The sequence below is a fragment of the Asterias rubens genome, chromosome 18 (genome assembly GCF_902459465.1).
Source record: "Asterias rubens chromosome 18, eAstRub1.3, whole genome shotgun sequence".
Classification (NCBI taxonomy): domain Eukaryota; kingdom Metazoa; phylum Echinodermata; class Asteroidea; order Forcipulatida; family Asteriidae; genus Asterias; species Asterias rubens.
Window position 1 is genome coordinate 857,199 of NC_047079.1, and position 144,179 is coordinate 1,001,377.

The following is a 144,179-nucleotide window of genomic DNA, read 5'->3' on the forward strand; positions in this document are numbered from 1 at the left end:
GATCACTCAACCAAAATGTGGCGAATGTTCTTGCGATTATGAATAAATTCTTGTGAATAAAAATGTCGTCCCTCGACCTCTCCTTAACAATATATGACGAATGCTTACCGACGCTTGACAATACTAGCCAATGCCTTATAGGCAACGAACGTTGCGCACGTCGCGACTGAGCTTACCAACAATTTCAAACAAATGAAGCGATTGCTAGCGAATGTTACGAATGCTTGCGAATGCTTACGAAAGGGCTTACAAACGTTAATAATGCACTTAGGAATGTTACGAATGTCTTACCATCGTTGCCAATGTCTTGCCATTTTCTGACTAATTTCCGAACAATGGATTACGCGGCTGCGATTGCTATAAATACCGGGGCGAATCTCGCTCTGGACACTTGTTCGTTTGACAAACAGCAACACCACATGTGCAAGAAAGGGGACCCGCGAAGGTTACAAACGCCTTAAGCCCGGTTCATACTTCCTGCGAATGCGAATGCGAAGCGAATTTGATGTGAATTTGACGTCACACACTCCTTTCGCAGCGATTATTCGCAAGGGAGTAGAGTAGAAAGTTCAACTGCTCCGAATTGTTCGTTGCGAATTTGTGACGTCAAGATTCGCTTCGCATTCGCATTCGCAGGAAGTATGAACCGGGCTTTACATGTGCCTTTACGAGCGTTGCCAACGCTTACGCATGCTTTACAGACGTTAACAATGGCTAACCAATGCTAACAAATGTCGAGGCGAATGACCGTCTTCGCAACATTCGCTGAAATTAACAAACCGGTTTGTAAATTGACCGATCTTCGTAAGGAGACGGGTAACCGCTCCGAATTTGTTACGAACGCTTACGAAGACACGGCGAATGTTGCGAAGTATGAACGATTGTCAAATATTTTCATTCGTAAGCACATTCACTCTAATGTTATTCGCAACAGTGTGAAACCGCATTGGGAAGCGCTTTTTAATTTCAGCGAATGTTGCGAAGACAGTCATTCGCCGTAGACTTTCGTTATAGCATCGGTAGCCATTAGTAACGTTGGTAAAGCGTGCGTAAGCGTTGGCAACTTTCGTAAGCTATTGTAAGGCATTGGCAATAATTGGCTAGCATTGTCAAGCATTTTTTTCGTAATAAATCGTAACAAATTGGTACGGACAGGTCGAGAAGTGACCGAGGGCGAACGTGAAAATATTCCCTTATCAATTCGCAAATTTTGGGCGAATTCACCGCGAATTTCAAATATCCATATTCGCAAGAATATTCGCCCAAGTGTGAGAGTAGCATTAAGCCCTGTTCAACTTTCCTGGCCAACATTTCCTGGCGAAATGAGCTTTATGTCAAGTTAACTCCATAGTTCAGGGGTAACCAACTACATTTTGTACTCTCATTGCATGTTGGTGTCGTGTGATAGCTTGCGAAATTTCTGAATATCATCCAAATGTGATGCACCGCTTTGGTATTTCTGAGGACTTTTCCAACACAGTTTCTGCCCAGGTGTCGGCCTGTGTCGGCAGCGTTACGAAATGGTAACGACATCCGAAAATGTGTTGTTAAGGTCAATTAACTTCATTATCTCAGTAGGCGAGAAATTGCGGGACAACGGTCTTTCTCCTTACTTTAGTCTGGCGCTCGCTCCATGTTTGCAGGATGACAGATATCTCCAAAATGACGATAGCCAGTCCAGTCACTGTATAAATACTCGTTTTGGACCATGAGGTCACGCTCCAGTGGATTACCTAAACAAATCCATGACTGTTCAGCTCAAGCGCGTTCCCGCTTAAGAAGGCGTTACGAGAGGTTTAGTGTAAGTAAGGCGGTAGTAAAGCGATAAGAATGATTCGCGAATAACACGTAAGGGCTTACTTAAGTCTTACTAAAGTCTTACCAAGGAGGAAGGAAGAGAAGGAGCTCAAACGAAGGGACTTCAAAAGTCGAACCCGTGGTACCGCGGTCGTTAAAGCCATTGGACCCTTTCGGTACAGAAAAAAAAAAGTTCACAGATTTACAAATAACTTACAGGGTTTACAGAAGGTAGTGGTGAAAGACTTCCCTTGATATATTATTCCATGAAATGCTTTACTTTTTGAGAAAACAGTAAAACAATATCAATTCTCGTTAGCGAGAATTACAGATTTATTTTAAACACAATGTCATGACACGGCGAAACGCGCGGATACACGGGTGGGTTTTCCCGTTATTTTCTCCAGACTCCGATGACCGATTGAGCCTAAATTTTCACAGGTTTGTTATTTGATATAGAAGTTGTGATACACGAAGTGTGGGCCTTGGGCAATAGTGTTTACCGAAAGGGTCCAATGGCTTTAACGACACCTCATAATCACCCACATAACTTATACAGCTACAGACAATGGGCGACCTGGCGTTTGTGAGTTTGCGCGTGCGCACTTGGTTCTTCACTCAACCATGGTGTCGTATGTCGTATGGATATATACAGAAAAAAACAACTTTTTTGAGACCTGATAAAAATGGTTACACTTGTGCCTACCAAATCGAAAAACACAATTGAATACCAACCACCCTCGTGTGCTAATTACCCAAATTTGAACCACCGCTAGTGACCGGAAAGTCACAAAAAATGTAAAAATATGCCATGATGTTTCAGTGAAACACCACAAACGGTAAATGAAAACGTGTATATTCACAATTCTTGTCTCCAATGATTCGACTTTAAACTAGTATTTATACAGTGACTGGACTGGCAGCCATCACTCTGGAGATACTTGTCGTACTGCAAAAATGGAGAGACCTACCAAAGCAAGGAAGAAGACCGATGTCCTGCAACACGAGGAAGAGGCGAAGGGAAATCGCCGAAAGGCGAATTTCTCGTCAAGTTAGTTGACCTTGTTTCATTGAATTGGTCGGTACTAAACAACAAATTTTCGGATGTCGTAACGTTAAAGAGAAAGGCAAATACCTGGGCAGAAATTTCACGCAAAATCAACTGTGTTGGAAAAGTGCTGCGAACAACCAAAGCGGTTCACCATAAGTGGGATGACATGAAATCAAAGGCAAAGTAGAAGGCGGCCAAAAGGGAAGGCCATGGTTTTCACAGATGTTATGCAACACAGACGAACTAAATTGAAACCAAAATAATTCTACACAACACACGACTAAATTAAAATAAGAAGTAATAACAATAGTAGTAAAATATCATTATATCAACAAAAAGTCATACTAAATAAACACACAAATGACCCGGACCGACCGACCGACCGACCGACCGACCGACCGACCTACCAACCAACCAACCAACCAACCAACCAACCAACCAACCAACCGACCAACCAACATTCTATCACTCAATCACTCAATCAATCAATCAATCAATCAATCAATCAATCAATCAATCAATCAATCAATCAATCAATCAATCAATCAAATAAAAAGAGGTTGATACCTACTCCAAAATTTCGCAAAGTTTGAGAAAATTTCGCAAGGATTGCTGGGAAAGATGTTGTTCTTTCACATAAAGCATATTTTGTAATATTTTGCAATTATTTAGAAAAGTTCACCAGGAAAGTTGGTCAAAAATGTTGAAAAGGTCTTTTAAACGCTTACTAAGGCCTAAGTTCGTTCTTAGCGAGTTGCGTCATATTCACGAAGCACTCGTAACTTCAATCGAGTGCGTAAGTCCTTACTAGTGCTACGTCGGGTGTTTTCGGCTTCGAAGCGTTTTCTTAAGCCCTTTTTCAACATTCCTGGCCAACATTTTGGGGCGAATTGAGCTTTATGTCAATAACAACAACTTTTAATATGTTCTACAATCCTTGCGACATTTTCTCAAACTTTCTCAACATTTTTGAGAATTTACTAACCTATTTTTTCTCACTTTTTAGTAATTGTTTCGTGATTTTGTATTTATTTCGTCATTAATTAATTATTTATGTTTATTTATTTAGTTAATAGTAATAATAATAGTGGGCATGTATAATGCGCGGGTATCCATCTAAATATGCTCATGGCGCAGTGACACAAGAAACGGGAAAAAGTTACGAAGTCCTCATTAGATGAGGCTTGAGGAAAATTTTGAACAAAGCTATTGATGGAGAAAGTTTAATATGATCCGGCAAGTCGTTCCATAATGAAGGAGCATGATGTTTTGGCCAGGGGTTTCCTTAAAAGATGTTTGTTATTAGATCGCATATAGACTGGCGGTTGGAAGAATGGGGTTGGAGTCCTTCTGAGAGATATGGTGATAAAGTGCCTTTTGATATGAGCGATAGACATACACAAGGATCTTGAAGATGATTCTATCCTTAATGGGTAGCCAATGTAGATCTTGTAGGATAGGTGTGATGTGACTCTAGTGTTGGACCGGGTTACAATTCTGACGGCAATGTTTTGAAGGCGAGACTAGCGGTAAATTGATTATTATGCAGTCCATAGAGGAGAGAGTTTCCCATGTCAAGTCGGGAGGTTACAAAGGCGCGAACGAGTTGCTTTGTAGTATTTACTTCATTTACTTGGTTTACTTCGTTTATTTACTTCGTTTATTTATTTATTGCATATTTTTAGTTTAGGGGTAACCAACTACATTTTGTACTCTCATTGCATGTTTGCGTCGTGTGAAAGCTTGCGAAATCTCTGAATGTCATCCCATTTGTTCTGAGGACTTTTCCAACACAGTTTATTCTCCGCGATTTGCCCAGGTGTCGACCTTTCTCTTCAGCGTTACAACATCTGAAAATTTGTTATTAAGCACCTACCAATTCAATGCAACAAGGTCAACTAACTTCACTATCTCAGCAGGCGAGAAACTTCGCCTTCCAATGATTCCCCTTTGCCTCCTACTCGCGTTGCGGGACAACGGTCTTTCTCCTTACTTTAGTCTGGCGCTCCATGTTTGCAGGGTGACAAATATCTTCTAAATGACCGTAGCCAGTTCAGTTACTGTATAAATAATCGTTTTGGACCATGAGGTCACGCTCCAGTGGATTACCTAAACAAATCCATGACTGTTCAGGTCAAGCGCATTCCCGCTTAAGAAGGTGTTACGAGAGGTTTAGTAAGTAACGCGGTAGTAAAGCGATACGAATGCTTCGTGAATAACACGTAAGGGCTTACTAAAGTCTTACTAACGTCTTACTTAGAGCCGCGTAAGTGACCGATTTACGAGGGCTTCATGAATAAGGCCCCTGGTTCCGAGTGGATAAACCAATGCCGACATCTTTATTGGCTGTGAAGTGGGTCAGTCCATGGTCAGTCAGCCCCCATCCAGCAGTATTGATGTCGATATCAAGGAGGCAATTTGTTATCTGAATAAGTGAGAATGGCTCTCCTTGGGGGGGGGGGGGAGCTCCTAAACATGATTTGACCAAAATGGGAACCGAAAACACACTTGTTCACTTAGACTTTCATTGGGTTTCATTATGTTTTGTTTATTCTTCATTTTCTATTGTATAATGTTTTCATTTTGTGTAGGCGCCTTGATCGGTTCTTGAAAAGTGCGCATTACAAATCCATATTATTATTATTATTATTTATTGTCATGTTTATCTTTACAGGCCGACTCATTGGTATTGTCATACCAGTGGTCGGTGGAGTGTGTATAATAATCGCCATTGTTGGTGGCACATTGTGGCACATCAGTCAAAACTACAGAGGATTCATTAAAGTGTAAGTAAGAAGGAGTTGTTCTTTACAATGTAGTAACTCTCGTACATAAAAATATATACAATTAACATTAATTTTCTAAAAATGTGTGGAAATTAAGTTCATTTTTTTAAGATAAGAAAATAGTTCATTCTAGCAATGGTAATATTTTAAGGGAACAAGTGATGACCGAATACGGTTTGTTTAAATCTAAACATTGTTCAAGTGTGTGCTATCTTATATGTCTTTAAATGCACCGGACACTGTTGGTAATATTTACTCAAAATAATTGTTAGCATACAACTTACTAGGTAACGAGCATTGGAGAGAGGTTGATAGCGTAAAACATTGTGAGAAACGGCTCCCTCTAAAGTAGTTTTTGAGAAAGAGGTAATTTCTCACTCATTTAATAAAATACTTCAGCTGAACCCTTTAAAAAAAGACACTGGACGCAACTGGTAATTGTCAAAGACAAGACTTCTCAATTGGTGTATCTCAACATGCATCAAATAACAAACCTGTGAAAATTTGAGCTCATTTGGTTGTCGAAGTTGCGAGATAATAATGAAAGAAAAAAACACCCTTGTCACACGAAGTTGTGCGCTTTCAGATGCTTGAGACCACAAAATCTTGTCCTGAGGTCTCGAAATCAAATTTGTAAAAATTACTTCTTTTCTCGAAAACTATGATACTTCAGAGGGATCCGTTTCTCACAATGTTTTATACTATCAACAGCTCCCCATTACTCGTTAGCAATTGGGGTTTTATGTTAACTATTTTGAGTGATTACCAATAGTGTCCACTGCCTTTAAGAACCCGAAAGCTTGCTTTCACTATTCTCTTGCAACTAGCTGAGCCCAAATGTTCACAGGTTTGTTATTTTATGCATTGGGGGTATTTGACATAATTGCCAAACGTGCCCATTGCCTTTAGGGACTTCCATATTGCTGTTTCCCGTTTGGGGTAAAAATGATGGACCAAATTATCCCAATCCATGTGACGGAATTTGGTTCCGGCTGAGGTGTTGTTTGTCAGTTTGAAGTTCGGTAAAAAAAAGCATCGAAGTCTTGCTTTCGAAAGGACGATACGCAGGGTTCTACCAATCAAGGAACTCACAGTTGACTGCAAAACATTATGTTGTATAATTATAATAAAAAGTTATCTCTTTGTGTTCAAATAATTTGTTTTAGAAGACGTACTTCATTTTCATGTAGGCCGATTGGACAAAATGGAAATGTAGTTTCTGGAGGTCACGGAGACAGTGACAATGTACTTCAAATCAGATTTACAGGTAAACAACAACAACAACAACAACAACAACAACAACACAATCAAACAACACATTTTTTTGTGAAACAGTCAAGCCAGAAAAAAATTCAAAATCGTAAGAAATATTTTCAGCACGGGATCGTATAGTACACAAGTCTATTAAACAACGAATTTAAATTCTAAAAATGTGTTTCCTGTTGTATCTTGACATTTTATAACAGTAACACTTATCAGTATGTAAAGCATTTATCAAATATTGTAGCATTTTGAATTATAAAACAAGTGAGTTTTTAAAAGGTGATTTCCTTCATGTCCGTTTATTCCAATTTTTTTTTTTAAATGAAGGTCACAATGAACCTCGGTCTGCCGAAGAAATCGCTCAAGCGTTATCGCAACACTCACTGGGGCATGCCCCCGAGCAGGCCACTGAGCAGGCAACAGATGGGCTGAATGAAAATTCTGGATTGGCGGCTTACCAAGAAATCTCAACCGATGTTTTGAACGAGGGGCTCCCATCGGAGGCCCAGTCCCGACCCGGTACTTCGCGCCGGAACAAAAGCGACAGACTACCGGCTTCAATTCCAGCTGCGAGGTGTTCTTGGAGTAAAGACGAAAATGCATATTCTGAGCTGGGAAACTTCTCAATTCAGACAGAGAAAAAAGGTAAAGTTGTTTTCACTGCGATCAAAGGTACAGTTGTTTAGTACATTCAGACTCAAGCTCTGGTTAATATTGTCATCAGGGTGCGGGTTTAAATCCCGTTTGTGAGAATTGTGTCCTCGAGCAAGATTCTTACAGGCACTGGACACCTTTGGTAAATGTCAAACACCAGGCTTCTCACTAGGTGTATCCCAACAAAACATGCATAAAATAACAGATCTGTGAAAACTTGTACTCAATATTGGTCATCGATTTGCAAAAGGAAAAATTGCCTCTTTCTCCAAAACTACGTTACTTTTTTAGAGGGAGCCGTTTTTCACAATGTTTGAACTATCAAGATCTCTTTTTTGCTACGTGCCTTTAACTGTACTTTTCGGACACGAGGTTTTAAAATCAATGCACATGTGAGGGCATATATATGCTTCTTGTGATTGAATTAGCATATTGGGCAGCACAGGTTGTATACTCCAAAAGGAGCTGAGATGGTGTCAGGAATTAAATAAATGACCAAGTGACTACAGGGGGGAAACAATGCTGAAGCGATGAGCGTCACTAATTGACGAATTTTAGCACTTTTAGCCATAAAAACTGTAATTAAACAGTATGCGTAATTATGTTTTGAGGAGTATAAGGCCTAAATGTAACAATGTGTTATCACTATCTTATCAAACATTTGTGCTCCGAATATTTGTTGTTAACCTTCTTCTTTTTTCCCCTTCTTTTTTGGGGGCTCCCTCCTGGCTTTTTACACACTTAACGTGAATAATTGTACCCTGAAATATAGCTGTACCTGCGAAGCCCTCCTTTCCTGTGCGGCCTTATGGAAGGAAGGTTGCCCCCTCCACTGATGGTGGCGATTGCTCTAAAGATTCCTTCACATGGAGCAGGGAAAAAGACAAACATAAACCACCTTTGCCGATACGCCAGAACCATACGACGGAGTCTGTTTCGGCATATGCAGTGAACAACATAGTGGAGCCGACCAGAAGTAGCATCAAGAAGTATGCGAAGCCAGCTAACCGGGTTCGCAACACACCAAAAACGGCGGATGTCAGAAACACCAGCAGAAAGGGTGCAACGACCAAACATATTCGCCGGTTCGGGGAATCGATTGGATCGACGGTGGTGACCGGAGAGACTACCAAAGCAGCTGACACTGCGGAGTTACCTGCAATCAGTTCTTCACAAGGTGAGCCAGTCTACTTCATTGTCCATCCTGAACCTTCATCTGAAGCTTCATCAGATAATGGTCGTGATGAATAGTCAATGCCTCGAAGCTCCGGCCACCCCCCCACCAACACACACATCCTCACCCGCAAGTGTGATCGACCCCCCCCCCCCCCTCCCCCAATGGTAATTACTGTTTCGGGGACGTACGCAATGGTTGCTTGGATTTGTATTCTAAGTATTGTTACATCATTTCAATTTGGTATTGGTTATTACTCAAAATAGTTATCAGCATAAAACCTCACTTGGTAACGAGTAATTGGGGGGGGGGGGGGGTGATAGTATAAAACATTGTGGGAAACGGCTCCCTCTGAAGTGAAGTAGTTTTCGAGAAAGAAGTAATTTTTTACGAAATTGATTTCTAGACCTCAAGTTTAGAATTTGAGGTCTCGAAATCAAGCATATGAAAGCACACAACTTCGTGTGACAAGGGAGTTTTTTCTTTCATTCATATCTCGCAACTTCGAAGACCAATTGAGCTCAAATTTTCACAGGTTTGTTATTTTATGCATATGTTTAGATACACCAAATGAGAAGACTGGTCTTTGACAATTTCCAATAGTGTCCACTGTCTTTAAGGAATCAAAATAATTCTTAGCATAAAAACTTTACTTGTAACAAGCAGTGCAGAGCCGTTTAGAATATGCAAAAAATAGTTAATGGCCTGACGTTTCGACCCTAGCAGAGTCTTTCTCGAAGGCTAAATGACAACACAACAAACATGAACAGGTAACTATGAAGTGAAAATGTTTCACTTAGTTACCTGTTCATGTTTGTTGTGTTGTCATTTAGCCTTCGAGAAAGACTCTGCTAGGGTCGAAACGTCAGGCCATTAACTATTTTTTGCATTTATACTCTCGGTCCATTTGGTTGGTAAGTTGTTTGCAACAGCTAATTCTATTTTCCCGTTTAGAATATAAAACATTGTGAGAAACGGCTCTCTCTGAAGTAATGCAGCTTTTGAGAAAGAGGTAATTTCTCACTCAAATAATAAGACTTTTATTTTTAACTGCATCTGAAAGCACACAAAGTAATGCAACAACTAAGGGTTTTGTTCATTATTCTCTTGCAAATTCGATGACCAATTGGGCCCAAAGTGTCCACTGCATTTAAGCGTTTTGCCGTACCCGCTAATATTAATTACAGGATTCGAACTTACTTCTCATCATTGGGACGCTCAATGGTCTAATGCTTCAGAATGGTTGGTCGTGGGTTCGAATTCTACCGAGTAGCCCCAATGGGTGATCTCCTTTCCTCGGAAACTGAAATCACTGAGTGTACAGTTTTACTCGTACATTGTTGTTTAGTAATCAATCTTAAAATTAATGAATTATTTCACTCAGAATTAATGTGGTTATCTAATCAGTGTGTATGCACCAAAACTTGAATCAGAGAAACGTTACAGTCAGTAACGCTTCTCGGGTTGTTTATTTCTATTATGGAATATTCTTTCGGCGTGGGTATAATCGCTCCGAATTTCGGTAACATCTAAAAAGGAGACCACCTTTTGAAATTCTATGTTCAAATGCTATAGTTTATTGTATAAATAGGCATATACATAAATTATATAGGGTGAAAGACTCGAATGGTTAAAACAAAACTATGCTTTGCATTTGACAGGAAGTTTGCACAGCTATTAAATTTCACAAATTGTTTAAATATACAGATATGTTGTGTAGAAACATGTGCTAAAAATGTTAGACGGACTGTTGTAATTTCAATGAAGGATGGGGTAAAAGGAAGGTTATTTTCAGATTTTGTTTTATATTTTTTATTTTTTACATTAGACATAATGTTATTTAGCCCAGTTGTTTAATGTTTGTTCAGGCATTTCCTTTTCATGAATATATGAATTTATATCGATGAATTAGATGAAATTTGACATGAGTGGGTATTGAAAGGGTGAATAACAATAGCTAAGACAAAAGTATTTATTATTTAGAAAATATTGTCTTTGTAACATCGAAAACACAACGCGCCGTACAAAAACCAAAAAATAATTATAAGAATACAGATGAATTTATAAAAAACAGTAGCAATCTTAAGTGGAGAAAAAAGGTGTTTGTCAAAGAAATATTTTCATTATCCACCTGGGAACGGATGAAATAAGTGAAAAGTTTAGTAGAACTAAAATTATTTCCAATGGTGGGTGATGACCTTTGTTACTTAACCGTACGTCCCGCCGCGTTCCCTACGCTCTTCCTCAGAGAAACTCTTGGCCGAACATCACACCGTCTCTAGAGTTGGTTCACGAGCAGTTTCTGCTAATGCTCAAAATATATGGAACTCATTACCATCACATCTTCGCCATGCAACTTCACTTTGACAGTTCAAGAAACTACTGAAGACTCATTAATTTAGACATAAATACTTGACTGTTTTTTTCCCACTTTTCATTGGAACATCTTGAGTTTGGACTTCTTTGTGCATCTTCTGTAGGCGCTTTGTAACCTTGGGGAAAACGCCTCATATAAATGCTGATATGTTTGTATGTTGAATGTATTTTGAAAGCGAGACTAACTAATATTATATGTTATTAGTGGACATATTTTGTTTTAAAGGCAGTGGACACTATTGGTAATTACTCAACATAATTAACCTTTCTTTGTAACCTTGGGGAAAACGCCTCATATAAATGCTGATATGTTTGTATGTTGAATGTATTTTGAAAGCGAGACTAACTAATATGTCTTATAAGTGGACATATTTGTTTTAAAGGCAGTGGACACTATTGGTAATTACTCAACATAATTATTAGCATAAAACCTTTCTTGGTGACGAGTAATGGGGAGAGGTTGACAGTATAAAACATTATGAGAAACGGCTCCCTCTGAAGTAACCTAGGTTTCGAGAAAGAAGTAACTTTCCATGAATTTGATTTCGAGACCTCAAGTTTAGAATTCTCGAAATCAACCATCTAAACGCACACAACTTCGTGTGACAAGGGTGTTCTTTGCTTTCGTTATTATCTCGCAACTTCGACGACCATTTGAGCTCAAATTTTCACAGGTTTGTTATTGTCCAGTGTCTTTAAACATGTTTCGATATGCCATTATGACTCAGAGCAGAATCAATGGTTGTGGTGTTTATAAAGAACTATTTGAAATAATACTTCATAAATACTTTACACAAAGCTTGTATATAGTTTGTTTATAAGGAACTAAGAAACAGCTTTTTGTTATGCATAAATATGATTATCCCCCCCTGTATTTCTTTATTGGGAGTTATTTATGTGGTATCACATTTTCAAGTATGTTATTGTAAAAAGGACGATTTTTAATTTAACTTGTCTAGGAAGAAACTTTAAATGAATCGTACGTAACCTTGCGAGTACAACCATATGTACATCTCTTTGGTGAGAGTGTTGGCTCTGAAAAGAGCAGGTGAGCTTTCGACGTTTCGAACAAACTCTGCTCGTCTTCAGGTGAATCTGAGCAGAACATACTGTTCGAAACTTCGAGACCAAACCGACTCTTTTCAGAGCCAAAAATCCCCCAAAAGAGATTTACACAATGATTGTACCCGCAAGTTTACTTTTGTGTTTATAGTTTAATCCTATTTATCCAATACTTAAAGGAACGTTACAGAATTGGTATGAAACAAAAATCGTGAAGATCACAGATTTACATAAAAATTACACGGTCTAATTAGTAGAAAACATCCCATGAAATATTTCTGTCTGAAATGTCATACTTGATGAGAAATAAATAATCTAATTTCGCGTTTGGAGTTTATCGCTCAGTGAGCGTTTTATTCATTTTTATTTTTGCATCGATGCAATGCAAAATTTGTAATCGGTTTTCACTATTCTCTCGTGATCCAGATGGCCGATCGATCTCAAACTTCTACAGGTTTGTCAGTTTATGTATAGGGTGGATTACATTAAGTGCTTACACTGCCAGCAACTGTTTTGTTAGCAAAAACCAACTCTGTAATGTTCCTCTAACATTTTGTATGTTTTAAATTATTTTTTACCTGTTTATATACGTTAAAGGATTCGGGTACTTTTTCAAAATGTCCATAGATTTACATTAAACTTACAAGGTTTGAAGATAATGATAGTGGAAAGCTTCCCTTCAAATCTTACTTACTAAGGTGCTGTAGTTTTTGAGAAATGAGTAAAACAATGTCATGGAAATCTGTTTGTAAATGATTAAAATAATTTTCGTCTCATGAGACGAAAATTATTGTTTTACTCATTTCCCCAACACTACAGCACCTCAGCACGTAGTATTTTCAGGGAAGCTTTCTACTATCATTATCTTCAAACTGTGTAAGTTTAGTGTAAATCTGTGGACATTGTGTTTTTTGTCCTTCAAAAGTTACATAGACCCTTTAAGCGAGCATTACTCAGAGCCAGAATCAAATAGAATCAGATTCAAATAAATATTTGAAATATTTCATAAAACTACTTAATGATACTTAAAACAATTATTTTAAAACAAACTTAAAGAAAAAGAAAAATCGTGTTCATGTAAACAAGAAAGTTTGCACCCCTATTTCTTTTTGGGTGGGTGGTGTTTTCATTAGAAAAGGGGTGGTTTTAATTGTACTTTTGTCTGTGATTGCATGCACGTCATTATCAGATGTTTTGTTATTACATCTGTCGAAATAGGCAGCAATGGTACTTGGGGTCTTACACAATTCCCTTAAACTTCAGAATACTCACTGGGAACTATATATGAAGGACTGCTGTGGAGTTTGTCTTGTTTGTTCGGTGAGTCATCTCCCTGACTCGGTGTACAATACAATAGTGATTTAATAAAACGTTTGCAACATCAATAGGCTCAAGTGTTTGAGGCTTTAATAGTATGGGTTGTAAGAATATGATATTTGTTTTATAGTAATATATAATCCATCTTTTTGGAGAAGTGTTATCAGAGGCTCTACTCAAAATATATACAATAATTCTAAAACAATCCAAACCAGCAGTTTATCTCAGAGCCAATATTCCAAGTCGTAAAAAAGATGTCCACAATGTTACCCAAACGAGCACACATGAATGTTTAGGCTGCACATTATGGATTCTGTACAAGGAAGCGGTTGTGTTTCACACACTCACCATTGCAATACAAACAAAGGAAATGTCCCTGGAGTGTATTTTGTGTATATCCGCCATTGATGTTGAGATTAAGCGAGTTGATTTAAGGGACGTTAAAACCTTGGTGTTGTTTTTAACACTTGAAACTGCACTATCAATATTAAACAATATTATTCTCATCAGTTTCTAGTTTCGTATGTGACGGAAGAAATAAAGAATAAATTGTCAAACAAGTACAAATGTCGAAATTGCTGTACAAATGCTAAAGTTAACTTCAAACTATTTTCTTGAAATTGTAAAGTTTTACTTAAAAAATACATTGGCAATGTGATGATCTAACGAGCCCATTGATTATTTAAAGTATACTACAACAAAAGCCCTGGTGTATTTCCTGCAAAAAATGTTTACCCGTAACCTTTAAAACCATCGTTGCTTATTTTGAATGTATAAATTTATTAATTGATTTACCATCCCTTCAGCTCCCACTGCTGTACAGTTTCATTCCTAAGAAGCAACAAGCATTATGTTTGCATGCGGCAATGTTCCGCATTAAAGTTGATCTTCGTTTTTTTATTTATTTTTTATTTTTTAATGACTTAGAGTGTCTCTTTTTATGAAAAGGTCTAAAGTCCTCAGCGTTATTATGTCATGGTATGAAGACATTGTATCTAACACTGATCATTCCTCCCTTGCTAATTATGATGGTGTGTATAACACACTTGCAGACAAATTTTAGATTAATATTATGAATCTACACTAATTAAGTGTTATAAATTAGTTTCGTAACATAATCTACAGTTGGGTTAGACTCATTACAAACTTAGTAAATAGTTCAACTTGAAAACTACTGTCTTTCTAAAATAAAATGAAACGAAACACGGTAACTTCAAGGCAATGGTCTGCTAGATGAATGACGATGGTGGAATGGTTCGGGATTTGTTTTTTGTTTTTGATCACAGACTTTATCCAGGGAAACAATGGCTGAATGGAAATAATTGTTTCTATTGCACCACTGGTTATCGGACAAACAACTTGGTTAACTGCCAAGCTGCACGATGTTCCGAACGGCTTGACACAAAACACTTGTTATTCCTGTTTGGCAAGGAACGATTCTTTAAAGAGCCAATAAAGGATTATCTCAATATATGTCAACTTTTACCTTGTTATGGCCAAATAGACATCGCAGATACCGGTTAATAACCATTTTACTCTCAACATTTGCATTTAGTAATAAATAACTCGAGTCAAAAATGCACCCGGCCGCGCGGCTTCTGAGCCGAGAGTCAAAAACGGCTTATCTTTTATATGACCCTGGACGCCAGTGACAATTGTCCCCTATTGGTTTTGAACACAGTGCTCCAGCTTTGGCATTTCCACACCAAATAGCCGCCACTGACGTCACGATTCCTTTGTCGCGCGGGCTTGTTTGACCCCACGTTTTTCAGAAATTTGGCTTGGAGCGGTCTGGAGAAAAACCCATGTTTAACGTGAGGTAAGAGACTCGTTATATTTGTTATGTTTCCTGGATGGACTGCAGCTGTTAGAAACAGTAATATCTATATATTTGAGATCATCCTTTATTGGCTGTTTAACTATAAAACCTTTCCATCATTGACCATTTTCTGAATTCTCATGGAAATTGCACAATATCTCTAAGTGGTTTTGAAAGTGTGCATGGTGGAATTATAATTAAGAAAGGTTCGCAGTAATTCACATCAATCACAATCTAATTACCCCTCTGTACCCACATGCTAAGGGCATGTGCTTCTCATCAGTTGCTGGTCCCCGGTGCTGAAACTCTCTATGTCAATTAAGTGTAAATTAAAGTCACATAATTAGGCTTTCCTCTCGTTTATACCATGTTTTTACAAACAAATGTCTTACCGTTTTGTAGCGTTCTTTAGCAGTATTTTGATTGTTTGGATAGTGCGCTATAATTCCTACTTATTTTTTTCATAATTCATTAATGTTTAGATGGTAAATGTAGTTGTCATCAGCTGATCTTTTCTGATGAATTGGACTATTTCCTATTAGATAGGAGTCGTGGTTACTACAAAATATACGACACGTTATTTGTAAGAGAATGTACAAATTAATTACATAATGTAAGTACATCTGATGTAAGGTTAGGGACCAGTTTCAGAGCTCTGTCTACTGCAGGAACCAGCGTTTGTGGTGGCCCATCTTTGTATTTAAACTATTTTTCTGACGTCACTCTATTGTTCAGAGTGTAGATTATTTGTACGACTCTTCACTTAACTGCATAGATTCGTTCGGATCTACAGTTAAATGTTCGTACCATAATCTCCAGTTCAGTGTAGACTCATTACACACTTAAGTAAATAGTTCAATCTGAAAATTTACTGTCTTTCCAAACGGACAGATAGCATTAAATGCAACGAAACATATATAGGCGGAAATATTGTATCTTTCAATTTACAAACCTATTTTCCAGTTTAAAAACAATAACTTTTAGAACACGAAATTAGATAAACTAACTAAAGTGTAGATGCAAGACTACAATGTACTCGCCTTCGGCTCGTACATTCTATTCATGATTCCGTAAGCGCCGATTATTTGCTTACAGTAAGCAGAACCATGAAATTGTCCGCAAATTGGAGGGGAAGCTGTTGAGAGGAAAGCATGGACCCCTTAGTTACGCCACTAGTTTCATTAAGTGTATTTGACCAGTTTCCATTAATTCCAATTCCCAATATCTATTTTAAAGGTCATGAACATATCCCGGTATTGATATTATGTGAATATACGAATGCCATTTCCAGCGTGTATATTCTGCTGGCCATTTCCTTATACAGGAAAAGCAATTTAGATCAACATTACAAACATTTGGTAAACTTCCAACATGCCATGTTATAAGTTGGCCTTAGTTTCCTGGTGATTTGTTTTCATTATTTATAGGCCCAAACCAGTGAATGGAATAATGTTTTATGGAGAAGTAGAAGTGTAAACAGGAGAAAAGTGTTATTATACACTGAAAATACTGTACTCAGGAACAAGGTTTTAAATAAACTATTTGTACGTTTATATTGTTATAAAAAAACAAACATCATGAGTTTAACGTTGACTTGTTTGTTTTTATTTTGAGGATGGTCATTGTGTTGAATGTGTACGAAAATTCAACCCTCTATAGAGGGTGCAACCAGTTAAATAGCAGACAATCAACTGTGACGAGCCTTAATTTCTAAATGCCCTGTGAAATGTATGTCAATGACATAATTTAGGCCTATACGGGCCGTTTATACTTTTAGTTATTTTTTAAACAGAATATTCAATTTGTTTGATGTGGTTATTGACTCAATAGGAGACTTTCTGTGACGATAGGTGGCAGCAGACTTACCGGGTAAATCCATTGTTCTCAGAATTATGCGCATGTTCAGATTTACGTAAACTTAATGGAAATTGCTCGGTAAATCTGCTGCCACCTAGCATTGGAAAATCTCCCATTGTTTTTCAGTTCGGGTAAGCTATAACCCCAAGCGTACAGGACCACCTTTTCCATGGATCGCTATATTTTGAATATATTTTGAATAAAGAATTGTGTATTATTGATTAATGCGGGGTGACCTTGAGGGACCAATTATACACAATAGAAATTGAGTCTGAAGCTTAGGTTTGTCGTTGCACTTGTATTTTATTGTCCTCGGAATGCTGCGAGGCCTCGAAAAGAATAATAGTTTTAAATATTTGTTATTAATTGCATGTAATTGCTGTGTTGCTTTTATCTAGTGTGTGGTAGGCCACTGATGATCTCCCGTATATCCGCTTGTCACTGCATAATACAGTCACTAAACAAAACAAAATGGATGGGGGTGTGTACAAATCCGTTTTAAATTAAACGAAAATGTGTAATCTGCGTGACCCCCCCCCCCCCTGCACGCTACTTTACGCGCAGGGAAACTGGATAGATGGCTGAACCACAGATTGGCTGAACGGATAATTGCAGTGCGCTCTTTTATACGCGCTCTTTACGCACTGGAATGCACGTTTCTATAACCTGCGCCATGAAACGTACTTAATGTTCAACGCGAGCGCCCTTTATTGTAAACGCGCGTAATTCAAATAGTGTTCGTCACGCACACTGTGTCAAGACTTGTAAATTCGAACCTAAAACAAATTACAAGGAAGGGGCAGGGGTTATCAAACCAGACCATATTGTGCGATTATCGCACCCTTTTTTACAGGAAGAGAAACAGTATCTGTTACAAGATGGAGTTTGTTCGTTGGAAAGTTTTGTTCGGTTTTACAGTATCTGGTAAGTAATTTTTATATAATATATTCATCTCTTTGTTTGAGCTAAATGAGTATACGATCGTGGTCATCAGTAGGCCTATCATCAGAGTTGAAAATCTTGTTAATTATTGTATATTTGGTTTGCGGTAACACCATGATTGTGTGTACCTACTTGCCAGGTAGAGTTGTTCTTAGAGAACTGTCTTGCTTTATTCTACATGTTAATCATATTAATAATGGGATTAGCCTACTGCTAGCTATGGGACCTTTATAGTATCTCTTTCTTAGATGTTGACGGAGGGACAAAACATGCAAGCCCCGGTTGCTATTATATAAAGACTCAGTCTCGGACTATGTACGTTCGTTGGTCCAAGAAAAGTTTGAAAGTTTGAAAGTGAAAGTCGTGTTTGTAAGTTCTTTAAGCCTTGCAGAATTAAGCCGAATTTCTTGTTTCCTTGTTGAAGTTCCTGTAATGTACTTGTTCATTGATTCCTCATTGGGCCTAGGCCTACTCGAAAATCTAATAAAACAGTTCTGTATTTCTTTATAGATGGGACTATGCATTTATTTTCAATATGGTTCCATGCCTACATGTGTTAAAGTTTAAAACAATGTAAATTACATTGTTTTGTGTCTTGATGTGCCATTATCTGACAAAGTTTATCTGCCCAAAGTGTTGTAGGCTGTATGCATAGCTGAAGTACTTTGCAAAGTAATCGAAACGAGAGAGTTGAACTCTGTGTTTTGTTTAGTTAATTTTGTTGACTCCAATAATACTTAATAATAATAGGCCTGCGTGACTATTACAGTTTTGTTTTGACTTTTTCTTGCAGTTTCAATTTTGGTGCAACTCTGCCCAACCGGTAAGTCCAAATTATGTTCAGTTTCATTCTATCCAGTCATCTAATGTACTGAGTTAGCTGCAAAGTGATAATATTGTGTTAGTTAAAAAAAATATGTAAAGAGCTGTGGGGTACCACGACTATTTTCATTCGGACTATACGACGTGTGAGCTAATGATAAGGGATTGTTTTATCAAACAAGGAATGTCTCTTTGTTGTTGCTCGTTTTCATTTTGGCGGGGAGGGGGGGGGGGGGGGGGAGTCAAGCGTTGGGGTGACAAGTGGTGGCAGTGGTGGGGCGGGGTAGCTCAACCCATCTGGTTACACAATGGTGAAAGGGTCCCTGAAGCACCTTGCAAAGGTCGTTTATGTTAAGAGTTTCACTTTCTGATTCAAACTTGAAGTAAAAGTTGCGTGTTTGTTTGTTTTCATTATTATAGTTTACATTACAGTCACCAGTATTATTTTCCTGAGTTCAATATCAAATAGTGATAAAGAAGACATTGATGTGAAAACAATGTTTTAAATAAAATTTTCGCTTTTACTTTGGATTGTTTTTGTTTCGCTCAGTGTATTTGATTGGTAATAACAAAGTAACTGACGATGTTTTACTTTCTACTTATCTTAAATAAAGGGTCACTTGCGTCAACTACTGATGGTAAGTAATTGAGGAACACTTTTTGAGTAGTGTATAAATGTTCGTATTGTACAATCGGGAGAACAAAATTGTTTTCATGGCCTTTTTGCAGCAGTTTAGACTTTCAACAAGTCTGCCGTGTGTTCGAAAAGCATACGTGTAAAGCAAAAAGCAGTCTCGATTATTAGAAAATCCGATTGCTGTAGTGGGTTTATAACCTGCATTCAGCCCTACTGTCAGTATACAATTGTTGCACGCTGTGACGGGGTCTGTGACGTTTGTACACCCGAGGGTGCCATTTTCCCCTGAGGGTGTACAATCCATGGGTTTTAAAACCATGACACCCACAGCGTGCAATAATTGTTTTGTTAAAACCTTGGTAACATTAATATTCCTCTTCTCGAAAATCTGTTGTTATCTTCAAACATTATTACGACAACAAGAAACAAATCCTGACTGGTCCCTCGAACACGCTGGTGTTTCGTACAGCGCTGGAAATCGACCAACACGGGAACAATCAAGGTGATGTACACCGTGTACATCACTTTTCATGTTACCCGACCCCCGAGCCATCTAACATGCGTTTTTGTTGCACGTCGCGTGATTGGTTCTCGACCAAATAAACTTCACAGTTTCTTACCGAAGTATAACAGTAGCTCATGTCAATGTGTTATTTATTTATTTATTTATTTATTTATGTTCAGCCCCTCCCCCTGTCATTCTGGGTGTGGGAAATACTGATGTGTCATGCTACACATGCGACAATGAACCAGACAATGACCGATGTAATGGCGCCCACGTAAGTTTCCATTCAACTGGTTTTAAAACTGAAGGCGTTAGTACGCAGTTTCTTCATGCTCCTGCGGGAGACTTTTTATCCGCAGTTTTTGGGGGAGTAATCATTACACCTGATGAGTTCTAATGAAGCTGCTTCCCATTGTAGTCAAGTCCTTTCAGAGGGTCATGATCACAAAAGGTTTGCTTTATTTAAAAATTGATGTATAGTAGTCATCCACAGATGTGAACTGACCGCTTGGTCAAAACTAAAATGATTAATTATGTCAAATTTCGTTCAGAGAAAACAGTATTATATTCTACAATTCTATGGTCGGTGAAACCTCAGCCATGCAACTTTCATCAAGTTGTATGTATAAGGGTAACACGATGAACAAACTTACCATATAACAGTTTATGTTCAGTCAATGGATTATCCTCAAAGTCATCAATTGCCGGTGCACCATAAAGTGAAGCCATATATTTCTAATCTGGTAGTAAGTAACCCACAGCGTGTTTTCATTCATTCATTTATGTTATCTATAGCTTGGAGAAAACGGCACTTTGACAAAATGTGAAACTGAGCGTTCCAATTGCTTCAACACTATTAAGATGAATGCTGGTGGAGATGGATACTCACTTTGGAAAGGATGCATGGATTTCGTAAGTCCCTACCTATGTTAAATGCACCCCTCCCATTTCGACTTTCTCACAGCGTGTGACCACAAGTCTAAGATTGTGGTGATGTGCCACAATCGCATTTGGTGTCACCATCGTCGGTTTACCCCGATATCTTCATGTCTGTCGTACATAAGGCCTCCTACCTCCATGAAACGGGACATTTATTAGGATATGGGCTGAATGTTGTAGTTGTCACCCAACTTTGTGAGAAGCACTGACATTGAATCGTGTGTCCGTAACAGGGGTGGAAAGAAACATTATCGGAGAAAGAGCGTTAGCAATATTATTAATACCGAAAAGTTCGATTAGGCCAATAATTATTAGTCCTATTATTATTATTATTAAAACAAATCGATTCGTAAGTCATATAGGAAGAACAACATGTCTGTTGGGGTAATTTTTGCAACTAAACAAGTTGTGACATGAATGGTGTTGTAACAGGGTGATTTCATCGCTACGGCATTCAGTAACAGGGTGATTTCATCGCTACGGCATTCAGTAAAACTGTAAAGGCGCACAACTCTGGATACAACCTTGTATCTCGTCCAATGAGTGTCGTGAGCGTGTAACCAAGTGCATCAGACACAAGTTAAGGTGTTGTCAGAGTGTGGGTCCGAGTCCAGGGTATGACACTTGTGTCCTTATAAACAAGATGCTGATATTATTAACGTTATTGTTTCAGGCATGGTTGGCTGCAGGTTTCATTGCATGTATAAACTCAAGCAAGGCTCTAAGTGGGTTCTATCTTGGCAAGTTTGTTATGTTGGCCACTTGGAGCCCGTCAACCTGTCGTAACCATGGTTCATACTCTACTTTGTAACTCTTTCCATGGGCTCAACAAAGACATAACATGGCCCAGTCAAGTTCGATTTGTTATTTTGATGAAAGTATTTCAGTTGTTTAACTTCTGTATGTTAACAGATCTGCAGTCACTTGACAAAAAGGGTTACCACATGGGTACGGTTCTGTATTAAAACCATTTATACTGTACCCTAGTATTCAATGTATATCGTCCCCTCCACAGTTGGCACTTTTTAATATCATGGATGTTTTTGTTTCAAACTTTCCTAGGACGAGTGCTACGATGAATATTACAAGATGGTCGGCGACCCAATTAAAGGAGCCAATTGCGTCCGGTATACTTTTTTCGGCGATGATCCGCCACCAGGTGGCGAGGAATGCTTCTCCTGCTGCTTCGCCTTCGAGGGTGAATCCCAGACTGGTTGCAACAGTATTCCCGGTGCACCTTTTATGCCTTTGCCAGACCCCAACAACTGGGACCCTGCAACTGACAAATGGTATGGACACGGTGCTGATGAGTTCACTTCGCCAGCGCCACCAGGCGGTGCTGAAATGACAGCCCGCCCTTTGGCGGCAGTAACAGCACTCACTCTCTTCTTTTTATCCAGCATGCTCGCCTAACCACCAATCAGCACATTAATTTACGATTAAAAACAACCTCCATTGCCTCATGGAGCTTTCTAAGAGTCCTCCAAAAGTTCAAGCACTTATCATTTTTTTTTTTTTTCTCTCTTTTTTTCAACTCACCGCTGACACAAACTGTTTAATATTCATTTTACGTATTTTCATTAAATTTGACACAACAGTTTAGGTAAAGCATAATACATTTCAGCATCGTAAGTGTTCGTAATGCATGTATAACTATTCAGACGTTACAAAAATGTCATGTATAATCAACTTGAAAATAAATCGGAAAGAAATTAGATGACCAAAAAGACCAGTCAGTTCATTGCGAATGTTATTTTACTCACATTTTTGACACAAAAGGGTAAAGGGGTAAATAATATAGGATTTACATTGTAAGTTTTAAATAAAACATTAGCAGACAATATTGCAAAACTATTTGCAATGAAATTTAGAGTAAATTAGTATTAACAGCAACATTCATTGTTGTTATATTATGCAAAAATGCACAAAACTTTAACAAGACGTACCAAAAATCCCATTGGGAAAGTAGTAAAAATACACAACTTGTTGATAATCTGGACCCAATTTCATAGCGCTGCTTAATTTTTCGTGCATACTGTAGCACAAAAATTTGCTACGGTGCAAGCGTATTTCACAGGTTAGCAGAAAAATTGGGCGGCCATATTGTGCGTTTACCATGGATTTGCATTGTGACGTTATTTTATTTTCGTGCACTAAGCACCGGAAGGTAAGCATGAATTTTCGTGTGCTTACGGTTAGCAGCGATATGAAATGGAAATCGCACAGTGAGCACAACATCGACCGCTATGACATTGGGCCCTGATCTTGGAGTACGTAAAACAGCGAAAGGCTCTAGGAAAGTCTACATACACGTATATCAACCATATCAGTCAAGCTGTACAACAAAGCTTCGAATGACGCTTTGGAATACAAAGCTGAAAGTTACAAGCCAAAGTACAATCACTGAAAATAAAATAAAATAATTTTCGATATCGCATTATCTTGTAGTTTGTTGAAATTTGTTGTTTAATTTCCGTAGTAGAATTTCAGCAGTTTTGTGGAGCAATGCAAATGACGTCACAGTCCGAGGTTCGCAATAACTCAAAAACGCCAGATTGATGGTGAGTTGGGCCCAATTTTATATAGCTGCTTATAAAGCAGAATATATTGCTTAACAATTTTCTGCTAGCACAATTGAGCATGCATGATACAAGTAAGAAATTGTGCACAAGACATGGTATTTTGGCTTATAATCGTGTTCTGGTAAGCATAATTATTTGCCGCTTGATCGCTTTTTGTGCTTTAGCAACTCAATGGAATTGGGGCCCTGGTTCTTAGTTTACTGAAGGGCCATAAACAATTAGAACAACAACACTAGGACCCCACGAACCCGATGACTTGACGCTAATAGGAGACTTTCCAACGCTAGGCGGCAGCAGACATACCGGGTAAATTTCCATAGACCTTATTGCAGATAGCGATTTTGAACAACTGCGCATGTGCGCGCAAAGGACTGTGGGAAAAATTTGGCACCTCGCTCAAAAAAGTAAACAACGTTCAACGTTCGTACACGATCGATCGGTTTGCAAAATGGATGTGGCAGGAGTGAACGAGAAAGAGCTGATTGATAGAATAAATAGTTCTGGCATAGACGAACTAAGGTAATCTTTAGCTAAAGTGAATGTGCCAAGACACAGTAGTTAAAGACAAACTCCAAAGGCGACATTTTTTCGCGATAAAATTACTGTTTTTAGGTTTGCCCGTCTACGTCTGTAGGGCGTCGGAAGACTGACATTGACAAGGTCAATGGCGAAAAGTTGCAACACGGATCAGTGACCCTCCCGCAACCATCAGTCACCCTCGAAGGATCGGAAATAACAACCAAAACTTCCCACCAGTGACTCCGATTTGTGCTGATAAATACTTCGACAAAAGCATGGACGACCTCCATGACAAAAGTAAGACATTTTGTTCTGTTACAAAACAGAGAAACATTGCCAAGGTCATGATGATCGAGGACTGTCATGACTGTTTTACAAAAAATAAAAACATTTCTTATTCCTGGTCTAGATAGAGTCTAGATATAGCTCTGTGGATAAAGCCCATCAATGGTTACATTGTCTTGATTCGATTGTATCTGTAATTGTACGCCACTAATCAGCAATGACGTGGACGTAAATAGAATAGCTTGGTAGTTGTACATTTTTAAAACTTTATGTGGCAGATGATACTTTTTCCTTATTTCTCACACCATCAACTTTTTAGGTCTACCACTGATATGGTTCAAAATTAAAGTGACCAAAAGTGACTAAGTAATTGTGGTTTATACTTAAATTTATTAATATAAATCTATTTCTACCTCCATGGTTATACCGTAGATCATGACATGACAAGTACGACAAGGTTCTGGTGTAGGTCCTAGCATACTTCTAGTTTCTAGAACTTAGAGTCCTAGCATAAACATTTTTTATTCAAGGGTTCAGTTTATACAAGTTTGATGTACACGTATTGTACGAACATGATTCTGTGCATAATATAATTACATACTTTGTGCTTTGTTTTGTGCATGTATTACAAAAATGATACTTTTAGTACACTGTACCATAAAGCATCAAGTTGGAAGCTTTATTGTTAGACCCTACTGGTACTGTAATAATGGTATGTTTGTTATGTCTATAATGTTATCATATGATATGAGACTATGAGTTTTTGTAGGTTTGGAATTTGAAAAGCAAGGACTAGGTCACATGAGCGAAACCCTTCTTAAGGTAGGAATTTGAAAAAAGAATATAACTTCTTTTAAATTTTTGTTTTCAAATAAGTTTGATTTATTCAATAAAAAAAATAGATTCTGCATTGGGCATCTTCGAAAAATAAATCCTTTTGGTTTTACTTGGAAATTGTTACCATTTAACTTTATTATTTTGGGGCAACTATCCCAATTAATACATTTTTGGTTATGATAGACTAATAAAAAGCCATATTGAGAAGACTATTTATACAGTAACTCGCTTTTATATTCTTTATAAATAATCTATATTTGTACATCTGTTAAACCCGATTCTAAACTTATATACTGATAGGTCTCATTTTGTAGTTTAAGTGGGTGAAAAGTCATTTCAAACCTTGCCATCAAAGAAGAAGTATTGTGAGCACTTAAATGTGATTCTCTGCCAACTCTGCATCTTCAAAATTTGGATTTAAATTAACAAGTAAGTAGACTGGCACTGTGGTCAGGTGGTTCAGGGCCCACTAATAATGGGTTCACAGTACTGCCAGAGGCAATTTGTTATGTATTAAGCTGTCTCATGACTTCACAAAGCCATTATTAAAACAATTGATATTTATTAAGCTGCAGCCACCTTTGGCAAACATGTCATGCATGTCAGAGTCCTTGTTCACAAAAAGACTCTAGAAGAGGGGTCAGACTATCTGCTACACCCACAGGTTGGAATGGAATCTAAAGATGACTGTGCCATGATAAAACTGCAGCTATGTATAAAACCTATGACAAACTCTAGTTTGTGTTTGCTACATCATGCATGTTGTGAATTTAATTCCTGGGGTTGGTGTGAAAACAATTGTTCACAATCTAACCAGCATCTGTAATTATTTGACCCATTTTATGGTGAGAGTTTAAAGGTTTCATTGATAGCTGTGGGTACACATAATTTAACTCTTGCTGAAAATAAATCCAAACCTGTCACACTTTTTGTTCCATATATTTGTTTACAAACAATTTTTTATTTACAATTTCCATCCTTTAATTTTTTTTCTTCAAATATTTAAATTGGTAATATTAACTTTATAACACACTTGGTATTTTCATGGCCCCTTAAAAACACTTACATTGCAGTTTACTTTACTCAATTATTATCTACCCTTGTTTGCCTCAGGTATTGTTCATGTTGACTGTACTGAGGCGGTTAACTACAACCCTCTAGATCTTTGCAATTGCAACCCTTGGTATTATTTAAATCTTTGCATTATGAAGTATTATTGTATGATTTAAGTAACCAGAATAAATGAAGCTTTCAACTCTGCAAGACAGTGGAAATGGACGTTTGGACAGTGTTATTGTTTGTATTGTACACTTCTACTTTCTCTGAGAATTGTAGCCTACAACCGCAGGACGCCACGCACAGGCATATTAAGAAGCACTTGCGATACCTTTAGGTGTTTTCAAAGCCCAACAGCCGACAGAACGCTTGCGTCACAGTTCACTCTGCAATTAACATTTATCTTTTCATCGCCAATTTACGTGTCATCAGTCAAAAATGGCCTCAAGAGCATGAAGACACACACACACACACAGCCTTTAGTCAATTCAGAAGATGGTCAATGAGCTCTCCTGCAGCAAAAGAAGTAGGATGTGGTTGGTCGAGTCCACAAAACAACAGTACAGATCACATCTTTGGAGTGAACACAGAACTGGGAGAATAACTGCTTCCAATATGAGTGCTGTCACGAAGCATGTTGATGCACAAGTAATTATCTGAATGATAGAGCAGACAAAAACTAAGGGAATAAATGAGTGGTTACAAGTTCTTAAAAAGGCGTTTAAAACAGGCAGGGTCGTAGTCGTTCAGCCCTTGTTCCTCTTTTACCTATCTTACTTGATGACCTGACATGTGTTGCATTTTAATGACTGAGACAATTTTCGGATGCACTGTGTGGTGTGTGCGTAGTTAGTCTTGGTGCAAGCCTTTCTTGTTTTGCTTTCATACCCAGCGCGGCCAACTCACAAACATCGCCCGTATCGGTGAAACATCTAGCACCAAGACCAGCACATATTATGCATAAACATATCCGAAAACAATCGGTTATAAACAGCTCCAGCTGGTCTTTATCACTCGTTAACTTTAAACACCCTGACCCCACGTGAAGCGCTTTCCACCACAACAGGAATGCAGATAGCGAAACTGATTGAGGCATTTATGAATGATTTGCCTTGTAAATCATAACCAAACACTCTGCCCTGAAAGTCAGTCATGACTAATATGACTATGAGCAAATTAATGAGCAGTATCATTATCAGAATATTGATATTATATAAAAAAAATATAATATCAATATCTGTTATCTCTAAAAAATGTTGAGGAATATATAATTGAATAGGCCTATGTTTCTTTTTTAGTTTCTACCACCAATCACTCATAAATCTAGCCTATACAATACTCAAGTTGTAGCCTACAGCTTGTTGGGTTTGACATGCTTGATGATTTAATCATGACCCGGTCATGATTAAATCATCAACAAGCTTTATTGATATTTTATTAAACTATTTTGTGTTCATTCAAAGTCAAAAGAACATGCATGGACCTACCTACGTATGTACGTACATGTACACTCCCTCGTTCTTCCGTTGTTGAGTCGCAAAGCACACACACTGGTCCGATGGCATTAATTATTGTCGTAGTTTTTTATATTAATAATACACATCTGACATGGCTAAATAAAGCATGGAGGTACACCCATTCGTGGGTGAAACTGTCTTCCGCCACAGAAGCATGACCGTCCACCACAATGTCAATGTTTACAAACTTATTGTTTACAAAAAAACTTTGTAGAACACGTTACGTGACGACCGTATAACTGGAGGTGCCAAATATCTCCCACAATCCTTTGCGGGACGTCGGATTTTTGCTATCTGCAATAAGGTCCATGTCACTGAACATGCGCATAATTCTGAGAACAATGGATTTACCCGGTAAGTCTGCTGCCCTCTATCGTCCCAGAAAGTCTCCCATTGTGTGTCAGCTGATATTGAAGTGCACAAATCTATGGCGTTTGCCAGCCATTGTATCTGCATACACCAATTAAGGCGTGCAAGTGCTGGGCGCCTTACTGCAACATGCTGGACTTACGGTTAAAATGCTTTACATACAGAGAGCAGTGAGCATAGCCACGATATTGGGCTGGCTGCTGATTGGCTTAAAAAAGCCATACACAATCATGCAAATAACCTTTGATAGAAGTTAGGTACTCGAAGAACATTTGACCTTTGTGCAATGGCGCAGTGATTTCTTTGTTGGCTTCCCTATGACCTTTGCCCTACGACCTTCAGTCTTTTGATGCTTAATGAACGCGCAGATTTCCTTGATATCTGAGCATGTCTTGTCGCGCAGGTCCAGCTCATACTCAATACCCCGGATGTAAATAGGTTGTCCTACATCAAGAGACGCGTCAGATTGGGCGGGGCTTAAAGCTTGATTGACAACCCCGGTTTTAGACTTGCCTCTTCTTCTGAAGTATAACTCGACCTTCCATAGTGAGGACTGGGAGACTGGGTTACTCTCGGAGGCAACTTGTGCGTGAAGGTCAAGGGTCATATGGTTGAGAGTGCCAGCAATGACGTTTCCAGATCTAATGTTCAACTCTGTATCTGTTATGATGATAACTGTTTGAAAATGATAATAATATATTTACTAATATATTAAGAAGAAACACGTTGGCAAAGTTTAATTCAGAAGTCACGACCGTACAAAACAATCAATCGAATTAGCGCAGCACAAAACGTTCCCAGCATGCAGTAAAACGGCGGGATGAGAATATTTATGTAGGTCTGTGACGTGGCTCTTGCGATGATAAATCAATCTTGTTGTGAAAAACATTACTGGCAATATGCAGCCATAGAGTAAGGACAGACTGTCCATACTCTATGCAGCAGCAGAGCCAACGTAAAACCCCGCATACTCACACACACAAGACTGTGCGAAGTTGACTTGTTCAGCCTTTCGTTAATAATGTTAAACACATGTGGGTCATTCCATGTCAGACCAACGCACTTTTTTACCTCATGTCTTCCGATTTTGATAAAAATTGCTGTGATTGTAGGTCCTTATGAGCAATGAATGCACAGCAATTTTTTGCCCGATCGGACTTTCCATGTGGTCAGGGCAGAAACCACTAAAATCTGACATTTTTAGGGTAAAATACCACCTTTTTGGTAAAAATATGTCATAACCATGTCAATTCTCATCACATATATGCAAATTTGGTATCAAAATGATGAAAATTGCATGCTCAAATCAGTTCCTTTGTCAAAAATAAATTTTCTGAAATGTAGGTCACTGTAATCTTTAATATGTTATCGTGACCTTTGACCCAGTTTTTGAAATAATGTATCATTCCAAAAATCAATGAAATAAAAATCACTTGATAGAACATGTTTTCCTCTATCACAATCAACCAAGAAACAACTGGGCTCTTCAAAATTTACAATTTTATTACTATTTTTGTACAGTTGTTAGGTCACAAACTAGTCAATGTATATACTTTACATAATAAATCCATCAACAAACCTCACTCTTCTGTTTCTAAAGTTACTTAAAGTGTTCGTGGTTTGCGATTTGTTTCTTGTTGAGGGCTGATGTGGTTTAACCAGAATCAGAATTTAAACTATCAGCAGTGACACACCCAGGATTTATTATTTTTGGGGGGTGGGCCATATTTTCCCCAAACATTTCTTTCGAAGATTGTAAAACAAAAAATCAAAACAAATCAAACAAACAAATTGAATACCTTGGAGGGGCTGGGATCAATCCCCCAGACCCATCGTCCCCCCCCCCTTTCGGGTGCACCACTGTGATTATTAGTGATCCCAGTTAGAGATTACATAAAGGTTGAGATGGAGAAGCTGTCTGCCTTTCTTCAGTAGATCACAAACTTATGCAGTCTTACTTTAACCCCCTGTTATGAATTTTGAACCACAAATTAATGCATAGTAACTTTCTGAAAAATTCTCAAGAACAATTTGTTCACCATGCTGCAACTCTGACTTCAGTGCCCATTTTAATAGAGCTGCTCAGCAGCAGATTTTGTGCTAACTGTGCGATTTCCATTTAACCGTATAGCACACGAAAAGGCATGCTAACCTTCCGATGAAGTCAGAGTTGCAGCATGGTGACATTTTTTGTTTACCATCTTGGAAACAATTTTGTTTCAGAAAAATGCCCTCCCCCCACCCCCCTCCACCCACAACCCAAATTAAATCCTGGGTGCGTCACTGCTGGTATTTTAAAGTATGATTCTGGTTAGACCACATCAGCCCTCAACATGAAAAAATCCCAAACAATAACAATTTTAGTAACTTTGGACAGTTTTTTATTTTTATTTATTTATAAAGTAAAGTACCTGTATAAATTGACTAATTTGTAACCTACCAACTGCACAAAAATAGTCTGAAAGTTGTAAATTTTGAAGAGCCCAGTTGTTTCTTAGTGGATTCTGATAGAGGATGACATGCTCTATCAGGTGATTTTCATTTCATTGACTTTTGGAATGATGCGTTATTTCAAAAACTGGGTCAAAGGTCACGATAACAATTAAAGATCATAGTGACTTGTACGAAAATTTTCATAAACTTGTAAATTTAGAAGAGCCCAACTGTTTCTTAGTGGATTCTGATAGAGGAAGACATGCTCTATCAAGAGATTTTTATTTCATTGATTTTTGGAATGATACATTATTTCAAAAACTGGGTCAAAGGTCACGATAACATATTAAAGATTACAGTGACCTACATTTTAGAAAATTTATTTTTGACAAAAGAACTGATTTGAGCATGATTATTGACATGGTTATGACATATTTTTACCAAAAAAATGGTATTTTACCCTAAAAATGTCAGATTTTAGTGGTTTCTGCCCTGACCACATGGAAAGTGTGCATTCATTGCTCATTAGGACCTACAAGCACAGCAATTTTTATCAAAATCGGAAGACATGAGGTAAAAAAGTGCGTTGGTCTGACATGGAATGACCCATGTACATTTTATGACCCCAATATTTGCACGGACATAGGGTCAGGTGTCAAACAACTACACGAAAGACTACGGCTCGTTTTCAATTCAACTTCACATTTTGTTGGCATACCAAAAAATGAACAAAATATAGGCTGTACGGAGCCAACGGGAATTTCCCTTGAAAAACAGCGGACCAGTCTGCAATGTAACACATCCAGCGGGTACACGACCTTGCCCAGGTATGACCACTCAATTCAACCGTTATGTTTCGTTAATCGTAAACAGGATTTTAACTAATTACAAATACGCATTAGAAATAAAAACTAAAACAAAATGCTTAATCAGCCAGTTGCTTACTGGCAGTGATAAACGCTGGTTATAAGAAGGGGACATAAACTACGACATGTCAGACTATTTGAAGATTACCAAAATGTAGCAGATGGCTTATATAATAAGTCCAATATTGGCGCGCACCGTCTAGCCACGAATGTAATGAAACATAATTAGATACAGTAATGTATTATAGAGTGTAAAAATCACGTCCTCCTCCAAAAGGAAACTAGTTTATTCTCCATAGATCGTACAATCGCCGCAACAAGGTGGGCAACTTGAGCTCCATTATTAGAACTCAAAGTATGGATAGCGGTTTTTGGGGGCGAGTATGTTTTGTTGAAGTATATTTTGATAGCAATGTTGATTGGCTGCACTGAACTGTTGCATCAAACGAGTTACTGAGATATGGCTATACAGTGACAGTAAGAGCAAGCTGCCCATTATTAATTTGGTGTTATTTCCTAATGAATATAGTTATTACTAACCTGGGTTGGGGTTTTTCTTTAGTTTCCTTGGTCCACCTTGCTTCGACGGTGGCCTCTGGTGCCCAGAAACATCCTCAGGCACAACACTTTCAGCTCGACTGCCCGGATTATCAGTCAAAATCCCCGGATCGCCCCGCTGGTGATGTTGATCCCCACTGGTGACGTCACACGGACACTCTCCCCTGCAGGCAAGATAGAGGGCGTTGTTTTCACAAGCGGCTGCACATAATGCACACTCGTTCCCGTACGTTGCTTCGTCACTTCCACATACTGGTGTATAGTGCCTCGTGCAGCCGATACGACAATGTCGACTTGACGAGCCACGGGCGTGGCCTTTAACCTTTCCTTTAAAATAATTATGACCAAACAAATTAATTTAAATAGCCTACAAACGAACTAATGGTTTCGCCGACAAGGTTTACTGTTGTTGACATCATCAACAGTACTAGTGCAGCTGCTAAGGTGAACAATTGTGCACTTTGTGGTAAAAGCATGAAATTTGCTATGATGGTTGGTATTGGGCTAATAATCAATTTAAGACCGGGACCCACCTTAGGTCTCGCCTATTTAGGGGCAGAGCTTCATTTGCATAAAAAGGGGGTCTTTGATATAAATATTGGGCAAAATCATACTTAGAATAAATTTTTTGTTGTTCTTTTGACCAGAAATATAAACTTGAAAATCATAATTATGAGTTAAAACATAAATTAGTAAAAAAAAAGGCCCTTTTGTGGGCGGAGTTTCAATATTTCTAAAAGTGGGCGTTTTTAAAACAAAGTGTTATCTTTAGTGAACTATTACTGTTTTTTAATTGTTTTTTTAAGCTGATTTATGTTATTTGAATAGAAATACTATAAAAGAATACATTTTTTCCATGAGTTTAAATAGTTTCTTTATTTATCCCCTCTTTTGTGGGCGGGGCCAGAGTAATAAACGAGGGTTCGCTAAATTACACATGTGTAATACAGCCAAGAATGCACAAGCAGCCAACAATCTCATCAACAATACAGGAATAAAAGTATGTCCTGGGCCGGCAAAATCTGATACTCTGTCATAGTAATGACATCAGACATACATGTACTGTAAAATCGTCGGTTATGTATACTATGGCTATGGCAAACTCAAGCTCTCAAATCACACCAGTATACCCGCACAGTGTGATCTGGCACCATGCCATGCAGGCCAGAACAATAAGTAACATTTATATTAGCAGTTTTTTTTTGCAATTTTGAGACAGGTTTGCAGTTAAACATATGGCGAAGAATCCACTCATACAGTGTAGTTATTCGGTTGGGATGTGTTGGAATGATCACTGATCTGTAGCATACATGTCGGAATACTGAAATAGGTAACATGTACAGGGAAAAGGAAAAGTGGTGAGTTGGTATTTGATGAGGCCATTAGAGAGGCCATTGAAATCTACCAGTACGACCCAAGTTAATGGGGGTTTAGGAAATGTGCTGTGGATAGAGGGTCGATATCCATTGGTCAGGAAGAGTAGGAGCCAAATGTCACTTAGGTGGAGGCAGATGTTTTGAAGAAGGGTGTCCTGCTGGTAACTTCAATGTCCTCTAATGCATTCGCGGTGCCAAGGCTTCTTGTTCTTCTTATCGTGTCCACACACACTATATATTGTGTTTCAGCTAGAACTGGACACAGTTCCTAGCAAGATCGTTGTACTCTGCAAGGTCCTCTGTTCTGTATTCCTGCTCCATAGTTTGTGGCTCTGTCTTACATATGCAGGTAACGTCTTCAGAGTCTAGATACCCCCACTTCTTGAGAGACACGTTGCACCGGCCAGTTGATGTTCCAAGTCTGTTGAGGGACTTCTATTCAGTCCAACCTGAGTCAGCATCAGGGGGGAGTTCTTCCGAAGCACGTATGTCCATGGATGTTCTAGGTGGAAGTTTACCAAGTCTCTCATGTCACATGGCAGTTCGAAGAGCCCCGGCTTCTGCACTTGGTTTGACTTTGTTGAGGAAGCTTTTCCTGGCCCGAGTCTATTCTTAGCAGGTGTGTGGCTGAATGGAGGGTTTCGCTCGTCGTCTGGCTATACCAGAAAGTTTGTACAGGCTATCAGTTGGTGTTGGTCTGAGGCATCCAGTGATGAGTCGGTATGTAGCATTGATGGCTGGATCAATCTTCTTAGCGTGGGTAGATCTTTCCCAGACTGGGCACGCATACTCTGCAGATGAAAAACAAAGGGCTAAGGCTGTTGATCGAAGAATGTCTGGGCTGGCACTCCATCTTGTTCCAGTAAGTTTGCTGACAATGTTGTTTCTTGCACAGACTTTGGCTTTGGTCTTCGCAACATGGGTCTTAAAGGAGAGGCAGCGGTCTAGGGTGACACCTAGATACACTGTATGGTCACAGTTTTCAAGAAGAGCCCCAGACCAGGAGACGTTCAGTTGGCATTTGGCTTCTCGATTACAGAGATAAAAGGCTGAATGAGAGTGATGAGCTCTGCAGCACTATAGTCAATTCGGTGGTCGGTTAAAGAATCCCTCGTTTTATGATGAAGTTTCTTGTGAGCGGAGGGTATATTGGCCTTATGCCTGCTTGATGGAACATACACGGAAGAAAGTGAGTAGTGGTATGTGGTTGACCTTGGGTATGGGAACATATAGTTAAGTTTGGGGCGGCTTGGTGGTGTTAATCTGGTTGAAACTGTAGCTGTCCATACCATTGCGGTGACCCTACAATTGCCTTTAAAACTCCTCTGCAGAAGGTGACTGTCAAAATTGGGACCAGAAACAATATGATCCACAATCTCACTGGTAAATTCTTGGTAGCAAATGCCGAAACACTTTGCTCATCGGCGCTAGCTATCTGCCACTGGGGGCTGAGTATTGTGATCCCGTTTGGAGAAACTCTCAAGCCTACTCGATATTCAATTGAACAGCACCGTGAGGACCATCGCTGGTGCTGTTAGCTGCACAAAGACTGATTGGCTACCAGTCCTGAGTAAAGGCAAATTTCCCTGTTCAGATGATCCAAAGAGAGTGTGCCATATCAGTGATGGTTCTCTAAAGCTAAAGCAGAAGAGCGGCGCACGCAGTGGCAAGGTCGACACAAGTTCCTGATGAAAAAGGATCGCACCATCCAGTTCCCGGGGATAGACCTTCCCAATGGCAAAATGTACCTCCTGAACCGGTTCCTGAACTCGTCACTCCAACTAGCCATTTCTCTTCACTCTGACTCAATTAATCAACTGCAGAGACAGCAAAGGTCAGTCGCACCGATCTCCTGTGTCCACGTCCTATAGAGCTTTGTGGTCGATTTCACTAGGCCAGGCAGTCGTTTACCCCAAGATGATCTTGGACGGCCTCTGGATATTTTCCAGCCAGGAGCTGGTGCTAGGCCTCCCCTGGATTTGCTGGCGATGCAAAGAGCGTTTTTAGCTGGGGTGTTGTCAGCCAGGCGAGCGACATGACAAAAGAAAGCAGAACGGCGGCATTGAATCACTCAGACTGGCAAACCCACAACTCCAACAGACCAACTCACAACTCCGACAAAGGCTATCCTGTCCTATATATTGAACACCATAGACACAAGTTGTAGGAACCTTGAACAAGAGGGTGTGTTTAGATGCTAGGGTAATGAAAGAAGAACTGGTGTACAACGGTCAATGGTGGTTATTTTTCATTGGAAACTGTGGTGGAGGGTGTTGTCTTGTTTCTTTGTGGTGGGGATCAGGCATAGACAGCTATTGCCAGACTGCCCTTGTCCCATGGTGAACACGGTGAACTTGATGCTTGGGTGTTGCTGGTTGAGGTATCTGTATAGCATTTTGGGGGCTGATGGGTAGAGTCGGGCCACATCATCAGTTCGAATGAGCTCTTGTGGGAATTTGGAGAGGCAAAAACTGTATAAGAATACTCAACATTAAGGCATCACTGCTGGTTCGATTTGTTTAGCACCCAATCCTTTACTCTCAAGAGGGAGCAAAGAAGTGCTGTGAGTAAATTGTAAACGCTGTTACTGCAAACAACTATGTAGTGCATACTGAAAATGTAGAAATATTGTAATTAAATGTCTATACATGTTTTTACACGGTTTTGCATGTATCAGTACAACAATCAAGGGGCTAGAATGGCATGTTTTATTTTATCCCCACTTTAAAAAAATGTGACTCCCCCCACAAAAGGGGCAGGAATAAAGACAGTTATTAATTTTTAAATAACTATTTTACTGTTATTATGTATTTTAGTCTAAAAGCTAAAAGAATGAGCAGAGAAAAGCAAATTTAGTAAAAATTAACATGTTACATTTTTTACCCCCCACTTTCTTAAAAATACGACTCCGCCCACTAAGGGGCAGAATTCAAGACAGTTACTAATTTTTAAATAATTATTAAACTGTTATTATGTATTTTAGTCTAAAAAAAAATGAGCAGAGAAAAGCAAACTTAATCAAAATTAACATTATTACATTTTTTACCCCCTTCTTTCTTAAAAATATGACTCCGCCCACAAAATGGGCAGAATTCAAGACAGTTATTAATTTTCAAATAATTATTGAACTGTTATCATGTATTTTAGTCTAAAAAAAATGAGCAGAATTGTTTTTCAAATAGTCAAAACTGACATATTAAATTTGTTACCCCCCACTTTCTTAAAACGTAGCCCCACCCCTAAAATGGGTGAGATCCAAGATGGGTCCAAGTCTTAAAATGATCTTTAGGGTGTATGTAACAACTGTAGGAAGTTTCATACTTTTACCACAAAGTGCACAATTTGTCCACATATGGGCCTTAGCAGCTGGACTATACCCATCTGGGCCCAGTTTCACGGCGTTGCTTAACGCCAAATTTTAGGCTTATGGTCCACAGTATCAAGTGTTTTTGCAGGGTGCCGTAAGCACATAATTATATTGTGTAAGCAGAGCCGTAATTATATTGTGTAAGCAGAGCCATAAAAGCTAATACAGCGACAGGTCATCTTCCGCCAAAGTCTTGGACAGACACCCGCCACAACGGGATGCAATTGTGTTCATGTACATCGAAATTTTCACTGTCGTAGTGCTTGCTTTCAATGGGGAATTTATTTTCTTCTGAATCGATACAAAAACGGGAATCCTTTAAAACATCAAAAAAGGTGCCAACTTCGTGTAAGTGATAATTGCGCCCTCTTTTGACTCATTTTTCTCAGGCCGTGTTTAAACACTCCTAGCCTGAACATCTGACGACACACTTCGAGGCTCGTGAAGAACGCCAGAGACCTGCCTCCAGACTGGCGTGTGTATTCACCTTTGACCTCAGTCATTTCACATAGAGATACGCAGTCAAGTTATTTTGCAGACGTGACAGCAGTGTACTTTTTGGGCATATGGAAAGCTCATGTCACTGCACGTTTATATGATATCAATGTGTCCAATGGAATCACTGGATCTGCCAGCAGGGACCTGTCTTTATCCTTGCGGATAAAGATAGGGACCCAGTCTAAAACACTCCTAGCCGTATGGGAGAGATTCCAACGCTAGGTGGCAGCAGACTTACCGGGTAAATTTCCATTGTTTACAAAGTTCTGAACATGCGCATAATTCTGAGAACAATGGCTTTACCCGGTAAGTCTGCTGCCACCTATCGTCCCAGAAAGTCTTCTATATTAGTTTTAGTTCTCCCTCACACCAACATGCGTAGCATTATTTAACGCAGTACTATTATCCGAGTTCAGTGAAAGAAAATTACAGGCACAGTTTATAGTCGTGTTGGATTCGAACCCACGTCCTTTGCAATACTAGGCCACCGAGATTCCCCGGTAGCTAGAGGCAGTTTGAATCCTTTATACGGTCACGTGATCTCTTTTCAACTTCAGATAGGATAAACTGTCTTTTGTGTGTACAACATTAAGGAAATTAAAGAAATCATTGCCGTTGTTGTCATTGTCAAAGTAGATGACAAACATTGGTTGATAACAATAATAAGAATCAATCTCGTAAAACAACAGTACTTTCTGAACAAAGACAATAAGTAAAGCCACAACGATATAGATCTGACGTCAATATATTCACTGAAAATTTTGTGGTCGTCCTTCCATAATTTTTGTCCGATTAATACTTGGGATAATGTCTTGCTTAGTTACCTTGACGCCTGTTCTGTACGCCCACCCCTGGATTTAATAAACAGGTGTTGTGGTAGTTACTGTCTGCTGATGACGTCACGCTGAGAAGCATACACAGTGCCAGGATACTTACTGTTTTCTTCATACTGAGCTTGCAACTGAAAATAATGTTTCAAACAATTATTTGACTGTTCGGAATTCAACTTCAGTGAAGGTTTCCCTTTGAATAAAAGTGAGGCAGCCCACCTCCCTCATTTGTTTTTTTATTACCACCATTTCGCTCTGAAGGTTTGCCATAAAGGAAGTACACATTGCTCTTTTTATTGAAGATGGTGGTAAACTTTGTGAGTTTTGTCTGGACTTTAGGTATCAAGAACTTGCGTTTTTGGATATGTAGATGAAATTGAATAAAGGTGAGAGGTGTTTGGTAGGATCTGTAAATGTTCACCTTGACCTTGCTCAGTTTATCGGCCATCCGGGGAAACACTTGTTTAAAACAAACTGAACATGTTGAAACTTTGCCAGTTAGAGTAGATGTCAACGTAATGTTTGTTTATGTTTTCTTTAAAAGCCTTAAAATATTTACATCCAACACTTTCAGTGTTTTCTATGAATTGAAGAGGTAAACCTTTAATACGTGTCGGCCATATCCTCATTTGTAACAATTAGTGTGAAACATTTAAGACATAAATTATAATAATAACTAATAATAGGCCTATTACCAACTTTTAAGTGTAGCGCATTCAAAATACGCATTTTTACATAGTGCCCTGTCATTGGGCAAATACAATTCATGTAACTTGTTCTGAGCTCCCTCTGAGCTCCCTCTGAGCTCCCTCTGAGCTCCCTCTGAGCTCCCTCTGAGCTCCCTCTGAGCTCCCTCTGAGCTCCCTCTGAGCTCCCTCTGAGCTCCCTCTTAGCTCCCTCTGAGCTCCCTTTTGTACATGCCTGTTGTTACATTTTTATATTTGGTGTGTTTTTAAAAACTTGTGTGAGCAATGCAATTTCTTCTTTTGGAGATCAATAAAGTTGTCTTATGTCTTATGTCTTCTCATGAGGAGTATACATCCCGAGCTGCCGTGGCGCCTTTAAAGTCACCTGGAAGTGTTATTTTGTCAAAGTAAAGCTTTTGTCACGAATATTATGTGTTTTGTTGTGTGGAATGTGAATAAACAGTTAACTGAGGTTCTAACAAAATTGTTCTTATCTTATTAACACATTTAATAGTAGGCCCGGACCCGAAAGGGCGCTGCTCGTGACGTCAATCGAGGCGCGATATTTGAAGAGAAAATTCTGAACAGTGCTGAAAAAGACGTCAGACCGGACTATTGCTCTTGTGAGTCTGACCAGCCATGCAGACTTACCCCCATCTTTAGTTGTTTTGCTGCATCCAGCAGCAATACACTTGGTCGGCATTGCCGGAAAAAAATGCAAGAAAACAACTTTTTCGAAACGTGCAAACTCAATGACTTGGACTTGCATGTAGTTTGCACGTGTGTTTACTCTACGCATCAAGGCAAAGTCTGCCTCGATTGACGTCACAAAATGGGTAGGCGGAGTCAACCCCCAAACAACTTTAACTATTTTTTAAACATATAAATCGTGACAACTAAACAATTACTAAAAAAATTTGTTTTATTGTTACTAAACATACTCTTATGTTTGGAAAAAATAAAAAAACTATTTCCGGGTGACTTTACGTTTTTTTCGAACACAATGTCAACATCTACCCTCGCATGGTCCATTAAGTTTTATACCCCTGGGTGAAGAGAAGCAACTATAGTGAAGTGTTTTGCTCAAGGACAAGTGAGATGACCGGGATTCGAACCCAAACCTCGCTGACTAAACCACCAGAACTTGAGAGCGGTGCTACCGCTCCGCAATAACACCCTTTGATTATTTCTGATATATTGATTCGGGGATCTGGTATTGATTGACTATAAACTTTTTGTTTTAAGTAACTTCAAACAAAGTGAAAAAACAAACATTCTATTTGTTTTTCTTTTCTTGTAATCACAAACAAACATTTGCTTTTTCTCTATGTCTCAAATTAACATTGCCAAACATTATTTCATGTCAGTTCCAGTCGATAATTGGATGTAATTCAAGGATTTATTTGGCGAACTTGTCCCCTGGGATGGAGATCACCTTTAAGTGATTTAACCTATTGCCCTTAAACCCTACATGGGATTCGCTTTTGTGTTGAGTGACATCATACCCTAGATTAAAGGTTAACGCGAGACCGTGAGAAAATAGACAGCCCCGTGTACAGAGTTTATTTTCAAAGCTCAACTGATCATGCAGATCAGAATTCTAGATAGGGATTTTTTTCTGTTTTCGTTTTACTTCTGGAGAGTTATTTTCTAGGAGTAAAGACCATTCCGCCTTACAAATAAAAACACATTGAACCGACGTCTAAAAGAATTGTCAATTATTAAGCCGTCGTGTTGTGTCAAAACGACGAAAACCAGTTTGTGTCGTCACAAGACTTAAATAATTATGTTCTTCTGCAAACCGAACGTGTTTATTTTTGAGATATCATTTTATTGTTTAATCATTTTAATAAGTGGTTCCACTTTTGTAAAGTTATTAAAGTGCTAATAATGTTGATGAGACTCTGAAGTTCTGAAAGCTGTCTTTGAGCAAGAAATCAGCTAGACTAGCTTCTCGTCACCCACGAGTGATTGGGTTTATGTGATGCTACTCTCACACTGTGGCGAATATTCTTGCGAATAATATGAATATTTGAAATTCGCGATTAATTCGCCCCAAAGTGGCGATTGGATAGTGGATAATATTGTTTTCGGTCGTTCCTCAACCTCTCCTTTCCGATAACTTACGCATATACGCACGCTTTTTCTTCGTAAGCGTTGGTTATAAATTCGGAATGTTAATCTTCACCTCCTTACGAAGATCGGTCATTTTTGTAAGCGCTTTCTAAATTTTAGCGAATGTTGTGAAGACGGTCATTCGCCGATTTTCGTAATCATTGGTAAGCCATTGGTAACGTTGGTAATGCGTGCGTAAGCGTTAGTAACGTTCGCAAAGGCATTGGCAAGCATTAGCAAGCGTTGGTATAGCATTCGTAAGATATTGGTAAGGAGAAGGCCGACCGAGGACGATCGAGGGGTGAGACTGATATGAAAGTATTCACTATCCAATCGCAATTTTGATAGGCGAATTCACAGCGAAATTAAAATATTCATAATTCGCAAGAACATTAGCCACAGTGTGAGAACAGCATTAAGAGTGTGTTTCAGCATGGTTTCAGTATTACTTGGCCCCGATGGAGAGTGGATGAGTGTGTTTCAGCATGGTTTCAGTATTAATTGGCCCCGATGGAGAGTGGATGAGTGTGTTTCAGTATGGTTTCAGTATTACTTGGCCCCGATGGAGAGTGGATGAGTGTGTTTCAGTATGGTTTCAGTATTACTTGGCCCCGATGGAGAGTGGATGAGTGTGTTTCAGCATGGTTTCAGTATTAATTGGCCCCGATGGAGAGTGGATGAGTGTGTTTCAGCATGGTTTCAGTATTACTTGGCCCCGATGGAGAGTGGATGAGTGTGTTTCAGCATGGTTTCAGTATTACTTGGCCCCGATGGAGAGTGGATGAGTGTGTTTCAGCATGGTTTCAGTATTACTTGGCCCCGATGGAGAGTGGATGAGTGTGTTTCAGCATGGTTTCAGTATTAATTGGCCCCGATGGAGAGTGGATGAGTGTGTTTCAGCATGGTTTCAGTATTACTTGGCCCCGATGGAGAGTGGATGAGTGTGTTTCAGTATGGTTTCAGTATTACTTGGCCCCGATGGAGAGTGGATGAGTGTGTTTCAGTATGGTTTCAGTATTACTTGGCCCCGATGGAGAGTGGATGAGTGTGTTTCAGCATGGTTTCAGTATTACTTGGCCCCGATGGAGAGTGGATGAGTGTGTTTCAGCATGGTTTCAGTATTACTTGGCCCCGATGGAGAGTGGATGAGTGTGTTTCAGCATGGTTTCAGTATTAATTGGCCCCGATGGAGAGTGGATGAGTGTGTTTCAGCATGGTTTCAGTATTACTTGGCCCCGATGGAGAGTGGATGAGTGTGTTTCAGTATGGTTTCAGTATTACTTGGCCCCGATGGAGAGTGGTAATGTGGCTGCAGACGTACCAGGTTAATTCATTGTTTTGTGCGCATGCCCAGCCGTCGATTTCACAAAGAGTTAGGACTCGTCTTATCTCGAGTTAGGACGAGTAACTCGTCCTAACTTAGGATTAATCTTAAGGTCTGCATGCTACAGTGCAGGGTTGGGACTCGTCCTAAGTCATAAGATTAATCCTAAGTAAGAAAGAGTTTGGTGAAATCGACGGCTGAACTACGTAAACAATGCAAATTTAACTGGGAAGTTTGCTGCCACCTAGCGTTCCAAAGTTCCCCATTACAACGTAGGCCTATTGACGCTTAGGGACATTGTGGTTAAGTTGGCCGCTGTATTACGTTGTTAATAACTACAGGCAACGTGTTCATACATGTTGAAGAAATGGAAAATAAATAATTGTCTTATTATTATTTTACAACTTTCTTTAATATTATTACATGAGAATTTGATTCATGTAACATGCCTGGATTTATGTCAAGAACGCTATAAACAAAATTGCAGTCTTGCTAATGTTTGATGTTTTTATCAATACTACATGCCATATTTATAAAAGGATTATTCTTTTGGGGGTTTAACTTCTGTTTCCACGTAACATGCATACTTTTGTACTAATGTTTATGTGGAAATACTGCACACAAACATAAAAAACAAACTGTGTAGCGATTTTGCTTATTCAATCGAATCCCATCACATGTGTAGAAATTGGCTACCTCCCCATAGAAACTGTCAGATCAATTTAAGACACACCAACAAATATGACCCACCCAGATGTAAAACAGTTCGCTACAAACAAAGTGCAATTCCTCAAATCGTCAGTCTGTTAAATGGCTTTTAATATAGTTATGTGTGTATATAATTATAAGAATTGTGCCTACTGGTTTTTTTTTTACCAATGTATATAATAATTATTTTTATTTGATGTCCTTTTCTTTGTTAACTTCTACTTGATGTAATTTTTTTAACATATAATGATGTAACATGTGCAATTCAGTTTTTTAACTGCGAGTCATGTTTTAATAAACCATTTTTGAATTGAATTGAATTGAAAATGACCCGGAGTGTCAAAAGTTGATTCTTTTTGTAAACAAGGTTAACCGCGAAGGTAACAAAACGGTTTCAGATTACCTCCACGACGAAGCAAATCGTGTTTTTGTTCATGTGGCATGAGTGCAAACCTTTTTCGATGACAGGGCCCATCTACAGCTCTACGGTCCAATAAACCATGGACGATGGTTGCAAATGAGCTTGGGTTGATTATTGTTAAAGTGCGTTGGACTGCTTTTTAATGTCAAAGACCAGTATTCTCATGTTGGTGTATCTATCAACCTATGTGTACACAAAATCAATTCTGTTAAAATTGGGATCAAATGATCGTCTGAAGATTTTAAGTATTTATCATGTGTGAGAAATGATCTCTTTCTACAAAACACTAAGTTACTTTAAAGAATGCCGTTCTCGCAATGTTTTATACTATCGACAGCTTTCCATTGCTCGTTACAAGTTATAGTTGTTATGCTATGATCATTTTGAGTGTTTACCAATAAGGTCCGTTGCCTTTAAGCAGTATGGACGGACGACTGGACATTTAATTCGTTATAGTCGCCCTCCATGATTTATGATAGTTGCGTGTTTTGGCGCCAATAAGACACGGTTTGGTGACCGTCACACGTCATGAATTTATAGTTGCACAATATGATTATATGATCAGTTCTAGCTCTGCATCACTTGATTTTGTTCATTAAGTTGTCTATACTATAACTGACATCCAGGGAGGTTGAAATGAAATTAAGAAATAATAAAAACTGACTCACGTAACAACAGACAATGTATTTATTCCAAGCAAAACATGACAGTAATTAGGCCTAATTACAACCAACCTAAACAAATAAAATAACTACTATTACGCACAAAGTAATTAACGAGACAATAAATATCGGGATTTACAATGATCGTACAAATATTAAGTGTATTACCAGGCTGTGAAACTCACTGTACATGTTTATGACAAAACATCGTCAGAGAAAAAAATGTCAAGATCGAGAGGAAGAAGAATGTTTATTTACAGACCAGAATCCACATGTTTTTATTTAGCTCACAACCACTGGAATAAGCATCTAGCACGACGTGCACGCCGAATTTAGGCAAAACAAAAAAGTGATTGTCTCGACAAGATCGTTAACCTTGATTTCTTTTATTAGTTGTTTTTTTTACCATTTTGTTCTTTGAGCTAAGTTGAATGACGTGTGTATTATTAAAGTGCAACAAATGTCTAAAATGAATTACTCTATGAAGCTTTTGGTCCATCCACGGTAACACAGCCACAACCACCCAACACATATACAAACAAAAATAAATTCAACTTTTTCCCAACACAAATGAAAGTAAATGTGCTGTCGTATTTAGCTGCTTGATTGTGCAAGCAAAGTCACTAAATGATGGTGGTACATAATTAGTCATGAATGTGGCGTATATTTCTATAATTATTTCCAAACAGGAACTGTAAACTCTCTGGAATAATTCCCAGGCAGAATCAAACTATTTGAGTTTTACAATCTCCTTCTCGTCCAAAGAGTAACAGCATTATGGGACCAGACAAAACTTACCTCACAACGCAGTTCCAAATAAAGAACCAATGATCTTACGGGCCTTAGAAACGCTGCCTTCCTTCCGTCACTCGTGTTCAGGTGTGGTATGTAGATGCGTAGCAGAATTTCCAAGAACTTTTGCTTGACCCTGAGCTAGACCTGTGACGTCGTGAATCGTGTCTTGCCTATCAACTCAACCTGGCCTGGCCAAGGACTGTTTACATTTTTGCCAGGTGGAACCAAAACAAACTCTCGCAGAAGCAAGTATAGGTTTGTGATTATTTAGTGCACCGTCGTTTGCTCTTGTTAAACAAGTCGAACTCATATCAGTGCGCATCATTAGAGAAAGTTGCAATGACCTTTGAATGGTAACGAACTGTGTGGCGCTCTATCCACAGCCGAGTACACTCGAAGACTGGTGACAAGTTTAGTAAAACCAAAAAACTTTACAAAAGCAATATGTTAAAATATCACATTTTCCGAAAACACAGAGTAATATTGCGATTAATTGTAATATACCACTGGTGTGTAACTTGAGAAAAAAACCTAGTATGGCACTTTAAGTGCAGCAGATAAGCCCACTAATAGCAATTTTTAAGATGTGGAGGCACTTTGAATTTGACCTCTGGTGACCCCGTAGCGTCATTGACCACAAACTTAGCTAAATCTTACTATTTCAATAATTGTTTATGAAAAGTTGTATGACCCTGAGTGGAACTAAATAGGAAGAACAAAAACAACATCAAAACACTTTCATCCAGTTGGGCCGGGAAATCTTCGACTATAGAACTTTTGTTTCAACAATGACATCCTTATTGATATTTTGATATTTGAACTCACTGAAACACAAGGCTGATCGGATTCCAACACCAGTCTACCCGCAACCCAATTGCGTGAACTTATCAATTGCCCGGTTTTATCTGCAGGGGTTGGTGTGGTTTTTCATGCGTGACCTCGGTAGAATATATAATTAGTCCGAAGGGCTTCTGAAATTCAGGTCTTTTCGGCCTTATCTGAAAAGTATTGATAGAAATAATGTAGCAGTACATTGAAATAAAAAGCATATCAGTCGTTTTGTCTGAAAAATTCGGTGCAACTCTAATTTTAAAAAGATAAATTTGTACGTACAAAATTGCCTCAAATAGAAAGAAAACAAGTCACAAAAACACGACAGATTGTACCGTCACGAATGTCGGCAACAGTACAAAATAATATACACGGATAGATTATTTAATTTTCTTCCTGGAAATGTTAAAAGCGAGACCGGATCGTACCTAGTCCAGTCAGAATACAGCGATTTTCACCGGTAGTCCAAAACCCACGTTACGAAAAAACAAACCATTAAACATGATGGTTGCCCGATGACGATGACACCATCCACTGATGTGGCAGCTTGCTGTTTTTCGTGGGTGTGGTGCCTCGAACGCCAGGCTAGCGTTAGTCAATAACAAAAAGTCCATCTACTATGAACTGACCCTCATTCCAGCTGTGTAATTTCTCTTTTTAAAATTTGAGTTGCACCGATTTGTTTTATACAAAACGACTGATATGCTCTTCATTTCAATGTCTTGCTACATTATTTCTGTCAATAATTTTCATAGCCGCTTCCCTTCTGGATTGAAGTGAAGCCCATTGTAGATTTTGTAGGATTGTTGTTATACTCTCGGTCCGATCATAGATGTTCAACACAAATCTGGCTGCCCTCTTCTGAATGGCTTCAACCTGGTTGATGGTAGTTTGGTGATGGGGGTTCCAGACAGTAGAGCAGTATTCAAGGTTTGGTCTTACAAGGGAGATGTAGGCTTGCTCTTTCAATCTTGGGTGGCACTGTCTCAGGTTCCTCTTGATGAGTCCTAGCATTCTGTCTAGACAGTATTTTATTAAAATACATAAAATACCCTGTATTCCTGTTTTGTTCTGTAATCTTGTAACGGGCACATCCGCCACAAGCCTCGGCTTTTAGGATGATGCCTCCATGAGATGTGAATGTGGAAATAAATGTTTTATTGATTTGATTTGATGATGATTCATTGCAAACTGTTCTGCCGTTCAGGGCACATTTTTCCTGCACTTTAAAACTGCCATCCTCAAACAATTATTTTAATGGATTTAGAAAAAACAAAAACATTCCCCATTGAAAAGCACTACGACAGTGGCAATTTCAAAGTGTCACTGCTTCCAGGGCCTTGTTTATATCGCCATTTTGAAAGGCGCCCTCTTTATTACTCTGAGACTGTGATGTGGAAGAAATTTTTAATTCTGACTTAACCTAAATTCAGTTTTCTTGTGATGAACTATGTTCCTTTAAATCTACCTTAAATTTACGTGTTATTGACTTTTATATCAACATTTGACCTTAAACAACAAATCTTCAGCTTTACCTTGAAACAACTAAACAATATTATAGATATCCGAGAGAGGTTGCAAACTGTACTGCTACTAGTCTGAACATCTGACGTTACACTTCCAGGCTCGTGATTACCGCCAGAGAGGGGCATCCAGCCCTCAATCCACGTCTATCTTCACCTTTCATCTAATTCATTTATGCAGACGAACGCTGGTGCAGCTGCCAAACGTCACCTCGGACCAATCAAACAAAATTATTAAAAGCATAATGAAATGGTTATATCAAATGAAATCACTGGTTCTGATGAAAAACACTGTATTTATCCTTACGGATAAATACGAGGGTCCAGTCTCTACTTCCACCACCGCACCGTCTCGACAAACGGGAACTATACTTGTCAAGTGGGGGCGCTATACTGAAAAAGGAGATGACTAATTTGCACATTTTGGTAGTATTTCTGGAAAGTAAAAGTTCATCTAGCCGTGTTGCATGAAAGCTTGCAATGGTTTATTGGCTGATGACACAACTATCATTACACCAATAAAAATATACCGTCTAGACAGTATGTACCAAGCGCGTCGATGGATGGTTTGACCCGTTCTAACTGGCACTAAACTTGATTCCATTCTGTGCTGTCTAATACCTCTTATATAAAAAAACAAAAAAAAACACAACACATTATTGTGCATACTAGAGATTCATGGTTCGCTGAATGTCAGGGGTGTTGTGGCAACTTAGGTTTTTTTATCATGCTGAACTAATAAATGATTTATTATCACATATTTCACTTTTTTTTAAATGAAGTCAGAAGTGAACTAGTTTACTTGTTACTCCATAAAAAGTAACATTTTAATTGATGCCTTAAAGCCATTGGACACTTTTGGTAAACAGTATTGTCCAAGGGCCCACACTTCGTGTATCACAACTGATATAAACAATAAAACATATGAAAATTTAGGCTCAATCGTTCATCAGAGTCGGGAGAAAATAACGGGGAAAGCCCACCCTTGTTTCCGCACGTTTCGGCGTGTCATGACATGTACTGTTTAAAATAAATCCGTAATTCTCGACAACGAGAATTGATAATTAGCTGTTCCGACCTACCGTCGGAACAGGTATTGTTTTCGTCGAGATTTTTATTATTTTTATTATTATTATTATTATTTGTTTCCGCCTAAAACCCCATTGCGTTTGTACAGCATTTTTGTTCAGGCTCCGTCTCCTAAAGTATAAGGATAAAAGAGTTAAATCATATATCAAATTGAAGCTTAGAACATAAGCTTTACTCTAATAAAAAAGTGTTAACATTCTTAATTAATTAACCACGTGGTCTTCATTTGAATTTTTAATTTGTAAACTTGATGCAGTCACTTTCATGTTATTGTGAAACATTCTCTTCGGTAATACAACACAGTATGTACCTCGATGAGTTGTTGACTTCTTGAGAGGAGTCTATACTATTAATTTTGTTTCCTACCTGCGTTCTGGACACATTACTCTGTACACGCACAACGTACGGAGGTTTAGGATTTTCGTTAGAACGTGCGTTAAATTTGTCCTTGTTTTTCTAACCGCGTTCTGGACCAATTACTCTGTGCATGGGTTTTCGTTAAAACGAACGTGCGTAATTAGATAGGGGTTTTTGACGACATCGACGTCGTCGTCAACCCTACTTAATAGTTATAGGCGTTAGCAGTTCATATTTAGTGACAATGGTCGCAAAATCATGAAACGAGAATTATTTCGCCGGATCATAATCCCCTCTGTTGATGCACACATGTAAAAACCCACCATTTTTACATCGTGCCCTTCTAGCCTAGTGGTCATCAGTCGCGACTACACATCTGAGAATTGCGAGTTCGAATCTCCGTCAGAAATCAATATTTTTTTATCCCCCAAAACTAAAAATATATTTCTTTTTGTAATATTTAAGTTTGATTCTTATCTTTATATCGATAGTGTTGCCTTTTCTTTTTCTCAAATGTTAGCCCAACATAACCTGTGTGCATGCATGACACGATGATGTTTAAACACACAGTAAGCGACAAATGGTGATCATAAGCGCAGAGTTTGGTGGTTAAGAGTTCTGTGAAATCAACTTGTACTAGATCAAACATCAAACCACCGACCCCCAAAAAAATTAAAAATCGTAATTAATTTACCACGTGACCCATATTTGCATATTTAATTGTACAAGGGGACAAAGTTGTTGGAACTTCCTGTTGATGCTGACATCATGAGAACATCAGCATAAGTATTGGAATTGCACTACCTATTGAACCACTTGGAGTGTTCAAGGAGTCCAACACGTCAGTCTAGAGTCCAACTCTGATTGAAAAAATCAATTCAGGCATCATCTTCAATTTAATTTTATGCAACAAGCAAACTTATAAATTTTCTGATTTCATTTCAAAGGGTAACATAAATGGCTGTTAGCAAACGGTGTCCAACAAAAACTACATGGTGTACGTGCACAATACTCTTACTGGCCTCAAGCATTGACCTCTAGATAATAAATCAAGCATTCAGTTCAAAATGATAAAAGTTTGTTATTGCCACATTATTCAGCGAACCATGAATCATACACAGCTACTATTCACAAGAAAATCTATGTGTGGAGGGTAACAGACAGCACACAATGGAACCGGAGTTTAACAATGACAATACCAAAAGTGCAATCGTCAGCCGTTGAAGTTTATTATACATGGGGCTGATGGTGATCAAAAGGATAAAAGTTTGTTATCGCCACATTATTCAGCGAACCATGAATCATACACAGCTACTATTCACAAGAAAATCTATGCGTTGAGGGTAAACAGACAGCACACAATGGAACCGGAGTTTAACAATGACAATACCAAAAGTGCAATCGTCCTCGCTCCCCAACCAAGGTGACTACAAAACGTCTCTAATGGATAACAATGGTATATTTCGACATGGTTTTTTTCCCAGCAAGAGTTGTGGGGCCCAATTTCTCTAGTATTTATTTTGGGTATTTTGTTTATCTGTTTCATTTAAATATATGGTTAAGTTTTATTTTACGCTAACTGTTTTTGTGTTTGTTCTTCCTGTAATTTTGAATTGTTTTGCCGCTACATAAGATTACACCCACTAAATAGAACTGCTTACATTGCTTTCTTCGTTACAAAAAAGGGGGGAGGGGGTCCGTACTCGTTAAGGTTTGCTTTTTATGGGCCCCTCCATCCCCTACATGTGTTTTGCATTGGTTTTTAGTTTTTGTTTTCTATTATTGTACGATTGCATTTGCTTGTAATAAATTATTTGTTACCTTCTGTGTAGACTAAGCAAGTCTCGCGTGTATTTGAACTTGCGGGACCATTATGTTCCAAACCTTATGGAGTTTTACGTGGGACATTTTGTTTCGTCCATTATTTTAGTTTAACGTAGTTTATGACCATGAATATTATAAATATTGTTGGAAATGTAATACTAGTTAACAAAACGTATACAAGTAAAATCCTTTCAACAAAAGAAATCCTACTTTCGGGATGTCAACTTAATTCCCGAGATAAGTTATCACAGGAAGACGACATCCTAATTTTAGGATGTCGACTTCCCGAGATAAATTATCACAGCAAGACGACATCCTACTTTTGGGATATCGACATTCCGAGATAAATTATCACAGGAAGACGACATTCTTCTTTTAGAATGTCGACTTCCCGAGATAAATTATCACAGGAAGATGACAACTGACGTTTAGGATGTCGACAACCCGAGATAAATTATCACAGGAAGACGACATCCTACTTTTAGGATGTCGACATTCCGAGATAAATTATCACAGGAAGACGACATTCTTCTTTAAGAATGTCGACTGTTTGTAGTTTGGAAAAACCGTGACCTCAATTTGACCTCTACTTCCGGGTCAACCGGAAGTGGGACCATATCTCAAGAACTACTCAACCGATTTTCAATTTGTTTTCACTTACAGACTCCTTGACTGTGAAAACTCGTGACCCCATGTTGGCCTCTACGTCCGGGTGAACCGGAAGTGGGACCATACGCCAAGTACTATACAACCGATTTTCAATCCTGTTTGTTCAGTTTTATCCTCCTAAGGCATTAAAAATAAACTATGAAAATCCATGACCCCAAGTTGACCTCTACTTCCGGGTCAACCAGAAGTGGCACCATATATCAAGAACTACACAACCGATTTTCTAACTTTTTTTCAGATACAGACTCCTCGATTGCGCGTCTGCTTAGTGCACAACTCTATGGCGTTTGCCAACCAACCGGGTCTGTACGCATGCGTGAATGTGATTAGCATATTTCATGGGAAGGGTCCATTGATACAGTGTAAAGAGTTTTGAAACTCTGCAAAGCGTCATAACCAATGTGTGTTCAATCACACCAATCTTCTTGCTGTAGTTGCCGGTAATGCGACTAATTTGAGAATTTCAAACAAAATGAAAAGAATGATGTCCACGCCTAAATCACGAAAAGAGTCTGTCCTTTCGAGATGAGTATTATTCAAGTTGTAATCAAAATTAACTTACTGTTTACGTCTAGGAAATGACATACAGTTTGACCCCTCTGGGTGCTAAAATGCGCAACCAATTGACTTTTAAAGCCATTGGACCCTTTCGGTACAGAAAAAAAGATAAAAGTTCACAGATTTACAAATAACTTACAGGGTTTACAGAAGGTATTGGTGAAAGACTTCTCTTGAAATATTATTCCATGAAATGCTTTACTTTTTGAGAAAACAGTAAAACAATATAAATTCTCGTTAGCGAGAATTACGGATTTATTTTAAACACAATGTCATGACAAGGCGAAACGCACGGATACAAGGGTGGATTTTCTCCCGACTACGATGGCCGATTGAGCCTAAATTTTCACAGGTTTGTTATTTGATATATAAGTTGTGATACACGAAGTGTGTTGGCCTTGGACAATACTGTTTACCGAAAGGGTCCAATGGCTTTAAATGCATAAACTATGCATTTAATAAAGAAAATACCTTTTGTTTATTAGGAAATGGGCGTGCATGTGCAGTCAAATGTGACTTCCATAGGGGCCCTGGGAGCCATATGGTTGCAAACCTGGATTTCACAGAGACGTGGTGGGCCAAGCGAACAACCCATATTATAGGTGGCTTTCTGCGAAATATACGAAACACACAAGAGGAACTCACTGGAAATGGACTGTTTGCGAGACGATTGGTTTAGTGAGTTAAGTACACTCTGGCCTGGTCAGTGCTTGTCGCTGAAAGTAAAGGAAGTCTTGTATCACGAGAAGTCCCAATATCAAGATGTTCTTGTTTTTAAAAGGTGAGATTTGTTGATGTTACATTTACTTGTTTTCCCTCCCTCAAGGTTTTTTTCTTTTTTTTTTACAATTCCGTTCTGTATAGTTTTGCTTAAAGGAACACGTTGCCTTGGATCGGTCGAGTTGGTCTTTGAAAGGCGTTCTGTAACCGTTTGTTGTAAAACGTAAATGGTTAGAAAGATATTGTAAAAGTAGAATACAATGATCTACACAAATATGCCTCGAAATTGCGTGGTTTTCTTTTTACTCTGTCGACTAACACGGTCGGCCATTTATGCGAGTCAAAATTTTGACTCCCATAAATGGCCGACCGTGATAGTTCGCGACGTAAAAGGAAAACTGTGCAATTTTGAGTGATACTTGTGTGGATCATTATATTCTACTTTTAAAACATCTTTCTAACCATATGCATTTCATAACAAACGGTTTCAAACGCTTTTAATAAACCAACTCGTCCGAACCAAGGCAACGTGTTCCTTTAACGTGTACAAAATCAGTTTAGAATATTTAAAACCCACAAAATGTATATATATAGTATTATGAAATCAGTCGTTAGTTGGCTTTCACGTTATATTGACTGTGTAACATTTTTTTTTTTTTATTGAACTGTTGACTGGATTTTGATGTCATTATTTCGCTCTGGAGTGAGTATTTTATCGTTTTTATATCAGCCCATTTTTACATAGTGGTATGTTACGAATCAAACATGGCTGCGGCCCGCAACCCGGACATTTTACGCACTACAAAACATTTGTTAATGCCATGCTTCTTCTTGCCGTTCTTGAGAATTACATGTGGAGATCTGATATGTGTCTTCATTCATGTCTTTGGAACTACGTAAAGTTACCGCGGTGAGGAACATTAATTATGGCAATCGTCGTCTTCCAAGTACGGCTGTGAGTAAATGTTCAAAGCATGGATATGTTCATATGTATGTTCCTGGACCAGATCCTCTAATTGATCTTTAAAGACGTGTTGAAGATCCCGGGTCCAGAGTCATCGGTAAGGTTTCAAGTTGCGACAAGATAAGTGAACTTGACGTCAGTAAATAAGCAAATATTCGGTGAACATCCCTCTCCCAGAAAATAACATACAACCGTCATAAGCTACTTGCTTTGAACGTTTGTTACACACGATTGAGTCCAACGTTGACGCTTAAGTCCGACATTATTTTTGAACTATTGTGTCCGACCCAATGTGTCCTGCAAACCATTGTGTCCGACCCAATTGTGTCCTACAAACCATTGTGTCCGCCCCATTGTGTCCTACAAACCATTGTGTCCGCCCCATTGTGTCCTACAAACCATTGTGTCCGACCTTTGTGTCCTACAAACCATTGTGTCCGACCCATTGTATCCTACAAACCATTGTGGCCGACCCATTGTGTCCTACAAACCATTGTGTCCGACCCATTGTGTCCTACAAACCATTGTGTCCGACCCATTGTATCCTACAAACCATTGTGTCCGACCTTTGTGTCCTACAAACCATTGTGTGCGACCCGATCTGTCCTACAAACCATTGTGTCCGACCCGATCTGTCCTACAAACTATTATGTCCGCCCAATTGTGTCCTACAAACCATTGTGTCCGACCTTTGTGTCCTACAAACCATTATGTCCGCCCAATTGTGTCCTACAAACCATTGTGTCCGCCCCATTGTGTCCTACAAACCATTGTGTCCGCCCCATTGTGTGCTACAAACCATTGTGTCCGACCCATTGTGTCATACAAACCATTGTGTCCGACCTTTGTGTCCTACAAACCATTGTGTCCGCCCCATTGTGTCCTACAAACCATTGTGTCCGACCCATTCTGTCCTGTGTCCGACCCAATGTGTCCTACAAACCATCGTGTCCGACCCAATGTGTCTTACAAACCATTGTGTCCGACCCACTCGGTCCTACAAACCATTGTGTCCACTCTTTCAAAAGAGGTATATCATCACCTCAAATTGCCTGTGAAATGCCTGTCTTCACATTGCATACGCCAGTGTTTGAACTTTGCGCTGTGGAAAGCCCAATCAATGGATGGTAAAATCGATGTCATTAAAACAAATATGTTCCTCTAACCAGACAATAGTCTAGTCAATCTATGGTTTGACCTAGACAAAATTGCAACAGATATGATTTATTTTGCAAGTATCTCCTGAAACCCTCTAAAACTACATATCCAAAAAGTAGGAAAAAGTAAGCAGGGGAAATATGCATTATTTGCATACATTAAAAATTACCGTTTTCCCCCTAAAGTACGTATGCACACCCTATACAAAGAAGAAGTTTAATTTTTATTCATGGGAATTGTCACTGCATTGTTTCTTTATATTATTAGGAGTACAAAGAAATTCAAGATGGCGGCCATTTTCGCGCCAAAATCGATTTAACGCATTTAGCTAGGGTAGAGTTTTGAGAACTAAAACGGGGCAAAGAACATTAGAGCTCCTCGCTCAATGTGTCAGTGACTACCTAAGGCGAATCCGTACAGTTTATTCCCTTGCATTCGCCACCCGACACCACACTACTGAGCATTCAAAGCCCAGTTTCTTGCAGTTTCATCTGCGGGTATCACAGTCTGTTTTGCATTTGCATCGGATCACCTTCAAATAGATTGTATAGTTATCTTACATATATGTAGACTGGTGATAAGGTTTTGGCGGGAAATTGGCGGCCATCTTGAAAAAAATAAATATTTTAGGGGAAAAACGGTAATTTTTTATTTATGCAAATTATGCATATTTCCCCTGCTTACTTTTGTTTACTTTTTGGATATGTTGTTTTTAAAAGGTTTCAGGAGACACTTGAAAAACAAAAATTATTCCTGTTGCAATTTTGTCTAGGTCAAGCCATATTTTGGCTTAGATTGACTAGATTGAGTCATGAATTACTGATAAAAATGGATCTTTCGTCGATGCAAACTTCTCATCATCAATCACGGAGCTGCGGGCAGTGACATAGATGTCCGAACAGTCACTGCCGTCACGTCCGCAATATATTGATTGCGTATCTCTACGTGAAATGAGGGTAGGTCAAGGGTGAAAAAACATGCCATTTTGTGCAGGTCTATGGCATTATTCAGTGTTAAGTGTGACGTCAGATGTTCAGGCTACCTGACGCCTAGCCTTTAGTCAAGGCGCACGCGGCACACCGTATAGCACACCCACAGCCCCAAAAATGTAACGCACGAAAAAAGAACTATCACCGCGAGCGGCGAAGCAACGCGCCTTTACCAACTCGTTTTGGGGGCCTTATGTTTTTCTTTACATTTGCCAACGATTTTGGTGGGAGAAAATGTAACGAATCTGCATCGAGCGTTCTCGCGACGTCATGCAAGTAATTGTGGCTTCTTTACTGGCCAGCAACTCACCACGCTAATGCATTATGCATTACATTTTCTCCCACCAAAATCGTTGGCAAATGTAAAGAAAAACATAAGGCCCCAAAACGAGTTGGTAAAGGCGCTTCGTGGCTTTGCCGCTCGCAGTGATAGTCTTTTTTCGTGCGTTACATGTTTGGGGTTGTGCGTGCCATCCGGTGTGCCGCGTGCGCCTTGACTAAAGGCTACCTGACGCCCAGCAAAGTAATCAGTTTGGTTTCGATACTATTTATTTTAATAGATGAGACAACAATGTTCATCAAATACAATGGTGAATTTAAGCCATTTAATCTAAGGACATTTTAAAGAAATTCTCAAAAATTCTAAGGAAATTTTGTTTAATCTAAGGGAAACATAACGTCAATCTAAGGAAATTCAATTTTGGGTAGTGGAAGCAAGTGCTCACAAAATAACAGTCAAAACCTTCTTGAATGAGTTTGGAATTCTTATGGAGTGTGCTTTAACGTCGCCAGGTCATCTAGTGATATTGGGTGATCTTAATGCGCATGTTGACGATCCACTTTGTGCTGATGTTGAACAGTTCATTGATTTATTCACTTTTTTGGGGATTGGTGCAGCATATTGTTGGGCCGACCCATGTTAAGGGTTCACACTCTTGATGTGGTTTTAACCCGGGTTGCTGACCCTTGGCTGTGTAACTTTGTGATTGATTCTTCCATGCCCTCTTATCATGCTTCGATTCATTTTGTGTCTGCATCGACCACCGCCAGTGAAAGTAGTAAAACAACATCGTGTTCTGAACAATATTGACAATGATTCACTAAAAGCTTCAATTTGTTCGTCGCTGGAGGACCTGCAAAGCAATGCTGATGTGCACCACCTCGCACTAAAACACCAATTGACAAACCCCCGGCTGATTGTGCTCTCGGTAGGCAACATGATGTTATTTTAGTAATGCTGGATTTGTCTGCCGCCTTTGACACCATTGACCATGACATTCTTGCAAAAAGATTACATGACCTCTTCGGAATTAGGAGCAAAGTCTATGACTGGCTGAATTATTGTATGCGTGGTAGAACACAAAGGGTGTCTCTAGGGTCATTGTTGTCAAGGCGGCAGACTCTTCAATTTGGAGTGCCACAAGGTTTAGTTCAGATATTTTTATACTTCATCATTTGTTAATAGTTTGAGCTCCATAAAACGCAGAACTGCAAACAAATCAATACAGAAATTTGTTTGGGTAAAACGCGTTTTTTTTTATTTTTTTTTTTTAACGCATCAGCTGAGGGAGAAATTTTACCAGGTACTGATTCAAAGGGCTATCCCCCATGACTCGGGGTCAGCATTCCACGTACAATGCCAAATTGTGTACTCATCTGAATATACGGTTAAAAAACACATAAATTATTATGTTTCCACATCACTCTTGCCAACTCGAAGTTGTAGTATAACGCCAGCATCAAAGGGAGTGACTATACGTGACAATAACTGATTTTTATTTTGTTACATTTCAGTGAAAACTACGGCAATGTCCTTATACTGGATGGAGTTATCCAGTGCACAGAGAGAGACGAGTTTAGCTACCATGAAATGATATCCCATCTACCTCTGAATTCACATCCCAACCCCCAAAAGGTAACCAATGTAACAGTCATCCTATGTCTGAAGATAAACTGTAAAAGAACGTACAATTATCTGTAATTCCACCTACTGTCTGACCATTATTATCATCCACTACAGTGTATTCATTGGTAAAGCATGCTATGCGATATGTTCATGTGGTGAAGGCATCTACACATTACACAGTCAACCCTCCTACTTTCTTTCATCCGTTCATGTTTTATAAGGGAATTAAAGGGTGTCGACGAGTTCCTTTAATGCGCCGTTTAAAACCGGCAGGGTCGTGGCCGTACGATAAAGGCCTGAGCCGGTTACAAGTCACTACTCTTTTATTCCCATTCATAAATGCCTTTTTGGTGAAAAGATGTAATAACAAATATTATTAGGAAACTCTGTAAAAATGTGTTTCCCAACGTCTAACTGTGTAAGTGTGGTGCATTTTTATGAGACAGCGAGATCGCTCAATCCTGGGAACGAGGTTGTGGGCTGACCCGCACAAACTCCTGCTGGGCCCGATTTCATGGCTCTGCTTACCGCCGAATTCTGCGCTTACGATCACGATTCCCCGCTTACGTGCAAGCACCGAATATCTGTGCTAGCCTTGTAAACGTAGAATGCCTTGTAACGCGGAGTACGCATCACAGAAGCCAAAATTCGCCGCTAACCCGTGAAATACGCTTGCCGTAAGCACAGAATTCCCACTTTCCGTAAGCGCCGATTCTGTGCTAACGGTAAGCATGCAGAGCCATGAAGCTGGGCCATGTGCCCAATTTTATAGAGCTGCTTAACAGTCGGGTTTGTGCTTAACGGGCGCACGAAGTACAGGGACAATTGAAAAAAACAAAAGATGCCTCCACAGGGACGCATATTATTTGAGAATGTGCGAAGTAAACGAGTGTATAAAATGTGCAGAAATGTTGTACAATGTACCTTCTTGAAGTTAGTGTGTAAACCTCTCAAGGGGCGCTTTGAACCATTACAAGTAATACATAACAGAAAGAGAGGTGATGATTTTTTTGTATCGTCACTCTGCATTTATTTGGCCGCCATTTTGTCAGCACCTTCTCTCTGGCTTAAAGGCAGTGGACACTCTTGGTAATTACTCAAAATAATCATTAGCATAAAACCTTTCTTGGTGACGAGTAATGGGGAGAGGTTGATGGTATAAAACATTGTGAGAAACGGCTCCCTCTGAAGTGCCATAGTTTTCGAGAAAGAAGTAATTTTCCACAAATTTGATTTCGAGACCTCAGATTTAGAATTTGAGGTCTCGAAATCAACCATCTGAACGCACACAACTTTGTGTGATAAGGGTTATTTTCTTTCATTATTGTCCTGCAACTTCGATGACCGATTGAGCTCAAATTTTCACAGGTTTGTTATTTTATGCATACATGTTGAGATACACCAACTGTAAAGGTTAGTCTTTGACAATTACCAATAGTATACACAGCCAACCCTTCTTCTGTTTGACCATTCGATATCTTCCTCCGTGGTTTTGAACGGTGAACTATGTTAACCAGGACCCGATTTCATAGAGCTGCCTAAAAAATATTGCTGAAAGACAGTGGACACTATTGGTAATTGTCAAAGACCAGTCTTCTCACTTGGTGTATCTCATCATTATACATAAAATAACAAACCTGTGAAAATTTCAGCTTAATCGGTCATCGAAGTTGCGAGATAATAATGAAAGAAAAAAACACCCTTGTCACACACAGTCGTGTGCGTTTAGATAGTTGATTTCGAGACCTCAAGTTCTAAATCTGGGGTCTCGAAATCAAATTCGTTGAAAATTACTTCTTTCTTGAAAACTATGGCATCAGAGGGAGCCGTTTCTCACAATGTTTTATACCAGCAACATCTACCCATTACTCGTCACCAAGAAAGGTTTTATGCTCATAATTATTTTGAGTAATTACCAATAGTGTCCACTGCCTTTAAGTTTGCTTTATAGCAGACACTAGCACGATACCAGTCAGTCATAATTATGTACATGTGACATAGCAGCTTGGCTGGTAAATACTGATAAGCACCATTTTGTTGGGCTTACATAAAGTTAAATAGTCTGCTTGAATTTGTGCCCTGGTTGCAAGTCTGTTTCAAAATCAATTCACGTTTGAACGAAGTAGCCTACTACTACACCGCATTGAATAACTCTAGACATTATTTATGAAGCTGTATTAAACCAGCTATAATGTTGCACTATATGCACAAAAGAGCTTTGATTTGGATTCAAATAACTCTGACCCATACCGCTTTTGTATGTCAACATTTGAATAAGTCGGTTCATGGATCCATTTATGATCGCTTAAAGGGACACGTTGGCTTCGGGTTGCGCTTTATTGGGCGTTTTTGGGCTATGAGAAGCGTTTGATGTAAAATGATTACGGTTGGAAAGATGTTAAAAAAGTAGAATATAATGATCTACACAAACATGCCTTAGAAATGCTTCGCTTTTGCTAACTTTCTCGAAACAAAACGCTCCGCCATTTATGGGGGTCAAGATTTTGACTCCCATAAATGGCCGCCAAATTCACTAGTCTTATTTCCAGTCGCAGCCTTTGAACTATACGACTGAGCAATTATTAACCATTTTACGAACCCCATTTGTATCTATCTCTTCCTCCATGGTTACCAACAACAAAAAACAGTTCATGAACAAAAATAAAAGGGCCTACGTTGAATTAACTTTTTATAAATCTATCTAAGCAGCAAGTTCTCCCGGGGCCGAGCGGCTGCCGTCCAGCGGGCCATCATCCCCCGCGGCCAGACCTCCCCAGACGCACTGAACTCCCCGTTCTTGCTCGTACGATGTAGGATTTTAGCGGGGCCAGTCTAGTAATGCGAATACTTTGTACACGAAAGAATGTCTAGTACCCGTTTTACTAATACTAATAGTGCATGTGATTCTGTAGTCGTGTGTCTCTTTTTGCCTCGGGCCTTTGCAGCAAAAAGACGAGATTATTTAATACCAACTAGCGAGTGGAGTTGGAACAAAACTACAGCTAGAGAATTCATCCTCTCATAAAACATCTGCTCAGACATGTCGGAGAGGCGTTTACCGTGTTTACCGCGTAAGTATAGTATGCAATTGCGAGTCACATATACCCCACAGTTCGTTTTTAGATACAAAATTACAGGGACTTTACTTCTCTGTCCTTTCTCTATGCTGTTTGCATGTACATGTAGAGTCACAGGGCAACAGGACAGTGGTGTCTATCTAATACTAGTCCATCGCCATAGGATAGATGTCACTTGTCTTATTTGCCAACATGATCCTTTCTTCGGGGTATACATTCATTGTTTTATAAAATAATGTTTATGTCTATTATGGGGATGTAATTCCTTGACCTTGGTCTTGGACGGTACTATTTGAGGTAGCTCCTGTTTACATTGCTCAGAATCATTTGACAGCAAAATTTACTGTGCGATGCATCTGAACAGGGAGCACATACTGCAAATGGTAGTTGGCAAGGAAAGCTAAAATAAAGTAAATACTCTTGTCCACAAAAATGAAGCTTCCATAGGCCCTTTTCGAAACCACGGCTTCGGCTTTGGATTCGGCTTCAGACTCCGTCCTCTTGTCTGAATCCCTACGCAAAGCACGCTCAGTATTGTCCAAACATCTGCGGGGCCAAGCTAGCCCGAGCTGAATCCAAAGCCAAAGCCGTGGTTTCAAAAAGGGCCATAGTCTAGAAGAACTCTTTTCAAAAATTACAAAACAAAATCAGAAACGGGGAAAAATTTTATTATTTTGTAACATTTTTGTATTGATACTTGATTGCCAGGTCACAGTGAAAGTTGGGTGGTGATGTGATTATTGAAGCTGGTATGGACAAGAAAGAGTACACGTACATCAAAGAAGTTTTCCAAGCATGGTTAGATGACAACCAGCTTCTTCGCAGGACAGGAAAACTCTGCTAATTAGGCCTGGGCGACCAGTGAAAATTACTAATCAACTAGTCGCACCTCCATCCAATAGTTGCGACTACGACACTAGTCGCGACAAATTTTTAATTATCACGATGCACTGTGGCAATGTGTGCCGCAAGCACAATATAGTCCAATTCAAGCGGAAAAGATTGAAGATTTGTGTCACTGATGTCTGACTGTGTTCTGTAAGTAAATTATGTTGTCACGAATAGTAATGAGCGACTAAATTGGTTCACCCAACAGGTAGACACAATTTTTTTTTTACTATTTTTGTAGCACGTTTAACCGGATAGTTGAAAACAATAGTCGCGACTTGACTAAGGATTCAATAGTTGGAGTCCGACACTTGTCGCCCAGGCTTACCGCTAATGGTGCAAGGATGGCTTCTACCCACAGCCGCCATCCCCCCCCCAACACCACCACCACTACTACCAACAGAAGAACTTGTAGCAAAACACAAATCCAGATTTTCCACTTCTTAAATTTAATTTCCACAATTTGGCTACAAAAATGTCTGTACAGGTGTGCATAAGACATAAGGTCAGTGCATTATTAGCATTATTGGCAAGTTCTAGAGTTTGTATGTAATCAAATAGAATCTTTGTCACAAATTTATAGGAACTTTATAAAACAATATGGTCAATTTATTGAGACATGTTTTTACAATTCACAGCAGTACACGATGTATTTGCAAACATTAATTAAATTTGTCCTTTGTCAAAGAACACTATAGTCCCATGCAGTATCCTTAGTAATAGTTGGTGTATCTCCTCAATATTTATGCATAAAATAATAAACCTGTGACAATTTGGGCTAAATTTGGCAATAAAAGCTGCAAGAAACAGTGAAAGAAAAACACCATTGCAGTATAGAAACAAGTCCTTTGACATGCCTCTCATCATGTAGACTTTATCAAGTGAGTTTTATGATCACAAATTAGTAATTACCAACATCTAAGGTATAAAGTCCCTTTAGAGAGACCAATGCCTTAAATCGAGTGATTTGGTTGTAAAATGCATTGTATGGTTAGAAAGGATGTTTTAAAAGTAGAATAGAATGATCAACACAAGTATGACTTGAAATTGGGTGGTTTTCCTTTAAAACTTTTACTTATTCGAACTTACATGGTCTGCTAGTCAACAATATGACTAGTTCTAAAACATCATTCTGACCATGCATTTCATAACAGGCATGTGGTTTGAAATCAAAATATACTTGCAAGGGTTAAGGTTAAAAAATTGAAATGGCACCGTGGTTATCAAACTTGTTGCATCTATGATCCATGTCTCTTTATGAATACAGAATAAAGATATTTCAGATAAATTAATTTGAATACAGATTGTTTATGTTTTTGCATTTTGTTGTTCTAGTGTGTTTTTTGTTACAAAATATCGAAATCTCAAATAATACAATAAATATGATTGTATAAACAATTGGCCATGTACTTCAAATTAAACTTAATCATATGTCGTTGTGATGAAAACAAACTCTGCTCACATCACATGCAATGATTTGTTGACATAAGTAATGTGCAAAACAAATAATAATAATAAGTTTAAGTATTGTCATGTGTTAATTTAGGAATAAGAATCTACTTGTTGACAACAGGAAATATTGCCATTTGTTAAACCTGTTTTGCATAAATCATGTGTACATGAAAGTTGAAACTATCTGGAAATATATCCCTGATTTTACAAACACAGTAACTAGGTACTCTATTTCCAGTACCATTCTGACACAACACATGTTGTCTGTGAAGGCTGGCTGGGTGGCAAAGTCATTTGTTGTGTACATCATGCTGCCCTGGTGTACATGTCATTCCTGTGATGTCGTGCCAACTCTAATGGTGGTCCAGAACAAGGTGCCTCAAGATCTTTTCAAATATAAACACAAACATTTTTGAAACAATTAACAAAATAAAAATTGGTTATTTGTACATGTATATGGAATATAAAACCCATGCACTTGATGTTGATTCATTAAAGTGACATTTTAGCAAATACTACCTCCCTGCAGCCGATTTGACAAAACTTTACGCAACTGCGTGAGTCCACTTGCGCAATTTTAATGGCGCAAGTTGCTCCATAAACGTTGCACAAGTGGACTTACGCAGTTGCGTAAAGTTTCGTGAAATCAGCTGCTGGTCAAAGACATGATGTTATTAGGATGTGGCTGTTCAGTGTGAAGTATTTTGGTAATGCAACGTTGGCGAAGGAGGCTGTTTACAAGTAACTACAATGAATGAAAGCTTAAATTTGTGTTTCCTTATTAAATGTTTGTTTACACATTTACTTTGTTTCCTTTTTTTTTTGGGGGGGGGGGGAGGACAGATCAAAATATCATGTAACAAAACTGGACTGCTTTGACAGTACATGTGTATATTGTTATACATGCACATGCCATTGACAGTGTGAAATAATCAGTCTCTTACTGCCAAGTTTGAGAAGCATTCATCCGGCCTTTGTTTGCAGCATGACCTGTCCTGTTGTGTTGGCATCTCCCTACAGTTGGTACAAACCCACCAGCTTGGCAAGAGCTTTGCGGAGGTGGATGATGTGGACTTGGAGGTGCCGGGTTTGATGAGGTCTCCAAGATGTTTAGGCCAAGTCCTGGCATCTGCTCACATAGTACCTTCAACAAGAAATTGAAAACCATTGATATAACTTATTATATTAGTTCTCGAAAATTTTATTTTTTATTGTTTGAAAGGTCACACTTCTTTGAAAGAATTCGGGTTGACTTGGGTACGAGTTGACTTGGGTACAATATTTTGGGTAAACTGTTAAAAATATACAAAAAACATTTCATAAATCTGTACTATTTTTAAAATGTACTTCTACAATTTTTACAAAAGCCCTCCCCTTCCCAGCCAGATAAACGACTCTTTTAATTGTAGCATCAAAGTAAATTAGGGTAAATTATGCGAAGTCATTAGTACGCTGGGCACTCGATTCAAATCCCCACCCCCATCTATGCACCAAGTGAATAGATCTACAAAATTACATGTAAACTAGTCATAGCACATGTACATTATGTACTCTCACAACTCAGTGCTGCGGCTGTCTCATGGCTGTGAATTTACGTGTCATGTCCACAATAATAACTAACAATAACATTGCATTGGGTATAAACATTCACGGTCCGTTCTCTCTCTCTCGTCGGCTAGTCCATGTCCCACTACATTATTCTTACCCTGATTGGCGAGGTGTCCTTTCCTTCTTTTTGGACGTGTCTTCAATCATCTCTTTGCGTAGAGCAATGAGCTGAATCTGTGTTTTTCGGCGATCCATTTTGACAGCAAAATGGTGTGTTTACATTTCAGTCACACAACGTCGTATGGTAGAGAACGGTATGTTACCTCGTGTTCTTCTGGTAGGTTTACCAGGCTATTGGCTACGGCGCCAGCCTAACTGCTGTGCATCGCGCATAAACGGACGATCGTTTTGACGGCTTGAAAAACGTATATATTTCGCGGGCCATGTTTTGGGGTCAGAGGTCAGTGTTTTTTTTTTTTAATTACCGTTCACTAATTACGACACATTAAATGTGTTTTATTGCAAGAACAACTCTTAATAAGTATAAGGAACACCCTCAAACGTGAAATTTTGTGAAATCTGAAGGCAACGTGTTCCTTTAACAAGTACGCCAACAAGTAAACAACACAATAACTAGATTTGGTTTGCACTGACAAAGGCGGACATGCTTGACATTACATCAATCACCTAGACTGGGCATGATTGTATTGTCAACGATTATCAACTTTTTCACAAGCCTACAAACCGTACACTTTTTCAAAACCACCTTTTTCTACATATAAAGAACCTTGAAAATGAATAGCATGCGAACCGTGTTAAATACACTTTCGGTACAGAACACAAATTAAAATTTCACCGATTTAAAAATATTTTACAGGGTTTACAGAAGGTAATGGTTTAAGACTTATCTTGAAATATTATTCCATGAAATGCTTTACTTTTTGAGAAAACATTAAAACAATATCAATTCTCGATAGCGAGAATTACAGATTTATTTTAAACACATGTCATGACACGGCGAAACGTGCGGAAACAGGGGTGGTTTTCCCCGTTATATTCTCCTGACTCCGATGACCGATTGAGCCTAAATTTTCACAGGTTTGTTATTTTATATATAAGTTGTGATACAAGAAGTGAAGTGTGAGCCTTGGACAATACTGTTTACCGAAAGTGTCCAATGGTTTTAAATAAGAGCAAATAAATTATAGAGATTAAAGAAATAATATAAGGATCAGGAACGTACAACGAGAGCGTACGGCTGACATAAACTACTCCCTCCCTAGGGAACGGTTTGTACGCCTGTCCAAGTGTAGAAAATATTGTGAACAGCTCCTAAGTTTCAGTGAGTATTAAAACCCATGAGCTACGAGACAATAATAATGGAGATATATAGTCCACAAAGTTATTTCGCTCGTCGGCTTTGCCTTCCAAGAAGGCCTTTCTCTATACCTAAACAACATTTTCACCTACATTCATATGCAGACGACCGTAAGTGCAGGCTTTGCCCAACGTCACCGAAAGCAAAGCTTACGAAGCTTACGTCACTGCACGTTTGTCCAATGAGATTATTGTATCCATTGATATCGCTGGTTCTGAAAAGCAAGTACCTGCCTTGACCTGTCTTTATTCAGGGCCACTCTGGAGCATATTATTGTTTGTTTACCTTTCAGGTCTTAGTGGTTGGTGGCGGTGATGGTGGAGTCATACGAGAGGTTGTGAAACACCCACAAGTGGAGAGTGTCACTCAGTGTGAAATCGATGAGGTAAAATTTGTACTAATATACCCAGTTTCGAGATGTGACAATTACCGGACTCCACGTCTGGGAAAAATCTTGCTTTTGTACTGCGCGAGTTTAGTCCAGCACTGCTATAAAAGCGCAAACGCGGCTCTGTGTTAAATACCATCGGTGTACATTACTTTGATGGTTCACTTTAGAAACATCTTATTCTTCGAAGCTGGTGACTGCCTTGTGTTGTGCTGTTAACCCTAAAGGGTTACTGCTGCTCTCACTTTTCAAAGCTTTATGTTCTGTTTCATTGATCATTATGCCTGTAATGGGTCTAAGATTGCACCACATAGCATCTAAAGTGCCCAGAACCCAGTCCGCAAAATCCCCCACCCTAAAACTTGTCTGGGTCCATCCTTGACGATGCTGGTCATGATTGGGATGAAACGCCGTTTGAGTATTGCGCTGCCTGACTCCAGGCAGCTCGTAGTAGTCGCGCAACCAGCAGTTCGCTGCAACTCGACTATCTCACCGCGTGGGACCATAAACGACTTCTCCACAAGTCTACTCTCGTAGCTGTCATGGCGGCGCCCATATCTTGTGGTGAACGAGTGGAGCGTATGCGACAGTATTATGAAAAAAAGTAATCACGTTTTTAATAAGTTTTTGAGGAGTAGGAATTGCAAGGAAGGTCCTTCTGAAAGCCAGAAAGGGGTTTTGGGTTGCCCGGAAAAGCACTCGTACGATAACAAAACAGGTCTCGAAGATTTATTCATGGCGGTTGGGGGGGGGGGGAGGGGGACTCACGCCCGCAACGACAGCATGCTACGTCATCCCGGAGAGCTTGGCACGCCAGAGATCTGAGACCGTGATTACTAAATATTCTTCAAATCTATTACTCGCCTAGTGGCATATCTTAAATATAAACATACAGGTTCCCAATGTTGTACTGTCACTAAAAAATCTTGGTTATTTTCTTTTCGTTTGATCTTCAGAAAGTTATAGAAGTCAGTAAGAAGTACCTCCGAACGATGTCCAGTGGATTTGAAAGTCCCAAGCTAACGCAGCACATAGGAGACGGGTTTGCGTTTATGAAACAACATCTCAACGAGTTTGACGTCATCATAACAGACTCATCAGATCAGATAGGTATACCCCCCCCCCCCCCCCCCCAATGAATACGAGGAAGTGAAGTAGTATGGCTCGGTCATTTTCCTGTCCAACCCGATTCAGAAGAAAATATAAATAAATAAAAACCATAACATCGGTTTATAAAATGGTTGTCCGTTATATGCATTGTCCGAAAGTACCACATAACCAAGTGTTTGAGGTGCGGGAATTACAGAGAAGGTATGAAAGCCAGAAAAGGGTTTTGGGTTGCCCCTCTAAAAATAACTCGTACATGTACTATAACAAACCAGGTCTCGAAGATTTATTCGCGGAGGTTATAAGGGGAGGGGTACGGGGAGGTATCGTATAGCAGTATGTAGAGCACCGGAGACTTACGCCCGCAACGACAGCATGCTACGTCATCCCGGAGAGCTTGGCACGCCAGAGATCTGAGACCGTGATTAATGCGTGCCTAAATCCCCGGTGACGTCACCCGGAGCTCTGAGTACGCCAGAGCTCGGAGGCCGCCACGCCGGATAAAGAGCGCTTTGTCCGTTTTAAACTTTTTAACAGGGATTGAAAGCCATAGTGTGAACACCTCCGGGTTAATATTTGATCCGTGTTGAGTGTGCTTGGCGCAGTTAGTGAGAGTACGTGTCTGGTGCTGACACTGTTCAGATTGTCATCGACCTATTCCATTCCTGTATACATTTTTTCAAAGGATGGTGGTTTTAATCTCAGATATTCCTCATAAATAACAACAAGTAATTGTCTTGTTTGGTTTTAGTTTTGTTTTCGTTTTCAACCATAATTATCAATGACTTCACGGTTTATGTCACTTAAAGACAGTGGACACTATTGGTATTTGTCAAAGTCTAGTCTTCTCACTTGGTGTATCTGTGAAAATTTGAGTTCAATTGGTCGTCGAAGTTGCGAGATATAATGAAAGAAAAAACACCTTTGTCACACGAAGTTGTGTGCGTTTAGATGGTTGATTTCGAGACCTCAAATTCTAAATCTGAGGTCTCGCAATCAAATTTGTGGAAAATTACTTCTTTCTCGAAAACTATGGCACTTCAGGGGGAGCCATTTCTCACAATGTTGTATACCATCAACCTCTCCCCATTTGTATGCAAACAATTATTTTGAGTAATTACCAATAGTGTCCCCTGCCTTAAAACAGAAACAGAGGAAACTTTCGTTTCAAAGTTAATTTAGAGTTCATGTTTGTGCAAATGTTGACTCAAGTATCATTATTTTAATTGTTTGGCCAGGTCCCGCAGCTGAACTGTTTGAGGATTCATACTATGTACTCTTGACAAAGGCTTTAAAACCTGGTGGAATTATTTGCACCCAAGGTAAAGTATGTTTGCAATAGTGTAGAGATTGTTTCATCATTAACAAACAAAACCACTATCAAAATACAACTGCATATTTTGTGTTGATTCTCTTAGACTTCATCTTTCGTATAAGTCTCAATTAAAGGAACATTACAGAATTGGTTTTGCTAGCAAACGAATTGCTGACATATACATGAACTGACAAACCTGTAGAAGTTTGAAATCGATCAGCCATCTGGGTCACGAGAAAATTTTGCATTGCATCGATGCCAAAATACAAATAAGTAAAACGCTCACTGAGCGATAAACTCTAAACGCGAAATTAGATTATTTATTGCTCATCTAATAATATGACATTTCAGACAGAAATATTTTAAGGGATGTTTTCTTCTATTATCATCATTAGACGGTGTAAGTTATATGTAAATCTGTGATCTTCACGATTGTTGATCCTTACTAATTCTATAACGTTCGTTGTTATTTATTTTACATCTGTGGACATCTCAGTCATCGACTATGTCTGTTCAGTAAATCATTGCATTCCAGCGATAGATGATGTATTATGTCAATGGGGCGGATGTGGTCAAATTTCATGAAACACTTTAGCAGAAAATTTCGCCTAAAAATATTCTTGTGCACAAATAAACAAAACCAGGATACCAGTCAAATGTTGAATGTGAGCTGGTAACCATATATGCGGGTATGCATTGGCTACGCGCGTGTGTGTGTTGGCTTACGGGAGCTCCGTTTTAGTAAACAGCAATGGACCCCACAAACGAATTGCTTGTTCAACGTGGACCCCACAAGGTAATTCTTTAGGAAATGGAATAGTTGAAAAACAATGACAGGACCCCATGAACCCGACCCAAAACAGAGCTGAACGGAAAAGGGATTGTGTTATGGGATGTTCTTTTTAAATACAGGGATGAAAAGTTAGAACATTAAAGTTGGGGGGGCGTGTGGGGGTGTGTGTGGGTGTGTTTCGGCAGCTCTATGATATTGGGCCCACGGTGTAGACATAACACATTGTGGTTTACATTGGATAAAGCATGCCATTTTAATCACAGTCGATCTTTTCACACTACAACAAAACTCAAGGGAATTTCCCTGGAAATAAGTTATTCCGTGGAAATAAGTAAGCGTGCTCAGGGGTAGGGATGAGGGACTTAACCCCGGGTTGAAACGTTTTTCCGTGAGACGACCGTGCATAAAGTATTCCTTGGAAATAGTACTCCCGGAAGTAAGTTACCCAATTGGGGATATTGGAACAGTTGCTGGGGTGGCAGAATAGTTAAAAAACTCCCGGGATATATCAAGAGTTTATTTTCCGGAAAATCGCTCTGTAGTGTGAAAAGGGTTTTTCGTGTCTTGACTGAGCTATCTAGCACTGATGAATAATGTTTACGACTGCAGTAGTGAAAATGTTTTCTTATGTCATATTATGTTCCATTCGACGATTGAGACAAATCTCTGTTTGTAACAGTTGGTCCTCTGACAAACATCAAGTTAATTGAACTTCTGCCAGAAGGCGGTCCAGAACTCGTTTTAAACTTGCTTATACAACTTTCCACTCATAACACTTTGATGATGCATTATAATTTCTCCAGAAGAATGTGTGTGGTTGAACTTGGAAGAGGTCAGGACGCTGCATAAGTTCTGCAAGACATTGTTTCCAGTCGTTGACTACGGTTATTGTACCATTCCTTCATATCCAAGTGGTCAAATTGGGTTCACATTGTGCAGTCTAAATCCGGTAGGTACCAAAAGTGTTGATACAGTTAGCTCCCCAACTACAACATAAAGTATGCTAAGCTGAGTATGTGTGGACGTAATTCCACATGGTGTTTTTAAACTGCCTTTTATATAATCTTATTCTCAGGTTAGGTCCACACTTTGTACTTCCGAATGGAACAGTCCGCGGTCCAGTAGATCTTGGAATACCACTCCAGTCCAATAACTAGCAGGAGTTCAGGCTATTGACCCCTTGCACGCGCATCACACGCGGCAAACTATGCCACGCTCACCATGTTGCTGGTGGGCAGTTAGGTTTACGTGTATTAACGCCGCGTCGCCTAAAATGCACATATTTATGCATGAGGTACGTCACAATTGCTAATCCAAAACGAGGCGATGGGCGCAGCCACTGCAAGTGATGGGGGACGTGTGCCCATAGCCTCATTTTGGGTAAAAGTTATGACGTCATGCATAAATATTAAGAGAGGCGTATGGTACATTCAAGATTTTTCTGCTGATGACGTCAGGTGAAATTGGTCAATAGGTTTTACAACCTTGTGATTGAAGTCACTTTTGTTGGGAGTGTTAATCCTTAAAAGAGGCTGGATGAGATTGGAAGAGTCTTATTGAAGAAGACGAGCAGAGCACTGTCTTAATGTCTCAAAAATTGGGTTCTCAAAGCCAACTCTTATTCCCCATAAATGTTCATTCTCATGGTTGTTCATGATTGTTGAGTAGCCGGGGTGATGCTAAAGGTTAAAACTACTTGTGATTGAATTCACTCTTGTAGGAAGTGTTGTTTCCGAGAAGAGCCTGGATGAGATAAATTCTATCTCAAGATTGTGTTCTCAAAGCCAACACTTCTTCCCAAAACAGATTTTATTCTCATGATTATTCACCGTAAACCTTCTACGTGTTCGATGTATTTCGTTTGTTTCATTTTCTGTTGTTCTTTAAAACCGGTATAGTTTAAAACACGCCTTTGAAAATATGGTATAGTGTCTGTCCTGTTAGTTAATGTTAACGCTTTCTATCCTGTAACAATGTGTTTTGTTTTCGGTATTAATAGGACAGACAGCAGGTCGTTTTTGTCTTTACTTTTAAGTGTTTTCGTTCTGTACTTTTCCGTCTGAAGGACACAAACTTCAGGAAACCAATTCGCAGCTGGACAAATGAAGTCAAGAAGACCCTGAATCTGAAATACTACAATAGTGACATTCACAAAGCAGCCTTTGTCCTCCCTGAATTTGCCAGAAAGGTGAGAACGAAATGTTCTTAAAGTGAATGTTATCATTGATTCAGTAATTACAGAATGAGAGTAATCCTCAGAAAGATAGAACAGGAAGAGTGATTAATATCCTTCTCCTTTTTTTTTTTTTTTAAATCTTCAACTTCTGGTAAAAATGAGGTCATACACTGTGTCCCACAACTCCTTATAGGAATAAAAGGCTTCTTGCCTTGCTTATTTTAGTGAGAAATTCCCTCTCTCTTAAAAACTGGATTACTTGTCATAATGTTTTATACTATTAACAGCTCTCCGTTGCTCGTTACCAAGTAAGTTTTTTGTGCTAATAATATTTAATTACCAAACGTTTACAGTGCCTTTAAAGAGAGTGGACACAGGACACTGTTAGTAATTGTCACAGACCAGTCTTCTCACTTGGTGTTTCTCAACATATACATAAAATAACCAACCTGTGAAAATTTGAGCTCAATCAGTTGTCGAAGTTGCGAGATAATAATGAAAGAAAAAAATACCCTTGTCGCACGAAGTTGTGTGCTTTCAGATGCTTGATTTGGAGACCTCAAATTCTAAACTTGAGGTTCGAACTCAAACTTGTGGAAAATTACTTCTTTCTCGAAAACTACGTCACTTCAGAGGGAGCCGTTTCTCACAATGTTTTATACCATCAACCTCTCCCAAATTACTCGTTACCAAGTAAGGTTTTATGCTAATAATTATTTAGAGTAAAAACCAATAGTGTCCACTGCCTTAAAACAAATTAAAATTTTCAACACCCTTGTCACACTGAACATAAGACTGTCACCAGGATTTCACAGTAATAAATATCAGGTATGTGCCAGTTGCCCTAAAGCCAACAGCTATATCATTAAACCCCATGCTGGCAAATCACAATTGAAATTCCCTTCCCTCTTTCTCTGATAAATTAAAAAAAAAAAAAAAAAAAAAAAAATGCATGCCACAAATCCCTTTTTAACATCCCGTTTAATGTTTCTCATCAGCTCCCTTGCGTAATCAACTTGGGCATCAGTTTATATCGCTCCAAAGGCTTTTTCATTCACAATATCAACCTCAACCCTCACAGGTACCCATTTATACCCTGTGTGTGTGAAGAGAAGCAATTATAGTAAAGTATCTTGCTCAAGGACACAAGTGTCACGACCGGGATTCGAACCCACACTCTGGTGACTTAGCACCAGAACTTGACCGCTCTTAACCACTCGGCCATGACACTCTAAAAGGATGTAAACTTTGTAAACTTGAATATTTTCTTTGTTTCCGACTTTTAGTTTTTGGGAAACGAAGATGACGGAGAAAATGAAAAGTCGTCCCAACAAAATGGTGATAAGCTAGATTGAGCATGGACAGACTACCAGTGAGTGGACATGATTGTTGGAACCAAATGAAGCAACGTCTTAATTATGAGAAGTACATGTAGGTTACGTGTGGTTCTGAGACGAACTCAATTTTACCAGAGGTTTCAAAAGTTCGTCAAACAGCAAGTTATAATGTTGAGGCACAAACCGGCGTATTCCTCACAATGCAAATTCAACAAAATCTGGACATTGTTGGATTTGTGTTAATTTTCTTAACTATTTTTATTTTCGTTTTATTCATTCAAACTTGATCTCATCGCGTTTTAAGATTATTTGACAGAATTATTATAGCGTTTAAATTCACGTTTGCGGGAAGTTAAATTGTGTGAAAAAGGGCATTAAAATATTCTAAACGCAGTTTTAAAATTATACAAATCATTATAATTGACATATTTTGTATTGTATTACGCAAGTAGAAACTTAGCTAATTGGTGGTTGTTTTATTCTGGTATCCTTTTTTTAATTTTTTTTTTTTAGGTTTTTAGTTTTTAACCCACGGCCCCCACATACCGAAATGGGTAGGTAGGGAGACCGTGCATGTCCCGTGCGTATTCTAACAACCACTTTGGTCCTATAGTTACATTGCTTTACTTTACGCGTGAATGAAACGAACTCTCCCACTAAAACGGGTCCCACTGTTGGAATACAAGACTTGCACATGATTGTTAATGGCCTACGGCTTCAGTCTGTCTGGTGTTTGCGGATCGTAACTTGGGGGAAGCTCGGTTCATACTCTCTCTGTCTGGTGTTTGCGTACCGTAACTTGAGTGAAGCTCGGTTCATACCGTCTCTGTCTGGTGTTTGCGTACCGTAACTGGAGTGAAGCTCGGTTCATACTCTCTCTGTCTGGTGTTTGCGTACCGTAACTTGAGTGATGCTCGGTTCATACTTTCTCTGTCTGGTGTTTGCGTACCGTAACTTGAGTGAAGCTCGGTTCATACTTTCTCTGTCTGGTGTTTGCGTACCGTAAATTGAGTGAAGCTCGGTTCATACTTTCTCTGTATGGTGTTTGCGTACCGTAACTTGAGTGAAGCTCGGTTCATACTTTCTCTGTCTGGTGTTTGCGTACCGTAACTTGAGTGAAGCTCGGTTCATACTTTCTCTGTATGGTGTTTGCGTACCGTAACTTGAGTGAAGCTCGGTTCATACCGTCTCTGTCTGGTGTTTGCGTACCGTAACTGGAGTGAAGCTCGGTTCATACTCTCTCTGTCTGGTGTTTGCGTACCGTAACTTGAGTGAAGCTCGGTTCATACTCTCTCTGTCTGGTGTTTGCGTACCGTAACTTGAGTGAAGCTCGGTTCATACTTTCTCTGTCTGGTGTTTGCGTACCGTAACTTGAGTGTACTTTCTCCGCGAATGTTCTTCCAGTGATCTACCCCTAGGCCCTCATGAGTCCCAGCATCGAAAAGATCATGGGGTGTCCGAGTATTTGCCGCCACCGCCCCTGGCTATATAATTTCCAAACCGAACTAAAAACACACCTAAGGACACGCCATTTGTAACAACTTGTCTTCTTCTTAGCGCCTCAAGAACTCCCTTGGGCGGATATGTTTTTGCGCATTTTAATGTCTTTAATTCATATTATACGAATTTTGACTTCACAATCATTTGCAACGAATCATTCGCGTCAATTGACTTGCGAAAACGGCCCTGTGACGTCAAAAATCGTACTCATTTGCATTCGCATGCAGTATGAACCGGGCTTTACAAGTGACATAATTGAACTTGGTTGAGGGTTGCTCCTATAATAAAAAAAAGTGACCCGCTCAGTTCGTTTGAATTCTACAACACTAGGCACATTTGGTAGTCAAAGACCAGTTTTCTCACTTGGTGTATCTCATCATTTACATAAAATAACGAACTTGTGAAAATTTGAACTCGATTGGTCGTCAAAGTTGCGAGATAATAATGGAAGAAAAAACACCCTTTGTCACATGAGTTTGCTTTCGAGACCTCAAAATCTTAATATGATAGTGGGAAATTACTTCTTTCCCGGAAACATATTATTATGTTGAGATACACCAAGTGAGAATACTGATCTTCGACAGTTACCGATAGTGTCCAGTGCCTTTAAATCACGTGTTAATTCACACTATAATTATACAGAATTGGTAGATCTGACAAATAGTCGCACACAGAGTTCATGTTTTGTGTGATCAACCATTATGCGTGAACAAATAAACCTGTGAAAGTTTGAGCTCAACACTGGTCATCGACGTTACGAGAAAATAGTGAAAAGAGCCCCTATTACTTTTTCTGTTTTTCAAACATCCAGTTTATTCACGCGTGATAAAAACTATTCGATTACCCATTTCTCAGAAACGAAAGCACTTTAGGCAATGAACCCTTTCGACCATTACTTACTTTAAATCATGTGTAAATCTGTGAACACTTGTGTAATTCGATCTTATCAAAATGTGTACAGAGCCTTTAAAATAATATACATACAATATTTTGCTCATTTTAAACTCATTTAGGTGCTGGGCTAAAACAATGGGGAACTGCTGGTACTGGTACAGAATATTATGCCAGATATGTTATTATAACCAATGTAATAAATACAAGTGTTATTAATGCTGATTTGAACTGCGTTTGTTTCTCTGAACATAATTACTCATGGTGTACTCATTCTTGTCCAATTAAATGTTTGTCAACTGCAACCACATCACCTTGGACCAATCAACACAAATAATATTTTAATGTTGAGGGCGCTGTAGAGGGTGGTAGTGTTTTGCTAAAAGAGCTCCAATAGAAGTGACAGCAAAAATTAAAAGATTTGTTGCGAACAGCAGGACCAGAAGGTTTGTTAGGATTATTGACAGGTTGGGCCAGACCCCCATGTCAAAAGTCGAACTAATCATGGGTCGTCGAAAAGCTGGAACAAAATCAGGAACAAGTGAAAAGCAAGGCCTTGGGAAAAATCAAACAAGTAAACAAGATTGCGACATGGCAGAAAACGGAAATCATGGAAGTGTGATCTCATGACAGACATTGCCCAACCAAAAAAAATGGATCTAGAAAAATTCCATCAACCTCAGCGGACCATTGCTCAACAAAATCGAGTGAGTCAGATGGAAGTGGTCGAATGTGCTTTAATTTCGTGTCGGAAAGAGGTGAGTGACTGTGACAATGCCGGGAGTTGTAAAAAAAAAAATCCACCATTGGTTACACCAGGCCTGTGCAGGCTTTACTCAAACTGAATACACTAACAAAGAAAGGGACAAAATTACTTTAGAGATTCTTGTGTGGTTCTGCAACGCCTGTAGACCTACACCTCATATTCACTGCTTCTTACAAGGTAAACCCCAGATGCAATCACCTCGTACCACACCTGCCACAACAGGCTGATTTGATTGGGAATATGAATATAATCCCAGAAGGTTTTGAAAATAGAAAAAGCCCGAGAATGCAAGCAGAAAGACTGGAAGAGATAGTTGAAGAAAGTATCCAAATACATGTACAATGTGATCTTCCACAATGTGTCTAGATCTTTCGAGGATCTTTCGATATTGATCAAGCATGGTCGTCAATCGGGGGGGGGGGGGGGCGGCGGGGAGACATGTCCCTCATCTTTTTGAGGTTGGGGGACAAAATATCGAAATTTCCCCCCATCTTTTTGACCACCTTTATCATGAAGCCCAAGTTTTGCATTGTATAGGACCAAACCCACGGGCATTCATCCAGGGGGCAAAGGATGACACAACTTTTTGAAGGGTGTGGGACACTATATCAAATGTCCCCCTCAAAATTGGCCCAAGTTGCATTACAGAGCATCTGAAATGCAAAAAATGTCCGCGCCCTTAATCGGGCCCGCACCCCACTGTAAAAGGCTTCTCACTCACACAAGCTCCATCGTTGGCAAACTTGTACCTCCCCTTGAAAGAGTGGAAGGGGCGTGTACCCCCCCCCCCTGTGTCCCCCACCCCGACCCCATTTTCGAAGGGTGGGGGGGACACAATATCAACTGTTCCCCGTGTCTTTTGACCACCTTTATAATGAAACTCATGTTTTGCACCAAACCCTGTGTCCCGAACCCTGTGTCCAGTCATTGCCATCAATCCCAAGGGGGGGGGGGCACACAATGTTCCCCATTTTGTTGTATAACTCGTGTGTCTTATAAAGGCACGTACGTGCGTGTCTGATCTCCATACTTTGTAATTCTTTTAGTTACATGTTTACTTTACGGTGCCGCGCTGTCTCTATCTGTCATTGCCGTTCTGCAGCTTCTATGGCAAGTTCTGTTTCGTTTGCCATTGGGTCTCTTAATGGCCTATAAGAGAGCACCACAGAACATCAAGAATGTAACAAATCTTTCTGAGTTATGATAGCAAAAATAGGTGCATCATAGCTTGAAATAGGCATTAAATTGTATTATCCGAGACCGGGCACATAATCATACATCAGACTCCCTAGATTGCATGCACCAGAGAGCATCTACGGCATAAACAAAATCAGGGCCCCTAAAGCGGGCCCGGACCCCATGCCGTAAATGTTATGTCTCCCCCCTTCCATCCTTCAAGACGGATTGACGCCCCTGTGATAAAAGAATGAGCTACTATAGGACATAAAGGATACAGAAGTCAGCCGGTTAGATTGGGCAAGAAGGGAACTTTAAATGATGAAGCGGGGAAACCAATACCGTTCTGAAAGTGATGATAGGGAAACTGATGAGCACAATTTTGGGGGTCGAATTCATTGCGAATTTCAAATATTCATATTCGCAATCAATAAATGAGGTGTTAAAACGCATAGGCCTACAGTATGTAATATAATTACCATCAAAGTGTAATGTCACTGCACGTTTATCGAATGACATTGCAGGAATTAAATTACTGGTTCTGAAAAGCAAATGCATGTCTTTACAAATTGTGAAAGTTTGACCTCAAACTGGTCGTCGAAGTTGCGAGAAAAACACCCTTGTCACAAAAGAAGTTGTGTGCTTTCAGATGCTTGATTTCTTCACCTCAAAATCTAATTCTGAGATCTCGAAGTCAAATTTAAATATTTTAGTGGAAGATTACGAGGGAGCCGTTTCTCAAAATTAATGACGGTTTTAACCTATCATGCATAGCTCTCCATTGCTTGTTACAAGAAACAAGTAAGTGACATTTTATTTTGAGTAATGTATTACTATAAGTGTCAATGCGGAAAGACAATTTTAGGGATCGATTAGTCTGAACGTCTGACGTCAAACGTATAGTACCAAAAAGTACTCCTTTACTACGTTGTAATTTGTTGACCTTATTATTTCTGTGGACTCTGACATGTACGACCAGGCGCCCTCTATCGGTGATGATTTGAGTGTGGTATCATGAGCAGGAAGGTCTCGAACCAAGACTACTCGCTCGTTCACCTCTCTTTCACCACACACGTGGACCGGATCAGAACGAACGTCAACACCACCGCGCGTGAACCACAGCTCGCTCAAGACAAGATCTGAACAAAAAAGGCAATTACTAACAATCACAATGGACTGTTTGCGAGAGGGTTGGTTTAGTGAGTTTAGTACACTCTGGCCTGGTCAGTCCATGTCGCTGAAAGTAGAGGAAGTGTTGTTTCACGAGAAAACTAAATTTCAAGATGTACTTGTTTTTAAAAGGTGAGTTTTTGTCTACACTAAATACGTATTACAGTGTATTATGTACATACAGTGTACATATACCAAAGTAATACGTATGTACATGTATGTACATGTATGTACATGTACCGAAGGACTACACGTGTGTTGGCCGTGTACTGTTGCGCAACAATTAAATCGTGAATTCTGGTACAATAATTACAATACAAGCTCTTCATGTAATGTGTACTCGGCATGGGATTCTGTCGAGCGACCGGGGAGGTCTTGCTTGTTATGGGCGACTTGGCTTGGCTGCTTTGGGCAAGATGATTGCTTTCTTCTTGATTGGCTGATGATCATGAAATTACTTCTCAAAAACTACGTTACTTCAGAGGGAGTCGTTTCTCACAATGTTTTATATTATCAATCAACATATCAACAGCTCTCTATTGCTTGTTACCAACGATTGTTTTGAGTAGTTACCAAAAGTATCCAGTGCCTTTCATCTTTATGCAATCACCTTTCAAGTTGTTTTCAGTACACACTGCTAATCAAACTACCCTCCTGTCACTGGGCATTTTCATTGGTCTGGTCACTGGTGGTTTTGGGTATGCTGCAGAATGCATCTGGGCAGTGGGTTCAAATCTCATCCAAGAAGTGTGAAAAATGTGCTAGGTCACTGTATTTGTTTTTATATTTGAATCAAAGTTGTATTCTGTCATGGGTCATTCCATGTCAAATCAACCAGTGGTCCCCAGGTGACCCCCCTCAGATTTTGATGAAACTTCATCAGAATGATTGAATGTGGCTCAAATGAACACATACAAAAAAGCTAAGTCATACTCCGAGAAATGATCCATTGAAATATGGTCGAGGCGGCCATTTTGTGCGCGCACGAGACGCGAAATGTGATTTTTGTGATAATTTCCGACTTTGAAAACTCATAATTTAGATTTTGTACCAGGTAGAGAGCTCAAACTTGGTATTCCATATTACTTTTTGCCAAATATCATGAATCTGCACTCAAGTTAAATGTATCTCCTCTAATTTTCTAGTTTATTATGGTCACCCAAAGTAGGCACCTTAATCAGCCAAAAACGTTTTTTTTTTTTGATAATTGGGGTCCCCCTGTGCCCACATGAGGGGTCAAATGGATCCTATATTCCCTAGTTATTATCTATGGGTGCATGTCTTTACCCATAAGCAATTGTAAGCTCACCAATGCATTCATTCAGAAAGTAGCATGAGCCCAAAGTTGGTTCCAGCCAGAGAAAGGTCAAAAAGACCCGGCCCGGCCCGTGATCAATTGAAACATTTTTTGAAATTGATACCAGTTAAACATATATATTATATCTACTTATACACCAAATGTCAGCTTTGGCACTCAACTCCTTCAGGGTGTGGTGACAATTTGAATATTATATGTTTTTGGCACAATTTAGGTGTCTATTATGGTCTGCTTCTGATGCAATAGCTACACAGGATGTACATGTACAATATACATTTTTATAACACACCTCTTGCTTGTTCTTTATTCTGGTTGGCTGAAACAGGGTCACGTGGGATGAACTAATAAAGGCTAGCGATCGTGCGCACGTGTTTTGCGGAAATAGTACCAGAGCGGGCAATAGTCTTTGAGTATAGTGCACGCGGTAACAGCGCCCTCTCTTGACTAGAATCGTGAACAACAACTACAACCTTCCTTTTTCTGTTCTTATTTGCAATAAAGATCTAGCTGCGTTATAAAACACATTTACTGGCATAATTCGGTAACTAGTGTGCGTCTATTCCCCCTCGGGCCTGTGAGTGACCAGAAGAGGGGCCTATTTACCTCGGCCGGCTGATATAGGTCGCTCTTCTGATCACTCACAGGCCCGAGGGAGAATAGACGTACACCAGTTACCTCGTTGCCAGTCAATATGTGTATAAAAACCCATTGACATTTTTGTTGTCTGAGTGTGTAAGCTGTAAGTGTGTAAGTTTTTTTCTTCAATGACATGTTTGTTAATCTTGCTTTTGACTTGAAGTTGTAAGTTATTAATGTCGGCCTCAAAGGGAGTGACACATGATAATAATTGACTGTGATTTTTGTTACATTTCAGTGAAAACTACGGCAATGTCCTTATACTGGATGGAGTTATCCAGTGCACAGAGAGAGATGAGTTTAGCTACCAAGAAATGATATCCCATCTACCTCTGAATTCACACCCCAACCCCAAAAAGGTAACCAAACACAGGCCTGGTATTTTAAGGAGGCAAGAAAGCCGATTGCCTCCATGCCCCTGGTGGTTATTGCCTTGATGCCCTTGAAATGCTCATCCCGGTAGAAATTTATAGTGTCCTCATTTGGTGCTCTTTATTAAAGGCAGTGGACACTATTGGTAATTGTCAGAGACTAGTCTTTACAGTTGGTGTATCTCAACATGCATAAAATAACAAACCTGTGAAAATTTTAGCTCAATCGGTCATCGAACTTGCGAGATAATAATGAAAAAAAAAACACCCATGTCACATGAAGTTGTGTGCGTTTAGATTGTTGGTTTCGAGACCTCAAGTTCTAAATCTGAGGTCTCGAAATCAAATTCGTGGAAAATTACGTCTTTCTCGAAAACTATGGCACTTCAGAGGGAGCCGTTTCTTACGATGTTTTATACTCGTCACAAAGAAAGGTTTTAAGCTAAAAATTATGTTGAGTAATTATCAATAGTGTCCACTGCCTTAAAGGAGAAAATACCTTGGTGCATGGCCTTCCAAACATAAAACATTATAGGCCTTCAAAGATGTACAGCAGACCTTTGTGTGGTGTATTTTTTTACCATTGTAAATCTTAGTACTGTCTGACCATTCGGTAGCATCCATTGTGGTTTTGAATGAAAGATAAACTACCTGTCAGGGGTTTGATAATATTGGATGCATGTATCTACACAGTCTGCCCTCTTAAGCCCTGTTTGCATTGGACGTAATTTGGGTAAACTAACCGAGCAAATGGGTAACTAACCCATTTTGAGTCTAATGTGATTGTGAACAGTCCAGGAAGTTTTCCTCCCAGGTAACTTAACCGACCCAAATGGGTAGTTTAACCTACGCTCGAGTGCCCGATTAAATTGGCCACGTCCGGTCCCCGATCTACCTGCCGCACCACGTTCATCGTGTGATGATGCGTCGCACACATGCACTATTGTTAACGTGGACGGAAGCCTGGTTGCACTCATTGCATTATCCCTGTCATGCACCCCGGTCAAAGGTCAATGGGGTAGCACCCTCTTGTGCTTGTCTTAAGTTAGTCAGTATGTGTTTTACCGATTTGGGTACTTTTTGTGACACGGGGCATGGTGTCCGCAGGTTTACATTGCACCGTTTGGGGATAGTGATGGTGAAGGCGTACCTTGGAATGTTGGTTGCTGGGGTGCTGTGGTTGTTGAAAGGTGGGTGGGGCGGTGTCATGAATATACAATTTTACACGCTAAAATAGTTTTCGTCTCACGATCACTGGGACGAAGATTGTGTTCATTTCTCGGGAGCTGCAGCGCCTCGGCGGCTGATGTTTTCGGAGTAGCTTTCTACCGTCGTTGTCTTCGGACGGTGTGGGTTTGGTGTGAATCTGTGGACATTGTAGTTTTTTTTGTCCTACAGAAGGTACATAGACCCTTTAATGTGCCGTTTCTTGTGCTTTTTATGTGTGTGCATAAATTTGCTTTCTATTGTATTTAATTTCAATTTTTATTGTAAAGCGCATGGTCTATTTTGGAAATGCGCTGTATAAATCTTTTTAATAATAATAATAATGTATCTTAACATGAACAATTGTGTTAACCACTTGCCCTCGGTGCACTTAATTGTATAAATTAATATGTAGAGCCCACCACTCAAATTGTTCTAGCTACAACACGGGTCATGACTCGGGCCTTGACTTTGTTTTTGAAGGGGCACAGCAATTTTCCTCGTGGGTGGGCACTTATGACAAAAGCACAGGGCACCACAGCAATTGTTGTGGGTGCCTTGAGTTAGTTGAAGCCCAATGACAGTTATGCATGTGTGTTGTAACTGCACTCTTTGGGCGTGTTGGGAAGCCCTTTTGTACTGTAATAACTCTTGTAGCAGTTCAGATATTCTTGATTTTACTGGGAATTGTCAAGTACTCTGTTCCGGTATAATTTATAAGGGATCTATCTTTATGGAACAGTGTTATAAAATAGCATAAATGCACTCAGCACTCAAGAAACTCCAAACCGCTACAAGGCTAACCATTAGTCCTTAGTGCCTTCCAATTATTTGGTGTGTGCCAAACACTGGTGTGTCTGATGAAACAACATTTCACATTTCTTAAAAACAAATTAGGATTTTTACTATTTTCTGACAAAAAGTTATATTTGCAGGCCTAGTTTCAAATCAAATCTCTTTCAAAGTTACATGTTTTGTTTTACCCATTAGGTTTTGGTGATTGGTGGCGGTGATGGTGGAGTCATACGAGAGGTTGTGAAACACCCACAAGTGGAGAGTGTCACTCAGTGTGAAATCGATGAGGTAATAACTTAAACCTTTTGGTCCAATTTCATGGCATGATAGCTTTATATCATGTCATGGCCATGCAGTCTTGTGCACAAGACTTGGGTTGCTGTACAACAATGTAGCTAAATCATCTGGGTGTGGTTTCAAATCCTTTTGTATTTGTTCAATCTCCAGAAAGTTATAGAAGTCAGCAAGAAGTACCTTCCGTTTATGTCCAGTGGATTTGAAAGTCCCAAGCTAACGCAGCATATAGGAGACGGGTTTGTGTTTATGAAACAACATCTCAACGAGTTTGACGTCATCATTACAGACTCATCAGATCCAATAGGTAAATTACAAACGCCAACTACATGTAGGTACAAATATTTGCAAGGTACATTTTGTTCTTAAAGACAGTAGACACTAGTGGTAATTGTCGGAGACAGTTGGTGTATCTCAACATATGCATAACATAACAAACCTGTGAAAATTTGAGCTCAATCGTTCATCGAAGTTGCGAGATAATAATGAAAGAAAAAACACCCTTGTCTCACGAAGTTGTGTGCTTTCTGATGCTTAACTTCGAGACCTGAAATTCTAAACTTGAGGTCTCGAAATCAAATTTGTGGAAAATTACTTCTTTCTCGAAAACTACGTCACTTCAAAGGGAGCTGTTTCTCACAATGTTTATACTATCAACCTCTCCCCATTACTCGTAATCAAGAAAGGTTTTATGATGATAATTATTTTGAGTAATTACCAATAGTGTCCACTTCCCCTAAGAGAACTGTCTTATTCTACTACCGCGGAGTAGATTTTTTCGGAATCCGGGAAACTTCTCAGTTCTGAAAAGAACCAACCTGCCTTTTTAACTACTACCTGGGTGGATTGGGTAGAAAATCGATGAGGACAACCACTTTAGCTTATATTTGATCGCAATTGGTCTCCAAGTTGACTAGAGCAAGCTAGTTGAAATGTTGAGACCAATAAAGAACTCGCTCCATGGTAGTGAAGTCAATAATGATCCTATAACCTTAAGTAGTAGACCCAGCAGAAAGTCTACCTTCCGCCCAGACATGCCAGGTAGAAGGGTAAGTTTCATAATAAATTAAAGGCAGTGGACACTATTGGTAATTGTCAAAGACTAGCCTTCACAGTTGGTGTATCTCAACATATGCATAAAATAACAAACCTGTGAAAATTTGAGCTCAATCGGTCATCGAACTTGCGAGATAATAATGAAATAAATAAAAATACCCTTGTCACACGAAGTTGTGTGCGTTCAGATGGTTGATTTCGAGACCTCAAGTTCTAAATCTGAGGTCTCGAAATCAAATTCGTAGAAAATTACGTCTTTCTCGAAAACTATGGCACTTCAGAGGGAGCCGTTTCTCACAATGTTTTATACCATCAACCTCTCCCCATTACTCGTAACCAACAAGGTTTTATGCTAATAATTATTTTTAGTAATTACCAATAGTGTCCACTGCCTTTAAAGCCATTATACACTTTCGGTAAACAGTATTATCCAAGTCCCACACTTCGTGTATCACAACTTATATATAAAATAACAATCCTGTGGAAATTTAGGCTCAATCGGACATCGGAGTCGGGAAAAAATAACGGGAAAACCCACTCCTGTTTTCGCGCGTTTCGCCGTGTCATGACATGTGGTTTATAACAAATCCGTAATTCTCGCTAACAAGAATTTTTATTGTTTTACCGTTTTCTCAAAAAGTAAAGCATTTCATGGACTAATATTTCAAGAGAAGTCTTTTACCATTACCTTCTGTAAACCCTGTAAATTATTTGTAAATCTGTGAACTTTTTTTTTTTTCTGTACCGAAAGGGTCCAATGGCTCTAAGTATATTGTACCTTAAAAGGGTTTTGTTCTTATATTTTACAATTGGATGGTTTAAGTGGTTTGTAAATTCTTGTGTAAAGTATTAATTGTTTAATTGTATGGTCAGGTCCCGCTGCTGCTCTGTTTGAAAGACCCTACTATGTATTGATGAAAAAGGCTTTAAGACCTGACGGAATTGTTTGCACTCAAGGTAAGCTTACGTATGTGATTGTGGAGAGACTGTTTCATTATAGACCGTATTGAATATGACGTCACCGTTCAAATATCTGACCTACATCATAGCGTGTGGGTGCGTGCAGCTTGTGCCGTAGAAATCATACCAGGAATGATGCGTGCTGCGTGCTTCATTGATGTACGCGTTTGGACGTGCATACGGTTTCATAAATGTAAGCTATTTTGTTTATTTAGGCCTATACATGTACATTGTAATAAACTAAGAGGTACCTAGCAAGATATCATACACAATTTTGACGGCCAGCTACCATATCTGGTCAGGTTATCCACTAAATGTTCCTGTACTCAAATATTGGTACCTCGTTCCTTTAACTAAAGTGCTCTGGGCTGCCGGTCGCACAGTTTGGGTGCTGGGTTACTGTATGTTGTTGGATTGAAGACTGCATTAGTATTCAAAACTGACTATGCTTTACATAGGCATACATAGGCATACCACCATAATCAGGGCACAACAGTTTGGGTGTTTAGTTTAATGCTACTTCGCTAAGCAGACAACTTCAATTGAGTTGTCAGCTTGAGCAATTTTAACTTGACATTGTCTGGTCATCAGCCTAGTTAAATTTCCATAAACTGGACCTAGAGAAATAATTTGGCCAACGAAAGATTGCAAGTTGCGCACTGACATTAATGAGGAACACTGTTCTATTTCAGATATTGTCTGTAATATTTTGTCTATATGTTTTTGGCGCACTTTCAGAGTCCCAGCCCGAGTGTCCCAAATCATGCCTAACCATCCAATACAATGGGTTGTAATCCACTTGCTCTTCTCTATATTATAGACAAAACCTGCTCTTATCAAATCAAACCTTACATGCTTGGAAATCTCTTTTGCTACAATTTCGTGGGATTTGTCGTTTGCTGCCGAACTGAGAATGACACAAAAACCGTCATCTAAGTATAGAGCAATGAGTATGCCTGAGTCTCTCCAATGGGTGACTAAAGGTTTTAGCATTTTGGTAAAAAGGAGAGGAGCAGATGAAAGCCCAAATGGAAGGACAGTAAACTCAAAATATCTAACACAACCTTGGAATCCCGTGAAAACCCCAGATATTTTTGATCTTCTGCTGAAATGTCAATATGTTGGTAACCTGACTTCAAGTCAAAGGAGAATAGAAGTGCATTTTCTGTAATATACTGCAAACCAATCTTCCAGTCTTCCAGCTTAAACTTAGCCTCTAGTACGAATTTGTTCAGTCTGCTTAAGTCCAAAATCAACCTCTTTTTCCCGGAATCTTGATACGCTACTGACAGGGGACTCACGACGAAAGAAGGACATGACATTTCAATAATTCTATTGGAACTAAGCAATTCTAGAATAGATTGAGTTACAAACAAATGATCATTGATAGCCGAATTGTTGTTACGATGATGCATGGGGGGGGTGGGTCCTCTATAAAAAGGAATCCTGTATCCTTCATTAATTACTGACATAATCATTGGTGAAGTGCCTATATTAATCCAAAAACTAGAGTGGTGTTTTAATCTCCCTTTGACTGACATATTATCATATAATAGATCAGTCGTCTCACTTGATTCATAACCACACTGTACCTTCAGCACATCTCCAAACTTTTGCTCCAGATTTGAGAACTTAAGGCAGAGTGGATGGTCCTGCAGCGAGGCCTGTAGAGGTGGCATTGGCGGCTGGATTGACTGCTGGGAAGCTTGGCATTGCGCCCGGGAGGGTGATGGCTGCGGTACGCTGAGAGAAGGGCACTTGTCATGGGGTGACTCTATTATTGAAATGGGTGTACCCAATAGATGGTGCTGCCCTAGCCCTTCGCTTGGCTCTGGAATACATGGTGTCGATGTTATATGGGCAGAGCCGATTCCTCGGCTACCATCACCCGTTTCCTTTCTTTGGCTGACATCTCACCCACTTCTCCCTTATCCATATGCTGGACCGTTGCCCAGCCAGCTTTGCTGTCGTCGGCTATCTTGATCTTTCGTTTTCTGTCCGTTACTAGATCCTCTGCCTCCTGGAGGGCCTCAATCGCTTTTTGGATGTTCCCTTTCTTGAGTTGAGGAGGGCAATTTTGACCCTGTCGTGGGCAATTTCCAGCTGCCCACAGAACTCGAACTGAGCGGAGTTTCCCGATCTCTTAAGGGCTTTCGCCTCGATCTTATTCTTTAAGTTTTTAAAGCCGCTGTCCTCGCCTTGTTTGTTACTATTGGCCAAACTGTCGAACTTTTGATTAAAATAATCTTTAAACTTGTCAAATAGCAATTCAGGGTTGAAACTTGGTTGCTCGTCTTTAGATGACATCTTAAAATCTCAAACAAGCATAAAAGCTATAGGAAAACGTACTGGGCAACACTCAACGATCGGCAGAATGGCCTGAACTAATTCTTACTTAGCAAAAGTGTACTATTTATAGGATCGCGCTTCAGTGAGCTGATTCAAATATGCCGCACCCTATCACGTGATAAATGTGGCGGGGGCGCGGAGTGCCTTGGTTATAAGTTATCCAACCGAATAAAAACACATTTACTGAATTGATGGGAGTAATGCTAACAATGCTGTAACACTTTGTGATATTTTTGTTATTACGCAGGAGAATGTCTATGGTTGCATCTGGAACTGATCAAGACGATGCAAGACTTCTGCAAGACTTTGTACCCAGTCGTTGACTACGGTTATTGTACCATCCCTACATATCCAAGTGGTCAAATTGGGTTCACCCTGTGCAGTCTAAATCCGGTATGTATTCTAGGGTGAATAAATTGGTGTGGTTCCCTGACTGCATGTATCAATAATGCACTGTGTCTTGAGGCATACCTGAAACTATTTCAAGTTTGAAGTGCTAGAGTATTTGCCACCACATGCTTTATTGGTCGAAATTAACTAGATGGTCATGATCAGTGCAGTATTGTAGCTAGACCAATTGTAGTGTTAGGCTCTAAATCCAATTCAATCCACCAAGGGCGAGCGGTTCAACAAAGTTATTCATGTTTAGATATGGGGCCATCATTGCTGAAGTGCGATCCGGGGGAAATTTGTGCTCGGCAGCACAGTGTATTTTGCTTAGAATGCTGGTTGAAATTAGTTAGTTTTGAGCAAGCCTGCCAGGCACTACCCTCTGTGGCTACAAAACTGGTGATGATAGCCATCAGAACTTGTATATGCAACACAGATTAATGACACTGATCGCAGTTTTGACATGTAATCCGCCAGTCCTCTGGCACCCTACTGGCAACTTCTTTGTCTTATTTTGTGTTCAAAATCGAAAATCAGACTCACTGTTTAATTGTTCATCCCCATATTACCTCAAAATCTGGGTTTTCTATTCTAAAATGATGTGTTCAATATACAAATAAAAAAGGAAAATACTGTCTTCTAGGAAATACCCCACCTGTCAGCCTGTATCAATGTGTACACATTGTTTACCAGTCGCCAGGTACATGTACATGTATGCACTTTCCCTGATAAAACCACTATTTCTGGCTGGAAATACGTTTTTGCAATGAACTTCGACATGTGATAAACTTTGAGACAATGTGTGTGAAACGCACTTGTATGGAGAGTCATCATTGTTGACATTTGCATTTACCGTTAAGTCTCAGATAATTGTTTCGTTTATTTAAAATAAAAAAAAAGGCTATGGTGAGTACTAGGGCCACTGATTTTCCGCGATCGCGGAAAACGGACGGAAATTGCGGAATCAGCCTTTTGAAACGGAAAACGGGGTTTTCAGTTTTTGAAGAAAAAAAAATCGAACTAAATTTTAGGTTTTTTCCCAGTTTTTTCAGGCCAACGTGTTAGCTAGCGAGCCGTGCACGCCGTGTTAGCACGGCCAGTTGGGCTGAAAACACGGGCAAAAATTTGATGCACGGCTTGGGTGAAGCCGTGCTGTCTAATAATTTCAGTGAAAATTACTGAACTATTATTTTTTTTTTTTTGAACAGTTTAAACAGCAGTGAGTAAAATTAAATTTGGTTTTACCAGATTTCCTTCTTCTTTTTGAATCAAAATTTCAACGATGCAACCATAAAACAATCACTCGAAGTTGCCTCGAAAACGCTGACCACATTGCGACCACACGAAACACAACGCACAAACCACACATTACACAACGCACGTGCAAATTACACAACGCAAGCGAGACACGCAGACTTCGTTTTAACAGTCAGTCGTCGTCATCGACCGTCATCAGCAGGCAGCATGAACTCCATGCACGCGTGGTATGATAGAGGCGAATTCACATGTGTTTTCGTTCAGATTATTTTAGGTACCAATCTCATCTCCACGATCCTACAAACCATCGCGCTCTGGATTTTTCTACTATGACGTCAGTATCGGTAACTGTGTGACACGCGGCGCAGTGCACCTTTTACCGCATACATTCTGCAGTTGCTTTGTAGATTGGTTCCGCAGTTTTTCCCAACTCGACGGCGGCAAACATGACGATCTTTTTTCCTTCTAGAAATTCAAGGGCACATCGTTTGTTCGTTGTAGAGTTGAAACATCGAGACGTTTTTGGATTTCAATGTTTGCATCTCTTTGGTGTTAATGCAGTTGACAAAACGATGTTTATTTTCCGCTCGAAAGGTTCAAAAACTGGTTCATGTTTCTTTTCAAATCTCAAGTCGGTTTTGCTGTAGGGGGGGTATAGACCTCCAAAATTTGTTTTTAAATGCATGGTACATTTTTTTTGCCCAGTGGAACTACTTAAATGGCACTGTCTTTCGTAACTGTTTGTTCTTTATTCTCCGCAGACTGTTTACAAATTGCCTTTGACCCAGTTTCAACAATTAAACAACCTATATTATAAGACTTAAACCTTATGAAACCTAAACACATACTAAGGAAAATATTAATTACCATGATCAGTCCAGGGCCCTTAAAGAGGGGGGGGGGGGTGAGACAGACTTGGTGCTGCGCGCTCGTGTTGTGTGCTACGCACACGTTTCTATTTTTTGTCGTGATTTTAGGTTGCACTCCCACTTTTTCAGTTTGCACTCCCACTTTCCAAATTCCTGGCTAAAACACTGTTTCAGGCCAAACCTATTGAAATTGCATTCTTTATTAATTTTCTTTTTGTTAAAACAAAAAAGCATCAAAAATCAGGTTGTAAAAAAAAAAATTACTACTAGATCGTCACCGTAGTAGCGCAATATCCAGCGAGTGCCGTGCGAGTGCGGCATCCCGTTCTGAATACACGTTGTTTTACAGCACATTGTTTTACGGCACGTTTTTTTCATTTTTTTTTTCACCCAAATCACATTTTTTCCCTACCCCTTATCAACAATATACATGTACACAAACCAGCTTACCTATGCTCTTTACGAACACACACAATGATTTTTCATTTCGGAAAGGTCTAAAATAAAACCGTAAACTGTCAACATTTTGTCGCCAAAAACGAAACAAAATGGCTGACATTTTGTTTGTGAGGGAGAACGGTCAGGTTATTATTCCAAGTCTGTGATCGTGCGTATTGGCTGAAACAGCGCCCTCTTGTGAGTTAGACCGTGTGATAGCACATAATGCGAGGGATTTCTGCGTGGCTGATGCAGAGAAATAACCGCGGTGTAAGACTTGAAATCAAGTCTATCATGTCATGTGCATTGATACTGCAGTCACAGTGCTACGGCTGTTACATGTTTCTGTTGCAGCGATCTCTGATCAGTCAGTGAGTCAGTGCATTCAATTTCAGAATTAAAATTTCCAACTCGTTACTCCGAACTCGTTACTCCGAAACTGAATCGGCCGTTGATTTAAATCATCATCACTGTTTTTTGCTGATGTTTTCATTTACAAATTAATCAACAAGTAATGTAACAGTATTTTTCAGAAATTCAGTTCAAAATTAACATTTAAGAAGTCTGCATGTGCAACTTATTCAAAAGTTAAGTTTGTAAGTGACTCCCTGGGTATAAACAACCTTTTATCCAGTTCAAAAACATGAAACAGAATTGTTTGTGCCTGAAATGGAATTCATGTTTTTTGCACTTTTCTGAAACGGAAAATCAGTGGCCCTGGAGTACACTGCCAAGATAATCTTGAAGACACTGAAAGGGGTTTGAAAAATAATTCCAATAGGAGACTTTCCAACGCTAGGTGGCAGCAGACATACCGGGTAAATTTCCATTGTTTACGTATTTCTGAACATGCGCATAATTCTGAGAACAATGGATTTACCCGGTAAGTCTGCTGCCCTCTATCGTCCCAGAAAGTCTCCCATTGAAAGGGATAGCAACATAATCACTTATCACAAAGGTTAAGAAAAACATCAAAATCTCTCTCAAGTTAAAATCTCTCTCAAGTTATGCGTGGTCCGATTACCAAAGATCTGTTTAGCATTGTTATAAATTCATAATTGTTTTCCCCTATTTCACTGACGCCCCACCATTTGGGTTCTCACCAAATGTAGCACTTGTGCCTTGGTCACCTTGCCCAAATTCAGGCATGATAGTGTTCCATCTTTATTCTTATTGTTTTCCTTCAGAAAAATCAGTAAAACTGTAGTTTTTATGCTTTTTCTAGAGCCTACACTATGTTTACATGTCATAATAATATAGTAATATCATTTGAAATTTATACTGTGCCCCTTTCATACAAAATGATCAAAGGCGCAGAACACATGTTAGAAAGTACAGAGTGGAAGAAAAGGACAAAGAAAAAAGACATGTAGGTCAGCCCTTGTTCATATTAAAGTGTTCCCACTTTTTTTCTCAAAGACCAAATTTCATTCTTGAAAATTTTATAAATGTGCCCCCCCAAAAAAAACATTCATTTATTTGCCTTAGATTTTTCAACTGCCAGTTGCATCTCTGACATTTTTAAAATATTTTTTATCTTCAAACATGTCAAATCATGTGTAAGGATATTATATAATTTCTATCTGCAGGAAACAAACTTCAGGAAACCAATTCGCAGCTGGACAAATGAAGTCAAGAAGACCCTGAATCTGAAATACTACAATAGTGACATTCACAAAGCAGCCTTTGTCCTCCCTGAATTTGCCAGACGGGTAAGAATAAACTAACTTAGTTGATTTAATAAATTGGGTTAAAGAATTTTGAGTTGGTTTTTAAACCTTTAGTAATAAGGTGTAATAAGCACTGTGTACTCTACAAGGTTTAACCATGTACACCTGTCTGATGAGAAGCATACCCAGGCCTGGACTAACACAGAGACCATGGCCTTCGGTGCCCCTGGTATTTGCATTGCTGCCCCTTCAAAAGTTGCCCATTGACTTGTATATTTTCCACTGAAAGTGCCCTTTGCAAAATTAAAATGGCTTTGCCCTTTCAAAGATGATATGGGTGACAGAGGTTACCCCTGCCCCACGTTAGTAATATCAATAATACAGAGCAGTTCAACCACGCTATACAATATGTTAAAAGAACACAGCTCCTGACAGTGAAAGGTGAAACAAAATAGATACACAAAAGGGGACAAAACAAGTTTAACTTGTAATACACTCAAACCAGGATGAAATCAAGAGAGAAATCTTAAATAAATATGGTCCATACTTGAACACACTCTTTTCCTCTGTGATTCCAAGTACACAACGGGAAGGGGGTACATACATGACTTTATTCAATTCTGTCACAAAACCCGGGCCACCCTGCCTTCACGCGCCATGCGTGCGAGACTGAATTTACCCTGACTCCAAAATAATCACCTCTTCTACTATCGTACAGAATATTAGTTATTTATTTACAACTATCTACAAGAGAATAATCACAATATCTTTCACTATTACCACTGACATGAAAATTAAATAAATAAACGAGAAGTATTACACTATTACTAAATCCTTAATTATTATAATTAAGTCCTACCCGCCACATCCGGCTGTGAGTAAAGTAGAGTATGACCGTCCGGTGTTGTGCCAGCGGAGGTCCAGATGGGGTTATGCCAGTTCCTGGTCAGTCCCACTACAACAGTGAAGTCGGGCTCGTCACTTCGCCCCGTCCACTCCAGATAATTCTCAATCTCAACCCAATATAGGAAGCCCTGGAAATATTGACATGAAAACCAATGATCCTAATCTAACAAGTTACAATAGTTCAAAAAATACTTTTCCACAGCAGAAAACAACAACATCAAAGCTTTCGGGCCTAGGTTTGGTCGTGTTTGCCTAGCCCACAATTTACATAATCAAAACTAATATCAGCGGTGCTGAATTCTCAAATCATAATTACATCCCCAAATAGAAATATTGTTGGTACACTGACAGTATTTTTTTTACTGCAAAACCAAGCAATTTAAACAACAAATAAATAAAGAATTAAACTTACAGTTTCAACTGGCTTCCTTATGCATGTACAAGAACTGGAATAGGCCTGGGAGAATTATTCGAATACCCGGTTAATGGCGAATAGGTTTTCCTATCCGTAACCGCGAATGCCTTTTTTTTCTTAACCGGATATCTGCTTAGGGCGCGAATACCTATTTATAATTCGGATAGTTCTTTAATATCCGAATATCCGCGGACGTCAGGCGACAACTGATAGGAATGTTTTGTGTGAATACTTATGAAACGTCTTTTAAGACAGCATAAAACAGCATAAATAATAATAATAATAATAATAAACAGTTCTTGTATAGCGCATAATACAAAATAAAGTCTCTAAGCGCTTCTGTGATTGAAGAGATGGGTTTTAAGTCGTGATTTAAATTGTTCTAGTGTGGCACAGTCTTTGAGATTATTGGGAAGAGAGTTCCATAGTCTAGGTGAAGCATATTGGAAGGAACGTTGACCGTAGAACTTCGTGTGAACTGGAGCTGCTATGAGAAGACCTTTTGAACTGGAACGAAGTGTTCGCGGAGGGTGGTAGTGTTGAATTAAATCCTGGAGATAGTCTGGTGCTGATCCGTTTTTGCATTTGTAGGTGAGTGTTAGGAGTTTGAAAACTATCCGTGATTTAACTGGTAGCCAGTGGAGATTGCGAAGGATCGGAGTGATGGGTTCAAGTGATCGGGTTCTAGTGATGAGTCTGGCTGCTGAATTTTGAACGCGTTGGAGTTTATGAAGTTGACATTCTGGTAATCCGTATAAGAGGCTGTTATTATTGTCAATGCGACTCATCACAAAAGCATGAATCAATTTTTCCGTTGTCGATTGGTCAAGATATTGTCTGATTTTTCCGATTTTGTGCAAACCAAAAGAAGATGCTCGGCACAAATTACTGACATGCTTTGCCATGGTGAGTTGATCATCGATGATGACACCCAGGTCCCGTGCATGTGAAGTTGGATCAAGAGATGAATCTGCTATGGTGATAGGTTGGAGTGAACTCTTGCTTCTGAATTTGGATGAAAGATGGAGAAACTCAGTTTTTTGTTGATTTAACTTTAAGCCATTTCTTGAAGACCACACTTTGATGTCATTTAAGCAAGCTTCAAGTTTTGGTATGATAGTCGCCTGAGTGTTGTGATTGAGAATGGTGTAAACCTGGGTGTCATCAGCGTACATGGTGTATGACATTCCATGGGACTTGATCACATCTTCCAGGGGTGAGGAATAGAGCGTGAATATGGAAGGACCCATTACGGAGCCTTGAGGGACTCCGCGTCGAGGGAACTGGTTTGATGATATCTGATCTCCAATGACTACTGACTGACTGTGATTGGTGAAATAAGATTGAAGCCACTTGAGAGCATTGTTGTGAAATCCGAATCTCTGCTCGCGCCGATCAAAAAGAATGTTGTGATTAATAGTGTCAAATGCTGCTGTGTAGTCTAATAACAGTAAGACTGCTTCCTGACCACTATCCAATGCAAGCAGTAGGTCATTGATGACACGAAGCAGGGCAGTTTCACAACTATGATTTTTCCGATACGCTGATTGCATAGTTGCATTTAGGTTGTTTGTTGACAGGTAGTTCTGCATTTGAGAAACTGCCGCACGCTCAACAGTTTTTGATAAGAACTTCAAGTTGGAGACTGGTCTATAATTCTTGAGATCTTCAGGATCCATCTGAGGTTTCTTTATCAGTGGCTTGATGTGTGCACATTTTAAGATGTCTGGAAAATGTGCCAAAGCGAAAGACCTGTTGACAATACAACAAATAACTGGTGCAAGTTCATTAGCACATTTTTTGAGAAGACCAGTTGGAATTGGGTCAAGACTGCTGGTAGATGTCAGAGAATTGGCTATGAGTCAAATGATTTGCAGTGTAGAAACGGGTTCAAATGTCTGAAAGTCGGATTCACATATCTGAAATTGAATATGTGGAACATCAGTAGTCGGATTTTCTTGAAGCTCCATAGCTATGCGTTCAATTTTCTCACTAAAGTAATGAGCAAAGCGTTCTGTTAGTGGTACTTGTGAGGTGTCGGTAGATGGGAGAGTTTTTGCTGGTGATGTTTTGCACAACTTATCCACCTTGTGAAAGAGCTCATGCATACTGCAGTTCTCCAGTTGAGCAGAGTGGTAGCCGTTTTTAGCCTTATGAATCATTTGATTGTATTGACGACACTTAGCTCTAAATATCTGTCGATCAATCTCAAGTTTCGAGGCTCACCATCTACGCTCTAAACATCTCAGTTCCGATTTGAGTTTGTGTAGATTGTCATTATACCAAGGTGCATTTGGGCGACACGTAATTGTTCTAGTGATCAAGGGGGCGTGTTTGTCGAGGAGATTGCTCAGAACTGACTCATACTGTTCAACTAACTGGTTGAGATCTGTTGATGGAGCTGTGTATAATTCAGAATCAAGAATGTCCTGTCGAAATGTATCGATGTCAATTTCACCAACTTTCCGTGTTTTTATGACTACTTTAGTAGGGTCGGGTTTGCGAATGGCAAGCAAACACATGATGGCGGCATGGTCTGATGGTAGGATCTGCGTGGTGGAAACATCCGAAACCGAGTGATCAGAAGAACGTGTGAGCAATAAGTCCAGTGTGTGTCCTTGTTGATGTGTCGGAACTCTAACATGTTGTTCCAAGCTAAATGAATCAATGAGCTCCAAAAACAACAATGCCTCACGATTAGATTCATTGTCCACATGGAAGTTGAAATCGCCCACGATCATTAACCGATTCGGCTCTGACACCAGTAGCTCTAAAAGTGTTGAAAAGTCACTCATGAAAGTAGGAAATGTTGGCTGCTTGCTCTTAGTCAGCTGTGGTCTGTAGACTACTACTAGACGCAAGGGATTTGTCTGATGCGCAGTTATAAACAGGTCCATGTATTCAAATGAGTCCCATGATCTGCATTTATTCTCACACACCCGAAAAGTTTTGCGGATGCAAACACCCACACCCCCTCCAGTTCTGCTTCTTCGTGGAATATGGTGAAATGTATGTGTTGGTAAAGTGTTCAGGAGATCTGCGATTGGAACACTATCACGATCATCACCATACAGCCACGTTTCAGTCAGAGCAAATATGTCTATTTGATTCGAGATAATAAGATCGCATATCATCGGGATCTTGGAATTAATTGATCTGGAATTCCACAGAGCAAACTTAGAGTTTAGTGCCCGGGCATCATGTTCTTCTTGATCAGAGACATGAGTATTATTATTATGCTTACATCTCCTTCTGCCACCCTTGCATCCTCTACGTGTTTTTCCTTTCAAATTTATCCCAAGTGAGGTGATAGTGGTCCAAACAGTGTTTTCTAAGCGCTGATTGAAGTGTTGAAACTGATAAAGTTGTGATCTATTGTATGATATTCGGCCATCATGTTGGCCAGATATATCTGGAGCACAGTTAGAAATGGTATGATCTCTGTTTTCAGCAGCAGTAGGTCCTGGGTTAGGTTGAATATCCCCTGCCGTTAGTAGTAACTGCACTTGAAATGTGCACAGTGCATTGCTGTAGTAAAGCGCTTTACCACCCTGGTACTTTACAGGCAGAAGCTGATGGCTTGTCACAATGGATTTCAACAATTGCACTGACAATTCATTGTGCTGTTGTCCAGTGTTGAATAGGAGACAAGCCAGGATGAGTAGAACTTTATGAATAGCTCCCATTGTGATTGGTGATTGTCCATCAAGCTGATTGTTCCCTATGGTTGAGCGAACATCAAGCTTGCTGTGTACAAATGGTGGCTTCAGCAGTCACTCCAGCTTGAACAAATTCAATTTTGAATTAAGTATTTAATTATGCTCACCTCCGTGAAGAGCTAAAACAATGACATTTCTGACGTAGTTTGATCAAAGATTTCGAAAGTTTTCCTTCACGTAGAGTCAATCACGATCAAAAGAAAAAGCAAATCGCCATCTTTAAATTAGATCTGGCTATTTTTATGAATGAACTGAGTGACACTTTCTAAAACTAATATCAATGCGCCCAAAAGATCTCATTCACAAACGAACAGCGCCCTCTAGCGGCAAAAACATTTGTTGCTGTTCCGACCTACCGTCGGAACAGGTATTGTTTTCGCCGAAATTTTTTAAACGTTTTAGAAACGTTTTTTCCCAAAACGCCATAGGTTTAACGCACAATTTCTTTGTGGCAAGATAATCTTAGAAACGGTAGAAATGACAGACTTGAGTTCTATATTAAATCGAAGCTTAGTACGTAACTTAGTTTTTCTACGTATGTTTTTTAATCTCTTAATCAATTAGCTGAGTTAATAAAGATATGAATATTTAATTAGGCAATCTTGTTAACAGCATATCTCCCAAAATAAACGTCCGATTTTCAAAAATTCTTCATATGTTGATTCTCTGGGTATTGAAGATGTGCAAAATGAAGTAATTTTGTATCTCACGTCATCTTGTAATTATTTTTATTAAATGTGTACAGTTATTATATAAGGAATAAAATTGGACGTCCGTGTTGATAGATCCAATGGGGCCGCGGTTAAACGCGGGTGCTATTACTCAGGTGATCCGTGGTTCGAAGCCTCCGGGAATCTCGACGAAATCAATATAATGAGGCATACATTTTACATTTTTTTTACAATCAGAAATATGTACCTACATTAAAACTATCTGTACAACATGTTCTTTTTTCCCCAATTTTTTGCTCATGAGAAGCTTCTTTCCTGGAAAATAAAACTGTCCTGATTTTGTCCTCGCACAGCACGATCTTTGGTGTACGTTCTACATGTAGTATGGAGGAGAGTCTACATGTACATGAACATGGTTCTACGATTTATTACGAAGCATCAGGAGATAGCTAGCTACCTCCATACATGGTCGCATATCATGGAGGGAAGATAATGATAGTTGAAAGCTTGCCGTGTTGTTGAAGTTTTTGAGAAAGGAGTAAAAAATAAATGTCACAAAAATTATTTTAGTCTCAGTTTTAGCATGGAGGTAGAAAAAGCACATGGTTTTAGCAAAGCATGTAAAAACGTATTAAGCTCTGAGCGTGGCGCGTCTTTGACCGGGCTCGTTTCAGGCGACGAGTGTAGACGACGAAAATAGACCGCCCGGGATTTGGAATGATTTACGGGTAAAGTCACCTTGTTTGCGCCGGGGACCAATTGCCTAAACTAATTCCAGTGTTTCGCGTTACTTTCGGAAGTTAGACCATGATCGACAAACAAAAACTCTTTGACAGGAATACAAAAGCAGAGATTTTATTATGCTGACGTTTCTCTGGTGGTTGAGTGGCTTAGTTTTATAGAGCTGCTTATAATAACAGGCAAAACATTTTGCTTTACAAAATTGCAGAAATTGAGCAGAATACCTGGATTCACAACTTGAACATGGTTAAGCTGCTTTTTGTGTTTAAAAGCTATATGTAGTTTGGTCCTGGGCCAATGGCTTTTCAAGGAAAGAATCGCAGCGCTTACGTATACTAGGAATTGTGCTTACGCTAAGCGTATTTAACAGCTTAGCAGGGAATGTCTTCTTGAGCGTCACAATTTGCATCAAAAAATTTGCTACAGTTGACTTTTGTGCTCAACTCCTGCGAAACTTTCACAGCGAAAACAGTGACTTAAAAATTTGATTTGCATTCGCAGGAATCGTGCTTTACTTGTGACAAAAGTAGGCCGGGGCGACTAGTGTGCTTTAGTGTTAAAGTCGCAACTACAAATTATTAGAGAGGTTTCGCAGAGTCCCGGATACAAATACGCATACAGCAAAACAATACGGAACAGCTTCGTGTTTGTTCACAAACACTTAAGGTCTAGTTTATTTTAAATTTGTTTAATAGCGCTCTCTAGCGGCGAAAAAACTATTCGAATATCCGGTTAATTTCGGATAGTTGGCTAGCGGTATCCGAATATCAAAATTTCACTATTCGCCCAGCACTAGACGGGAGGCTCGTGGCCCAACTCGACCGTATCCACAACTTCTCTAACTTTCAGCTACCGCTGAAGAAAAATTGGCTAATAAAAACAATATTGCCAAAGACGTCCACAATCTCTCTCTAGGCTATCGCCCAACTCTCTGGGGGAATTGACAACCCCAAAACTCAATCATTTCTAGATCACTTTCCATCAGCTCGCACTAGATGCTACCGCACCCTTTTCCATGGATCTCTGGTTCCCCTTGGGAATGTCCCATGTTCCTCTTACGAGAACACCCTATCTGCACAATGTAGTAAGCCTAAAATTAAGCAAACACGAAGGAAGTGCACCGTATAACATGTGACGTATCTCCCCTGCCTATAAATTTGCATACAAGTCAAAACGTAGAGTTAATGTTAGCAAAAAATATCTCCTTCGTGTGACAAATTCTAATTCATAAAATGGCTTATTACTGGGTGGCACATACGTATCGCCACCCAGGCATGCCCAGTGGTCTAGTTGAAAGCTAAAGTTAACAACTTCAACCAGGAATGCAACCTATGAGCTGAGTTCTTTTTATCTGGTTTTCTCAGCTGTGTCATGTACAGTATATATTTCTGTTTTTCGCAAACTCTTGTCTGCCAGTGGCATTCCATGGACATTTTAAATTGGGTTGATCACTAGGCCTCCATTTATGTGTCCTAAAATTGTGTCTTCAGCACCTGTTGTCCAGTGGTATTGAATTATATTGTGATTTGTATTTAATGAGCATGTTTTGTTCTGCAAACTTTATAATTGATGTGTTTTCTATTTGACTTCCTGCTTTGTTAGATATTGGAAACCGAAGCTAATGGAGAAAATGAAAAGTCATTGCAACACAATGGTGACCAGCTAGATTGAGCGTGGACAAGCTACCAGCAGAGTGGACATGCCAGCTAGAACCAAAGAAAGCAAAGTCTTAATTATGAGAAGTAGGTTGGTAGTGAAACCATGTATTTATTATCTTTTATGAGGAGAATGTTAAGGCTACTGGACATTTCAGATAGGTCGTCAAATGTCATGTCTAAACCTACACCTCGTTGTGCCTTCACAATGCAAAGCTTTGAGTTATTTCTAATTGTATTATCATTAATAGAACAACAATAGCAGGACCCAACAAACCTTGTCCATAAGGTCGAGTGTGGGGGTGTGTGTGTGTGTGTGTGAGTAGGTATACACATTGCAACCAGGGACCTATAACAAAAGAGGACAATAGCATCCAAGGTTCATTGCGACCAGGGACCTATAACAAAAGAGGACAATAGTGTCCAAGGTTCATTGCAACCAGGGACCTATAACAAAAGAGGACAATAGCGTCCAAGGTACATTGCAACCAAGGACCTATAACAAAAGAGGACAATTGCGTCCAAGGTACATTGCAACCAGGGACCTATAACAAAAGAGGACAATAGCGTCCAAGGTACATTGCAACCAAGGACCTATAACAAAAGAGGACAATTGCGTCCAAGGTACATTGCAACCAGGGACCTATAACAAAAGAGGACAATAGCGTCCAAGGTACATTGCAACCAAGGACCTATAACAAAAGAGGACAATAGTGTCCAAGGTACATTGCAACCAGGGACCTATAACAAAAGAGGACAATAGCATCCAAGGTACATTGCAACCAAGGACCTATAACAAAAGAGGACAATAGCGTCCAAGGTACATTGCAACCAGGGACCTATAACAAAAGAGGACAATAGCGTCCAAGGTACATTGCAACCAAGGACCTATAACAAAAGAGGACAATAGTGTCCAAGGTACATTGCAACCAGGGACCTATAACAAAAGAGGACAATAGCATCCAAGGTACATTGCAACCAGGGACCTATAACAAAAGAGGACAATAGCGTCCAAGGTACATTGCAACCAGGGACCTATAACAAAAGAGGACAATAGCGTCCAAGGTACATTGCACCCAGGGACCTATAACAAAAGAGGACAATAGCATCCAAGGTACATTGCAACCAAGGACCTATAACAAAAGAGGACAATAGCGTCCAAGGTACATTGCAACCAGGGACCTATAACAAAAGAGGACAATAGCGTCCAAGGTACATTGCAACCAGGGACCTATAACAAAAGAGGACAATAGCGTCCAAGGTACATTGCAACCAGGGACCTATAACAAAAGAGGACAATAGCGTCCAAGGTACATTGCAACCAGGGACCTATAACAAAAGAGGACAATAGCGTCCAAGGTACATTGCAACCAGGGACCTATAACAAAAGAGGACAAGAGCATCCAAGGTACATTGCAACCAGGGACCTATAACAAAAGAGGACAATAGCGTCCAAGGTACATTGCAACCAGGGACCTATAACAAAAGAGGACAAGAGCATCCAAGGTACATTGCAACCAGGGACCTATAACAAAAGAGGACAATAGCGTCCAAGGTTCATTGCAACCAGGGACTTATAACAAAAGAGGACAATTGCGTCCAAGGTACATTGCAACCAGGGACCTATAACAAAAGAGGACAATAGCGTCCAAGGTACATTGCAACCAGGGACCTATAACAAAAGAGGACAATAGCGTCCAAGGTACATTGCAACCAAGGACCTATAACAAAAGAGGACAAGAGCATCCAAGGTACATTGCAACCAGGGACCTATAACAAAAGAGGACAATAGCGTCCAAGGTACATTGCAACCAGGGACCTATAACAAAAGAGGACAAGAGCATCCAAGGTACATTGCAACCAGGGACCTATAACAAAAGAGGACAATAGCGTCCAAGGTACATTGCAACCAGGGACCTATAACAAAAGAGGACAATAGCGTCCAAGGTACATTGCAACCAGGGACCTATAACAAAAGAGGACAATAGCGTCCAAGGTACATTGCAACCAGGGACCTATAACAAAAGAGGACAATAGCGTCCAAGGTACATTGCAACCAGGGACCTATAACAAAAGAGGACAAGAGCATCCAAGGTACATTGCAACCAGGGACCTATAACAAAAGAGGACAATAGCGTCCAAGGTACATTGCAACCAGGGACCTATAACAAAAGAGGACAAGAGCATCCAAGGTACATTGCAACCAGGGACCTATAACAAAAGAGGACAATAGCGTCCAAGGTACATTGCAACCAGGGACCTATAACAAAAGAGGACAATAGCGTCCAAGGTACATTGCAACCAAGGACCTATAACAAAAGAGGACAATAGCGTCCAAGGTACATTGCAACCAGGGACCTATAACAAAAGAGGACAATAGCAGCCTGCTACTCTCCTTTATCGGTTTAACATTGAAATTGGTGCAAAATGTACAATCTTAAGTTAGTTTCAAGAATATAGCTTGTGATTTAAAGGCAGTGGACACTATTGGTAATTACTCAAAATAATTATCGGCAGAAAACCTCACTTGGTAACAAGTAATGGGGAGAGGTTGATAGTATAAAACATTGTGAGAAACAGCTCCCACTGAAGTGACGTAGTTTTCGAGAAAGAAGTAATTTTCCACGAATTGGATTTCGAGACCTTAAGTTTAGAATTTGAGGTCTCGAAATCAAGCATCTGAAAGCACACAACTTCATGTGACAAGGGTGTGACAAGAGCTCAATTTTCACAGGTTTGTTATTTAATGCATATGTTGAGATACACCAAGTGAGAAGACTGGATTTTGACAATTACCAATAGTGTCTATTGTCTTTAACCATTATCTCTATTCATCTCCACATCCAATAATTTATGTGTATTTTCTTTGTTTCTCAGGGCCTCCTGAATTTACTGGTCCGATCAGACCATTCAGTTTCATTAACCCGCAATGCAATACTCATTCAGTTTCGTAAAAACCACCAGTGAGTTACCAGTGTCTGTAAACGAATGTGAATGAGGAAAATATAAAGCATACGTGCACAAACAACATAAATGAATGCATTAGGGGAAAGTTCGTCAATTTGAATGTAGTTAATGAAATTGAATTAATTTTTCTAAAATTGGCTGGGAAAACCTATGTTAAAGACACTGGACACCTTTGGTTAATAAATGTGCGTCCATCTTTGTGAACAAGAATTGTACTTGGAATGTCCCTTAAAGGACACTCGACTGGTGTCGGTAATTGTCAAAGACAAGTTACCTCAGTCCTCACTTGGTGTATCTCAACGGTGACTGCTCTATATTCCGACATCCCTATGTTCCGACACCACTATGTTCCGACACCCCTATGTTCCGACACCCCTATGTTCCGACACCCCTATGTTCCGACAACTCAACCTATAATCCGACACCCATTTATTCCGACAACCAAAACACCCCTATGTTCCGACACCCCTATGTTCCGACAACCTGCACCAACATTTTGTGTTTACAATTTTTCAAGAAAAACGGTGCGAGTATAATTTATATGAAAAGTGTTATTCTGCAACTTTGGTTTAGTAAGAAGGACTGAGTAAATGGGGGGGGGGGGGTGTAGGTCTTGATTATTTGTTGTTATTATTAATTGTTAACATATTATTATTACTTTTATTATTATTTTTTTTTTGGGGGGGGGGGCAAATGAAAGAAATTACACATCGGCGCAATAAATGCAGGGGAGAGTTGTTATTTTTATAAATTGAAGGCTCATGTCACGGACACGCATCTAGCAAAGAAAATTGTAAAGTAACGAGCATTTTCTTGTGAGCTTACTCGAGGAGCTATAACTCATGTTTATAACCACCAAACAAAAGCACCAAATCCATTCAATTTGATTCAATCACTTAAAAAATTTTTTTTACAAAATTCAACTTATGAATGTTCAAACTTATTACCGGCCGAAAAACGCCGGGAAACATGTAATACAACTTGTGTTTTTGTTGTTTGTCATCAGAGTAATAATGTGCGAATATAACTTGTCGGAACATAGGGGTGTCGGAACATAGGGGTTTTGAGTGTCCATTGCCTTTAACTACTTAAGTTGAAGTTTTTCAAACTAAAAGCCAACATGTTTTGTATCTCCAAAATATCCTGTGAAAATTGTTTTTGTCTCCCAGGCAGGGTGATTCCATTTATATGTTAGAATGAATATTATTTTTCTTTGGGAATTCATGTTGATTTTTAGTTCATCTCTGCCTTTCATCTCTGTGAACCCAGATTCAAACCCCACGTCGGTCTTGCAAGGTAGATTGTTTTTTTCCTTCAACACATCTCCACTTCACAATGTAGGGAATCTTCTAGCTCACATGGCCCACTTCCATAGAGCTACTTAAAAAAAACACAGAAAAATAGTGCTTAAAAATTTCTTGCTAAGTAAACAAAAGTAGGATACCGGTCATAAATTATGCATGTGAGACAGTATTTTGACTGGAAACCATAGTCTGGTAAGCATGAATTTGTTGTGCTTAGCTTCTTGTTTGACCTGAGCAGCTTCGGTTAGTTTGACCAGGTCACAGTAAAAGGCACCTTTAAAGACACTGGAGACTATTGGTAATTGTCAAAGGCCAGTCTTTTTAGTTGGTGTATATAAAATAACAAACATGTGAAAATTTGAGCTAAATTGATCGTCGGAGTTGCGAGATATTAGTGAAAGAAAAAACAACCTTGTCACACGAAGTTGTGTGCTTTCAGATGCTTGATTTCGAGACCTCAAATTCTAAACTTGAGGTCTCGAAATACAATTCGTGGAAAATTACGTAACTGCAGAGCGAGCCGTTTCTCACAATGTTTTATACTATCAACAGCTCCCCATTATGAGGTTTTATGCTGATAATTTTTTTGAGTAATTACCAATAGTGTACACTGCCTTTAAGGATTCTTTGGTTTCGTTACCAGATGATTTAAACAAATTAAATAGTTCAGAAAAAAACATAATTACCTTTGAAGACCGAATGTATGTTATCATTTGCTATTTATTTCATTCCATCAGACTACAAATGTATATATTTAGTGAGGAAGTTAAATAAAAAACCATTAATGAGCTTAACTTTCTGAGTTGAGTCAAAACAAAAGACTTGTGGTATTCCCACATTAAATTCAAATAAATCAAAAATGGAAATACACGTATATTAAGTCCAGGTGTGGATCCCAAACACAAACTTGAAAACCACGAAAAGTGTTACATGAATGGCTTACTGATATTTCAAAACGAAATTATGTCTGTGTCACACAGGGCAATTTACAGGCAACCAGGTCCCAGCTATCTCCAAGAAGAAGGGACCTTCACATTTCAATGTTCACATAGTGTGAGACATTGTTACAAAATTAACTCATGTGCTACCAAAGTGCTCCCTTTTGGAGCAATTGGTGCAATTGGTTGTCTCCAAGTTGCCACTAAAAACTGCCTAGTGTGACAATTACATTTAAAGGCACCTAGGAGATCTTAAAACGTGTGGCTAGTCCTAAGGTAGGACGAGTAACTCGTCCTAATAGGACGAGTAACTCGTCCTAACTAGAGATAAGACGAGTCCTAACTCTTTGTGAAATCGACGGCACTGGACACCTTTGATAATATTGTCAAGACCAGTTTTCTTAGTTTTTGTATCGCAACATATGAATAAAATTGGTCATCGCAGTTGCAAGAAAAAAATGAAAGAAAAAAAAACCTTGTTGCACAAATTTGTGTGCTTTCGTATTATGCATAATAAAGGCTTCAGCTGAAGTCTTTATTTCATTTTTAAGTGAGAAATTACCTCTTTCTCAAAAACTACGTTACTTCATAGGGAGCGGTTTCTCACAATGTAATACGACCAACAGCTCTTTATTACTTGTTATCAAGTAAGTTTTTAATGGTGTCCAGTACTTATACACCGGCGCTATACAACACGTCATCATAATTATTATAACACTAATTATTATCAAACAGTTTAAAATAAAAACATGCCGCCAAAAAGGCGTTGAAAACATTTTATCATGGAAAGTACTCCTGGGCAATAAGAAACTGCAAAACATAATATAATAATGGTAAAGTAAGGTGTAACAAACCAGGGTAAAAACGCTAAATAAAATGACAAAGTGACAAACGTTTTACGGCTGCGTTGTTTTTTCCCCTGCAGATAATACGTTGATTTCCCTGTAAGGGGTTTCCCCCATTGTCTTCTCTAAAATAGTGGGGGGTAATAATATGTATGCTTGGATGACTTTATAATTCAGATTCAGATAGGCCGTAGACCTGATGAGAGTCATCTTTATAAAAATGCTGAGAATTTCAAGGATTCGAGCCTCCAGCTCCAGTGGTACACAAAACATGTAAAGAGAAATGAAACGATTTGACAAGATTTACAAAAAATATACATACTAGAAAAACGTTACAGAAGAAAAAGAGAAACAAATTGCTGAGATCACAGATTTACACGAAACTTACACATTCTATTAATGATGATAGTAGAAAACATCCCTTGAATCTGTTTGAAATGTTATAATTGATGATAATTAAATAAAACAAATTTCCCATTCGGAGTTTATCGCTCAGTGAGCGTTATTCATTTGTGTCATGCAAAATGTGTAATCGGTTTTTCACTAATTTCTCGTGGCCCGGATGGCCGATCGATCTCAAACTTGGTTGATTACATTAAGTGCTCACACTGCCAGTAGATATAGGCCCTACTTATAATAGTACAAATTATTTATAATTTGGTTAAAAACCTCGTGACGTTCTTCCAACCCGAGAGGGTTAAATTAAAATCATAGTAAAAACAAAAACAAGTGAAATACTATTTATTAAGTATCAATTATAGATGGATTTTAGACAGAGTGAGGTGGAAAATGGGCTTCAAATGAACGCACTATTACAATAATACAACAAAATCCAAAATGCAGGTAAATTCCGACCCGGTATTTGTTTAGAAGGAAACCTCGGCTATAGTTGGGCCGTTATATTTGCAACGGGACCGGTTGGGTTGACTCTAGGACGAAACGCACTGTTTTCAGAAAGTAGCAATTATGGCGACATTTATTGGGACTAGCCTTCACAGTTGGTGTATCTCAACACATGCATAAAAATAACAGACCTGTGAAAATTTGAGCTCAACCGGTCATCGAACTTGCGAGATAATAATGAAAGAAAAAACACCATTGTCACATGAAGTTGTACGCGTTTAGATGTTTGATTTTGATACCTCAAGTTCTAAGTGAGGTCTCAAAATCAAATTCGTGGAAAATTACTTCTTTCTCAAAAAATATGGCACTTCAGAGGGAGCCGTTTCTCACAATGTTTTATACCACCAACCTCTCCCCATTATTACTCGCCACCAAGAAAGGTTTTATGCTAATAATTATTTTGAGTAATTACCAATAGTGTCCACTGCCTTTTAAAACTCATGTGGGAAAAGGGGGCAGGGAAGACTTCAAATTCACTTTGACCTTTAAAATTACTAATTTATTGACTATCAAGGTATTGACCTGGTCCAGGCCCAATGTACCCCCGTTTCTGGTCAACAATATGCCTTGGTGTTCCTGACCGGATTCAGCACGGAATGCAAATAAAATTGACCGCTTATTGAATATACCTGAGATCTGAGATAAGTTAGACCCGAAATTCGACATTCGCGTGCTATACGTTTGAGGCACTGGACACGTTTGGCAATCTGGTAGACCAGTATTCTCACTTGGTCTATCCCAGCTTTTCGCATACAATAACAAATCTGTGAAAACTTAAGACTCAATTGTGGTCAGAAAAACACCCTTGTTGCACAGTGTAGTTTCAGATGCCTAATAAAAGGCTTCATCGGGCCTGAAGTATTTTTATTATCTGAGTAAAAAATTTACCTCCTTCTCAAAAAAAAAGTTACTTCAGTCAGAGGGAGCTGTTTCTTACGACGTTTTATACTAACGACAGCTCATTGCTTGTTACCAAGTAAGTTTGTATGCTAACATTATTTGGAGCCGACACATTATTGGATATATCGCAACTAAGGTTTCTATAATTCTTATTGTTTTCACACTTTGAAAACTTAACATCTTACCTGAAGCAAATCGTTGAAAGCACATTAAATAATACTGATATAGATTTGTTATACTGTCATTTGAATGCTTTGTAAAGAACTATACTGATACGGCACACTGTGTGGATTGGGATTTGATACCGCTGTGTCACCTCTTTCCTTTAAGTCGATCCCTGGTTCGATTTTGCGTAACAGAGGAAGCAAGGTTGTGAGAAGGAAGCAGAAGAAGAAGATCCCTGCGATGATGTAAAACATAACCTGGTAGTCCTCAGTGGCATCATACAGCGCCCCTGGCAAAAATAATGAATCAACCATTCATCAGGTACTTTTTGTCAAGGTCGTGTGGAGAGCCGCGATCACAGGCGACTGGAACGTGAGACCACGCTCCAGTCGCTTATGATCGCGGCTCTCCAGCAACGAAGGCCTTGACAAAAGGCTACTATCATGCATACAGGTTACTCATCAACAGAAAAGTCCAGTGACTTTGAGATGCTAAATTTTGCAGGCATTCATGATCAGTGTACACTGTTATTTAGACAAGAACGCGCAATTCTTTGAACACTGGATTTACCTTAGGGACCATGGATAAATTATGTCACGGGAACGACCGCGTCGCGACGCGTTCCTTCGCGTGACAAAACGAACAAAAGAAAAACTACGGAGTGGAACGCGTTCTCCTCAACCACCGGGTCTCGAGGAAGACCCACTGTATAACAAAGGAACAATGGTGTAGGCCGAAAACCACTGTGTAGTTATAATCGGCTTATCTGGGTAGATAAATCCAAGTTGTAGCCCTTTTCACACAATAAGTCAAAACACAACCGCAGATTAAAAAATATAAAAAAATACGTCTTTGCACGACCGCCATGCAAAATAATCCCCCAAAGTAAAACAAAGTCAATAGGAAAAACATCTTACATTAAACAGTACAACTATACTCTTTTTTGTACATCCAAGGTGTCCAAAATGTTTCATGTTTGAACAATGAAGCCAACACGTTATGAAGTTTTTCTTAAACACGCTTAATATTTGCCAAGGAACTGCTGAAAATTCACCACGTTCCCCAAGCTACCAGCGACGGCGCCAATGTTGTATGAGTTTAGCTCGGGCACCAACGCTGGTTGGTATTGCAATTTTCGGACACCAGATTCTCCCGAAAGTCTTAATCTCAAGGCGGTTGAAACTAATTTCGTAAGCTGTTGCGCAATTTTTCCAACGGAGGGCGGCTCTCCCGCTATCACATTGTTTAGGAAAGCCCTCTAGCGTTCAATGTTTCTTGCATTATAGTTTGTTGCACGCAAAATAACAAGACTACTAGGCCTGAATATTGAAAACACTGTGTGTGAGTGTGTAGCTAGATGGAGTGTTTGTATACTACGATGTAGTTTTGCGTTGTGTTTTGTGCGATTGCGAGCCGGTCAGCATGATTTCGCGGTACCTTTATGAACGAATCTTGTAAGTGTTATCATCTCTGTAAACACGGGTCCTAATGTAACAATTAGATGTAGATACAAAATAAGTTGGCGATGATTTCAAATTTAAGAATAATAGTCACCACTTCAACTTGTTATGGCAGTAGCATATTATTGTATTGGCTTTGGCAAACTTGAGGGTTGGCTGTACATGGACATCTCCAACCCATTGTCTGGTGTATACCTGAGCTAGACCGCAAACACTAATCCTTCACCCCTTCGTGGATTACTTGCAAGCTGCCTTGTCCATGTAATCTGAACAACAAAAGGCACCAACAATAGAGTTCGATAATGAGGGGCCTTAAAAATCAGTGAAGCGCTTAATCCATCTTGGGACGGGCGCGTGACAATTTTGGGACGGACTCGTTCTAGAACGAGTCTGACCGCGGGCGGCCGCGTTCTTAATTTATCCATGGTCCCTTACCATAAATGCAACAGTGTCTCAAAACATGCAATAATTACCGATGAAAAGGAGCAAATTGCTATAAAACAAACTTTGTTTTGTGCGTTTAAGGCTTTAACGCACAAAACAAAGTTTAAGCACAACACAAAGTAGTTTCATTGCTACATAATTGAAATGAGTGCGATGCATGCAGCCCCCCTCCCCCAACAACAAAAAAGAAGTTTAAACGAGTTACACCCGGAAAATGTCACGCGGCTGTTTTCATATACAGAGTGTGTTGTTGAGTGAGATTTTGAGGATTACTTTCTCCCCTAAAAAATCATGGATGTATAGTTTCCTGCTAACTAACTATTATTAGTGTTGCTGATGTTTTAGTTTTTTGTGTACCTGCAAAAATTGGTCCTAAGAGATCTCCAACACCTCCAAGCACTTGATAAAAGCCAATAGCAGATCCCATGTTTTCGGCACCTACAAGACGTCTTGTTATCACCATGGCGGTTATGCTCACTGTTCCAATGCATGACCCAAGCGTGCTGACAGACAAGACGAAGAAAATGTAGCTGTTGAACTGTCCAAGGAGAACAGCACCACTAGCGAGGAGCATGGCGACTGAGTAGACCAAGCTAGGGGGAATTTTGTAGACGATGATACTGGACGATAGACGCCCCACCATATTGGCAATACCAAAGACTGATAACAAAAAAGAAGCACTACTCTCGTCTACATCTACGGTTATAGCACGTGGTATAATGAACAACATGTACGCAGCATAAGGTGAAACATGGATCAAGTGAAGGACAGTGAGCAAAATGAAACGATAACTTCTAGCCAAAATATCCAGTCGAAAAAATGAGAGAACACGGGTTAGAAATGCCCAGATACGTTTGCAATCAAATCGCAGAGGCGATGGTTCTTCTTGAGAAGCAACTGTTGGGTCTATAGTCTTTTCCTCGGCAGGCAATTGTTCTTTACGTGTTTTAAGTTTACGCCAGCAAGCGAACTTTTTCCTGATTTGAGATCGTTGATTACGGAGACGGGGACGGAAAAGTGCTGCACATGCGCACATATTGGCCGAGACTGCACTTGTTACAAGAAGAGTCCCTCGCCATCCATAAGCGACAAGCAACTGTTGCATGATGGGCGGAAACGAGAGGTATCCGATACCATAACCGACACTGACTAGTCCATTTGCTAAGGAATAATGCTTCGTGAAGTAATGGGTGACGGCAACTGTTGCCCCAGACCACTCCCATGACGATCCTAAACCTGCAAATAGAAGATAATGGCGGGTATACATTCAACAGTAATACAACGCCACATTTTATATCATTCCTATATATAGCAAAATGATCATTATGGCTGCTTATTCACGTCAACCTCTTATACTCCATATAGCGGGTATGTCATACTCCTGTGTTTTAAAACCAACGAAACGCTTTTAGATCTAACAACCAAAACTGTGGATTGAAACAACACCATGGCCACTCGGCCGTTATGCGCGCGCAGTCCGATGCTCTCGACCTAGAAGTGGATACTAATCATTGATCTCCATTATACTGTCAGTTTAATGGAGATCAATTATACTAAGATCTAGATCAGCGCGTCTACCAGTGTTGAAGAATAGGCAGACGCGCGCGATCTAGCCGTAGCTGTTGCCGAAGTCGCCGTTTCGGACACGGCCTATAGACTGTGCAAGTCTCGCGCGCACCGGAGCGAGCAAACACGACAACTGAAGAACTTAATTTTTTTTTATGAATCAAATCTTTGCTTTAATTTTTTCTTAATGCCGAATCTGAACAACAAAAATACCCATATGAGCTTGTTTAAATTAGTTTTAGCTTTTTAAACAAAAACACAATAATCGGTTAAAGTCTATGTATGGACAAGGATGTTTGTTTGATCTTAAATGCTTTGAAACCCCTTTTGTAAATCTACGCCCGAATGTGAAACTACTGAAAGCTGGTTTATACGCGGACGCACGGTGGTCGCAATGGCGTTAGATAAACGCGTGACGCATTTTAAAGAGGAAGCCGACGCCTAAGCGACCAATGAAAAGGCTTTCCATCCGGCCAAAACAAGCGTCTGCGTAAGTTTCGTGATCCGAGATGGGCACAAGTTCTTAATTTTTTACAAGTAACCTGACCTGAGGTCAAGTTTAAATATCAGTTTTTCGTCGTTATTATGTTGACTTTATTTTTACTTTTATATATGTTGTTAATTAGTATTACATTTTTAACAACATATTATGTCATTTTTATGGTCATAAACTATATTAAACTAAAGTAATGGACGAAACAAAATCTCCCTAACGTAAAACTCCATAAGGTTGGGACCACAATGGTCCCGGAAGTTCAAATCTGCGCGAGACTTGCACAGTCTATATCAACAACAGTTCATCATTCATCAAGCCGGTAAAACGGCTCGGTATGGACCGATCCGGCCTGTCAATCAAACTGTGCGCGTTCACCCATTTTGACCAATCACAGCAATGATTGTGGTCGGACAAACTCGGTCATGCGTGCGCGTATATTTGGCACGCGCGGCAGAATCGTGCAGAATGTCATTGGGAGTGCGCACTTGTACACGTGTCTTGCTCACGTGCGCGGTGGGCGGAGCTTAGTGGAAAGCCGGAACGGTCCAGTCCATTGGACTTGATGATGAATGAAATGTTACCATTTCTCAGGCAAAGTCATACCATTGAGTCATGCATATTACAAATCAAGTATAAAATTCATGCCATGCCTATGTTTTGTTGGTGGGGAAAATTCAAAAAGCAATAAAAGATATGAAAAGGTTTGCGGTGTAGGTGGTTTACCATGTATTAAATGATTATCTCTAAAATGAGTTGGGGTAGTTCTGAAAAGAACCGTACTTGGTTTCAACTCGACGTTTCGATCAGTATGCTCTGATCGTCTGGAGAAAGCTGCCCCAACTCATTAGAGAAAGTCATTACATGGTGTTACCGCAAACCTTTCCATATCGTATTTCCACCATGCAAAGTTTTAAATCTTACTTAGCAATACAAGAGTTAAAAGGTTAACGGTTTTTATTTTTGGACTTTTTTGTGTTTCCATATCAATAATTTACAAAAAAATTACCAATGAAGAAACTTGCGATGTACATTTGCTGGATTGTCTGGCAGATGGAACTGGCAACCATTCCCGTAAGCTGCATGACTCCACCGAGCATAGCTGTGGAACGACACCCATATCGGTTACACAAGACACCGCCAAATACGCCTACAATTAAAACAAAGTTACACAAATACAAAACAACAGCGATAAATTCAATTAAAGGCACATGTTGCCTTGGATTTGACGAGTTGGTCTATCCACAGCCTTTAAAGAATTATGTAATGATTCACAGAAATATCATGCCTCAAAATAGCGTCGTTCTCTTTTTATTTTGTGAACTATAACACGGTCGGCCATTTTGTGGAGTCAAAAGTTTGATTCCATAAATTGGCGTGCAGTGTTCACGACGATTAGGGAAACCACGCAAATTCGAGGCATATTGTGTGGCTCATTAAAATCTACTTTTAAAACATCTTTCTAACCGCATGCCTTTTAATGGTTTCAAATTCTTTTCATAAACAAACTCACCAATCTGAAAACTGAAAATCAGGATATTAAAATGAATGGAGTACAGACCGCGGCTTCATTACTCACATCCGAAGTAAGCTGCAGATGTCATAATGCTTATTATTGCACCAGTCTGTGCTGCGGTGCCAAGGAAAGCATTCTGCAGACTGTTAAACAGTATCCCGGCACACCGTGTAAAACCGACCTGCAGTATGTACAGCAAGTGTGATGCTATCACGATCACTACACCCCAACCTCGCCATTCAGAGTGCATGATGTCTCTCAGAGATTAAACCCCGCCAACTAAAGAAAGATAAGCAAATAAAGTCTCATTTAAAAAGAAAGAACAAAACCCATGTACCACCCTGTGATTATCCACACCCCTATTGTCAGGGGGAGAATGGCGTAATGCTACTCCCACACTGAGGCGAATATTCTTGCAAATATTGAATATTTGGAATTTGCAAGAATTTGCCCAAAAGTTGCGATTGGATAGTGAATATTAATGTTCTCGGTCGTCCCTCAACCTCTCCTTACCAATATCTTACAATACGCACGCTTTACCGACAGTACCAATGCTTACGAAAATCGATGGCGAATTACCTTCTTCACAACATTCGCTGAAATTGATTTAGGATGCGCGTCGTATTGCTGCTCTCACAGAGTGGCGAATGTTCTTGCGAAGATGAACATTTGAATTTTGCGTTGAATTAGTCCAAAATGGCGGTTAGATAGTGAATATTTTCATCTCGGTCTCACCCCTCGATCGTCCTCCGTCGGCCCTTTCCTTACCAATATCTTACGAATAATATTACGAATGCTGGGCATCGCTTGCCAATGCCTTTACGAACGTTGCCAACGCTTAGGCACGCCTTACCAACGTTACAAAATGCTTACGAAAAATCGAAGGCGAATGAGCGTCTTCGCAACATTCGCTGAAATTTAGAAATCGGTTTCTAAATTGACCGATCTTCGTAAGGAGGTGGGAAATTATTTGTGAACGTTCCGAATTTGTTACCAACGCTTACAAAGACACGGCGAAATAACTTGTACTGTGACAACATTTATGTCCAAAATAAATATATTGTTTGCAATCAACATTTGATTTATTTTATACTGTTTCAGAAACTTACTGTGCTAAGTGTTCCTTTTTGTTTTTAAAGCATCGAATTGATTTGGTATTTCTCCACATTGCGAAGTTTGAGCGATTGTCAAATATTTCCTTCCGTTGGCATAATTCGCAAGCATGTTCGCTGTGTGAGAGCAGCAGCATAAAGTGACCGATTTTCATAAGGAGGTGTAAAATGACCCGTGAACGTACCGAATGTGTTACTTACGCTTACAAAGACACGGCGAATTTTGCGAAGTTTGAGCGATTGTATAACCGTTAAGCACATTCGCTAGCATTATTCTCCCTAGTGTGAGTAGCATAAGGGAAAGCTGCGCCCTTCTTCCGGGCACACAAAATGCGTTCTTTCAGCACTAAAGGTCGTAGCCAATAAAATGGCTCCAGACTAAACAACATTCCTTGTTGCTGTTTTGTTGTCAGTTAAAAGGGAACATTTGAACTGACGAGTGCTGCGGTAAGAATGCCGGTGCATAATTACATCCGCAGCATTTACATGAAAACTTTGAATGTTAATTAAAATAATACTGAGCCAGGAAAATGTTACTTTGTGTACTCACAAGTAAAACTGGGTTAGTTCCAAGTTTCCGATGGACCTCGACTATATGCAGTTCTACATCTGTAAACGATTTGGATAAGGCGTCGTGAATTTGTTACTGCTAAAACAAAAGAATGGTAATCCGAGAAAATACTGATCCATGGGATAGGCCTTAGTGCTCAAAGGTGTTCGGCAAACCGTCGAAAAGTTATTGTTATTTTAAAAGATTGATTTCAGAAAACTAAAAAGCTAAAGCATGCATCTGGCCACTGAGCAAGTGTTAATGGTCCCATGTCAAAGGTTTCAGGACAGAACAAACGCTTTTAACAAACAGTTTGCTTCGCAAATATTGGTTTAGGCTAGATTAAAAAGATAGGGTTATATAGTCAAGGTTGGTAACCCATCAAACTTACCTAATTTTGGGGTGCTGAATAAAACAATCGGGGATACCAAGCGAAATTTTGAGATTAATTAATGTGTCTTACCGACAAGTTAAACAAAAACAATTAAAATCACAAATTATGAGAAACACATAGTTTTTTGTTAGTCGCTGTCACCGAAAAAAAAGGTAAGTTAACATTAATTGACCTCGTATTCAGGATCCAAACATTAAGTTATTTGAACAAAATTTTAAATATAGGCCCATTGTTCAACACGGGGACAATACTACATACATCGTGCGGATACTATAGGTTTTCTCGGTCAAATTCGGGAAAAGAGCAGCCAATTTCATTTTCACGCGTTCGAATTAAAGCTGTTTTGCCTCTCCAGCTGTTACTGCGTTTCAAACTCAGAATTCGGCCATTCAATTTCGCTTTGAGTCGAGTCAAATTCCTTCAGCTCTCTGTTCAATTTAGCATATCGCCAGTCTTTTTCGTGACACACACGCCTCAAGAAGCGTCTGCGAATTTGAATGCTGCTTTGATGAATTGCTAAATTGAATGATTATTAATTTTGTTTAATCGAATGGCGCAACATTACATTTGACTAATCATAAAACGAAACCGAATGACGCTTTTCAGTAGCATTTGATTTCGTGCGAAATAGAATAGCTTGGTGGTTAAATTGACCGAGAAAACCTATACTAAAAAAAATACACTGCGCCCATCAAGCGTTGAATGGAAAAAGCGATCACCATCAACAGCGTTCCGACTCTCTCCGCGATTCCCAACACGTGCACCCACCAGCCACTAGCGGTATTCTCACGTGAATGCTGGCCCCGCGGGACTACTGCTCCGTCTCACCACAAAATGATGGTTGGCTCTATTGCAACACATTATTTATTCGGCCAAGATACAAGACAATAACGTTCCAAAAATATAGTATATACTACAAGTTAACAGAATCAGGAAAAGTAGCAAATACAACTCATGTTTATATCGAAATTGATAAAATATTGTCACAAAATTATTATAATATTACAAGGCAAGAGAAGGGTGATTGAGCAACCTTAGTCTGCATTTTAGGGAGGGCTAGATGCATTCAGACCAACGGGTTGTCTCAAAGCAAACATACGGGCGAATGCGAGTCGTGTTTATAGTTGAGCACAGTACCCAAGTGATGACTGGATGACTGTACGTTATAAAAACGTTGACCTCGCGATCGAGTATAAATAGTGACTGCTTTCAGTGATGGTTAAAACTACGACTCCCGAGGTGATCCCGGAGCGTTCTATTTTCCTGAGGCGCCGCCGAGGGAAAATGGAATGGTCCGGGGATCACCGAGGGAGTCGTAGTTTTAACCATAGCCCGAGTTAAAGCAGTCAATATTTAAGAGCTGATGTTAAATTTAAGTCAATATTTGTTTTATAACACCCCAACAAAATAATTATCATCCTCGTACACGCAACCTTCGTACGCGCGTTTCAGATCAAAGATGCACAACTGATTGGATTCGAGGTGGGTAAAAAGACGTATGGGTATACTGTACGCTGTGTGATAGTCGTCGGACTATCACACGGCAAACGATGCACTATCACACGGCAAACGATGCACTATCACACGGCCGCCGTCTAGTAAAACTAAGACATACCATGTGACGCGCTCTAAACCAATGAAAATGCAGAATATTAAATTGTTAGCGTGATATAAGAGCTGATAAACAACTACCTCCAAGGTTAATATGTTGATATGGCGCGTAATAAATTAGATGGATAATTATTCAAGGATATGGCTGCTATAGTAAAGCTGGTAGTATTTCCCTTTCGCGTGAGAGGAGTTCATTTTCACTTGGAAAAAAAAATAATAATACAATAGTAATGAAATATAAGTTTACGCGAAAGAAATCTACCACACGCGATAAGAAAACGCTACAAAGTGAAACTCCACGTTGCGAATTAGAAAAACGCCCAACTTGTATTAAATTTTGGTTTCACATGGTTTCACTGTCCATAGTGTTATAATAGGTACCTTTCCAAGTTTGGATTACGTCTCTGCAAGTTAAATTCAAAACAAAACGAGTTATTGATTTCGAAACGGTGTGAAAACCACACCTCCTTCATTGAAACGACAAATATGTTAATTTGGTTAACTCTCTTTTGGTTAAAAACATACCATCGTTAGTTATTTTGGAGTTGACAATTCAAAAGTGATAGAATGGCCGTTTCATTTTCAACACACAAAAACAACAAACAAAAAACTATGTAGAGAATAAAATGCGACATTTAAATTTTCATGAATCGAGTTAGACATGAACAAAGAGATACTTAACAATTAGCATGCCTTTGATATCTAAACCAAAATGAAAGATTTCATTCCTCCATGTGAACATACAACAGACAAACCTAACAAAGAAGAAAAAGGTGGTCGTTGGTTCAAATCCCTCTCTAGTCAAACCTTTGTTCAACCCGACAAATCATTTCAAAATGTACCCAGTCAGTTTCCCTTGTGGTTTATATTGATATCTGAAACAAAAAATTACATCCCGTTTAGGTGATGCCCTGGCTGTCGCTTCCCATGTTGTATCGTAGTTTGGGTGTGATCCCTGGCTACACGGCAGTTAACGGTTGTATGGCTTCTGACTGGCACCCCCGAACAAAGATAAAAATTATTGACAAAATAGGGAGACCACCAACTTAGGGCTAGATAGCTCAGTTGGTAGAGCGCCGGCACGTTAATCCGGAGATCGTTGGTTCGAATCCCACTCAAGTTAATTCTTTGTTCAACCCCATGATATGTTATAACTGTCAAAGACCATGCTTCTCACTTGGTGTATCTCAACATGCATAACACACCTGGGTGAAAATTTGAGCTCAACTGGTCATCGAAGTTGCGAGATAACTGTACGAAAAAAAATTCCCTTGTTACACGAAGTTGTGTGCTTTCAGATGCTTGATTTCGAGACCTCAAAATTCTAAATCTGAGGTCTCGGAATCAAATTCGTGGAAAATTACTTCTTTCTCGAAAACAACTCTACTTCAGAGTGAGCCGTTTCTCACAATGTATTATATTATTGTTAACCTTTCCCTAACCAAAGAGGTTTTATGCTAATAATTATTATGAGTAATTACCAATAGTGTCCACTGCCTCAAATAAAGTCAGTAACGGAATTTTAGTCTGTAAAATGTTAAACTAATGTGATTATAATGTATTTAGCTCGTTTCCCCCGTTCACGCGTTTCCCGATAACCAAAAAGGCCAAAAGGCAGTATTTCCTCTTTTATGCGCATAACTTTATAACTCCGTGGGTGAGTATACGGGGTCGAACAAAAGTGTATTATCGTCAAGCTAGTGGTGTACTTAAAAAAGGGAAGTTGTGCCGGTTTTCCTTCGGGAGAGTGCATTTTGCACCCCCGTCAGAATTACTCATTTTTTATTTGGCTGTCGGTTCTTCGTGTCGGATTCCATGGGGTCTAAGAAACAGAATCGAATAGTTGATGCTATTACCTTCTATACACTGTGACGTATAAGAAAGGTTTCGATGTCAAAGTGTAGTCACTCACCGAACTTATGCAAGTGTTGGATTTAACTCTTTAGTTTTAAGAGTGTATCATTCGTAAATCTTTGAAAAACGGACCCCATCTCAAGTCACCTGGAAGTCACCTACGCCCCCCCCCCCCCCCCATAGAGACTGCAACTGGTGCGGAACCGGGGGCCATCCCATGTGAGCTAGATGTGAATCATGATGAAAGGCTGGCCCGTGCCATGCCTCAAAGAACCACTGAACAAACCTAAGTCACAGTGCACAGACACATTGGTGGACGGGTAAAACCATGGAGGTAGAAACCAATGATTATGAATCGTAAGAAATTATTATGAAATGCTCAACAACAAAATTACGAGTCTCCACTATGAATTGACTTTGCAGTGACGCATTGGGCGTTTTACAGTGCGGCTACTACAAACAAACAAACAAACAAACAAACAAACGAACAAACAAACAAACAAACAAACAAACAAACAAACAAACAAACAAATAAACAAACAAACAAACAAACAAACAAACAAACAAACAAACATGTATGCACTGGTCAAGCATGCGGATGCGGCTACGTTTTTTTTTTGTTTTTTTTTACCAGGGCGCCCTCTATCGATTGGTGGATTGAAGAACTCAGCAGCAAAGATCGTACAGCGCCATGTTTGAAAGAATGAAAATCGTAAGTTTTTCTTCCTCTATAGTCTATGTTATGGTTTTCTGTTGATTTGTTACAAGTTTTTTGGGGTAATGTTGATTTCAAAAGCCTCTTTAGAACAGGGTGGTCTTTGACTTGTGTACAAAATGTACCACTTGACAACATTACAATCAGTTGTAGCCCACCTTGTTGAGCTGTAAATGGCTCCGCTTTTTTAACATCGGTCTCATCACTGGCCACACAGTGATGAGACCGATGTTAACAGTGGAGCCATTTACAGCTCAACAAGGTGGACTAGTTGACATGTCTCACAACACAAACGGGGGGGGGGGGGGGGTTCGATTGAGTGCAAATCTCTTCTTGGATAACTTTCCGTATATGGCGCCACCCGTGGTGGCACTCACTTTTTCACTCAAGTCATTTTTACAAAAAAAAGGGATATCTCACTCATTTGTGAGGTAAATTAGAATAGTAAATTAGATACTATATAATTTCATATCGAATGAAAAAGTGGTGGCGCGTGGCGCCACATACGGAAACTTTTCCCTCTTCTTTTTTCTTAATCAAATTTCGCCATAATTAGGCTGTACATGTACGTGTTCTTTGAACTCTAATTGACCTAGATAGACTGGCATGACTGGTCCAGGAAATCCAAACCGCAACCTCAAAAAAAGTTAAATTCTTACCATAATAATTCAGTCCCCATCTATGATCTATTCCGTCTTTACATGGAGGTAGAATTCTACCTCCATGGTTTTTACCAACTACACTACGAATGTCGATTGTCCCCGAACTGTCGAACGCACCGCGAAGTCACGACACGTGACGATCGTGCGATTATTTTTTCCAAGAACGAACATGGAGAATTATCTGGCACACACATTCAAAAATGGAAAATTATCTACACATGTTTGTCCTGGAAAGAAAAAATACCCGATCCGTGCTTTGTGTACAAAACATAATATCAACGCATCTGGAAACCACGAAGCAGCTCGCTCAGGGTACCAGTATGTGTACACTCTAGATCTATGGTTCCCGGACGTGTGACATGTTTTGTACACAAAGCACGGATCAGATATTTTTTCTTTCCAGGATGAACATTATAGTAGTTAATTTTCCACAGTCGTCCTGAGAAAAAATACTAAGCACACGATCGTCACGTGTCGTGACTTCGCGATTCGTTCGGCAGTTCGAGGACAATCGGCATATATAGGCCTAGTAGTGGTAAAATGGAAGAGATGGGGACTGAATTAGGGTAAGAATTTAATTTTTAACAATTACTTTTTGAGATTGCGGATTGGGGACCTCATATCGAAATGCCCAAATTGTCAAACCCAAATCACTTTGTACCCATTACCCAATCAAGTCTTTTCGTACCCAAGTCACTTCGTACCCAAATTATCAAACCCAAATCACTTTGTACCCAAGCAAGTCTTTTCGTACCCAAGTCACTTCGTACCCAAATTATCAAACCCAAATCACTTTGTACCCAAGCAAGTCTTTTCGTACCCAAGTCACTTCGTACCCAAATTATCAAACCCAAATTACTTTGTACGCAATCAAGTCTTTTCGTGCCCAAGTCACATCGTACCCAAATTATCAAACCCAAATCACTTTGTACCCAAGCAAGTCTTTTCGTACCCAAGTCACTTCGTACCCAAGTCACTTCGTACCCAAATTATCAAACCCAAATCACTTTGTACGCAATCAAGTCTTTTCGTACCCAAGTCACTTCGTACCCAAATTATCAAACCCAAATCACTTTGTACGCAATCAAGTCTTTTCGTACCCAAGTCACTTCGTACCCAAATTATCAAACCCAAATCACTTGGTACGCAATCAAGTCTTTTCTTGCCCAAGTCACTTCGTACCCAAATTATCAAACCCAAATCACTTTGTACGCAATCAAGTCTTTTCGTACCCAAGTCACTTCGTACCCAAATTATCAAACCCAAATCACTTTGTACGCAATCAAGTCTTTTCGTACCCAAGTCACTTCATACCTAAATTGTCAAACCCAAATCACTTTGTACCCAAGCAAGTCTTTTTGTACCCAAGTCACTTCGTACCCAAATTGTTAAACCCAAGTCACTTCGTACCTCAAAGAGCACTCCCGCAAAAGCACACACCACAGCACACACCACAGCAATTGCTGTGGGTGCCAAGGGTTATTCCGATGCCTGCAAAGTATCCTATTATTGTATTGCAGGTGTAACACTGATTTGAAGTTTCTTGAAGAATCACCAGCAGAATGATTAATGCTTGCTGTATCATCTGCCATGACTACTTTGAAGGAGACACAGTCGTCATGGCTTGCCCTTGTGGACACACTTTCCACGAGGAATGGTAAGATAGTTTGACCACAAACCAGTTACATATAACTCCTTGTTAAATAAATGGGTTCCATTAACACTAGTCTTTTTGCTCTCATTGTTATGTAAACAAATGCCTCTTGGAAGAGTGACTGTTTTATAGACAATAGGGCCTACATGGACAATGTACATGTAGGTTTAATGCTGTGGGAGCCAGGTAGGGCCAAAATCAAAATTCAGTTAAAAACAAATTATAAATTTTGTAGACGATCTTGTCCCCTAATTTCTGCCCTTAATAAAACTTGTCATCAGCGTTTTATGAGAGAGCAGAACCTCAGAATATCTACGTACATGTAGCCAAAAACTGTTGTATAAAGTTTTATGTGCTTGTGTGTTTAAGCCAAGAACAGCTACATGTATTGAAAACTGGGCTTCTGGTTGGAGACCTTTGACCTAAAAAATATGCATCATTTGAGTATTACTTTTTTCTTCGGTGCATAGATCAAAATGTAAAGTAAATCAATATTTAAAAGTCAAAATTTGGGGTGGGTGGGCGGGTCACACTAATTTAGAAATTTTTAAACATTGACTGTTATAAATGGCCCCTTAGACTGCAGGACTTGCAATCACGCATCAAGGTTGTAGGTTTGAATCCCCCAAACTAACCGCTGATTTAACAATGACTAGAATTAGAAGTATTGGATTAGAATTAGAAAGAAGTATTGTCGTCTAGTTGCTGAATTGCAATTTCTGACTGATTTGTGCGATTCATGTTAAACCAATGTTTGTGAGAGAGGGATTGGCTGTTGCCTCTTGGTGTGGTCCCCTTGTGGAAGTGTGCCAAGTTTCCTTGACAGGAAGATCATCAACAAACAAAAAACTGATCATGTTAGCCTTGAATTTGATCGTCTAGAGGCTAAATGTTTATCATGAAATCCCAAGCAACCTTTGGGAAAGACAACTTGGGCCCCAAACAGTGGTCGTAGGTTTTGGGTTCTCTCATGTGAAAGGGGCTAATGTACATGTACATTATACATGTATTAGGCTACGGCTAACACAAAACTAGGGCTTTCACTGTACATTAAGCCTTACGTCAAAATTGTTATCCATGGCAAGAAGAGCTGTGAAATTAGGCCCATTTTGCGTTACATGATAATTACTAGCTTATTTTTTTTGGGTCAGTTTTCAGGCAAACTGAAATGCTTAATTAATTACAGGTTGGGTCATCGTCGGTAATGACCAATGCAAAAAATATGTAATTTTGAATGTGTACAGTTGAAAGCTTACTTGATATACATGTTATACGTGTAGGTAGTTATTGGAAAGCATCCTGCCTAATTATTTCATATGAAGTGCCCAATCACTAGAAACATATTAAATCTGAGAAGCGATTTGTGCATGAATTATTTCTCAGATATCTGTGGGTTGGTGTTTGTTTGCAAATGCTGTAGCCAGAGATCTATGCAGTTGGTACCTGTGGGTTGTCACCTGGCAAAATATGGATAGATTTTACATTCATGTGAAAATACTGTGAAAGTTTGGTGCTGTTTTCTCATTCCAGATGAAACATTCACAAGTGACTTTTATTATCTTTCTTTATAAGTTTGCCCATATTACAAGCATCACCCTTAACATTTATGCATGCCACAATGTAGCTTGGCTGTTGAACTACATTGTACAGTTAACTCAAACTGACGATTTTACCATCTCAAGTAAAATGGGTCCAGACCTTACTTTCTACAAATCTCCACAAATAATTGTCATCAAGTAGTAGCTTTTCCATACCTGACTCTAACTGACTTGCTGACTTGTTTTTATTTGATACTGTTTATAGTCTCCTTACATGGCTGGCCAACTCAGCAACCTGTCCTCAGTGTCGTGCTAGGGCTACTCAGCGCTCTACCATTAAGCTGTTTTTTGAAGTGGGTTCAGACGCAGGAGATATCGATCCAAGCAAACTCAAGGTGAGTTCAATCTTCTGATGTTCATTGGGACTCAACTTTATCAGTGTTTTACAAACTTCCAGGCATGCAATATTTGTTATTACTACCATGATGATAACAAATTTCCTCCTTTTTCAAGACATTGTAAATAAAAAAAGGAAGATTCATTCCACTGTTCCACCCAGTGACATCACATGTCGTGCATCATGAGCCAGACTTGAGTTTTAGGCTGTTTCCACCAGAGAGCTTTAAATTTAAATGAGAATGTACTGGAATTGTGTCTTCCATCAATTGTAAACTTTTACATGTCATAATAGAAACCAGGGAAGGCACTCACGTACAGCCCTAATACTTCACGGAGGCGACAAAGGCGTTTGCCTCCCAAGGGCATCAAGGCAATGACCATAGGAGGCATGGACCATGCCTCCTGGTCATTGCCTTGATGCCCTTGAAATGCTACAGTCATGACAGTAGAAATTAACAATTTCCTCATAGGGTGCCCTTTACCGAAAAGAAACAACTTTGTGCCAATGCCCTTTAAAAAACAAGGCAAACACTGAACAGGCCTGTACATGTATGCACACAAATGTTACATGTACTTGGTCTTATTGGTTTGAAGTTGAACACGGAGTAATTGACTAGAGCATGATTTGAAAATGAATGATTGACTTGCGGGTTAACATGCTGACGCTCTACCAACTGAGCTACATGTACATGTACACTAGCCCTATGTTGGGAATGGTATTTTGCCTATTTTATCAATATGTTTGTTCAGTCACAAGCCATGCAACCATTTATTGCTGTGTAGCCAGGGATTGCACCCAACTTAGCAATAATATGCCCTTCAACCTGGGAAGCGGAATCCAGGGGATCATCTTTACAGGGATACAACTTTGTACTTCAGATATCAAAATACAAACAATAAACAACTTGTTAGGAAAACTGACTTGGGTAAAATTGAAATCTATTTTGGTTGAACAAAGAAAAATTCACTAGAGCGTGATTTGAACCAATAACTTTCGGGTTAACATGTCGACGCTCTACCAACAACTGAGCTGTCTAGCCCTATGTTGGCAATCTCCCTATCAGTCAATATCTTTGTTTGGGGAAGCTACATGTAGTACAATCATGACATTTGTTAACTGCTGTGTTGCCAGGGACTACACAGTCAGTTTCCTTTGTAGTTTAAATTATTGTATCAATTATAGAAGAATTTTGTTCAATATTTCATATTAAAGAATGAGTTACACACATTGCAAGCGGAGCTAAAGAAGCGAGACACCGTCAAGTCGGCCCTGACTGAGGAGAACCAGAGAACTCTTAACTTAAACAAAACGCTGACCAAGAAAAATAAGGATCTGAGACACAATCTTGAGGCTGAGCAGACGACGTGTGATGCACTCAAGGTATGTAAACCCTCATCAGGGCTGGAATATTGCCTCAGGGATTGTGGTTCAAAATGTTTACTGGACAAGAATTCTTTTTACAATAAGAGAATAAGAGATATATCTTCATAAATCAGTTCAACATGCCTTTAAGTTAACTGTTTCTATTTAAACAAGCACTAGGGGAAGATTGATTTCAATTGTCTTTATGATCATTTAAATACCCGTAAAGACAATACTTAAGCCCCGTTCATACTTCCTGCGAATGCGATGCGAATTGGACGTAAATTTGTCATCACAACCTTCCTTTCGCAAGTGAGTTAAGCAGAGTTAAACTGCTGCGAATTATTTGTTGCGAATTTGCTGACGTCAACATTCGCTTCGCCTTCACATTCGCAGGAAATATGAGCCGAGCCTTAAAAGAATGGGCCTACTTCAATACTTGAATGGAACATGTAGACTTGAATGGTATTTCATCAGATCAAAGTCAACATTGTGAACAGATTATTTTTTGTTAAAGACATTGCACAGTGGGGTATCATTCTTCACTTTTCGTCATTAAAAATACACAAGATCGCCGGGCTTGCGCAGTCAAAAGTTTACAGGCCTTACACTCAGGCCTGCGATCCAAGTTTGAGCCCTGCCCATCATCGTAGGTACATGTACATGTAGGTAAACTATGCAACGGACTCAAGCTCTAGTGTTTCCGATCAGCAGAGTGTGTCTTTGAGTCCCAGTTGTGGCACATGTGTCCTTGAAAAAAGTATGTTACCACAATTACTCTGTTCTTCGGATGGGACATAGGATTTATAGAGAACGTAAAAAGAACCTAGAACACATATCTTTGAAGAGAAGAAGAAGTTAACCCCCGGTGTTTCTAGCTCACATAGCAAGCACCCTTGTTTTGTTTAAGGGATAGCACAAGACTGCCTTGCAAACAAGGCTCAAATCAGGTTGGTACACACATGTACAATGTAGTGGTCTGTATTGGAATGGGAGACTTTTGGGATGCTTGGTGGCAGCAAACTTACCAGGTAGAATCCATTGTTCTCGGTAATGTGCGCATGCTCAGAACTACGTAAATGGAAATTTACCTGGTAAGTCTGCTGCCACCTAGTGCCTCAAAGTCTCCCATTAGATCTATTACCCACAAATATGAATGGCAAGTTGTGGTTTCACAAGACAGACTGGTAGCTGAGGAGTGTGACCTACTACCTACTACTGACATGTGGCAGCTACTTAATTTCACCAGAAAGAAATGCTTCAGCAAGGAATGCTCATTTTAAACCTAAGAGTATTCATTGTTTTCCTATGCCCTAACAGTTCCAGGGAAGCCACAATTACAACTATTCTAGTTGTATAACCCTAATTATGCAGAGCTATGTTTGTATCAATTATAAGAGCCATTTAATGTACATGTAGCTCCATCATTGTCTATGTAGCAAGGTGCTGCGGCACAAACTGTAGCAAACCATACCAGACATGCCAGAAAACTTGAGGCAAACCTGTTCTTCTTTATGATAAGGGAATGGATTTGAACAACACAACACACAGGACCAATTGCTTAATACGTACCATTTGAAGGACACGGCAATACTGTTTCAGCGTCTTGTTTAAAGACACTGGACACTATTGGTATCTTTGACATTTAAATTGTCAAAGACCACTCTTCGCACTTGGTGTATCTCAACATATATGCATAAAATAAGCAACTTGAACAATTTTGAGCTCAATTGGTTGTCGAACTTGCGAGATAATAATTAAAGAAAAACACCTTTGTCACACAAAGTTGTGTGCTTTCAGATGCTTGATTTCGACACCTCAAAATTTAATTCTGAGGTCTCAAAATCAAATTCGTGGAAAATTACTTCTTCTTCGAAAGCTACGTCACTTCAGAGAAAGCCGATATATGTTTTGTACTATCAACCTCTCCCCATTACTCGTTACCAAGTAAGGTTTTATGCTAATAATTATTTTGAGTAATTACCAACAGTGTCCATTGCCTTAAAGGTCACAAGTGTTGAGGCTGGGACACGAACCCACTCTGGTGGTCAAAAACGAGTGACTAGAGCTTGTGTCCTAACCATTTCACCACTCGGCCACGACCTACCCTGTACCCCATCTTACTTTATTGCTACCATAAACAACAAACTGTAGCAGGAAATGTTAGACTGAACAGGTTCTAAGAGTGTACATTATGCAGTAGACCTTACACTTCGAGAAAACTAGGCAGGCACCATGCACCAAGCACCTCACACATGCCTCACGGCCATTCAGTTCAACCATGACTGCTTTCTTTTAATAGAGTTTTATTTCTTCCGTTCACCCTTTTAGAAGCAGCTATCCCTACTATCGTACCAGATAGATGAAGCTAAACAAGCTAAGAAGGAAGCAAAGAGACTCCGTGAGAAGCTACAACATCTTGAAAGGTTTAACCAAATTCAGAGAATTTCTTAGAAGAAAAATCGTGCTTGGCAACAAAAAGCAGCTTAAAGATGAAATACAGTGACTGTTTTCATGAGCTGCTAAGTAAAAAAAAAAGGAGCTATACACAATTTACTTATTTTGCTTGTGCGTAAAGCGCTCGCCTCTCACCAAGGTGACCCTGGTTCGATTCCCAGCCAGGGCCATAATATGTGAGTTGAGTTGTTATTGGTTCTCTGCTGTGCCACGAGGGTTTTCCAGACCATCCGGTTTTCCTCCCTCGGGAAAAATCAAACACTTTCGATCTTGGGTGTGCTCCGTGGTCATAATGGGTTGATGTGGCTGGCAGCTGAATGCGCCCTTGCATGCCTGCTTCTCGAACACGTTGTAGCCGCGTCCTTCGCAATTAAGCTCTTGGCTGCAAGTAAGGATGATTAGCCCCCCAAATTATTTAATTATTTATAACATGGTCCGTTTGCTCAGACAGCAGAATTTTTTAACGGTAACTTTTGCTCAGACAGCAGAAACGCCTCCAGAGATGTATTTCCATCTTTTCATCTTCTTCTTCGCCAGTTCCTTGAATCCAACTAAACCACTATGGCAGTACAGAGCTACCATCTCCCTGATTCTGCAGAAAGTTCCCTGAAAATAAACCAATCGTTCCATGTTCTGATAACAATTTTTTAAGATCTCCCTGATTATGGAAAGTTTGCCCCTATTATGTTGAATGTAGTTCTAAATATCTCCCTGGTTGCCGTACAAAATCAGCCCAATTGCAAGATGCAAATGTTGGCAGCTCTGGCTGTATTGAACAACTTATTTCAAGATGAATTTTAATGTTATGTGAAATCGTGCCCAGGGTATGTTACAATATGATAATGTCACTAAAATAAATGACAGTGTTTTTCTTCTTTTTGTTATTCTAAACAGGTTGGAAATGGTGTTGACTAGCAGTGCTGAGGCTACAGAATCTTTACTTAAAGAATACGGCGATGGCCCAAGAGCTGCAGGAGAGCTAGCTACATACTGTGTACTACTCAAAAGGTTTCATAATAACTGCAATGTTAATCTTACTTAAATACATATATTTTATGTACCATATGTATTTGGTTTGCGTTCTCAAAAGAACATAATCTAACCAGCAAGTAGATATACACATGGTGTTACCGCAAACCAAATGATATTGCTACTGTACCTCACATTCAATGCCTTAAATCACATATACATACATGTATACCATGCCCGATAAGTAGATGAGGTTGTGTCCCCCTAAACAAAATTCAACTAAATAAGACGTTCACACACTCTTACCCTCTTGTACAAAGGTATCTCCTCCCCTCAAAATCCTTTGAAAAAAAAATCAAAAATTCCCAAAACACAATAGAAGGGGGTGGGGGAGCACCAGATGCCACATTCTTAGAATAAATATGCAACACCAAGTCCATCCAAAATTCAGTGGTCTCCCATAACAGTGGTCCGCTAACACACAGGTGGACCAGTCAAAAGCCTGTCCAACTAGTCCCTAAGGCCGGGAAGCATCCATATTTCAATTGAAGTACAGACTACTAACAAAGCTGGAGGAGTGAAATGATAAGCTAACTACATACATGGAGTCATGTTGGCCAGTTTAGGGCAAACCCTGCCTTAGTTTAACCTGGATTTTCTGGATTGTGAAAGCAAGGGTCAGCATATAAATCTTAGCAAACTCTTTGAGCAATGGCATGGTGTTTATATGAGACAAAAAAAACTAGTCTACCAGTTCCTCACTCACTAGTTAATTATTTATTCTCCCTCTTTCTGGTGGTCAAACCAGCCCCTTCATTCCTCTGGCCCCACCCCTATCTTCTTATTCATTGTTTACCCCTTGATTTGTCTGTGTGCTTTCTGCCCCTCTCTGTCTCTCGACATGTACACATTTCCACTTGACTGCTTCTGTTACACTTTACACGTGTTCATGTTTCTTGTGTTGTCATCTATAGAAAGGGTTGAAATACAAGCCAATATTTGTTTTTGCAAATAAATACCGAAAACTGATAATTCAAAAAAAAATATGCATGAAAATGGATAAAACTACCCTATGAAACTTAACAAATTACAGTATATAAAAAATAGTTTTGCCATATCAGTATATGGTAATTAATTTTTTTTTTTGTGCATTTCAAAAATGCCTCCGTTTTTTAGGTTTTTTGAAATATTCTTTAAGAAAAGGAATTTCTAACAAATAAAAATGTACCTTGGTTCATCCCAAAGTCAAAAGTCATAATTTGTACTTCTTGAGTAATAATTCACTCTCATGATAATGTATGTACATCATGTACATTGAGTATGTGATCTACATACAATTTATGACACTACTTTTGGAGTACATAAAAAGATTGCACATTTACCGGAATGGCGATTTTTATTTTTGGAATGCAAAAACTAGAACGTAAATGTTTGACCTGGGCACTGAAAGGGTTAAAGGGACACATCAGCTCATCGTTTATGTAATTTAGTGGCGTAGAATCATAGAACCAATTTGTTTTGATGGTAAAAACGAAACATCAAAATACCACAGAATTAGCGAAATTTATTTATAAACCCAAAAGCGGTCGAATGTCAGCAAATATGCTTTTTTTTCAGCCAGTGCAACTGTCAAATAATGATCAATCCCAACCGAGTAATATGCCTGTGATTTTTTTCACAGAACTCAGGCAAGTACTGAGTATACAGTGCTAACACACATCGGTGTATATGGGTAAAAACCAAAATTAATATTCTTTATCCCTGATGCAAATTTAACATACTATTAACTGTCAAATATAAGTAAAATTGTTGCGCATTGTTGTATTGTAGACTGTTGCATTGTTTATACCAATGTTTTACTGTGACTCAATCCTTCATTTAAAAAAAAAAGTTGTCATTCCGTTTTGTTTTTCACAGAGAGTTTCAAGCCAACAAATTAAATCGTAAGAAGCTGAAAGAAGAGCTAGACGCAGCCAAGAAAAAGTTTTCAAATTGTTCAAAAAATGTGAGTAGATTTGAGCACCAGGGCAAGTTACAAGCCTTGGGTGGTATGGATGCTACGAAGGCAATGGTCTATGTTGTTAGTCCCGTGTGTTGTGCAATGCACGTAAAATAACCCAGTTTGGCCCGGTGTTCCTGGATTGATTGGCTGCATATTGCGCCACAGCACCTTGTAAATACATCACATGGTGCTATGTAATGTGATTACTATATAAGAAGCCACTACTATAACTATAATTGTTTGAATCGTTGCCTTTCCTTGGCTCTGCAATCCTCTTGCACTGACATCTTTTACTTTTGTATTGGTATTTAGTTATTGGCTAAAGCCCTTGAGTTAGAACGCGTCAAGAACCAGCTGAAGAGTACCGAAGAAGATCTTCGCTGTGCGCAGGAGGAGAAAAAAAATCTGAAGGACAGAGTAACACTCCTACATAAGACAATGGAATCACCCAGTGGAGCGAGCAAGACTGCCCTCACAAGGCTCATCATGGAGAGGTAAACCAAGCCCTGGTGACCTTACACTTTTATACTACAGTGACGTCCTGGATATCAGGGTCCATATCTGGGGCAGAAAATTTTCAAAGCTTCATAACTCAAATCTGTTTGTCATAAATTCCTCACAAATCCATCATTTTCGTGAAGTTATGCAGCTCCCAACATTAAAATATTTCTGTTTTTGATCGTATTCTCACAGTCTGCCTTGCAGACGCAAGATGCACAACGTGCATATCTTGCATTGTGTTGCATGTTAACGCTGTTACATGTGTCTTGCATGTTTCATCTTGCATTCGAATTTATAGGCATACAACACTGTCAGATTACAATCAAAACGTGAATAATTAACGTGGGGAGCTGCATTATTTCACAAAAATGATGAATTTGTGAGGAATATATGACGACTAAAACCCACTGCTGAAAAATGTATGCTACCATGGAATTTGAAATGTTGAAGCTAGTGGCTTCTTGCAGGTAAGATTTGAGTTGAGAAGCTTTGAATTGTTTTTGTCCAAGAAACGGGCCTTAATAGTTAGGACTCTGTATTTGTGTACAGCACAGAGGAAGAGTCCTATCGGGGTGTCTCCAAAAATTTGATACACTTTTGAAATGGCTGCCGAACAAAAAATATACGATTCTGCGGAAAAAGGTTCTGTGTGACACCAACTTTCATATGACACCAAGAAGTCCGAAAATAATTCATGGCTAGGTGAGCACTGCTCATTTTTGTGAAGGGTTTAAATTAAGGCTGCGCAGCAATAAGCCTTCCAATTTGAGAGCTTACAAAATTGAGGGTGCAGAAATAAATTCATGATCACATACGATAAGTTTTGGTTTGCTGAGTGAAGTTTATGGTTAATTAAACCATTTTTTTTTATACATAAGTGAACAGGAATTGCATTTTTGTTTTTGTAGCACTGTAACTTTCCCTGGTAGACTCAGTGGTGTGATCACGGGAGTCAGGATGGGGTGATGGTACATGTTGCAACTTCCATGTTACAAACTGTGTTTTTTTAAACATCTGTGACTTTGAATAAAAACCTTCATCCCGCATTTCAGTTATTATAAGATGAGTTGAACATTTTATTGGTTTTTCTTAATAATCAGCTGGGGATTATGTACAAAAGATATTCAATAATACGTTGGTTTTTTTTCAACAGGAATGTCAAAGATGTTGGCTACTTATTCTTCAGGTTACCCATTGACCTGAAGTAGCCAAAATCATGGATTGAATTGTGTAAGCTACCAAGGACTTACCTCTCACAAAGGGAAGGCTAATTCCTGCGCAGCCTTATTTTCAACCCTTCACAAAAGTGAGCATTGCTCACACAATCATGATTTATTTTCGGACTTCTTGGTGTCATATGAAAGTTGAGACCATAAGCTATCCATACACCTAAACCTTTTCCTATAAGCTATCCATTCACCTAAACCTTTTCCTATAAGCTATCCATTCACCTAAACCTTTTCCTATAAGCTATCCATTCACCTAAACCTTTTCCTATAAGCTATCCATACACCTAAACCTTTTCCTATAAGCTATCCATTCACCTAAACCTTTTCCTATAAGCTATCCATTCACCTAAACCTTTTCCTATAAGCTATCCATACACCTAAACCTTTTCCTATAAGCTATCCATTCACCTAAACCTTTTCCTATAAGCTATCCATTCACCTAAACCTTTTCCTATAAGCTATCCATTCACCTAAACCTTTTCCTATAAGCTATCCATTCACCTAAACCTTTTCCTATAAGCTATCCATTCACCTAAACCTTTTCCTATAAGCTATCCATACACCTAAACCTTTTCCTATAAGCTATCCATTCACCTAAACCTTTTCCTATAAGCTACCCATTCACCTAAACCTTTTCCTATAAGCTATCCATTCACCTAAACCTTTTCCTATAAGCTATCCATACACCTAAACCTTTTCCTATAAGCTATCCATTCACCTAAACCTTTTCCTATAAGCTATCCATTCACCTAAACCTTTTCCTATAAGCTATCCATACACCTAAACCTTTTCCTATAAGCTATCCATACACCTAAACCTTTTCCTATAAGCTATCCATTCACCTAAACCTTTTCCTATAAGCTATCCATACACCTAAACCTTTTCCTATAAGCTATCCATTCACCTAAACCTTTTCCTATAAGCTATCCATTCACCTAAACCTTTTCCTATAAGCTATCCATACACCTAAACCTTTTCCTATAAGCTATCCATTCACCTAAACCTTTTCCTATAAGCTATCCATTCACCTAAACCTTTTCCTATAAGCTATCCATACACCTAAACCTTTTCCTATAAGCTATCCATTCACCTAAACCTTTTCCTATAAGCTATCCATTCACCTAAACCTTTTCCTATAAGCTATCCATACACCTAAACCTTTTCCTATAAGCTATCCATACACCTAAACCTTTTCCTATAAGCTATCCATACACCTAAACCTTTTCCTATAAGCTATCCATACACCTAAACCTTTTCCTATAAGCTATCCATCACCTAAACCTTTCCTATAAGCTATCCATACACCTAAACCTTTTCCTATAAGCTATCCATTACACCTAAACCTTTTCCTATAAGCTATCCATTCACCTAAACCTTTTCCTATAAGCTATCCATTCACCTAAACCTTTTCCTATAAGCTATCCATTCACCTAAACCTTTCCTATAAGCTATCCATTCACCTAAACCTTTTCCTATAAGCTATCCATACACCTAAACCTTTTCCTATAAGCTATCCATTACACCTAAACCTTTTCCTATAAGCTATCCATACACCTAAACCTTTTCCTATAAGCTATCCATTCACCTAAACCTTTTCCTATAAGCTATCCATTCACCTAAACCTTTTCCTATAAGCTATCCATTCACCTAAACCTTTTCCTATAAGCTATCCATTCACCTAAACCTTTTCCTATAAGCTATCCATTCACCTAAACCTTTTCCTATAAGCTATCCATTCACCTAAACCTTTTCCTATAAGCTATCCATTCACCTAAACCTTTTCCTATAAGCTATCCATTCACCTAAACCTTTTCCTATAAGCTATCCATACACCTAAACCTTTTCCTATAAGCTATCCATACACCTAAACCTTTTCCTATAAGCTATCCATTCACCTAAACCTTTTCCTATAAGCTATCCATTCACCTAAACCTTTTCCTATAAGCTATCCATACACCTAAACCTTTTCCTATAAGCTATCCATTCACCTAAACCTTTTCCTATAAGCTATCCATTCACCTAAACCTTTTCCTATAAGCTATCCATTCACCTAAACCTTTTCCTATAAGCTATCCATTCACCTAAACCTTTTCCTATAAGCTATCCATACACCTAAACCTTTTCCTATAAGCTATCCATTCACCTAAACCTTTTCCTATAAGCTATCCATTCACCTAAACCTTTTCCTATAAGCTATCCATACACCTAAACCTTTTCCTATAAGCTATCCATTCACCTAAACCTTTTCCTATAAGCTATCCATTCACCTAAACCTTTTCCTATAAGCTATCCATACACCTAAACCTTTTCCTATAAGCTATCCATTCACCTAAACCTTTTCCTATAAGCTATCCATTCACCTAAACCTTTTCCTATAAGCTATCCATACACCTAAACCTTTTCCTATAAGCTATCCATTCACCTAAACCTTTTCCTATAAGCTATCCATTCACCTAAACCTTTTCCTATAAGCTATCCATACACCTAAACCTTTTCCTATAAGCTATCCATTCACCTAAACCTTTTCCTATAAGCTATCCATTCACCTAAACCTTTTCCTATAAGCTATCCATACACCTAAACCTTTTCCTATAAGCTATCCATTCACCTAAACCTTTTCCTATAAGCTATCCATACACCTAAACCTTTTCCTATAAGCTATCCATTCACCTAAACCTTTTCCTATAAGCTATCCATACACCTAAACCTTTTCCTATAAGCTATCCATACACCTAAACCTTTTCCTATAAGCTATCCATTCACCTAAACCTTTTCCTATAAGCTATCCATTCACCTAAACCTTTTCCTATAAGCTATCCATTCACCTAAACCTTTTCCTATAAGCTATCCATACACCTAAACCTTTTCCTATAAGCTATCCATACACCTAAACCTTTTCCTATAAGCTATCCATACACCTAAACCTTTTCCTATAAGCTATCCATACACCTAAACCTTTTCCTATAAGCTATCCATTCACCTAAACCTTTTCCTATAAGCTATCCATTCACCTAAACCTTTTCCTATAAGCTATCCATTCACCTAAACCTTTTCCTATAAGCTATCCATTCACCTAAACCTTTTCCTATAAGCTATCCATTCACCTAAACCTTTTCCTATAAGCTATCCATTCACCTAAACCTTTTCCTATAAGCTATCCATTCACCTAAACCTTTTCCTATAAGCTATCCATACACCTAAACCTTTTCCTATAAGCTATCCATACACCTAAACCTTTTCCTATAAGCTATCCATTCACCTAAACCTTTTCCTATAAGCTATCCATTCACCTAAACCTTTTCCTATAAGCTATCCATACACCTAAACCTTTTCCTATAAGCTATCCATTCACCTAAACCTTTTCCTATAAGCTATCCATTCACCTAAACCTTTTCCTATAAGCTATCCATTCACCTAAACCTTTTCCTATAAGCTATCCATACACCTTAACCTTTTCCTATAAGCTATCCATACACCTAAACCTTTTCCTATAAGCTATCCATTCACCTAAACCTTTTCCTATAAGCTATCCATACACCTAAACCTTTTCCTATAAGCTATCCATACACCTAAACCTTTTCCTATAAGCTATCCATTCACCTAAACCTTTTCCTATAAGCTATCCATACACCTAAACCTTTTCCTATAAGCTATCCATACACCTAAACCTTTTCCTATAAGCTATCCATACACCTAAACCTTTTCCTATAAGCTATCCATTCACCTAAACCTTTTCCTATAAGCTATCCATACACCTAAACCTTTTCCTATAAGCTATCCATACACCTAAACCTTTTCCTATAAGCTATCCATACACCTAAACCTTTTCCTATAAGCTATCCATTCACCTAAACCTTTTCCTATAAGCTATCCATACACCTAAACCTTTTCCTATAAGCTATCCATACACCTAAACCTTTTCCCATAAGCTATCCATTCACCTAAACCTTTTCCTATAAGCTATCCATACACCTAAACCTTTTCCTATAAGCTATCCATACACCTAAACCTTTTCCTATAAGCTATCCATTCACCTAAACCTTTTCCTATAAGCTATCCATTCACCTAAACCTTTTCCTATAAGCTATCCATACACCTAAACCTTTTCCTATAAGCTATCCATTCACCTAAACCTTTTCCTATAAGCTATCCATTCACCTAAACCTTTTCCTATAAGCTATCCATTCACCTAAACCTTTTCCTATAAGCTATCCATACACCTAAACCTTTTCCTATAAGCTATCCATTCACCTAAACCTTTTCCTATAAGCTATCCATACACCTAAACCTTTTCCTATAAGCTATCCATACACCTAAACCTTTTCCTATAAGCTATCCATACACCTAAACCTTTTCCTATAAGCTATCCATACACCTAAACCTTTTCCTATAAGCTATCCATTCACCTGAACCTTTTCCTATAAGCTATCCATTCACCTAAACCTTTTCCTATAAGCTATCCATACACCTAAACCTTTTCCTATAAGCTATCCATACACCTAAACCTTTTCCTCCAGAATCATATACTTTTCATTCGGCTGCCATTTGAAAAGTGTATAGATTTTTTTGAGACACACGGTATAGGGCGAAGTACCCAACTGCCCACCCCACCTATAGACAAATATGTTTAAGATTCGATGAGCAAGAGTTTATGCTACAAAGTACTAAAAAATATCTTCTTTTTTTTGGGAGGGGGGGGGGGGGGGTACAGGGCCATGCAATTGACCCCAGGTTTTCGATCCAAGGGGATAATGACAAAAACATGGAAATCAGGAATATTTATGTCATAATTAACATGCAGTACATTTTTCCTTCTTTAATCTGACTTCCAATTTGTTCACACACTGAAAAACAGATTTGAGCAAGACAAGTCTGTTAAAGCCTATACCAGTTGTACTTGGGTCAGTCCTTGTACTCAATTAAATTGTCATGCCTCTTTCTGAGGATCAGATATCAGGCCTGATTTCATCTAACAATGGCACCCTCGGCTTTGCCTTGTGTGCAATTTTCCCCCTCAGGTGTACAAAACAACTCTGTCACAGCGTACAACAATTGTATAATGTCATAATTTAATGTTGATGTAATGATTAAATTTTGATGGCATGATTCAATGTTGATATCATGATTCAATGTTGATGTCATGATTCAATGTTGATGTCATATTTCAGTGTTGATGTCATGATTCAGTGTTGATGTCATGATTCAATGTTGATGTCATGATTCAATGTTGATGTCATGATTCAATGTTGATGTCATGATTCAATGTTGATGTCATCATGATTCAATGTTGATGTCATGATTCAGTGTTGATGTCATGATTCAATGTTGATATCATGATTCAATGTTGATGTCATAATTCAATGTTGATGTCATGATTCAGTGTTGATGTCATGATTCATTGTTGATGTCATGATTCAATGTTGATATCATGATTCAATGTTGATGTCATGATTCAGTGTTGATGTCATGATTCAGTGTTGATGTCATGATTCAGTGTTGATGTCATGATTCATTGTTGATGTCATGATTCAATGTTGATATCATGATTGAATGTTGATGTCATGATTCAATGTTGATGTCATGATTCAATGTTGATGTCATGATTCAATGTTGATGTCATGATTCAGTGTTGATGTCATATTTCAGTGTTGATGTCATGATTCAGTGTTGAGGTCATGATTCAATGTTGATGTCATGATTCAGTGTTGATGTCATGATTCAATGTTGATGTCATAATTCAATGTTGATGTCATGATTCAATGTTGAGGTCATGATTCAATGTTGATGTCATGATTCAGTGTTGATGTCATATTTCAGTGTTGATGTCATGATTCAGTGTTGAGGTCATGATTCAATGTTGATGTCATGATTCAGTGTTGATGTCATGATTCAGTGTTGAGGTCATGATTCACGGTTGATGTCATGATTCAGTGTTGATGTCATATTATAATTCAATGTTGATGTCATGATTCAGTGTTGATGGCATGATTCAATGTTGATGTCATAATTCAATGTTGATGTCATATTTCAGTGTTGATGTCATAATTCAATGTTGGTGATGATTCAATGTTGATGTCATATTTCAGTGTTGATGTCATATTTCAATGTTGATGTCATGATTCAGTGTTGATGTCATAATTCAATGTTGATGTCATAATTCAATGTTGATGTCATATTTCAGTGTTGATGTCATAATTCAATGTTGATGTCATGATTCAGTGTTGATGGCATGAGTCAATGTTGATGTCATTATTCAATGTTGATGTCATATTTCAGTGTTGATGTCATGATTCAGTGTTGAGGTCATGATTCAGTGTTGAGGTCATGATTCAATGTTGATGTCATGATTCAGTGTTGATGTCATGATTCAATGTTGATGTCATGATTCAATGTTGATGTCATGATTCAGTGTTGAGGTCATGATTCAATGTTGATGTCATGATTCAGTGTTGAGGTCATGATTCAATGTTGATGTCATGATTCAGTGTTGAGGTCATGATTCAGTGTTGATGTCATGATTCAATGTTGATGTCATATTTCAGTGTTGATGTCATGATTCAATGTTGATGTCATGATTCAGTGTTGAGGTCATGATTCAGTGTTGATGTCATGATTCAATGTTGATGTCATATTTCAGTGTTGATGTCATGATTCAATGTTGATGTCATGATTCAGTGTTGATGTCATAATTCAATGTTGATGTCATAATTCAATGTTGATGATTATTTTTAAAGACAGTAGACACTATTGGTGATTGTCAAAGACCAGTCTTCTCACTTGGTGTATCTTCACATAATTATACATAAAATGACAAACCTGTGAAAATTTGAGCTCAATAGGTCGTCAATGTATAATAATGAAAGATAATGCGAGATAATAATGAAAGAAAAAACACCCTTGTCACACGAAGTTGTGTACTTTCAGATGCTTGATTTCGAGACCTCAAATTCTAAACTTGAGGTCTCAAAATCAAAGTGTTGAAAATTACTTCTTTCTCGAAAACTATGGCACTTCAGAGGGAGCTGTTTCTCACAATGTTTTATACTATCAACTTCTCCCCATTACTTGTTATGAAGTAAGGTTTCATGCTAATAATTATTTTGAGTATTACCAATAGTGTCCACTGCCTTTAATGACATTTTTGGAAATGACTTTAAAATGTTACACTTTTGTATCATGTTCCCCAGTCCTGCACCCTGTCAGTTCAAGCGCCCCGAGCTAAGCACCCCAGAGAATGGAGGTATCATTGACCTGGATGATACTGGCTCCCCATTCCCTGGTAACCCCTCTACACCTCGATTCGATGAAGGTCCAAGCCCAAGTACTCAGGCTAAGAGGGCATGTCATGAGTTTGACTTGCCGTTTGTCAAGACGACGTCCCTTGCTCACAAAAATAAGAAGGTATGTAACGGTTAACAGTTGGGTTTGTATCAATATAATTCCAGCCCTGTATGCTTCGTTTCTAAAAGGGGTGCGCTTTACCAAGGCATTTTTTCCCTATGTTTTACTCCATAGTTATCGGTTTGTTGGAAACAACAAGTGATTGTCACTACTTCACTGTGTAGACTATTCGTGTAAGAACATATACAGCCTCTATTCTTCAGTCTCCTGACGATGACTAGAGCAGGCGATTAAGTTTATTTTCCGAATCTTAACCCTTAGGCGCGCGGTCCATTTAGGGCCGGTTCGGCAATCATCCACGATTGCCGCAAACGATTATTTTACAGAGGGTCAATCGGCTGAGTTTCGGGACGCAATCGTTTCCAGAGATTATAGAAAGACTTACTGAGGTGAAACACAAAAGAGTTGACACTTCACTGTGGTTTACAACTAACAAAAGAGTTCGCCTACACCAGGCTATCACTGACACTTCCACCGCTAATCCCTCGCTAATCCCAACTAATCCTCCACGGCCAGGAGTACTGGTAACAATGGTTTGGTTTTGGCTAGGTGTGTGTACGTCCAGGTAGTAGCTTTTTCTTAGCATCATGAGTGAACATATTTTTGGGGGCAAAACACGGCTTTTAACACATTCAAAAAAGAGATTTAACATGATGCGTCTTTGTAATAAAAAGTGATTCAACTGTTCATTTATAATTTCACAGATTTGTAATATTTATGTTTCAGATTTTCACCAAAATCGGACTCCAAATTTATTTATACTTTTCCAGGAAACAAATTTATATTAAAGCACGAGATTGTCTGATCAACCTTGTCTGATCAACCTTAAACATAGAGAGTTTTATCTTAAAGATACAAACGGGAAGGGTATAAACAAAATGTTCTGATAATAAGATCTGTTAATTTATTCCAATTAAGCGTAAAACAAATAAGTACACACACATACATTAGGTATTTTTTATTGCAGTCTTTTTATTAATGCAATGGTTTTTCTTCTTCAATGCCAACAGTATGTTTAAAATTAAAATAATTCAAAATTAAACCTTCTGACGAGGACGTACTGATTACAATCCTATTTGCAGATCACACCCAAATTCAACAACCTGGTCATACGTTTATTAAAAAGATACACATTAGTTGGGAAACATTCTTAGTTGGTCACAACCAACCAAAAATTGAGTTCGTCTCGAACGCTCAAATCGAGTATACATGTACATGATGTACCCGTGTGAGGTACATTGACGTTGCCAGCGCTAGGCTAAGCAAATACATGACAAAAAGAGGTAAAGTAGAATGTGAGGTTATACTTCATCGTTTTTCACGATTAAAAAAAGTATGTGTGGTATCTTTTGACGAGCATTTTAGAAATGGAAAAAACACAGCGCAAAAATAACGCGTTAGAACATTTTAGTTTTTAAATTCATATTCATAGTCCACAACCGAACAGTCAAAACTATAATCCCAACACAATGGACATTAATCCGATTATAGCCCCTTTGTTCGGACTCCGGACGACTAGACAAGCTCAGCGCACTGAAGCGTTTGAAGAACCTATCCCCCAATCGTCTCACAACCGCTGCTGAATCGTTTGCTACTGTAATCGTTTGACAATCGTGGATGATTGCCGAACCGGCCCTAAATGGACCGCGCGCCTTACCCTAGTCTGGGTGTAAATCAAATTCATGATGGTTTTTCGGAAGGTTGGGTTGCGGACACACCGAGCAGCCTAGTCTTAACATTGAGACCAATAATAACTGGCTCTGCAGCAGTAAAGTTAAGCATGAGTAGTTGTTACTCGATCCACTGAGCCAATAGTAGTAGTTCAGGGCTCCAGTTTTATGCAGCTGCTTAAGCGAACAGTTTCTTGCTGAACCAAAAATATGCAGTAAGCCAGTCTTTAATGGTACAATGCATGTTACAAATCCTATTCTGGTAAGCAAAATTGCTTTGTGCTTGGTAAATTGTTGTCCGTAAGCAGCTCTATGAGATTGGGCTCAGGCCGGAGGAGGAGATTTTTCCAGAACCTAAACCCCCCCCCCCCCGGTTTTCACAAATCTTCTTCGCAATAGTAGAAAAACACACAAGCTCTAACATATTACACATCTACACACCACGGTAGAATCACAAAGTTAATAATGTTATATCTTTTTCTCCAGTGTAAGACTCAGAGTGAAGAGGAATCGGACGCACTTGTGACAGCAAGCATAGCAAACTCTGGTCTATTCAATAATCGCCGCCCTCTATCGGACTCCAGGAGTAACTTTCGTAAAGGCTACAATGGCATGGGAGGCCATAACACTGTATTCAAGAAAACTGTACTTGTATCCTTTTGTTCTATTAAATTGTATTCAAAATTATGTGGCCTGTCATGGCCGAGCGTATATAAACACTGAACTCGAGCATGGTTTTTATTATTGCCAAGTTTGGGTTCCTCTCCTTACCAATATATTAGGAACGCTTACCAATGCTTGCCAATGCCTTACGTAGCTTAAGATCGTTGCAAATGCTTACCACACTTTACCAACGTTAACTATGGCTTACCAATGCTTACAAACACTGATGGTGAAAGACCGTCTTCACAACTTTTGCTGGTTAGAAAGCAGTTGCTATTAATTGAACGCTCTTCTTTAGGAGGTGGAGAATGACTTGCGAGCGTTCTGATTTTGTTACCAATGTATACGAAAACACCGGAAATGTTGCGAAATTTGAGCGATTGTCAAATATTTCCATTTGTATAAGCACATTCACTAGCATATTTTTCATTGTGAGAGCAGCATAAAGCAAGACACTCAACCATTTTGCTGCCTTCAGATGGAACCTAAAGCCATTGGCCTAGAAGTGTGTTGTTCAATGGATGTAAAATAACCCAGTGCCCTAGCATCTCAGCATCTCACCACCTCAGCATCTTGTAAACCATTACATGGTGTTAAATAATGAAATAGTTATAATACTTCAACTGAGTAGCTGCACATACCTCACAGGAAAAAATGCCGAGTACTGTATTTAAATAGGCCCCTAGGGCTGTGATAAAGCGAAAACATTCTTCCTTCTTTAATCAGGTTTCTGTTATGTTTTTTCCGCACTCAGAAATCACTTAAATTGTCATTTTAGTCTGGTAAAAGTCTAAAAGCCTATTTATGGGCATGCACATGTACTGTAGGTCAGCCAGCCCTACATGCATGTCAGATGGTTCTTCTCTTTCGTAGGGCCAAGTGTCATGCATGAATGTATAAAATATCCTTACCAAGATTTAACATTGTTACATCAGGAATTTATATCCATTAGACAACACACTAGGCTGAAGGACGCAGCGAAATGGTTGAGTGTCTTGCTTTATGCTGCTCTCACACTGGCGAATATTCTTTTCTTTAAAATTAATTACAATTCTTTTATTTGCAGAAACAGCCTTTTACAGTTAAGGCCCCTCCAGTGCAAAAATAGGACATTTAATATTCACATCCTTTGAAACTTTGAAATGGTAAAAGCGCCCCCAATTTACCAAGAAATTGTTTTACATAAAATAAATTAAAATCTTGGAGTCGGGCTGGATTAGTTTTTTTTTGTATGCCTCTGTTATTTTGATTTTTTTAATCTTCATTCTGTTTTGTTTTTACCCCACAACCTTGATCAGAATTTGTTTGTTTTCCTTATCTAGTAAATCACAGGGTTCTTTCATAAAGCCATCCTCTGTCGGCAAAGGAATCAAGAAGGGCAAACCTGCAACGAGCTCCGGGAAATCCCTTCCTAATTTACCAACTTTAGATAAATATTTGTGAGAGATTTGCATTGTTTATGAGCCTGGTCATTAAGCCAAAGGTTACTCAGTGTCATTTGGGAATGCCATGTTGATTTGTCTGTCAGACATTATGCTACCAAAGAAATTAGTACCAAGTTGGGGGCCATTCAGAACAGTCATTGCTGAACAATTCAATGTTTTTTTCCTGATATTTTGGATGGATGGGTTTGATCAAATTAGTCACATTCTAAAAAATTGTGATTAAATAGCCTGTTAATGCAAGGTCATCCCTGTTACTAGATAATAAATTCCTGCTTTTTAACCAAAGTATCGAGCCTGTTATTGCAAATGAAAATGGTGCAATTTTCTGCATTACAAAGCAGAGAAGGATACCAGTTTGAAATTGAACATGTGTCATGGTATTCTGGCTGGTAAGCCTTTGTATCCTTGTAAGCGTGTT

At 39.2% G+C, this 144,179-nt stretch overlaps 7 protein-coding genes across 7 annotated transcripts in view; 5 read left to right on the top strand and 2 right to left on the bottom strand.

Annotated features, from left to right (window-relative positions):
* Nucleotides 1-2,754: 2,754 nt before the first annotated feature.
* Nucleotides 2,755-8,825, top strand: LOC117302542. The gene is made up of 5 exons (XM_033786517.1): nt 2,755-2,848; nt 5,523-5,634; nt 6,825-6,901; nt 7,225-7,542; nt 8,324-8,825. The coding sequence occupies exons 1-5, from the start codon at nt 2,755-2,757 to the stop codon at nt 8,800-8,802; spliced, it is 1,080 nt and encodes a 359-aa protein (XP_033642408.1). The 3' UTR covers nt 8,803-8,825.
* A 9,209-nt stretch (nt 8,826-18,034) lies between these two features.
* On the top strand, nt 18,035-23,069 carry LOC117302543 (63 kDa sperm flagellar membrane protein-like). Its single transcript, XM_033786518.1, has 5 exons — nt 18,035-18,080; nt 18,892-18,921; nt 20,242-20,336; nt 20,858-20,974; nt 22,064-23,069. Exons 1-5 carry the CDS (start codon nt 18,035-18,037, stop codon nt 22,412-22,414), a joined length of 639 nt encoding a protein of 212 aa, XP_033642409.1. The 3' UTR covers nt 22,415-23,069.
* Nucleotides 23,070-28,193: 5,124 nt separating this feature from the next.
* On the bottom strand, nt 28,194-45,114 carry LOC117302284. Its single transcript, XM_033786157.1, has 4 exons — nt 44,809-45,114; nt 38,089-38,225; nt 32,006-32,350; nt 28,194-28,841 (listed from the first exon to the last, which is right to left on the bottom strand). The coding sequence occupies exons 2-4, from the start codon at nt 38,210-38,212 to the stop codon at nt 28,420-28,422; spliced, it is 891 nt and encodes a 296-aa protein (XP_033642048.1). The 5' UTR covers nt 38,213-38,225; nt 44,809-45,114; the 3' UTR covers nt 28,194-28,419.
* Nucleotides 45,115-52,210: 7,096 nt separating this feature from the next.
* On the top strand, nt 52,211-74,752 carry LOC117302647 (spermidine synthase-like). The gene is made up of 8 exons (XM_033786631.1): nt 52,211-52,437; nt 57,282-57,402; nt 66,029-66,121; nt 67,081-67,234; nt 68,470-68,553; nt 70,143-70,288; nt 71,405-71,527; nt 72,802-74,752. Exons 1-8 carry the CDS (start codon nt 52,307-52,309, stop codon nt 72,868-72,870), a joined length of 921 nt encoding a protein of 306 aa, XP_033642522.1. The 5' UTR covers nt 52,211-52,306; the 3' UTR covers nt 72,871-74,752.
* A 3,517-nt stretch (nt 74,753-78,269) lies between these two features.
* Nucleotides 78,270-100,536, top strand: LOC117302768 (spermidine synthase-like). Its single transcript, XM_033786792.1, has 8 exons — nt 78,270-78,487; nt 80,548-80,668; nt 82,877-82,969; nt 83,129-83,282; nt 84,905-84,988; nt 87,588-87,733; nt 91,884-92,006; nt 100,019-100,536. Exons 1-8 carry the CDS (start codon nt 78,357-78,359, stop codon nt 100,085-100,087), a joined length of 921 nt encoding a protein of 306 aa, XP_033642683.1. The 5' UTR covers nt 78,270-78,356; the 3' UTR covers nt 100,088-100,536.
* A 7,625-nt stretch (nt 100,537-108,161) lies between these two features.
* LOC117302544 (monocarboxylate transporter 12-like) lies at nt 108,162-113,822 on the bottom strand. The gene is made up of 4 exons (XM_033786519.1): nt 113,636-113,822; nt 113,066-113,206; nt 110,355-111,233; nt 108,162-108,382 (listed from the first exon to the last, which is right to left on the bottom strand). The coding sequence occupies exons 1-4, from the start codon at nt 113,820-113,822 to the stop codon at nt 108,162-108,164; spliced, it is 1,428 nt and encodes a 475-aa protein (XP_033642410.1).
* An 8,092-nt stretch (nt 113,823-121,914) lies between these two features.
* Nucleotides 121,915-144,179, top strand: part of LOC117302084 (E3 ubiquitin-protein ligase TRAIP-like) — a 22,466-nt gene continuing 201 nt past the window's right edge. The window contains exons 1-10 of the mRNA XM_033785881.1: nt 121,915-122,127; nt 123,928-124,057; nt 125,275-125,442; nt 127,756-127,850; nt 128,776-128,889; nt 130,768-130,855; nt 131,165-131,346; nt 139,770-139,983; nt 142,140-142,304; nt 143,649-144,179. The exon at nt 143,649-144,179 is cut by the window's right edge and continues 201 nt beyond it. Coding sequence (XP_033641772.1) covers nt 122,033-122,127; nt 123,928-124,057; nt 125,275-125,442; nt 127,756-127,850; nt 128,776-128,889; nt 130,768-130,855; nt 131,165-131,346; nt 139,770-139,983; nt 142,140-142,304; nt 143,649-143,759 — 1,362 coding nt within the window. The 5' untranslated portion in view covers nt 121,915-122,032 and the 3' untranslated portion in view covers nt 143,760-144,179. The remainder of the gene's footprint in view (nt 122,128-123,927; nt 124,058-125,274; nt 125,443-127,755; nt 127,851-128,775; nt 128,890-130,767; nt 130,856-131,164; nt 131,347-139,769; nt 139,984-142,139; nt 142,305-143,648) is intronic.

Excerpts from the sequence above, each read along its gene's own strand:
- LOC117302542 (XM_033786517.1), top strand. The coding sequence starts at position 2,755 with ATGGAGAGACCTACCAAAGCAAGGAAGAAGACCGATGTCCTGCAACAC. Across the intron at positions 2,849-5,522 it reads AAAGGCGAATTTCTCGTCAA|GCCGACTCATTGGTATTGTC; the intron begins GTTAGTTGACCT and ends TTATCTTTACAG. Across the intron at positions 6,902-7,224 it reads ACTTCAAATCAGATTTACAG|GTCACAATGAACCTCGGTCT; the intron begins GTAAACAACAAC and ends TTTTAAATGAAG.
- LOC117302543 (XM_033786518.1), top strand. The coding sequence starts at position 18,035 with ATGGAGTTTGTTCGTTGGAAAGTTTTGTTCGGTTTTACAGTATCTG. Across the intron at positions 18,081-18,891 it reads GTTCGGTTTTACAGTATCTG|TTTCAATTTTGGTGCAACTC; the intron begins GTAAGTAATTTT and ends TTTTTCTTGCAG. Across the intron at positions 18,922-20,241 it reads GGTGCAACTCTGCCCAACCG|CCCCTCCCCCTGTCATTCTG; the intron begins GTAAGTCCAAAT and ends ATTTATGTTCAG.
- LOC117302284 (XM_033786157.1), bottom strand. The coding sequence starts at position 38,212 with ATGAAGAAAACAGTAAGTATCCTGGCACTGTGTATGCTTCTCAGCGTG. Across the intron at positions 32,351-38,088 it reads CGTACAGAACAGGCGTCAAG|GAAAGGTTAAAGGCCACGCC; the intron begins GTAACTAAGCAA and ends ATTATTTTAAAG. Across the intron at positions 28,842-32,005 it reads AAAGAAAAACCCCAACCCAG|TTATCATCATAACAGATACA; the intron begins GTTAGTAATAAC and ends ATTTTCAAACAG.
- LOC117302647 (XM_033786631.1), top strand. The coding sequence starts at position 52,307 with ATGGACTGTTTGCGAGACGATTGGTTTAGTGAGTTAAGTACACTCTGG. Across the intron at positions 66,122-67,080 it reads CTCAGTGTGAAATCGATGAG|AAAGTTATAGAAGTCAGTAA; the intron begins GTAAAATTTGTA and ends TTTGATCTTCAG. Across the intron at positions 71,528-72,801 it reads TCCCTGAATTTGCCAGAAAG|TTTTTGGGAAACGAAGATGA; the intron begins GTGAGAACGAAA and ends TCCGACTTTTAG.
- LOC117302768 (XM_033786792.1), top strand. The coding sequence starts at position 78,357 with ATGGACTGTTTGCGAGAGGGTTGGTTTAGTGAGTTTAGTACACTCTGG. Across the intron at positions 83,283-84,904 it reads AGACTCATCAGATCCAATAG|GTCCCGCTGCTGCTCTGTTT; the intron begins GTAAATTACAAA and ends TTGTATGGTCAG. Across the intron at positions 92,007-100,018 it reads TCCCTGAATTTGCCAGACGG|ATATTGGAAACCGAAGCTAA; the intron begins GTAAGAATAAAC and ends CTGCTTTGTTAG.
- LOC117302544 (XM_033786519.1), bottom strand. The coding sequence starts at position 113,822 with ATGCACTCTGAATGGCGAGGTTGGGGTGTAGTGATCGTGATAGCATCA. Across the intron at positions 113,207-113,635 it reads ATCTGCAGCTTACTTCGGAT|GCGTATTTGGCGGTGTCTTG; the intron begins GTGAGTAATGAA and ends TTTTAATTGTAG. Across the intron at positions 111,234-113,065 it reads CATCGCAAGTTTCTTCATTG|GTTTAGGATCGTCATGGGAG; the intron begins GTAATTTTTTTG and ends TTCTATTTGCAG.